At 38.7% G+C, this 105,245-nt stretch overlaps 19 protein-coding genes across 24 annotated transcripts; 11 read left to right on the top strand and 8 right to left on the bottom strand.

Moving 5' to 3' along the window:
• Window positions 1-3,766: 3,766 nt before the first annotated feature.
• Window positions 3,767-5,597, top strand: LOC126798551 (amino acid transporter AVT1I). The gene is made up of 3 exons (XM_050525555.1): window positions 3,767-4,023; window positions 4,348-4,955; window positions 5,047-5,597. Exons 1-3 carry the CDS (start codon window positions 3,834-3,836, stop codon window positions 5,560-5,562), a joined length of 1,314 nt encoding a protein of 437 aa, XP_050381512.1. The 5' UTR covers window positions 3,767-3,833; the 3' UTR covers window positions 5,563-5,597.
• Window positions 5,598-6,024: 427 nt separating this feature from the next.
• LOC126798558 (pentatricopeptide repeat-containing protein At2g36730-like) lies at window positions 6,025-7,141 on the bottom strand. The gene is given in 2 exon segments (XM_050525565.1): window positions 6,025-6,768; window positions 6,770-7,141. Coding segments are annotated over 2 exon segments (1,116 nt in total).
• Window positions 7,142-7,188: 47 nt separating this feature from the next.
• Window positions 7,189-10,041, bottom strand: LOC126798541 (ATP-dependent zinc metalloprotease FTSH 6, chloroplastic). The gene is made up of 5 exons (XM_050525545.1): window positions 9,374-10,041; window positions 8,652-9,192; window positions 8,250-8,563; window positions 7,903-8,143; window positions 7,189-7,817 (listed from the first exon to the last, which is right to left on the bottom strand). Exons 1-5 carry the CDS (start codon window positions 9,967-9,969, stop codon window positions 7,476-7,478), a joined length of 2,034 nt encoding a protein of 677 aa, XP_050381502.1. The 5' UTR covers window positions 9,970-10,041; the 3' UTR covers window positions 7,189-7,475.
• Window positions 10,042-11,831: 1,790 nt separating this feature from the next.
• Window positions 11,832-12,557, top strand: LOC126798571 (protein DMP8-like). Its single transcript, XM_050525580.1, has one exon. The coding sequence runs from the start codon at window positions 11,832-11,834 to the stop codon at window positions 12,555-12,557; it is 726 nt and encodes a 241-aa protein (XP_050381537.1).
• Window positions 12,558-13,633: 1,076 nt separating this feature from the next.
• LOC126798553 (cyclin-T1-3-like) lies at window positions 13,634-16,934 on the top strand. Of its 4 annotated transcripts, XM_050525557.1 has the most exons (7): window positions 13,634-13,790; window positions 14,175-14,351; window positions 15,231-15,312; window positions 15,411-15,545; window positions 15,625-15,788; window positions 15,894-16,045; window positions 16,230-16,934. In XM_050525557.1, exons 2-7 carry the CDS (start codon window positions 14,176-14,178, stop codon window positions 16,793-16,795), a joined length of 1,275 nt encoding a protein of 424 aa, XP_050381514.1. In that variant the 5' UTR covers window positions 13,634-13,790; window position 14,175; the 3' UTR covers window positions 16,796-16,934. The 4 variants fall into 4 exon arrangements, with proteins under 4 accessions (XP_050381514.1, XP_050381513.1, XP_050381515.1 ...); XM_050525556.1 differs by having other exon boundaries at window positions 13,634-14,351; XM_050525558.1 differs by lacking the exon at window positions 13,634-13,790 and having other exon boundaries at window positions 14,209-14,388.
• Window positions 16,935-25,179: 8,245 nt separating this feature from the next.
• On the top strand, window positions 25,180-31,537 carry LOC126798539 (granule-bound starch synthase 2, chloroplastic/amyloplastic). The gene is made up of 8 exons (XM_050525543.1): window positions 25,180-25,664; window positions 25,936-26,476; window positions 28,559-28,623; window positions 28,880-28,957; window positions 29,056-29,166; window positions 29,280-29,324; window positions 29,822-29,995; window positions 30,363-31,537. The coding sequence occupies exons 1-8, from the start codon at window positions 25,305-25,307 to the stop codon at window positions 31,317-31,319; spliced, it is 2,331 nt and encodes a 776-aa protein (XP_050381500.1). The 5' UTR covers window positions 25,180-25,304; the 3' UTR covers window positions 31,320-31,537.
• A 4,633-nt stretch (window positions 31,538-36,170) lies between these two features.
• LOC126798566 (defective in cullin neddylation protein AAR3) lies at window positions 36,171-39,760 on the bottom strand. The gene is made up of 9 exons (XM_050525573.1): window positions 39,580-39,760; window positions 38,899-39,022; window positions 38,635-38,686; window positions 38,348-38,423; window positions 38,141-38,223; window positions 37,635-37,731; window positions 37,090-37,135; window positions 36,783-36,868; window positions 36,171-36,662 (listed from the first exon to the last, which is right to left on the bottom strand). The coding sequence occupies exons 1-9, from the start codon at window positions 39,635-39,637 to the stop codon at window positions 36,328-36,330; spliced, it is 957 nt and encodes a 318-aa protein (XP_050381530.1). The 5' UTR covers window positions 39,638-39,760; the 3' UTR covers window positions 36,171-36,327.
• Window positions 39,761-40,674: 914 nt separating this feature from the next.
• LOC126797400 (E3 ubiquitin-protein ligase MPSR1-like) lies at window positions 40,675-41,253 on the top strand. Its single transcript, XM_050524035.1, has one exon. It carries the CDS (start codon window positions 40,675-40,677, stop codon window positions 41,251-41,253), a length of 579 nt encoding a protein of 192 aa, XP_050379992.1.
• A 357-nt stretch (window positions 41,254-41,610) lies between these two features.
• Window positions 41,611-52,378, top strand: LOC126797399 (F-box/FBD/LRR-repeat protein At5g44980-like). The gene is given in 8 exon segments (XM_050524034.1): window positions 41,611-42,153; window positions 45,977-46,299; window positions 51,113-51,423; window positions 51,514-51,609; window positions 51,701-51,780; window positions 51,783-51,830; window positions 51,971-52,202; window positions 52,272-52,378. Coding segments are annotated over 8 exon segments (1,740 nt in total).
• Window positions 52,379-53,353: 975 nt separating this feature from the next.
• On the bottom strand, window positions 53,354-55,833 carry LOC126798535 (pentatricopeptide repeat-containing protein At5g50390, chloroplastic). The gene has a single exon (XM_050525537.1). It carries the CDS (start codon window positions 55,580-55,582, stop codon window positions 53,459-53,461), a length of 2,124 nt encoding a protein of 707 aa, XP_050381494.1. The 5' UTR covers window positions 55,583-55,833; the 3' UTR covers window positions 53,354-53,458.
• A 9,156-nt stretch (window positions 55,834-64,989) lies between these two features.
• On the bottom strand, window positions 64,990-66,332 carry LOC126799014 (uncharacterized protein At5g19025). Its single transcript, XM_050526123.1, has one exon. It carries the CDS (start codon window positions 65,947-65,949, stop codon window positions 65,236-65,238), a length of 714 nt encoding a protein of 237 aa, XP_050382080.1. The 5' UTR covers window positions 65,950-66,332; the 3' UTR covers window positions 64,990-65,235.
• Window positions 66,333-68,209: 1,877 nt separating this feature from the next.
• On the top strand, window positions 68,210-68,956 carry LOC126797398 (uncharacterized). Its single transcript, XM_050524033.1, has one exon. The coding sequence runs from the start codon at window positions 68,210-68,212 to the stop codon at window positions 68,954-68,956; it is 747 nt and encodes a 248-aa protein (XP_050379990.1).
• Window positions 68,957-71,820: 2,864 nt separating this feature from the next.
• Window positions 71,821-74,746, top strand: LOC126797948 (cyclic dof factor 2). The gene is made up of 2 exons (XM_050524724.1): window positions 71,821-72,133; window positions 73,049-74,746. The coding sequence occupies exons 1-2, from the start codon at window positions 71,921-71,923 to the stop codon at window positions 74,351-74,353; spliced, it is 1,518 nt and encodes a 505-aa protein (XP_050380681.1). The 5' UTR covers window positions 71,821-71,920; the 3' UTR covers window positions 74,354-74,746.
• Window positions 74,747-80,954: 6,208 nt separating this feature from the next.
• On the top strand, window positions 80,955-81,836 carry LOC126798782 (probable calcium-binding protein CML46). The gene has a single exon (XM_050525838.1). It carries the CDS (start codon window positions 81,061-81,063, stop codon window positions 81,685-81,687), a length of 627 nt encoding a protein of 208 aa, XP_050381795.1. The 5' UTR covers window positions 80,955-81,060; the 3' UTR covers window positions 81,688-81,836.
• A 197-nt stretch (window positions 81,837-82,033) lies between these two features.
• On the bottom strand, window positions 82,034-84,406 carry LOC126797396 (pentatricopeptide repeat-containing protein At5g39680). The gene has a single exon (XM_050524032.1). The coding sequence runs from the start codon at window positions 84,404-84,406 to the stop codon at window positions 82,313-82,315; it is 2,094 nt and encodes a 697-aa protein (XP_050379989.1). The 3' UTR covers window positions 82,034-82,312.
• Window positions 84,407-85,931: 1,525 nt separating this feature from the next.
• On the top strand, window positions 85,932-87,117 carry LOC126799862 (UPF0426 protein At1g28150, chloroplastic). Its single transcript, XM_050527125.1, has 3 exons — window positions 85,932-86,017; window positions 86,094-86,240; window positions 86,697-87,117. Exons 1-3 carry the CDS (start codon window positions 85,973-85,975, stop codon window positions 86,874-86,876), a joined length of 372 nt encoding a protein of 123 aa, XP_050383082.1. The 5' UTR covers window positions 85,932-85,972; the 3' UTR covers window positions 86,877-87,117.
• Window positions 87,118-88,639: 1,522 nt separating this feature from the next.
• On the bottom strand, window positions 88,640-90,124 carry LOC126801228 (expansin-A15-like). Of its 2 annotated transcripts, XM_050528712.1 has the most exons (4): window positions 90,046-90,124; window positions 89,797-89,932; window positions 89,431-89,719; window positions 88,640-89,334 (listed from the first exon to the last, which is right to left on the bottom strand). In XM_050528712.1, the coding sequence occupies exons 2-4, from the start codon at window positions 89,924-89,926 to the stop codon at window positions 89,028-89,030; spliced, it is 726 nt and encodes a 241-aa protein (XP_050384669.1). In that variant the 5' UTR covers window positions 89,927-89,932; window positions 90,046-90,124; the 3' UTR covers window positions 88,640-89,027. The 2 variants fall into 2 exon arrangements, with proteins under 2 accessions (XP_050384669.1, XP_050384668.1); XM_050528711.1 differs by lacking the exon at window positions 90,046-90,124 and having other exon boundaries at window positions 89,797-90,039.
• Window positions 90,125-94,005: 3,881 nt separating this feature from the next.
• LOC126801236 (polypyrimidine tract-binding protein homolog 1) lies at window positions 94,006-98,134 on the bottom strand. 2 transcript variants are annotated; one of them, XM_050528724.1, is made up of 10 exons: window positions 97,874-98,134; window positions 97,308-97,517; window positions 96,850-96,912; window positions 96,694-96,767; window positions 96,490-96,585; window positions 95,447-95,504; window positions 95,249-95,353; window positions 95,079-95,160; window positions 94,854-94,966; window positions 94,006-94,659 (listed from the first exon to the last, which is right to left on the bottom strand). In XM_050528724.1, exons 1-10 carry the CDS (start codon window positions 98,054-98,056, stop codon window positions 94,237-94,239), a joined length of 1,407 nt encoding a protein of 468 aa, XP_050384681.1. In that variant the 5' UTR covers window positions 98,057-98,134; the 3' UTR covers window positions 94,006-94,236. The 2 variants fall into 2 exon arrangements, with proteins under 2 accessions (XP_050384681.1, XP_050384682.1); XM_050528725.1 differs by having other exon boundaries at window positions 94,517-94,659; window positions 94,901-94,966.
• A 1,569-nt stretch (window positions 98,135-99,703) lies between these two features.
• LOC126796677 (KH domain-containing protein HEN4) lies at window positions 99,704-102,869 on the top strand. The gene is made up of 8 exons (XM_050523415.1): window positions 99,704-99,825; window positions 99,916-100,501; window positions 100,756-101,184; window positions 101,272-101,529; window positions 101,629-101,886; window positions 102,070-102,137; window positions 102,352-102,418; window positions 102,576-102,869. Exons 2-7 carry the CDS (start codon window positions 99,923-99,925, stop codon window positions 102,398-102,400), a joined length of 1,641 nt encoding a protein of 546 aa, XP_050379372.1. The 5' UTR covers window positions 99,704-99,825; window positions 99,916-99,922; the 3' UTR covers window positions 102,401-102,418; window positions 102,576-102,869.
• The last annotated feature ends 2,376 nt before the right edge of the window (window positions 102,870-105,245 follow it).

Here is a 105,245-nt window from a genome sequence, read left to right as displayed (position 1 = left end):
ATCTCCCCAACCATTCCAACATATTCAGTTTTTGTTATATTTATGCACACTTTAATATATATAAGGAGAGAAACTCATGATAAAAATAAGAATGCTTGTGGTGGGATTCGAACCTTGGTCATCCAGAGGATTTAACAAATCCTCAACCATTCCAACAGATTCAATTTTTGTTATATTTATGCACACTTTAATATATATACATCTAAATACTTTTAAATTTTTAAATTAATTTTTTAATAAAATATATATATATTAAAATAATTTTAATTGACGTGTCCACCACGTGTCCGTATCCAAAAATTTTCTCTATGCCGTGTCTACGTATCGAATCGTGTCCAATATGAACACTCGTATCCGTGTCCGTGCTACATAGCTTAAGACTCAAAAAAAAAACGCTAGGGACCATATCTTGCTGGCTCTCCCCTAAAGCCTAGGCCCAAATCATCCTTCCACAAAGCAAATCAGCGCTACCGGCACCGACGTCACTAATGTTACATCTGACGGACGACCACCGAGATCAAGCTTGTCGATCAAAGTGGATTGTTGGACCGCAAAAACAAGATCACTCTATAAGTCTCTAACACAAGTGATTTCTTAGCTATTTTGAAACTTTGTTTTGAGTTCAAAACCTAAGACCTAGGGTTAAGCTCCATCCTCATAATCTTCCATTAGTAACTTCTTCTTTTTATGAGGCACACATTGAATTTCTTTTTTCTTTCCAAGAGCTGGTGGAAGAATTATTGCTGAAGTGCACAAAATCATAACCTGTGCATTTTGTGCCGGTAAGAAACATAAAGACTTGCAACAATATGCATGCTCTCTTTACACCATAATTACATAATTGCAACCTTGTCCATGCTCTCTTTGTGTACTGATTATCTCCAAACACCAAACTTGCAACAATATGCATGCTCTCTTTATACTAATCAACAGCATGCATATTGTTGCAAGTCTTGAGTTATGAGCTGCACGTTGAGCTACTATAACAGCCAGTGTAGAATTACAGAGTTCCATGACATGTAACCAACTAAACACCTAGTTTCAAGATGAAACATTTGCACTATAATCCAAGCTATAACTGAGTAACTGACGTACTAGCTTAATTATTATCGATCCGTTCAGCCAAGTGATCAACGTGTTATATAGCTCCGCTCACTCACTCACTCACTCATCCTGAGTCCCGAATTTCTTTCGGTAAATGATTGAATTTTCCTTCTGACCCAGACTTTATCCCCCAAAGAATACTAGGTTCAGCAACCTATCTAGAGAATGATACTTAATTTACCAGTTTTCTATTTTCTCAATTATCCTATTCCCTAGAGCTCGATCAGATAAGAAGTTGTTAATTAGGACATAGCAGATCGATCAATCACTGAGCAGTGACCAATAGCCAGAAGCCACGAAATCATACTGTCATTACTGTGTAAGTTGTCTGTGGAACTGCCGTACACGTCGCTCGTAATCTTCCACCGCTATAGATAGAAATCAATTATCTATCCCGTCACTAGTGAAGTGATTGATACATCTTGATACATATGATGAATCACGTTAAACTTTAGTTTCACCAATTCAATTAATCATTGACATCAAGAAGTAGATAGAGGCCGAAACTCTCGTATACTGTTTTGCCAAGTATCCTTATCATGTTATACTAAATTGACTTTCATATTAGGTTATTACACATCACTTTCGATCTACGTACTCAATTGACTCATTCTCAGAGCACGGACTTTTGTGTCTTTCATTTTTCACTTCTGGATCGAGCCCATGCATTCTCCCTGCAGATGACAGGGCATGATTCAAGGTTTCGAGCTAGCTAGCCTGATGGATTATACTTGGCCAACAAGCTATGGTTAGCTCCAAGGCTATAACTATAGTCAATAACAGGAGACCCTGATTAAACATCACCTTCTTCAAATTGATCTTCATCTCCTATTGTAAAATTATAACGAAGGATATGTAATATTGTAAAACGGAATGTATTCTTATTGTTAGTTACTTAGTTATGATTAACCAAGTTTACACATACGCCTTGTAATTAGCCAAGTATTATCCAATTCCATAGAAGAAGAAGAAAAAAAAGAATAACCAACGGGCTACATTACAATTCTTTTTTTACGAGCGTGTTTTGCTCATTAAGATTTGCTCCTGCTACATTACAATTCCTTCGACTTTGGATATACTTCACTAGTAGTCTAACTATTTTTTTTGGTCTGACTAGTAGTCGAACTTCAAACCACGCAAAACATGATATACATGAGAGAATTCTTTGTTTTTCTCATGCCTTTTTTCTCAGTTGAGCCCATTCCCGGCCAACATTGGGTACTCTCCTGTTCGATCTTTTCTCGAGCTAGCGTCTCTGTCAATATGTCATTTACATGTGGATCATTGAATTGTCTGCGTCTGCAGAACCATATATGGAGGCTGAGAATCGTGATGGGTTATCCTCTCTCGACATCCCTATCATGCAAAAGAATTCCTATTCGAATTCGAAATATGACGGCGACAAGTTAGATGATGTAGAAGAGGCTAATGCAAACTGTGACCGCCGCAGCAGCGGTTGCGAAAGCACCACCTCCCCTCCTACGTGCATGACATGCATGCATGTTTCTGCGGGACTCTATGCCTGATCGATCAGAGACTCAAATCATTAATTCACTCTATGATTAATCATTACATCATTGTATATAATCGACCACGCTTTCCTTGTTTGGCTTATAAAATTGGGGTCTTTTTAGTTCCGAGCGCATATAACTGTTCCGTTGGTGGATGACTAACCCTAATCTTAACTTATGCTGATCAATGGCTTTGTGTTATCTAGTCACCCTTTTGACTAGATATTGCCGACGCACCTCAATTGAGACTTCCGTGGCAAAGTTTTACATGGGGAAAAAAAATGATATGATGCTCAGCACTTAGACTTTCAGATGGAGGCTTAACTAAGGGTTTTGCTCATTAAGATTTGTACGAGCGTGTTTGAAAGTACTCCTATGTGGAAGTCTTATCTTGAAATATCCTACCAACTTTTTCCTCAAGCCTATGATTATTGATCGGTTTCAAAGTTAAAAAACACTATACGTTTACTCTATTTTCCTCGAAGTTAGTCTAAATATATATAATTATTGATCGGTTCAGTGATCGATGTTTTTCATTTACATTGTAAGGCATATCCCATCCCCAAATTAAGCCGATATAACTGCATATTGAAGAATATCCACACTAATAATGACAAGTTTGCAATTGCAGGATAACTTAGCTTATTTGCAGCATATTCTCTCTCTCTCTCTCTCTCTCTCTCTCTCTCTCTCTCTCTCTCTCTCTCTCTCTCTCTCTCAGGTCTGAATGTCTGATGACTCTGATCGAATCCACTTCTCACAAATTTGCGTCACATTATTTATGTACAATAATGCAAGGGGCCAAACATGTAAAATATCATTAATACGTAGCACATGTGCTTCGATAGTCTGTTTTGTTCTTTTGGTAAATCACTTATATCATTCTGGCCCATCATTCTGGATCGAAGTAACGTAGTGTTCTGTCCCTATTACAGCCTTACATGGCAAATGGGCAATTTGTTTTTCCTTTTTTCTTTTTGGTCTGTCTATTGTCGTGAACATGAGAAATTGGTTTCCAGCTACTCGTTCTTTCAAACTAGAGATCTCCATGTGTTAATTTAAAATTAAGACAGTACGTATTAATTTGACCCTTGACACGTTTCTTTGGCCGTCAAGGCTAGCCATATATAGGACTATAGGAGCCTCCACGCATATCAATCATAAGCCCTACGAAAGATCGTATCTGCCTCAAGTGCTCTCTGTCTCGATCTCTCAGCAATGGAAGCTGAACCCCTCGATAAATCTTCACTGACCATTCCTCTTATCATTGATGCGCAGCAATACGATGAGCCCGGAAGCAATATTAAGGTAGTTGAAGAAGAATTAGAGTCCAACAACTCTCATCCTTACAGTAAAGCCACAACATCTACCCTCAAGACCTGTTTCAATGGACTCAATGCTCTCTCAGGTTATCTACTGTTCTTACATATCTCCAGTTTCTTGTCATTTACTTCATTTTTTTACACTTTATGCAACAGATTAAGTGAGAAACTCCAAGACTTCACTTGTTAGTGATTTACCAAGTTTTATAGGAGCATTTTATGTCTTGGTATTCTGATATCGAGTGATTGAATGAGTTTCGGGGCATTTATGTGAATCATTTCTGATCTCTAAGTATTAAGTAGCTAATGTTGCATTTTTGTATGTGATTGTTCATGAGTACCAGCTTGCTCAAGCAATGAAGCGATAGTATCAATTTTAATGCCAGAATTGTTCTCTTCTTGGTTTTCAGGAGTTGGGATATTATCAGTTCCTTATGCACTGGCAACTGGGGGTTGGTCAAGTTTAGCACTTCTGTTTTTGATTGCTGGTTCAGCCTTTTACACAGGCTTGTTAATAAAGAGATGTATGGATATGGATTCTAGCATAAGAACTTATCCTGATATAGGCGACCGCGCATTTGGGAAAAAGGGAAAACTGTTGATGTCAGTTTTCATGAACTTAGAACTTTACTTAGTTGCAACAGGTTTCCTGATTTTGGAAGGAGATAACTTACACAACATGTTTCCAGACATGGGATTTGAAGTGGATGGTTTTAAAATTGGTGGGAAAGAATGCTTCATAGTGATTGTCGCCCTCATTGTCCTGCCAACTGTTTGGTTAGACAACTTGAGCCTTCTTTCTTATGTATCTGCTAGTGGGGTTTTGGCTTCTGCTATCATTCTGGGATCAATTTTGTGGACCGGTGCTTTTGATGGAGTTGGATTTCATGAGAAGGGGTCACCAGTTAAGTGGAGAGGGATCCCTACTGCAATCAGCTTATACGCCTTTTGTTACTGTGCTCATCCTGTGTTTCCTACCCTGTACACTTCTATGAGAAACAAAAAACAGTTCTCCAATGTAAGTAATGCTCAAACTTTGCTGATACTGTATTGCATACTCGAAATGCTTGGGTTCTAACCGAATTTCAATCTGCTGTTCTTACTTGCAGGTTCTCCTCATCTGCTTTATATTATGCACCATCTGTTATGCATCAATGGCAGTTTTTGGGTACTTAATGTTCGGGTCAGGGGTTCAGTCACAGATAACTCTAAACCTCCCAACTAACAAGATAAGCTCACAGGTCGCAATATACACCACCCTGGTCAATCCGATATCCAAATTTGCTTTGATGGTTACACCCATAATGGCTGCTGCAAAAAGATGGTTTCCTCGTTACCAGAATAAAAGATTCTTTAACATATTCCTGAGTACAACCCTGGTAATCAGCTGTGTCATTGTAGCTTTGGCTGTACCTTTTTTCGCATATCTCATGGCACTTGTTGGAGCATTTTTGAGCGTCACAGCTTCAATTATAATGCCGTGCTCTTGCTACCTAAAGATTTCTGGCAGTTACCGAAAAATCGGATGTGAGATGTTGATCATATGGGGTATAATACTACTAGGTGTGGGAGTCGTCATATTTGGTACTTACACATCTCTGGTAGATATAATAGGGCATCTGTAGGATGCTCCCCTTGTCTTTGTAACTATAGTAATTTTGTCGCTCTTAGGCTATTGTAACTCACTAGCTGTCTACATTGATCTGGATGATATTAAATTTTAGGACTTGAAATCTTTCTTCAACTTGTGCACATAAGAATTTTTTAAGTTATTATTGCTTCTTATGGAGCAAAGGTATTTCATAGTGAAACAAACATATGAGATTGAATAAAAAACTGACAGAAAAATTCTCCGTGTACATTTGTATATAAAAAAAATCAAGGAATTATAGGCTTGATACCAAACTTTCTGGAGAAAATCAGTAACATATGCACTGGTGTATGGGATGTTAATGAATAAGATGTTTGTATTAGTATATAGCATATACCAAAATTTTGACAATGAAAGGAAAGAAATATCAAAATCTGGCAATCTGCTATCTTATCATCAGATTATGAATTGAAGGATACCCACAAGGGATTTTGGACTACATGTCATCCAACTTCATGTGCGAGCTCAATACATCTAGTATCCCAAAGATATCCTCATAGTCAGATCGAGAATCATAGCCAGAAAAGAACTTATGGATGGATCCACCCAACTCAACGCTACTCTCTCCCGCCCGCTTCTTCATCCTTTTTTCTTTCATAACCTTCCTCAAACTGGCAGCTTTGTCCCACATCCCAGTTTCAACTAAAAAATTTGCCACCATCACTAAATTCCCACTCCTACTGGGCTCCAATTCAAGCAAATTTTCTATAACTTTATTCGCGATCCCTAGTTCATCATTGACATCATGAGTACTGCATGCACTGAGCAATGTTCTGCATATGATAGGACAAAGTTCACAGGGCATGCTCTTCATGAAGCTATAAGCCACCTCCATGGCACCATAATGTATCATCATGGGTGTAATTCCATAAACATGTTCCCTATCATAAAAGTATCGGTACTCATCATCCACCAGTCCAGCGTGGCTACAAGAACAGAGGACCCCTAGAAAGGTGACATAATTCGGGCATACCGAAGAGTTCAACATCTTTTGAAAAAGCTCAAGGGCTTCCTCGACAAACCCATGCTGAGCTAGGCCTAGAGTCATCGCACTCCAAGTCCAGACATTCCGCCCCTCCATTCTATCAAAAACCAATCTGGCACAATCCAAATCCCCGGACTTCGCATACATGTCCACAAGCGCAGTACCCAGCTGACAATTCAAAACGAAGCGTCTTAGACATTACATACGAGTGAACCCCTCTTCCTAAGCTCAATCTCCCAAGCTCGGAGCACGCATTCAACACCACCACCACCGTAGTCTCATCCGGCTCAAAACCACACTCCCCCATCCTCACAAAATACCCAATCCCATCATTCACCGGCAAATTATCAACGCAGGCGGTCACAACCACATTCCACGAAACAACGCTTCTCTCAGGCATTCCATCAAACACCTTCACTGCATCCTTAATTTTCTTGCAAACCCCATAGAAATGAACCAAATTGTTCTGAACATACAGGTCAAACTCCAAACCAAGCTTCACAACACATCCATGCGCCTGCCTCCCTTCCCTGGCTATAGAATAATAGTGATGAAGATACATTTGCATATCCTTTTCTCAGCTAATTATCGTTTTTTTTTATGAATAAATATAGAGATATATAGGAGTCTGGACTGTAAATTGCTTTACTTGAGCAGTGATGGCGTTTGTGGGGGTGAGAATAAGCATATAGGTAGTGTATGTGTAATGTATTGATAGTTTATATGTGTACGTGTTGGTAAAAAATTAATAAGTATAGAGATGAGTTTGTTCTTGTAATTTGTAGGACATCATTAAATGAACATATCCACTTATGATTTATATACATTACAATGTAGCTAGTCACCACACACCAGTAGCAGGCATACCATCTTTAGATCTATTGTCCTAAACCTTATACCAACTAGGCTTCAATCATCTCCCTGATGGAGCTCTTACTTAACTCTACCATGGAAATATCAGTAAATTCAGACAGAATTGCTCTGAATTCATCTCCAGTGAGTGTCTCCCTTTCTAATAGTACATCTACTAATTGATCAATGGCTGCTCGGTTATTCCTTACATGATTCTTTGCAACCTCATATGCACTTTCGATTATGCGTCTCACTGACAAGTCAATATCCTCTGCAAGCTTTTCAGACATAGTGTTTCTTGCTAGCATCCTCAACACTACATCACTGCTTTGGGTTGCTGGGTCTGTCAATGCCCATGGTCCGATCTCGGACATACCAAACATTGTTACCATCTGAAAAAAGATAGACAGAGAAACTGTTAGCCTGGTTCTTAAGGAGTTAGTGCTAGGCCTTAGATCTTACTAATGTTGCATGTACCTGTTTTGCTATTTGTGTGATCTGTTGCAAGTCTCCTGCCGCACCAGTTGTTATTTCTGGCTCCCCAAATATTATTTCTTCTGCTGCTCTACCTCCTAGACCTCCAACTATTCTAGCAAACAGTTGTTTCTTAGAAATGAGAGCACGATCTTCCCCCGGTAAGAACCATGTAAGACCTCGAGCTTGGCCTCGGGGAATAAGAGAGACCTTCTGCACTGGATCATGGCCTGGAGTCAATGTTCTGGAATTGATCACAAAAACAAGACAATACACATACATGAGTTTACTACACAATATTGAGAGCATTATGCAACATAAATGAGGAATGAATCGAATGCTCTACTTACGCACAAATGGCGTGGCCTACTTCATGGTAAGCTACTAGAGTCTTGCTCTTTCCATCAGTCATTTTTGTGCCTTCCATCCCTGCAATAATTCGATCAATCGAGTCATCTATTTCTTTCATTGTTATCTTATCTTTGCCTCTCCTACCAGCAAGAATCGCGGCTTCATTCATGAGGTTTGCAAGATCTGCACCACTGAATCCAGGAGTTCTCATAGCAATTATATCAATAGAAACGCTCTTATCAAGCTTCTTGTTGTTGCTATGCACCTTTAATATCTCTCTTCTTCCCTTAATATCTGGCAATCCAACCGTGACCTGCCCAAAACAAAAACGTCACACATGAATTTCATATATCAAACTCTTCAAGAGGACTTTGCTATTTTACATTGATTAGAGAGATTACTTGTCTGTCAAACCTTCCAGGCCTGAGCAAAGCAGAATCAAGAATTTCGGGGCGGTTAGTAGCAGCAATTACAATTACTCCACTATTCCCACTAAATCCATCCATTTCAGTAAGCAGCTGATTCAATGTCTGCTCCCTCTCATCATTTCCTCCTCCAATTCCTGTCCCTCTTTGCCTCCCAACAGCATCAATCTCATCAATGAAAACCAAGCATGGTGAATTCTCTTTCGCCTTGTTGAACAAGTCTCTTACTCTAGAAGCTCCTACTCCTACAAACATCTCAATGAACTCTGACCCTGACAGAGAAAAGAAAGGCACCCCTGCCTCCCCTGCAATGGCCTTAGCCAACAATGTCTTTCCAGTCCCCGGTGGCCCTACTAAAAGAACCCCTTTAGGAATTCTTGCACCTACTGCAGCAAACTTCTCTGGAGTTTTGAGAAATTCAACAATCTCCTCAAAATCTTGCTTTGCTTCATCAACCCCAGCTACATCATCAAATGTAACCCCTGTATTGGGTTCCATTTGGAATTTGGCTTTGCTCCTGTAATTCATCGTACAACAAGTCATGTCAAGTTTTTATTTGGATTCTATCACAAAGTTGCCTAGACAAGAAAAACAACAAGAAACAAAACAGGTAGATATAACAATTTCATAGCATCACTCATCGTTTTTAAGTGAGCATATATTTAGGTGAGAAATTTGGTGATGGAATAGTACTTTACCTTCCAAGTCCAAAAGGCAAGTTGGGGCCTCCTGGCATGTTTGTTGGTGAACTCCTCAATAGCAATGATCCAAGAAGTATCAGTGGAAAAGCAAAGTTTCCCAATAAGTCAAGTACTGCAGGCCACCAGTCCACTTCCTTTGGATGAGCTGCAAAGTCTATGTTCTTCTCTTTTAGTTTCCTCAGCAACTCTTGTGGCAATCCAGGTAGCTGAACTCTGACTCTCTGGAGCTTCTCTAATGTGGGATTGAAGATCTCCGCGATCGCAACAGTTCCATTCTCAAAAAGGTCTACCTTCCTCACAGCACCTTCATCCAAGTACTGCAAGAATCTTGAGTATGACATTCTGCTTGAAGTTGATGCTACTGGGCTCTCTGGCACAGGCTCAGCTCTTGCAGAGTGAGACATGAGTGTTCCAGGCACTATAACGCCAAAAGAGGCAGCATTTAACAGAGACCGCCTAGTGGATTTCAAGTTTGAAGGAGATTTGTGGCATGTGGTTTCTCTGCTAGTGCTTTTGAGCTGGATGTCCTTAGAAACTTCTTGGGTTTTGCAGACCGGAGAGAGGGAGAGAGATAGGGAGAGTGCAGGTGTCATTCTTGTGTGAAAGAGTTGAAGGTGTAGTACGTGTGAGTAACTGAAGATTGAGCTCTGATCGAGCAGTTGGTTTGGTATGTTACTGAAAATCGTAAACTGTTCAGTTGGAGGGAGCCAGTGTCAAAGAAGTGCTATATATGGGAAATATTGGATGTTTCCAGCAACTTCAAATTTGCTTTGTCTGGTCTTACTTTCCATATGACACGGGAACGGTCTAGAACTATGTTGCATAGGTGATGGAACTTCTTCGAAGTCTATCCTCTTCTCTGTGCCACACACTTGGAAAAATTGAAGTGGCTCATTAGATTATCAATTATGCATTTATGCATAATCACAAGTCAAAACTTCTTTATTTGATGTGAATGTAGCCTACATTAGTTTCAATATTTTGTAAGAAGTTGAACAAGGAACTGATAAAATCATTAGAACCAATCACTTCTTTTTCCACATATTTAACTGTTATGACTAGGTTATGCTTCTTCGTTCATATCACTACTTATTTTGATGGATGTCGCCTAATTTTAATCGGTCATATCATTAGTAATTTCACACATAACTCGATTGATTGACATGTAGTGCGTCATAAATGCAAAATTGCATCCTGTCATCTCTATAATTTTGCTAGGTTTTCCTCTAAATATCTTGTGTTATCTAATTACATTCTGGTAATTTACAATTTTGAAGTCATTTGCACATCTTTCTATTGTAATCTTTTTTAATACAAATAAAACTTGACACACCCGCCATGGTTAACTAGAATTGACCACGCCCAACAATTTAAAAACACGTGTCTTTTTTTCACCTTAAAAGAAAATTTCTACTTTTCCCGGCAATCAAATCAGATTTCTTCTCTTCCTCCATGGAAGAAGATCCTCCTCTTCCTCATCCTCTTCTTCCTCTCTCTCTCTTCTTACTTCTCAAATCTCAACGCCTAAGGAAAGTCCCTAATTGTTGTCGAACTAAGAAGCAACAGATGAAGCCATGAGCCATGGATTCTAAAAGCTAGCTTCAATTGCGGGAGTAAGAGGAGAGATATTTGGGCGAGTATGATTATTGCCCAATGATTCATCTCTTTTGATTACTGTTATCTTACCCATAAACCCTTGTTGTGATCAGAAACATCACTATCACCGTTATCTTATTCAGTCATTGGTCTTTGATTCATATCTTACGGGGGTTTGAAGAGAATGAAAGAAATTATTATATATATCCGTCACATATTTTACATGGCGGTGTGTTATCTTAACGTTATTAGTCTATTTTTTACTGTGAATATTTTTGATTTGTTATTATATGTAAATAAATTTTTTCCATTTTTACCGCGTGCATGTTACTTATACCATGACGTAATATAATTGACTGGGTACATCACATGTCACTGTCATGGAATCTGGTGGGCGGGTATACAAAATAATTACTCGAGAAATGAGAAGAAAAAATTTAAGTGTAAATAATTGGTCGTGGTTAGCTCTGTCCGACCAAAGCTGTTCTGGCAAGTTTTTTCCTTGCAATACATGTGAGTTCTGAGTTTTTATCAACCAAACCTTAAAATGTATGAAGTAAAGAAAGGCCTGTGTAAATCCTGTAATGGGCCCAATTTCTGTTCTAAAATGGCATCAGAGATGAGGAGGATGTGGGTGTGGTCTGGATATTTCATCAGTTAACAAGTGACAAGTAATAACCGCCATAACCACCTCAGTTTATGAATTCAAACCTGCAAACCGTTTATACATACATTCTACAGATCCTCAAAAACGGTTCCGGAATCTCTATCTTCTTCACACAGTCTTGTGATCCCTCTCTCGTTAACGCATTCTTCACAGTCACAGTTCCATCATTTTCATCATCAATAACCTTCGAACATGGATCAACCTCAAGACTCTGGCATCAAAATCTACAACAACGCCGTGTACGGCGACCCACCTGACCCCGAGGACCATCCTAAGCCGAACTCCGCCGCTTCCTCCTCCTGCATGGGCTCCAACCCTAAACCACCTTCTTCATCCCTCCCTCTCGTCCGTCTCAACCACGACCAACTCCACGGTCGCAAACGACGCGCCGTCGCAAAGGGAGTCCAGAAAACCATCTCCAAAACCTCAATGCTTGTCAACTTCCTCCCCACCGGAACCCTCCTCACTTTCGAGATGATCCTCCCTGCCATCTACCGCAACGGAGAGTGCACCACCGTCACTACCATGATGACTCACGTCCTCCTTGGAATCTGTGCCCTCTCCTGCTTCTTCTTCCACTTCACCGACAGTTTCAAAGGCCCTGATGGGAAGGTGTACTACGGCTTCGTGACGCCGAGGGGGTTGGCGGTTTTCAAGCCGGGGCTGAAGGTGGACACGCCCAAGGATGAGAGGTATAGGGTGGGGTTGACAGACTTCGTTCATGCCATAATGTCAGTGATGGTGTTCATGGCGATTGCGTTCTCAGACCGGCGCGTGACCGAGTGTATGTTTCCCGGGCACGAGAAGGAGATGGATGAAGTGATGGAGAGTTTCCCGTTGATGGTGGGAATTGTTTGCAGTGGCTTGTTTCTTGTGTTTCCTACTTCTCGCCATGGAATTGGCTGCATGTCTGCATGAACAACTGATTACTGATATGATTTGGGGTTTTTTTTTCCTCGATAACGACTGATAAGATTTGGTTAAGTCTTCGTAGTTGTGCCTGTTTGTGTTGATCTGCAATGATGTTGTATTTGTGGTAGGGTTTGTGTTTGAGAATTGAACACCTTCACGTAGTTTTGTTGTTGTAAGTTTGTTCAGGATGGTTCGTTACTTCATTGTAATAATTGACCTCGGTGATCATGAAGATTGATGATCCTATTAGTAGTTATATGCGTTTGCGTCTTTAATTTCTTTAAGTGATTATCTCGGTCAGTTAATTAATATGTAAGACTGCTCATGTTTGTCTTTTAGATACCAAGTGGATCTTTTTATAGAAACTTATTGCAATTCCCCTCGAGGTTGATTGTGACCAAAATGCATCTCCTCACCTAACTAGGGTGAAGCGGATTAGTAAACGGATAATGTCCATAAAATAGCGAATAGATCCATTCACAAATGACTTGCAGGTTAAGCACACCACACTGCGCGCGCATCGGTCGATGCATCGTCTTGAACTCTGCATTGATACAAATCAGACAATAGTGAATCAATCTTTCGAGGTATTAAGCCAAACCCACACACACACACACATATACACTTAATTATAGAGACTCGACTTAAGCATCGGAAAAGCCTTTTGAATGCTTGCGCACACTCAATTTCCCTAATAGCGTGATTCGCCGGTCACTAAACACAATTTCAAATATTTGATCTCGTAATCTTCATTTGCGCCCTTTGCCGATGGAACAAGAACAAGCAGCAATATTTTTTTTTTCTTTTCAAATCGGCATATTTTAATCAAAACTTATACATTTTTACCACTAAAATATCACGCTAGCACATTTTTCTAAACTCACAAAGCTTTTTACAATGATTTAAGTTCCAAAATATATTAGAACTACAAGATAAAACCGATAATAATCAATAGAGAAGGACCCGGAACACGTTCAAGTATCAAATTGGATACTTGGTAATCAAGAAAGCCTAACATGAAATATAAATACTTTTCCCCTTTTCGGTTTAAGCCTACCCAATATTTCCCAAATCTTTTTTCCTTTCTTTTTCCGGTCCCAACCTATTTGCCAAATCCCTAAAAATCTTTCCCCAAATTTCCAACTAGGTCTTTCTCAATTAAACGCACTCCCTCATCTCTCTCGACTTCGCCGGAGCCCAATAATGCGGCAACTGATTTTCTGACGAGTCAAGAAACAGGTACTGCTTCCACTCCATAAACCCATAACGAAATGACCAATAAAGATTGATATTTTCATTGATTCAAATGCGCTCAATTTTAACCTGATTAGATAGATTGCAAGTTTCAATTTTTCTGCTTCTGAAGAATTTATATGAGTACTCTTTGCGATTTTAGATTAATGGGTCTGTAATTGTATCAGCTTTTTTGTTATTTGAAATGGGTTTGGTGAAAGTTGTGAACTTTAACAATGAAATTTTTGGCAATGTAAGTTCTGGGTTTTGGGCATTAGTATAGTATATGTAGTTGGGAGGTTAAGTAATGAATACTGACTCATGTATAGTTCATAATCCCGGGAAATTACTAAGTTGAAGTACAAGTTTACAAAGGGTTGTGTTGTATAGTATGTGCATACCAGAAGAAGAGGAACCACAGTGCTCTATGAGTGGGAGGTATTATACGAAGCAGGAGATAGAGCATCGCTCTCCATCTCGGAGGGATGGCATCAGCAAGAAGAAAGAGGCAGAATTGCGGGAGTCGTACTGCTCGTATCTTAAAGAGCTTGGCATGAGGGTTGAATTGTAAGTTGAGACCATACTTGTATTGGTTGCTTCTGAGGTTAGTTTATGGAAATTCTGTGTTTTCTCTGATGTTATCATCATTTTGGCTGTTCCAACTAGGCAGCATTATCTCTTTATTTTGTGAACGGACAAGAAAGGAACTTTATGTCATTGCTTAAGGCCTTTTCATTATGTATCAGTCAGTCAATTGTGAATAGATTAGGCCTGTTGACATAATACTATGACTGTTGATTGTACTATCTATACAATTATGTGTTTGTTTCTGGGATTAGATGAGATATTTTATGTATCTCCTTTGGAATGATTGAAATTTTCTTGTGTGCCATCAACATTACTGCATTAGCATCACCTTCTTTACTTCTTAACCTCTTGATGTTGTTTAATTCTTCAAATTTCCAGTTGAAGCTTCAATTTTGTCTTCCATGAAGTTTTCACAACACCCTTCAATTGAGTTGCCTGCAAGTGTGAAGTAGATACTCCATATCAATTGTTCGCTTGTGTTACTCTCCTTTTGAGCGTCTTCCATTTCCTCGAACGTATAACATCTATTTTAAATTGCCTTGGGGGAAGTATATCTCATTTATTTTGTTTCCCCTTTCCAATCAGCTATGCAGCTTCTATTTTGTTTAGTTACATACAAATTTTAGGATAAAATAATTCTGGTAACGGTGATGTATATTATATCTTTTATTTCCCTTTTACTTGCTTTAGAGCACTATATCTTATATTGTATTTCATATATACTAATTCTAAGTTGTCGTGGAAAAGTATCTTCTTTCTGTTGTTTCCATTTTCCAATCAAGTCGTGGAATTGAACTTAAAAATTTCAGGGCATTTAATAATCCCTGGTAAAGGTGATTGGTATTATATATCTTTCAGGCCTCAGGTGACAATAGCATGTGCAATGATGTTGTGCCACCAATTTTACATGCGTCAGTCTCACGCTAAGAATGATTGGAAGGTGCAGGTTTTGTGTATGGATTTTCTGGATCTTGCATTTATCTAACTGAAGTAGGTTTTGCCATTTTCATTTAAGAACATTTTGTCAACAATTTGCAGACAATAGCGACTGTCAGTATCTTTCTTGCTTGCAAAATACAAGATACACGGCGCCCTCTGAATGATGTTCTTCGACAGGCATCTGATATCCTCCAGAAATTAGATGCTTCTGTGTTATCATATGTGAGACGGAAAGTAAGCAGACATGCCCATTTCTATAGAGTCTATAGATCCTAGACACCATGGTTGCTTAATTTCTTCCTTCTGCATGTAGGAAGTCTTCAAGGAATTGGTCATAGGTGCCGAGATAATTCTGTTGTCCACAGTCGGTTTTGATTTTGAGATGCAGCTTCCTTACATATCACTTGTTGAAGCTTTAAGGAAATTAAATCTCCTCCCTGTCCTTGCTGAGAGGGCATGGAATTACGTTAATGATTGGTGAGGATTGCATCTTTCGTTCGGAGCTTTCTGTATGCATCTCAGGGAGATTTAAGGATATTATGATTGCCGTTCCCTTGACTGATTGATCTTGTGAATGTCTAGCCTTTGCACATCATTGTGCTTGCAGTACGAGCCCCACTACATTGCAGCTGGTTCATTATTTCTCGCTGCACAAATAGAAAAAGTTGAACTTCCTAAAGAGGAGGGAAAAGTTTGGTGGGCAGAGTTTGATGTTTCCTGTAAACAGTTAGATGGTTGGTAGCAAGTCTTTTCAGTTTCTCATTATTTTCTGTCATGGTTTCTTGTCGTATGCTGTTTAATACTTCTTAAACCAAATGTATCGTATAGCATTGGTCAGAAAGAGTGTCAAATTTGAATAGATTCTTTTTAAAGTCTCCTCGTGTTCTTATGATTTTAACTTCTTTGAACTTCTTTCAGACGTCATTCGGGAGATGGTAAGAAGTTTGCGGAAGGCAAGCAGAAAACAACCTCTTTCACCCAAAAATGGGAAGGAAAATCAGTCTGAAACTTTAATCAGAAGGCCAAGTGATCCTAGTAGCTCTCAGTCATGTGTTTCAAGTGAAGCTGTGATCGATGGTAATTTTAGGCACAGCAGTTTGGCGGAAGAGGACAGAGGACTAGGAGAGTCTACTATTTCTTACAACCAAAATGTAATTGAAGGTGAGAATTGTACCACCACAAAGGAACCTATACCATGTCAGACATGTGATAGGGGTAGTCCAAGTGGTAATGTGAAGGATGGTGGTGCTGAGATCAAACCTGAAAGAGAGGAACCAGATGATCAGAATGATAATGCGATTGACATTGACCGGATCAGAGATAAATTGAAGAGGCGGAGATCCGGCGGTGAAGTTTCAAATAAGAAGATGGTGGATGCTCCAGATGTAGAGATAGATGCTGAAGCCTGGATAGAAAGTGAGCTTGAAGGTGGTATAGTGCTAGAAGTTGCCTCCCCAGAGAAGAAACATAAGGAGGTCTTGTAAGGTTTTGAATTGTTGGAATTGGGCTTATGCCATTACTTGTATCACTTCCTTGTACATCATTTTTTGTTGGGAATGTGATTGTACTGGTAAGTAGCATCTGCTCTTTTATATGCAGGTGCTGCTCGGTAAACTTGCTCAACATTAGTCAATAAAACTTCATTTTATTCTCATCTCATGATCCATATTTTAAAGAAAGCCGTCAACTTTTTGCCAGCAAGGTTCTAATTAACTTTGGTGGTTTTCTCTGTTTTTCATTGTAACAGATTGAAATTCATCTAGAAAAAATAGAATTTTATCTAGCAAGGCAGAAAGCTATCTAGCCTTATATACACGCATTATCCTAATTACCCTAATGATCTCGGAAGCAAATTGACAGAGTAAACAACGTTTTCCATTAGCAACAACCTTTTGAAGTCAGTGAAGGGAGATTTTATTTATACATCCTAAAACGGTATTTGAACCTCATCTTCATTTAAAAACAACAAAAATGCTATTGCACCTCTTTAATTTTTCCGAAATGCCCATAGTCCAAATAAATCGATTTTAGAATCTTTTCACACCTTAAAATTCAGCAATTAAAACTCCTTTAATTTTTGAATCTCATGAACATAAAGTTAACTATCGAAATAACTAATATATATATAAATCCATACGTAAAACAACACAAATAAATAAAATTTCTTTGATCAAACATTGAAGATGGTGGTTAGGTTAAGTAAGTATGATTATATGCACTTATTATAAAATTATAAGCGCTTATAGTTTGTTAGGTTCCATATTATGTACGGTAATAGATGATCAGTTCGGTGTAACTGGATTCATCCAAACAAAGTACGTATATGATTATCTTATTCTTCGATTTCATTATCTTGATTTAATATATATATATATATATTGGTTTAAGTGTTTTGGTAAAATTATATGAATATTAATTGTGTTGTCATATTTTAATTAATAAATTGTTTAAGGAGAAACGAAATGAAAATAATAACGACATAATGGAACATAACGTAACCTTTTATTGATTGATAATGGGGCCTATATATAAGCATTACATCACCTGAATCCCGTCGGATTTGTAATCATAATCTATTACAGAGATGTGAATCTATCTCTAACAGAAAACCTAATAAGGCTAAGACACACACAAGGGTATAATAGTAATTCTCCCGGAACACTCCCCTTTGTGTCGCATGCCTAGGTTGCATGGTGCACACATCGTTGCCTCAGTAAAAATAAATTTTTAAGCAAAATAAAAACCTCTTCGGTGAAAAAACAAAAGTTTGATCGAATGGAAAAAGAGCACAACGCACCGTCTACCTTTGATAGCATCATGTGAGATAGACTATCCCTGAAGTCTACGAAACACTCCCCCTGATTAGTGTCATAATCATGGAGTACAAAAAACAACGTATACAACGTTCATTACATGCTTATCAAAACGTAGTCTTGGGCTAATGATTAATCATTAATTTCGCCACACATCCTTAGATCATACATGCTATACATAGCCAAACTTAGATCTTGGGAAACAAGATTGCATAACAACTCAAAACAAGAGTTTGCAATGAAAATCAGATTCTCGGGTAGAATGACATTCACTCACTTAACAGCCATAACTTCTTTGTCACAATAGGTATCAGCGAACCGTAAAATGTTCTGAAAATTAGACACATGTGGCTTTCCAATCACATAAAGTTCACAACCTAATTCGACCGAAGCAGTGTACAGTGCTCTGTTAAAGTTGACTCACTTGCAAATTACCGGGCAGAACTGTCATACTTTGCTAAAACGGTCATAACTCACTCAATATGATAGCTATGAACAAATGGCTAGTATCCATGAAAAGTAGACACATTAATCTTTCCAACGGTACCTATTTCACCATATTTCATTAAGCGAGTTGTTTTATAGGTCTCGTTGAAGTTGACCTACGAAACTGGACAGATTCTAATTTGTCACATTCAATGTGTCTTTCACAAAGGAATGGGGGAATGGACCAATGAAGGATTAATTTTGGTCCGATACGGAATCATACATATCCTCTATGCTACCAGTGTCAACATCAAAACTAACGTGTGTGTTACTATGTATGAGTTGCTGACGGCGTTAGTGTGAGAGGAATGTATTGATTCGCTAAATGTAAAACTAGACCCATGGTCTGGAGGTATTTAAAGTCCCTCATGCACTCTCATATATGCGTCAAGATCTCTTTATAGATATATTATGACTACTATCATATGCTGCAAATCAGTTTTCATGGACACTACTACTGATCAAGTAGCGGAAAGCAATTATGTCCATAACGAGAGAATATGACTCATCGTAGTCAATACTAGGATAATGAGACAATCTTTGCGCCATAAGTCCTGGAAATATCGCATGACTTCATCTTTATCATTACACTTACAACAATGACTAACATAACAAGTCTAGTTCAGCCTATATTGATTCTTTCCACTTTGGTCAAGTTGCTCATCGTTGATACTTTACAACAAAATAAGAGCATAAGCGAATACATCATCAATCATGAGAGATCAATCCATTAACATACACACGTGCTTATATGATCAATTTCAAAGATCTCTATGCTACTCTAACATCAACAAAAAGAGTCTGTGGTGTCCCACAGAAACTTAGTTGATATACATGTTTAGAGAATATCTATTGATGATGGGCGAAATACTTGTGCCTACGCACCTCACTTCTTTCTGGTTTTTGATTCCAAAGAATAATGGTATCCCCCTCATCTAGGTAGGAGCCAAGACCGAAGCTATGACCCTTACTAGTCTATCTTTGCGTTTGCCGCCCTTGATTTGTGGTGCAATACCACGGGTGCCGACAACATCACAACGTACGATGATGTCATCGCCGGCTTCCTTTCCACTGTCAGGGATGGTGCTAACGGTGCTAGGACCAGGTCATTTGAAATTCTCCCATATACTTAGAGTTCCAACCTTACCGGCACAACACAGCATTTATGTGCGATCTCGTCACTTTCGCAATATCGGTAAAGTCATTGAGCATCGAATCTTTGACTTTCTGGAGGTCGATAATGCGTTGCACTTATTGCTTACTCAGAGTAGTGCAGGATCTTAATGAGACATAGTACCACACCACGTCAATTCCTGGCGTTAAAACCGGAATGTGAGCATTCCATATCTCCCCCTAACGATGGGAAGTATGTCTCATCAAAGTGACGTATGCTAATATTGCAGGATAGAGATCGACAGTTGTAGATTGGAAATAGCGGACAAGTGTTGGTGATTCATAAATCATAACCAACCAAAATACTTAATTGTTTCATGTAGACCCATGGAGATTACTACAAGAGAGGCACATTAACAACTTAACCAAATAGGCGTTAGTGAAAAGAATGTTGGGATCGTATCCAGGAACCATCTAGTACGCACTAAATGCTTGGCAAGTTGTGGGTCTGAAACAAATAAGTGTCGCTGCATGCAACATCATTATATATCCCCATGCAAAAATTGGCAGGTTAGTACCCATAACCAAATCCAAGCTCTGCTAGATCGTGCAGTGAATGAACATAAGGAATAATATGTTCAACGATGATCCGAGTAGATATACAAAACGAAATCATCAAAGTCATGGTGGTGAACTCTCCAACGGTATCCAATCAAATAGATTTGAGAGGATTGGAAAGGTGGTGAGCCCTTAGTATGATGATCATAGCTAAAAACTTTAGCAAATGCAACGTTCAATGTGGAAAGCAAAGCGACGTGTGACCAACGTGTTAATACTCTTAACCTATACCATAAAAATACCGAAAAAATGTCCACATTCGGTTGGATATGGTCCACTAATGTCACATTAAATACTTTGTAAGAATGAAATATGTTCAACGGAAACCTTCATATGAGAGGGTTGACAATAAGAGTCATCAATTAAGCATGTTTTGTCAGGAGGGCATGCGGTGCAGCTGCAGGGCAGTGCAGGGGCAGCAGGAGGTGCAGGGCTGTGAGACAGTTGCGGGGTTGCGTACAACCAATTTGTAGAATTTCTAACAAAAATATTCCTCTCCATTCTCAACATAAGTATCAAGATGAAAATGTATCATTGGCATATATGGCCTTTTAAAACTTAGCGAGGCGCAAATATATAAAACACAATCTCCTCACGAGATCCGTAAAACAACTACTTGCGCCGTATGACAGTGTAGGTGGTTACGCAATTAGCAAGACACTCGATTTTACTACGGGACATGCTCAAAATAAAATTAAGAGAGTCAACGACGCGGTGAACGTCTCTAGACTATACGTCGTAGGATATTGTAAGAGGAGGGATTGAAACAAATGACAATCTCATCGAATGTATCACATGACAATAAAACTACATGGCAAGGAGGCCGGAGCTGCATGTCCAATAAGGGACGCTGGCAGGAACTAGATGGTGGCGCCGAAAACGCTGGAAAGTGGCCGGAAGACGGCCAAAACGCTGGAACAGTAACCGGGAAAAACGACATCAATTTGGACGTTCCGAGGTCCGTTTTCCAAATTTTAAGGTCTAAATTCACAATGTAGTACTATTGGGGTCTCATGTACCCAAAAACGACCAATTTAAAAACAACGTGAGTTTCAAACCTTGACCATTCATGCTAAATCAAGGCAAATAAAATTCTCACTAGATCATCTTGTAAACGAGGAATACGAGAATTTTTATTGAATATGCCAATATTTAATACAACACAAACAAACTTTCAATTCCAATGGACGACTTAAGCTAAAGTCGAGCAAGAAACATGACAATGTCAACGTCATACTTGAAAAATAGTAAGCAGAAAACATAGTCAAAAGAGATTGACTAATCAAAAATCTGTAGCAACAAAAATCTTGCATATCGGATCGGGCAGAGCCTTAGCCTGAGGCTAAAAACATTTGCTTACTTGAGAATGAAATAATGTATCGTTTCCATCTCTAAAGTTCCCTCAATAAATAGATACAGGTGCAAAAAAAAAACGGCATGTGTTTCTTGGATGTGGAGCATGCATCAAGGTCAACTTTGGTAATACAACATCATAGACGTTTATTGAATCACTTTAACTGTGTCCCATAGAATTTTCTATTTTTGGGATCTTTTGTCAACAAATAGTGCTGCTTCAGAGTAATTGATTTCAACTCAAATAAATGAGTACGTATACCTTGAGATTAGCGTTTATAGACATGAGTTTAAGAAAACTCAAACATTCAAATAACAGTCGCGATGACGACGCATCCATAAGAAATGGGGGGTTGTATAGGTTTCGAATAATTGAAACTATTCAAATATGTAACCGGAATTAGAAGGGTTGTGATGTATATGGTCACAAAATAATCGATACATATCGACGATTCTCATGATCGCACCCAAAACAGCGGTGCACTCAGGCGACCACACGAAATCAATTTCTTCCCTTTAAATAATAACGTGACTCTCCCAGAACCGTCACACGAAAAACGTCGACTAAGAGGGGAATCATATCCCTCTTTAGTCTCATCGGCGTTATAAGAAAGGCCAGAAAATATACATGAAGAAGGCTAATAGTGTCCGATAATTTATATATATATATATATATATATATATATATATATGTTCAAAAGCAGCAACTTTAAAAAAAACATACTTGTTGATTTGTCAAATAGACCGCATATAATTAAATTACTCTACAAATCGATCTTCATGCAGAAAAGTTGCTTGATGAATTCTTTTTCCTTGTCGATCTTCGTACTGATGGCATAAAAATCGCTTGAGTAACGTCCATCTCTGGCATGTATGTCATCACAATGGTACGACGATTGATCACTTTTCATATACGAGCACGTGAAATATAGTTAGAAACTAAAACGTGCAAAGGAACATAAATAAATTAATAGGAAAAGGAAAAGGAAAAATAGAGTTTAAAGCCCAATGGACTATTGGGCTCGGAGAGCTTGAGGCCCAGAAGGAGGGGGCTGCTGGTTGGGTCGGGTCAGGGGACTACCGACACGGGTCAGATCGTGCAAATCCGGGTCGAGCAGATTTTGCGTCACGTCGAGGCTGTGAGGAGGAGGGCAACCGAGGAAGACCGTTGCTGTTTTGGACTGATGAGACTCGCTAGCAGGGTCGTCAGAGCGTCGTGGAAGCTCGACGACGACGACTTCATGGCGGCGAGACAAATCCATGCCGCCGGAGGAGCAGAGGTCAACGACCATTGGGATTTTGGTCATCAAAACGGAGTTGGGTCGACGTCGAATGAAAGAGGGAAGACGTCGGGGCTGGAGCTGCATGTGTCGCCGGCACAGAGTCGACTGACGCAGGCCAAGGAAGAAGATGGGTGCCCATAGCAGATTCGTCCTTTTTTATGCTTTTTACGACAACAAATTGTCGTAAAATTCAGGCTATGCCAAAAAGAAAAGGCTGCCAGAGATTGAGATTTTAGGGCTAGGGTTCTAAATTTCTGGTGGTGGTCTCGTCGCTCAGACACTTTAGAACAAAGTGCATGATAACGTGTTTAAGGAGGAACGAAACGAGAATAATAACGACGTAATGGAACAAAACGTAACTTTTTATTGATTGATAATGGGGCTTATATATAGACATTACATCACCTGAATCCCGTCAGAGTCCTAATCTATTACAAAGATGCGAGTCTATCTCTAACAAGAAATATAATAAGGCTGAGACACATAAAATGATATAATAGTAATTATCTCTGAACATAAATATATTTATTGCTATATTTCAATTAATACCATGTGTCTTTATCGGTAATTTTATGTTTGTTGTTTTGTTAACAACAATTTGGAAAAAGAGAGGTAAATATCCTTTTTAGAGAAACTCTCTTTGGTGAAAGGATCAGCAGATCGAGGATAAGAAAGAAAACGGCAAACGAGTAGCCTTCAAGGACCTTTGAAACCCATAAAGCTCTAACACAAAAACAAACGAATACCACCAAATTTACATCACATCAAATCCAATCACTACTACACACTGAGCTGGTAGTGACTCATTCCAACCACCACGTTTTAAATCCGTGGAAAATTTTAACCTATAGTTTCCATATTTCAGAGAGAAAATCATTGATTGATTATAAGGTTGCTAAAGAGAGATTAGTGGCAGGCCTTGCAAAAAAGCCCAGGCCCCCACACCCCAAAATCTCCGACACTTGAAAAGAGTGGGGCGCAGTTTGTGGTCAGCTGACAGTAGCATCCAAAAACCCCCATCAATTCAACTTGTTTCTCATTTTTGGGTGTATTTTCAGGTTCTCACAAATTTCAGCCGCATAAAAACAGGACTGGGATCTTCTGCTAATGAGAGATTGCCTAATACGAAGATTTGGGCCATCCAATCTTAATGAACGGCCAACATGACTCCTACATTGTCTCATAAGCTATTTTATCCATCTACCTTGCCAAATTCTCATCTCATACTCAAAAAAAAGTTATGATTTATGATTAATCGCCAAATTGGAAAGCAAGGATCTGGATTTTTTGGGGTTGATTAAAGAGCTTGGTAAGATTACTGGGCAGGTTGACATTCTTGGTTATATGTTGAATCTTCTAGGTTGAAGTTGTTGTTCGCTCTCTAAATGGGTTCCACAGTTGGTGAACGTTTTCTATTTAGAATGGTACGTAGGCGTGCCAAGTACTTACGTACGAGAAAAGATGAGTTGATTGGGATTTGCGTCGTCTTAACTTCTTATGCCGATGAATGTGACGAAAGTTGAGAACTTTCCTTCGATTGGACCGACATGGAGATCTCCTGGTATGTCCAAGCATTCTTTTACGTCTCACTATGAGTGACTATCTATACTCAATCGCTGAGATGCGAGTAAGCAGAGCTTTAATAAGTAAATCGGGGTGATCTTGCTAAGGATGTGGGGTTTTTAGTGGTATTGGCGGCTATTGCTAAAGACGTAAGGTCTTTAGCAGTTTGGTAGTTGTTCGCAAGCTGTCTCGAAGAGGCCTTGAGAGTAGGGTTTGCCCAAGGGGTTTTGTATAGCACAAGTTTTTAGCTCATTTTAAGAATGGGGTGGCTGCTCAGTTTAAAGATGATGGCAGGTTTGGATAAGAAGGTACTGTGAATGTAATTTTGTGAACTGTATTGTCAGTCTAGAGTGGAGAGAGAGAGAGAAAGAGAAAGGGAAAAAGAAAGAGAATGACGATAAATTGATAAAAGAATGAGATGGACCAAAATATCGCCTAAACTAATGTAAGAGAGACATGGCCATCCATAAATATTAGATGGTCCAGATCTTCTTATTAGGCAATATCAGGCAACCTCTCGTTAGGAGAGGATCCCGGTCCATAAAGACACCTCCATGATTAACACTCCTTCATTCTCTATGGGACCCATCTCAGCAAACAGAGACTCTGCTTCTTCTTCTTCCTTCTTCTTCTTCTTCTTCTTCTTCCTTCAAGTCCGTCGTTTCAGCTCAGACGTTGTTCAACTGCTGTCATTCCCTGATTTGGGTCTGCTTCCTTTTCCAATTTCCTCAACTGGGTCTGCTTCATTACCCACCCAAATCATCATGGCTTCCATAAAGTCTCTACCTTTTATGATAGAGATCAAGGCTGAGAGCTCTGTGCTGCTCCACAGCGAGAACAGTCGCCGGCTCCGGTTCCCTTTCTTCACTCACCGGCGGAGAAGGGCCGGTGAGGTGAGTCTGATCAGTGGCTCAGCAAGTGGGTATTCACAGGCTGTGGGGCAGTGTAGTGGGAATATTAGTTCTTGCACAAAAGGACAGCTTTGGAGAGTAAAGCCTGTTAGAGCAATTGGAAGGGTCTCTATGGACAATGAGGAGGACAATGGTGATTCAGAAAATGCGCTTCAGGCCACCATTGAGAAGAGCAAGAAGGTTCTTGCTATGCAAAGAGACCTACTTCAACAGGTAACTTCTGCCTTTGATCTTTTCACACACTGTAATAGAAATGATTCAATGTAGAATGTTAGTTTCCCTTTTAGTAGTTTTATCAGTAAAATGTCTGTGTAGTGGTTAAGGAGAGTTAAAGGAGGCAACTTTGTGTTAAAAGAAGAAGCTTTCTGTATTGTTGAAGAGAGTGAATGTATGCTTTGTATATAGTTTTTATTTTATTAGTGGAGGTATTTTAAGTGGCTAAGAAGAGTTAAAGGAAGAAACTTTGTGTTTTGTGCTTTTGTAGATTGCTGAAAGAAGGAAATTGGTATCTTCTATAACAAGTGTAGATGATGAAGAAGATCGTTCATTTGAACAAGAAGACTCTTTTGCGGTTGTAGAAAGTTCTTCAAGTGATGATAATGACAGTATTGAAGAACAAAATTCCAGCTTTTCTTCAAGCAGCCATGTTCATTCAAATGCAGAAGAGGAAGTAGAAACGGTGTCTTCTGCTGTTAGTAGAGGCTTTAGTGATATCGAGAAGGAGCTTCACGAAACAGTGCCTCTTAATAAGGCTTCCTATGAGGTAGAGTCCGAAAAGCATGTAAATAATACCAGTGCCAAGTCAGAGTGGTCCGATTCTCTACCATCTTTTATTTCAACCGTTGCGACGTCGTCTCTGCAAGATGTAGAAGAGCATCTAGATCCAAAAGAACCAAATTTACAGGAGGTCAACGCTGGGGCAGCTGATCCTGCAATTGAAGATGTAAAGCCCCCTCCTTTGGCTGGGCCTAATGTCATGAATATCATATTGGTGGCAGCAGAATGTGCTCCATGGTCAAAAACAGGTAAACTTGAGTAAGCACATGATCTGAAGTTTTTTAGCAGTTAAAGGGCGATAGATATTGCATGTAGCAGACTTTTTGGTGACAAAATAAAATCTCTATCTAACATGTACATGTACAAAGAGGCTCAAAGAAGATTGTAATATAGATGCATTTATTTGTTTACACTCATACAATTAAATACGATACTATGATAGTCAGAGAGAGATGCTAGGTGGGATGAATGCATCAACAATGTCAATCTGTACCATTTTGGTCCATTTGGTTAGTTATGAACTGTTCTTGGGCTAATGATCCTCAAGTGATGCTCACAACCAGTATGTTAATGCTTAATTCCTTCAGTCACTAGTCATGAATACTTCATTGTCAAGTTAACTGGTCAAATTTCAGGCTACTCACTGAGCCACCAGCATTGCTATTTATTTAATCGAAACATGAGAAGTTTGAGGAGTTTAAACCACAGACAAGTGTTGATAGAAAATTGAATTGCTTATACATGCATATATTCGTTTTCTGTATATCATTTTCCCAATATAAAAACTGGTTGCACATGTAATATGGCTTCTTAACGTCTCTAGTCTCTTGTTAAATTTATTCCATATACTTAAATCATAAGAAAAAAAAATGATTAAATACTTGTGACACCCTATACTTTAGGTGTAAAAACAGTTTTATTCTTCTATTTTCAAATTTAATCTGTACATCCTTTAACTCCTATTTTTAACAGTTTTTTCCATTTCGTTAGTTGACCGTTAAAAAATTCTGTTAAGCCGTTAAAATGTCTAGAATACCCCCAATTCAGATTTTTTTCTTTCTCTTATTCCTTTTTTATTTTCTCTTTTGGTTTTTCTTTTTGTTTTACTTGTTTTTAAATTTAATTCATCATATGTGCTATCAAATATATATTATTGTAATCAATACAAATTATCAAATTAATTGTAAACAAGAGAATGACGATCTTGCTCTCTATCAAGTTATCTGTAATTTTGTTGAACGCTTGCGAGAACTTGGAGCAGATGTAAAACAAGTAAAATTGAATGGCTTTTCTCACGTAGGTGTGCCTCAAAACTCAAACTTAGAGTGAATGATAGTGAATGCATTGCTTAAAAACTTTATTACTAGTAATTGCACTCTGTTTTCAATTATAATATAATATTTGTCATACAACAAGAGATTTAGTTCCAAGCATTACTTTTTAACATTTTTTTTCCTTTGGTTAGAGCACCCAAGCCTATTGTTGGAAATATTGTTAATTTGCTTGTGCAATAAGAGGAGAATTAATGACAATTGCTTAACATCAAGTTGGAAATAAATAATTTGAAACTATTTTTACATCTAAGTATGGTTATAATAGTATAAGTCTTTCTTGTCTTAGCATTGTAGAAAATAATCAAAATATGTTTGTAGAGCATCATAATATAAAGAAAGTTTATAACTGGATTTGAGTATTGGCACTCAAATGTCATTTTAGGCATTATCCAATTGATTATAAGATGTTTACAATTAATTTGATAATTTGTGTTGATTACAATTATATATATTTGATAGCACATATGATGAATTAAATTTAAAAATAAAAAGAAAAATCAAAAGAGAAAATAAAAAATGCATAAGAAAAGAAAGAAAGAAAATCTGAATTGGAGGTATTCTAGACATTTTAAAGGCTTAACGAAATTTTTTGACGGTCAACTAACAGAATGGACAAAACTCTTAAAAATAAGAGTTAAAGGATATACAGATTAAATTTGAAAGTAGAAAGACAAAACTGTTTTTTCACCTAAAATATAGGATGTCACAAGTATTTAATCTAAAAAAGAAATTGAGGTAAATTGTTATCACCCATCACTCTAGAAGGTTCGTTTTTAAAGTTGATCACATAGACCATCATAAGAATGCCAGAAAGGTTTTCTTTTTTCTTTTCTAAAGACGAGCAAAGAAGACGAATGTACCGATTAGAATAGTCTGGTTGAGTTGTTGAACTTCTTTAATTACAAATTACCACTGTGACCTGATTCTTCCGTGAGCTTGTGTGTTTTTGTACTTGCGTGTTGATAATTGAGAGATTAATATTGAAGAGCTTTGTAGGTGGGCTTGGAGATGTTGCTGGAGCTTTACCAAAGGCTTTGGCTCGGCGTGGCCACAGGGTTATGGTATTGTTTTTTCTTAAATACTGTTTCAAGTAGTGTTACTACGGAATAACATGAAACAAATTTACATAATTTCCTTGGTGAGCACTTTCAAGCTCCATTTTTTTCCTATTCTACGCCCTGGGAAACCTACATTTAGAACATCTAGCACTTGAGTTTAATATTATACCCTAGATGATTTACAGTTCTGTGGCTGTTCAGTATGTATCCTAATTACTTTTATTTTCTAATTTTGTTAGATATTCTCATCCTCCTACAGGTTGTGACACCTCGGTATGGAATTTATGCTGAACCTCAAGATTTAGGAGTCCGAAAAGGATATAAAGTAGATGGCCAGGTATGCAGCATATACAGTACTATTTTGTTATTAACTATTCTGTCAAGTTATGAATACATAGCGTGTAACTGCTCATTTTGTAACAAATGTCTTTGCAGCACATGGAAGTAGCATTTTTTCACTCCTATATTGATGGTGTAGATTTTGTTTTCATTGACTCTCCTATGTTCCGCCACATGGAGAATAATATATACGGAGGAAAGCGTGAGGTAAGATACATGTTGTCATTTAGCTTCAAATTGTTCTGAGGAAAAATAAACAATAATATGTGGACCATTGGACCTGATCAATATTCATTTGATAATGTTGGATTATGGTGCAGGATATCTTGAAGCGGATGGTGTTATTTTGCAAGGCTGCTGTTGAGGTACATTGCTTAAATGCTTATTTGTATATAGTCAAATAAGGAAATGCTGTTTTACATTTCTAAATAATTTAATTTCTGTGCTGGGTGTAAGTATTTTATCAGTGTATAGACACAGATACAGACGTCAGGATCCAGATATGTACACAAAAGAAAAACTCCATGTGCATAGAGCAATAAACCTTATGCTAGTGATGACCTGTTTCATGTCAGAAGCTAGAGTAAATAAATGAATGCATAAAATGATGACAAGTTAATGGTGCAATCAGTTTGATAAGTTGCATGCAGGTGCGCGTCATTTTTACATTCTCGTGTAATTTTAAGAAGTACAAAATCCAGCACCCACCAGGAAACTTTGTTATTGTTGGTCTTGTGCCGATGTCAAAGATGAATTAACAACAGTATTTGGTCATTTCTCTTTAATGTTATACTTGAGTAAACAAAGTAATTGTTGTGCTTTTTAACTGCTTATATTCAAAGAGTGAATATATCTGTTGCAGGCCCCTTGGAATGTTCCCTGTGGTGGTGTTTGCTATGGTGATGGAAACTTGGCTTTCATTGCAAATGACTGGCATACTGCACTGTTGCCAGTGTATCTGAAGGCATATTATCGAGACAATGGCTTGATGATGTATACAAGGTCCATCCTTGTAATCCATAACATAGCTCACCAGGTTTGGTCCTCGCATAAAAATTCGTCAGACTGAATAGTTCTCAGCATGAATGTGTGAAAATGTGCTCATTAGATTGGACTTAATGTAGACCACTTGTCTATACTTAGTGGCCATTTTAAGTTTAGGAACTTACGTTTTCATCTAGATTGCATGTAAAGTTGTAAACATGGCTAAATGGACAACTTGCAAAAATGAGCCAAAACCAAAAATGAGTAGTTGGTATAATTATTCAAATTTTGTAGTTTTTGGTTTCCAAGTCCAGAACACCATAAGCTGTTTAGAAATTTTGAATTTTATCCTGGTAAAAGTAATTTTGGCATATTCATAAATATGATATATATGAACTGCATTATTGTATTTCACCCAGGGTCGTGCACCAGTAAGTGATTTCTCCTTCGTTGATCTTCCGCAACACTACTTGGACCTTTTCAGAATGTATGATCCTATTGGAGGGGAGCATTTCAATATCTTTGCAGCTGGTTTGAAGACAGCCGACCGTGTGGTTACTGTAAGTCATGGATATGCCTGGGAAGTTAAAACAGTTGAAGGTGGTTGGGGATTGCATGGAATCATAAATGAAAATGACTGGAAACTCCGGGGCATCGTTAACGGAATTGATAGTAAAGATTGGAATCCACAGTATGATGTTTTCTTGAGATCAGATGGTTATACAAACTACTCCCTTGAGATGCTTCAGACTGGTAAACCTCAGTGTAAGGCAGCCTTGCAGAAGGAGCTGGGTTTGCCGATCCGTGAAGATGTCCCTTTAATTGGTTTCATTGGAAGATTAGATCACCAGAAAGGTGTCGATCTCATAGCAGAGGCGATTCCATGGATGATTGAGCAAGATGTGCAACTAGTCATGTTAGGCACTGGAAGGCCTGACCTGGAACAGATGCTGCAAGAATTTGAACATCAACACCGAGACAAGGTCAGGGGAAGGGTTGGTTTTTCTGTACAAACAGCTCATAGGATTACGGCTGGTGCAGACATTTTACTTATGCCATCAAGATTTGAGCCTTGTGGACTAAACCAACTATATGCGATGAACTATGGGACAGTCCCAGTCGTTCATGCTGTTGGTGGACTGAGAGATACAGTACATCCTTTCAATCCGTATGAGGAGTCAGGACTAGGGTGGACATTTGACAGTGCTGATACAAGTAAGCTCATCCATGCATTAGGAAATTGCCTATATACTTATCGGGACTACAAGCAGAGTTGGGAAGGAATCCAGAGACGAGGAATGATGCAAGACCTAAGTTGGGACAATGCTGCTCAGAATTATGAGGAAGTTCTGGTGGCTGCAAAGTACCAATGGTGAGAGCTGTAACTGCTTCATGGCTACAATGAGTCTTTGCGAGCCTCATCAAGGTTTATTACATATGTCAAGTTTTGTTAAGAAAGTCACTACGGTAGTATTTAATTACTATGCAAATATTGTTAGCAGATTCTTTTTCTTTCCTTTGTTTTATATATGATTCAAAATGTCACATTTTATAATGTGAGTGGAGAATGCAGTACTCTTTATTTTCATGGGAATTCTGTTTTCAGTAATATAAAATTTTAAGAATTGAAAATTCTTTTGTTTGGATACTATTTCCTAGCATTTAAAAAACGGTTAGAATTGCATGAAAATAATTGGGAATTTTTTTTGTTTAGTAGAAGAGTCAATCCATTTTATAGCTCAGTAAAGAGTACATATGAGAAGAAACACACTCATTAAGACTGATAAAAATAGTCCCTCCCCCGAATACTCAGAATTCAGCTGCTCATAGATTCCAAATAAACATACATTCACATTCTAAAGATCGTTTAAAACACCTTTATTTCAGTAGTCTTAACATACTTAGAAGAAAGGCTACCCTAAATAAACTATGAGCCATAAAGACTCAGTCCAGCCAAATGAGCAACCCAACCAAAGTCACCAGACCAACCCAAAAGGAGTAAGCTCACGGGGACCAAAAGAGAAAAGCATCCGCACATGGGGCCTAGATCCAAGCAAGCCCAAGACTCGAAAACGCCACCATCATCTCAGCAATATGACCGGCATCAGGCAAGCTGCCAACAACGGCCACCAGAACCAGAAGAACCGAATTCCACCAAGAATTTGCAAAGTCAAACCAATCAGAATTTGGGAATCCAAACCACCACCACCCAGCCAGCAAAGGTAAGAACCCGAATAGAGGAGACCACCATAGCATCCGACAATGCCAGAGTCACCAAGATTGCCACCACCGCCACGACAAATAGAAGGCAGGAGCCATAGCCTCCACCAAACAACAAACGAGCCAGTCATGGACCAATACGGCCAAGATCCGAACAAATATGAGAACCACCAAGCCCTAAACCAAATCGGATCAAGGAGAGAACCACTGTCAAGGCAAGCACCCAACCACACTAGATTGGAATGAACAACCATAGGACTCGGTGCTAACATACCAAGACAAGAAAGAAGCCCGCATAGATTTAAGAGATTTGGACAAACTCTCAACCCCTAGCGGCGGAAGGAAGAGAGAGAGAGAGAGAGAGAGAGAGAGAGAGAGAGAGAGAGAGAGAGAGAGAGAGAGAGAGAGAGAGAGAGAGGTTTTTTGATTATGTGATATTATGAAATAATTGGGAATTGAAAAATGACATCTATTTTTGTATTTTTCTTATAACTTCAAACCTAAATAGAATAAGAAATATCAAATTTCTAGAATCTAATTAAATTCCTCTTGTTTTCCTTATATCCAAACACATCAGTAGTATGTTATCCCTTATGTTAGTAGAGGAAGGTGTCACTATGTTACTCCATTTCTATCCGTAAGCTCCTAAATTTTTCCTGGAGCAGTTATTTGGTTTTATTTGCTGTTCTCTCCGTAATGATATTGGTCGGCAATAATGTTGAATGAGGTCCATGGAAATCTGTTAATTACATCAATTTTACAACTACAAAACTTTATATAGCAAATCCCCCATCTCACAGGTATTTAAACAAGTCCAGTTAACATATAAGTTAGTGATTACTAACAGTCTAACACTAATAGGTAGCCATCTTCCGGAATCAACTATTTTCAGAAATGTATTTAAGATATTGTCAGCATCAAAATAGCAACTAGAATGTTTTTTACGTGATGATGAATACGTCTGTACATCCGCAAACAAATACATGTAACTTCACGATAGCATATGATTTTGTCGTGTTACATGTACAGTGTTACCCGGTAATAACTCTTTTTTTTTCTTTTCTTTTTTTTAACAATGAAGGATCTGATCTTAGTACGTAGCATAAGACGTTCCTGACAACAAGTATACTATGTCACAATTACATCGATCAACCATAAATCCAACCTTGGAATGAATTCTAACAAATGACTGCCTAATCTATTGATACGGGGTAAGCTAATTTGGGTAAAATTATTCTTTCTCGCATTTCTCTATTGACTTGGAAAGTTATACGGGGACGGGTTCTATCAAAAGATTGTTTACAGAGAAGAGGCATATTTCTAGCTTCAATGTGTGTGCTTTATCGTTGCCATGGAGAATTATTAGATTATATTTTTCTTCATTGTTTTTTCTCAGTAGCTATTTGGTCCATTATGCTAGGGAAGTTTGAGCTTCATGGTGTCCCGAGCTCTATTGTTGATCTTTTGAATATGGGATTCTCGGTTGGTCGGAGTTCTCAATTATATGATTTTTTGGCTGCATGTTTTGCCTCAACTCTTTGAGTCATTTGGCATTGTAGAAATCGAGCCCGGTATGATGGTATTGAAGTTACTGTTTCTCAAGCTTGCCGTTTAATTACAGGTAATGTTGCAGCCTCTAGTAAGTTGTCTTCCGGTTCCATGTTTAATAATGTTCAAGAGCTTTGTGTAATTAAAAGTATGGGTGCTAGTTGCAAGCCTCGCCGGACACCTCAAGTGATTGAGGTGAACTGGTTAACCCCTCCTTTTGGTTTGATCAAAGTTAATACAGATGGAACATGGAAAATTAGTTCTAATAAGGCAGGCTATGATGGTGTTTATAGATACTACAGAGGTACGGTTTTAGGTGCTTTCTCTTATACTTTTTATATCCCTAGCTCAGTTATGCAGAAGTCATGGCGGTCATTAAGGCTATTGAACTAGTTTGAGTTAGAGATTGAAAGTTTATATGGTTAGAGGTGGACTCTTCTCTTATTCTTCTTTATCTACAATTTCCTCATCTAGTTCCTTGGAGTCTTCGTGTGGAGTGGTCCAATTGCTTGTATCAAATCTCCCAAATGCATTTTAGATCGAGCTATATTTTTCGTGAGGGCAATCAAATTACTGATGTTCTTGCTAATTTCGGTGCTTCTTCAGATAGTTTTACTTGGTGAGATTTAGTTCCGGATTTTCTGATAAGTCATTGTAATAGAAATCGATTAGGATTTCCTAATTTTCGTTTTTGTTAACTGTTTCTTAGTTGGTTGAGGGATAATTGTGTAGTTATTCTTTATTTATTTTTATATCTTTTTTCGTTTCAATAAATTTTCGTAGGAGGATGTTGTTCCTCTCTACGCTTATCCAAAAAAAAAAATCCAGCCTATCTGTACTTCCTTAGTCAGAGGCATCATCCAATCCACATACAGACCTGCAATTAGATTTGGTTTTATCTTATAGACGGGAGCAGCAGCATCTTCGTCGGTTGATCTTGACCTCCTGGCCAAGGAATTTCACTCTCATCAATCTTTTCCCTGAATATCGGTTAAAATACGAGGGAGAAGACGAAGCTTGCTGCAGGATGCAAAGCTATGGCCGGAGGTTGCAAAAATGGTCTTGGAGACCAAAGACGAAATGGGTATACCTTTCGTTGTTCCATAACTTCCATTTGGTCAATGAAGTCCTCAACTTGGCTTGAGGGGAAGGATGATCGATCATAGATACAGGAGCAGATTCTGCATGAAACCGTAACAACCTGAAACATGATGAACAGATATTTGTAAATGAAGGCCGAGCTGAATAAGATCAAACATATCATGCTCAATGATTATAAATGATATGAATGCGAAAGCTAGAGAATGAAAAACACACCGAGATTGAAATTAATTCTTTCATATATCTAAGCTTCTCAGGCTCTCTCGAACTCACACCCATAGCTAAGTATTCTGAAAGCTTGTGTTTTGCACGGAAGGGTTTCTGAGGAGCTGCTATTTATAGCACAATGAGAGCTGGAGGTGGGTTAGGTTTGGAAACCCCGAAGCTAGGTCGAACCTGTGTCTGCCATAGAACTTGTAGCGGATGCTCAAGTTGGCTGTTTTTTTCTGGTGCAGTTACAACCAGGGCATGAAAATTATTTGAATTTCTGAACTTCGGGTGTTGAAACAAAAGAAAAGGCGTGCTAGACGAAGAAGAAAGCTAGACTGCTGAAAAATTATGCGTTACAAATTTACAATGAAATCATGCGTATTCTCTATCTACAAATAATTTTGTTATTACTTAGTAATAGCACGTGAAAAGTTTGTAGTGTATGATTGTATGATGATATGACCTCGTTACTTGCATATTTGAAAAGATAGAAATGTTATTTTTTAGACTTTAAAAAAATTTATTCTTGTCGTACTCAACATGAAAGATACAAATAGAATGTTTGACGTAGAATTATACGTTATGATGGTTAATGCATATTTCAGGAACCAAGTACGTAAAAAGTCACTATAACATATAATTTTATTGTCAGTTAGTAACACGTGAAATTTTGATGTCATTTAGTAATACAACAAAGTGCATTTCAATGATGTGCGCATCGATGTCTAGATCATTGTAACATACTATAATTAAGCATAACTAAAATTCTGATCATTGTAAATGTAATATATGATGAAATAGATGAACTATATACATTTGATTTCTTTTTATTATAAATGAAAAGAAAAACAAGAAACTAGATAGATTTGGTCCCCTTCTTACATACGGTAATCTCTTCTGTTCTTTTTAGTATACTGCAGACATTGATCTTCTCTTTTTCTGGTAGAACGAGGAGCATCATTCCAGAAAATCATGTAGCATCCCGACAAACGAAAAGAGAGTATATATGGTAGCAGTTATCTGGCGGATAAGTTTTCGAAATATCATATACAGGTCTCACCTTCTTGTATTATTAAAGGTTATGAACACGGCAATCTAAATAAACCACTGCAAGGTTATGAAAAAATAACACCATATACATCAGTATATCACTAATTCACAATACTATTCTAAGGTATCAAGAAAAACAAATTATTTTATTCATTTATCATCAATTGTAGAACAAGGACTATAAACACTCAGCCAACAAAGTTAGTGAAAGACATTACCAATACAGCTATCCTAATTGGTCTCCAAAGCATAGAACTACATTAACTGAAAGAATATTGGTGACTTCTGTGTAACTGAAACTCCCCTGTCCCGTAAGAGCTCCGCAAAGCCCTTTGACAAGGAACCTTCAACAGAACAGGGAGATTTTGAAGAATTTAATGGACTGCTATGTCTGATAACTTCCATGCATTCATCTACATGATTCACTGGTATATCATTTGCTGGCCCGCAAGACATAACCCGAGTCCTCTTGAAGCTTAATGTAGGATTCAAGTTTGTATACTGTACGAAAGAGGTTGATGATGACTCCATATCATCCATATCAACATCCCCCGCAATTTTCCTCTTCAAACCAGGACAACTTTTCAAGCCTGCCAAAGAAAAACACCACAACAGTACAATGATGGGTTATATGTTCCATCACATATATGTCTGGCAGCTGCCAATGTAGAGGACAGTGGAGCTGGTTAAAGAATAATGATTTTACATACCAGGTAGAGGTTCATCATTTATGCATGACCAGGGTTCTGAGTCGCCACAATTACATGAGTTAGAATTAACATTAGATCCTGAAAACCTGCAAGATAGAGGACATAAATGATTTAGACGAGAATGCAAATAACATATATAAGGTTAGATTGGTTTATTTCTTAACTGCAACTTTAGCAATTATTTATTTAAGTCTTACCAAGTTAAAATGTTAAGTCACCCTCCACCCCCAAACGTGTTGGAAGAGAAGATGTCATTTGACCCCAAATAAGGTAAAGGAGAAAAGGAACGGGAATCTAGTAATCGAACCTGTACATATGCTCAACGAAGTCATCTACTAAGACAGGCCAAGCTCCTGTGGAACCACAAAAGGTAAAAAGTTATAGTTTTTCTCATAAGAGATCACATAAAACTCCAGGGAAGTCATCTCACAGGTGTCAAATACCAAAAGATACAAAAGAAGTCTCATCAAGTATGTATAATTTCAGTTGCAACCAATGAGTAGATCCCAACTAATAATCCACAAAGACAATCTAGAAAGGAGGCAGGTCGAAGACAAATTTGGAGATACTTGTAACTCTTTAGAAAAATCAAAATTGAAATGATGTTCACAAGTTTTGATCTAACATATAGATCAAAACTACACATCTAATTAAGAACCAAAAACCAGCTCCAATGATTTATGTAGCAAAAAATCATAAACAAGGATCCGTGCTCGAAACCACCCAACAATATAACAAAACGTTTAACCAGATGGAGAGGGATTAAGTTATTAGGAACAAAAAAAAAAATTTTGGCGATACACACTTCAAAATATGTCATCTCAATCATCACAGAATATAGATGATAGATACCTTCAGGATCATACCCTTCCAAATTTTCATGCACGCACCGGCTAAAAGCTAACACTTGCCGCCAAGTATCTTCTGAGATGTTATGCCGCTGGTTTTTCTGTAAAGGGGGTAACAAAATTACCTTACTTGAAGCAAGCAAAGGAATCAAAAAGTATAAATATACTACCTGTTCCTCTATACCAAATACAACTAAACCTCATGGAATTGGTGGTTAGGGAAGAGAAGTATGTGGCATCAGATAAACAAAAGGTAGAAAAATTCCCCCAAAACAGTACATGCAACAGTCATCATACACCACATTAAGACTTCGAATCTTTCGTAATTGGTTTATTATGGTGGTGTCAACACAACTTTTATCTTTATTACAAAGCTACTTTAGTAATGAAACTAAGAACAAGTGTCATATTTCCAAACTACATGGCATCAGACTGGTAATCCTTGATATAGCTAATTTCTTCATTCCACACATAACAACGTATGTCACAGCAATCTTAGCTTATTTATACCTCAACAAATTCACACCATTGATTCAACAAGCGAAACCTCCCAGCTAAGACTATTCTCCATGCAGAAATCGCCTTAGGTACGGCTGCAAATAATTCAAGAAACAAAGGAAAACGATTTCATATGGCTATTGTTGAATAACAAAAGGGATTGAGAATTACAATACTGCCTAGAGAAAAAAGATAAAAATAATAGAAAAAATAACTTACTGATACTCTTCTGACCACTTTCGCGGCATAAGAAAAAAACAAACTCATAGAAGCACGAAAATTCCGAAAAGTCTACCTGCAGAGAGAAAAGAATAAAGTTTCTTCTGTAATTATATCTTAAAGTATAAAATACATACTATTCCTATAACATACTCTTATAAGTTATAACAATATCAGATAAAGCACTAGTTTAGTCATAAGATTGGACAGAATTCATATTGGCGAATTCTTTATCTTTATCAATGGACTGGAATCTGCTTCAAAAACTTGTGCCACAGAAATCTCACCACCAAGTCAAGCTGTGACATAAGCTTCCCAATTTCATCAAAGATTGATACCCTGTCAAAGTAAAAACTTAAAGTTATTTATAAATCCAACAACCAGGACAAAACAATAATGCATCATATGCCAAAAGCCAAACCAGTGTCAGAAAGTCAAAATGTTAAGTGAACACGACATTCTATAAAGAATGATGCAGAATACGAATTCGAAAGGGAACTCCAAGTTATAGATAGTAGCATAACTCTGGTTTGAATATAGAAATTCCATACCTGGCACGCAGTTTTGAGTCCACCAAGTTTAAGAGCTGACTTAATGCCTCCTTTGAGTGTTTGACGACCTGCATTTCATCACTTTGTATGTGACCTTCCCCATACCCATTTTCTCTTTTGATATCTGCAATAAAACAGTCGGATAGAATTGTTAAAATTCAAAACTGAAAAGCTCAAAAATGACTGGTGAATTAAATAACTCGGAAGTGGAATTTCAGAACAAGAATGGTACTTGTCGAGATAGTGTTCCATTTTCCCAAGATAGTCGAAATCTATCCAGAACTAATTCAGCAACTCAGTGACAAATGTAATTAGCTAGAACGAAAAGACAAAAAAATATGCACTGTACAAATGCAATGAGCTCAAAACAGGTAATCACTTGTCCCAAAACACTTAAACCCCAAAAAAAAATCTATCTTCTACCCTATCTATTCACCAATCAAACCAAAAAAAACCCAACTTCAAAAATGAACAGAGCACCCCTTCTACCGTTTCTGGGTAATCAAACATAAAGTCATAAGAAACCCACCAACAAATTCTGTTCAATTATAACCAAAACCAATCAAAGATTTAAAATTCACAAAGAACATAAAACCAAACATCGAAACTGAAACTTAGAAAAGACAATCAACACCAATAAGAGCATAAGCTAGAATCAAAGAACAAAGAAAGACAAGTTACCACAATAACGGCAATAAATCTCGTATATGTCGAAAGAAGCGGAACCCGACGGATCCATAAAAGGTCCGGCGGGGTTGGGTTTTTCCGGGGGCGGAGAAGATGGGTGGTCTGTACAGTACCACCAAGTTTCTCAGGTACCGACGCTTTTCTATCTCCCTGCTCTCCTCTGTTTCTCTTCTTGTTTTCTGATGTTGTGTTAAAAAATTAAAACGTGTTTGTTTCAGAGTAGGAGAGAGAGAGAGAGAAGTGCCCAAGATGAAAACAAGAAGAGCTTTTGGTGAACCGGACCCGGGATCGGGTACGGGGGCTTAGCTGTGAGCCCAGTTAGATTTGGATTGAGGCTTGAGAAAGCTAAGAGAAAATCTTATAGAACATTCGATTTTAGTCGTCGATCTAAGTTTTGTCAGGAAATAATGGGTTTCAAAATAGGTATGACGTTTAGTTTAAACACTAGTGAGAAGATCCATATCAGTTTAGGCTGCGCCGGAGTCCGAATAAATACGAGCGTTCTAAGAAAATACACATACATTTATTTGAGAATAACGGAAATAGCACATAATGTATGTGTCTCATTCATTTGAAATTAAAATCCTTTTCTTATCATATTATTTAGAAAATTCTAGTATACATCAATATATGTTATCCATCTCACATCTAACGGTCGATATTGTTTTATGAGTGGGGTTAGAAAAATAATATTTGTTGTCAACCATTTGGCGTGAGATATATAACATATATTGATATATAGTAAATTAACTCATATTATTTTATTTTGTATGTTTTGACAATGGTCCGCTCTAATTCAAACTTTTTAGTTCATTATATGTTAAAATGTCAAGTCACATATTGACTCAGGCTCTTTTGTAAGATTGATTGATCAGCTTAGATTTAATATATTAAAAATTAAATTTCAGCCGCTAGAGTCCACATCCATTCCTAGACGGAGATGGATTGCCTTCTCCTTCACGAGGTAGGATATAGCGCTCCACTATATATATCTGGATACAGTTTATGTGAAGTATATATATATATATCATTATTAGGTAACCCACTCCGAAGACGGTAAATTAAGAAGCAAGAAGCAAAGGTTTGGATATGTCTAGTTCCGGACCAAACTACTCTTTCTCCGACCAAGGCTGGAGGCCGTTCACTGTATTACATTCCTCTACTGTCACTCCTTTTAATGGAGGGCTACCTGGCGTCATCAATCAGAGACTTGAATCGCGGCCAAGGGCATCCAAGGCGTCCATAGAGGCTATGCCGCAGGTGAAAGTGGCATACGAGGAAGGAGATGAATGCAGTATCTGCTTGGTTGGCTTGAAGGTCGGCGACGAACTCAAGGAATTGCCTTGCAAGCATAGGTTCCACGGGGACTGTATCGAAAAGTGGATGGGAATGAGCACTCTCTGCCCGCTTTGTAGGTTCTCTTTGCCTGCAGAGTCAGAAGAGGAAGTAAACAGTGATAATATTAGAAATTACATTAACCTCACTATGTCTTTTATTGATGCTGCGCTTGCTAGTGATATTCAATCTGAAACTCATGAAGAAGAAAATACCGGAGGTGAATGGGATTGGGATACAAGCACAGTCGATGAAGCTGATGATCACACAAGTTTCAGATTACGTTTTAATATAGACGCTGTAAATGAATTATCAGACGATGATGGTTATTAATTATTTACTGATCGCTGGATTGAACATGCAGTACTAGTACATGCATATTATACTGTATGAAACATGCATGCATTTTTTAATTCTCGACCTGTTAATTTAACTCTTAATATATTTGCTTAGATTTGATCCAGAAAGGAAAAACGAATATTTGGTTTGGAGATCTCACCATCAATAATTTACTGAAATTAAGAACAAACATCATAAAAGCTATTGATTGGTAAATGATCTTATTGGTTAAGAAAATTCAGCTTACGGAAGCTAGAGACCTTATTAGGAAGATATCGTGTTTTAATGACCAATATAAATTATAAGATCTAGGTAATTTAGGGTTTACCATTCTATAGATATGGCTATAAAATGGCCTTTCTAGGTCGCACCGTACCATCCCCTTTAATTTTGGGTGGCAGGAAGCTAGCAAACAAGACCATGTCTAGTTGCCAAGCTTATGATGATCAAATGTCCTCATCTGGCTATTTCTTGGATCAACCGCGGACAGAAAACGATCAAATACTAGATTTTCTAAGCGCAGTAGCCAACCTTGAATTTGGAGCAGCATCCCTAGCCTACGACGAGCTCATGTCTACCCAGTCAGAGATCTCAGGCTCCTCCTCCTCCTCCTCCTACTCCAAAAAATCCAGTTTCCTTGACTATCAAGCAACACCCCAAGCCTACAGTACACGCATACCCCAATCAGAATCTGTCGACCAGCTTTATTTTAGTCCCGGCAAGCTATCCGGTGTCCCTCCGGCAGGGGCGGAGCGTGGTAACTGCTTGAAGGTCGATGAGGAAGCCAGGAAGATGCCATGTGAGCGTTGGTTTCAGTTGCCCCGCAGTATCGGAAAGTGGCTGCTGGACAAGAGCACTTACTTCCTGCCATTGAACCTCACTGTGCCTGCAGTGGTATTGGTGATGTCGTTGTTCTTTTTCTGGTGATGTCGTTGTTGATCATGAAGACTTGCTTAAAGACCTAGAAGATTAGACAAAATATTATTTGCGGTGTCCCGGCAACTTCGGGTTTGAAATTCAGTTTGGTTCTTCAAATTTCGACGGGGTTTAACCTTCTTCTTTTTTTCTTTTTGAATGAGGAGTATTGGTCTTTAAAGAAAAGAAATCCTAGACATATTTTTCCTATTCGGCTGATCGATTTATTTATAGGACGAAGTTGTACGTGTTGGGTAGCAAATACTCTGCTACCTTCACCCACAAACATATAGGATTATAGGGAAATTCACGTACATATGCATATCACTTTTCTAACATAATATAAGTCGATCAGGAAACCATTCCTAATCCAGCGTACCTTATATATAGAGTCTAGGTCATCCATTTCCCAAATTTGGTCTAGCTGTCACACCATGATTTTTAGAGTTTGGGTCAAAAACCTCAATTTGAGGCCACAAGTTTGTTATGTCTAAGTTTGGCGTTGAACTCAAGTCACATGCATGATACGTTCGTACATAGTGTATATTATTGTTTCCACCCTTAATAACTTACTTGGATCGATGTGAGTTTGAATAATTTATCGATGGTGTAAAACTGTATATTTTAGTTATTATATATGTTGTGAATTACACTTTCAAGTGACGGGCATTTGAGTTGAATTATAAGTTTAGATGGTCATGAAAAAAAAAATCACTTTGGAAGGGATAGATTGTCATATATGAGAAAGTCAAGGGTAATATAACTTTTTTTAAAGATAATAATTAATAAGAGAAAACCGAATAATACAACCACCTACAGTTTCATTATGACAGAAAACACTCTAGTTTGATCCAAGTTACATTTCTAATCTAGCAGGCCAATCTGCAAAAGTTTTAACCATGTATGACTTCCATGTATCGTCTAAAAGGCCGGTCGAATAAACCAAGTACTCATCTCATCACATGTAGAGGCGGAGGTCGCAGCGCCAGAAGGTGCATATGCGGCTTTTCAAGAACTTATTGCCTGCTTGACAGTGCCATCGGCTATCCTCCTTACAGCTTCGGGGTTACCTAAAATACAAGAAGGCTTGAGAAGAGCTCTTGCCTTCCAGTCGACACCCGGCTCACCAGGGTGCGGGCTAACCTCACCACAGCACATACAAACAATTTCAGCATGAGGTCCAACTTTTGCACCCCTCGGCAAATCAATTTGATACTTTCATGCTGAAGACCAGTGGTCTTTCGATGAACAGATATAACAATATCGGTCATCAGGGTGGAAAGCCGTAAATGTTCCGCCCTTAAGTCTTGATTCTTTTAGCATTTCCTTCAGCTCAGGAGTCAGGTTGGGGCACTGAAAAGTTGGGTGCCAATCTGGATTAGGGCACATCCTGCAAGCCAGAGCAAACTCGCCAATTTTGATGTAATTAGCCAACGGTGGTCCTTCTGCCTTTTTACCTTTCCCTTTCTTTGGTTTCTCATTCTCTTTCTCAGCCATTTTCCCTTTCCCTTTTTCTGGCCCTTGTCGGATGATCTCCCCATCTCATTTCAGCCTTTTCTGATGCGACATCTTTTAGGATTTGCCTTGGCTCCTGCGTTCGTCGTTAGACTCGCTCAGGCTCTCTCAAATTGTTTAGAATACCTACAAGGGTAATATAACTTTGAGATATATTCTTTATTATGTAAAATATCAATTTAGAACCACGATTGTTTGGAATCCTTAGTGATATAGGAGAGCGATAAATCCTTTTCCTTCACGAATTAGGACTTGCAAGGATTCAAGTTACTACATATATTGTTCTCAACCTCCAAGAAGATAAATAGGCAAATATGTCCCAGTACGACTTTCCCAATTACACACTCCTCAAATCGTAGCGGAAACTCCCGTGGTGGCCTTACTGGCAACAGTTACCGACAGACGTGCATACTCAAGGCAACAACTACTTGCTTTCAGGGATCTTGTAGCCTTTGATAAGCCAGCCGTGGTGGTGGGAGCATCAAGGGCATCCATAGAAGCCCTGCCGAGGGTGGTAGTCACTGACGAAGGAACAGAGTGCAGTATATGCTTGGAAAGCTTCGAAGTTTGTGGCGAAGCCAAGGAGATGCCTTGTGAGCACAAATTTCACTCCCACTGTGTTGAGAACTGGCTGCAGATGCGTGCTTCCTGCCCACTTCGCAAGTTCACCATGCCGTTGATGTGAAGAAGAGACGCATGCATAGCAAGAGTGCACATACGTCATCGGATTGGGTCACATTATTAGATATGGATTGAACATTATGTTTTATGAAAAGGGTGTACATTCTTGCGTTATGTATCTTGTTCTTCTACTTCACAAAGTTAATACATCCATTTTATTACATGAATAATAGTATATTCAAGTTCCTCTTATAATCATATACAAACCAACGTCCATTTGGTACAAATCCCTTTTAGTTTCCCTTTTTATTTGAAACTAAGAATTTAAGGACGTAGCCATGACTAAATATGGATGTTGCTAAATGTACCCGGTAAAAATCTTACTACACCCAGTCCTAGAATATTTAGTAAAATTTTTCAAATTTACCCTTTTAAACACACTTAGCAAATCTTTCAGAAAAAAACACAACGTACCCAACAGCTTTGAACTTTTGAGGATGTAAAGCAACTATAATTCAATTATTTGAACAACAAAATCAACATAGGATGAGTTTCTTATATAGAGGAATAAGAGGATGGGTGATCTCACCCTACCCTCCAGATGACCAGATGGGCTCGGTTCCTTCAAAGCACAGTAAGACTTGAAGGCATCAATATGAGATAGACATGTAGTCTTCCTTGATCTCCACCAAATATTAAGCCTCAACATTGCACCCAAACACTATCTTCTTCCTCTCGCTCTTTTTCATTTATGACACCTTGTGTTCCGTAGTTCCATTGTTTTCAATCGATTCAAGGTCTTTAAACTACTTTTATTATGACGGATATTGAGAGCCGGTCTGGATTTTTTATGTTCCTAACTAGTGGATGCGGGTGAATGAACTTGAAAATTTGTTTCTTGTAATCGAATGACTAATGTCAGTTTTGTTGGGTGCGTGACTTCATTTACAGTAGTTACTGGGTGTAATAAAACAAGGGTATATAATTGGAAAACAAAGGAAAAATTTTGTGTTGCTGGGTGTAGTATGATATTTGCCAGATACATTTAGAAGCACCCAAAAAATAGGCTAGGCTAAATTTTCATTTGATAGATGTATAACACATTAACGACTAGCCGAGGAGTTCGAGTGGTATGGCAAAGCAAGGTCGTAAACAAACATAATTAAGTTTCCAGCCTATAATGCCTAGGTTTACTTTTCCTTATAATAGGTTGTTTTTGGATATGTTCTTCAATTCGTGTTCATTGCAATTTGGTATACGAATTCGCCAACTTTGCCCGTCAGTGCTAGGGAAGTCAATATTCTAGATACTCAGTTGGACGAAACTAGAATAACACATTCACTCCTAAACCTATTGTACCTATAGGTTATTTTCTCTCTCTTTTTTGGTCGGTTTTTGTTTTTTGTCTGAAAAAGTCCTATATCTGTTTGGATTAGGAAAGCGAGGGCCTTGTTCTAAAAGTTTTGGGAATCCTCAAGACTTGCAGTACAGGTGGCATCCTCCATAAAAAAGTTTGCTGGGATTTCAAGAATCAGATAAATAGAGAAATACGTACACAAGGGAAGGAGAGAGGTGCAGAATTTAGTTTCGTAACTTCCAGCTCACATGGACCACAGTGACATAGCTTCTGTTGATTGCCGAAGTAAGGATTTGATCAATATATGAGCTGCCGGATTGCATTTTGTCAGACATAATTTCTCAGTTAAGAATAAAACATGCTGTTGAAACAAGCGTGGTGTCGCGTCAGTGGAGGCACCTCTGGAAGACAATTTCAAGGCCAAATCTTGAGTTCGACATTCCAAACATTTTTGGAGACAAGTATACTAGGCTGATTGACAAGTATGAAAAGAAGAAGTCACTCCCTTGTTTGGCTGATATATTCGTCAGACAATGCTTTGTAAGTCGTGTAAATAGTCTTTTGGAGCTCTTCTCTGGTAAAAAGGTAGACTCTCTCATAGTGGTTTTTTACTTTGATGTTGAAGAGGAAAAGTGTTTTACGCAACTTGAATTACACTACTACATAAATTGATATATACATGATATTCTATATATAATCAAAAAAGCAACTAAAATCCTTCACTATCTTCTCTAAATTCCTCCACTATTTTCCCTAAATTCCTTCGTGATTCACGCCAACACTCCCCCTTAAATTGGTGCATACATATCAACCATGCTCAACTTGTTAAGTGAATCATAAAAGGCCTTTTTAGACACTCTTTTTGTGAGCATATCTGCAAGTTGCTCTTCTGTAGGAACAAAAGGAAAACTGATGATTTTTGCGTCTAGTTTCTCTTTTATAAAGTGACGATCAACTTCCACGTGTTTTGTACGATCATGTTGCACAGGATTCTGGGAAATATCAATAGATGCCTTGTTGTCACAGTACAGCTGCATAGTACTCTTAGGCTTAATACCCAAATCTTGTAGCAAATTTCTAAGCCATAATAATTCACACACTCCCTGAGCCATATCTCTGTATTCTGCTTCAGCACTAGATCGAGCTACCACTTTTTGTTTCTTACTCTTCCATGTAACAAGATTACCCCCAACAAATGTAAAGTATCCTGATGTGGACCTTCGATCTGTAATATTTTCAGTCCAGTCTGCATCTGTGAAGCCACACACCTCAAGAATATCGTTGTGATTTGAAAACATTACTCCTCTCCTTGGAGCTGACTTCAAGTATCTCAAAATCCTCACAACAACATCCATGTGATCCATACTTGGATTATGCATGAACTGACTTACTACACTTACTGCATATGCAACATCTGGTCTGGTATGTGACAAATAAATCAAGCGTCCAACTAGTCTCTGATAACGAGTTTTGTCGGTGAGCACTTGATCTGGGTACTCTGCTAACCGATGGTTCTGCTCGATAGGAGTATCAATGGGAGTGCAATCCAGCATACCGGTCTCTGTTAGTAGGTCAAGGATGTACTTCCTCTGACACAGATAAATACCATCACTTCCCCGGGCTACCTCAATACCCAAGAAGTACTTGAGTGTACCTAGGTCTTTCATCTCAAACTCTGTGGCTAGCTGTTTTTGTAATATATCCACCTCAACAGTATCGTTCCCAGTAACTACCATATCATCAACATATATAATTAAAGCTGTTACTTTTCCTTGTTGATGTCTGAGAAATAATGTGTGGTCTAAATTACTCTGTTTGTAGCCAATTCTCCTCATGAATTGTGAGAATCTTCCAAACCAAGCACGAGGTGACTGTTTAAGACCATACAAAGATTTTCTCAATCTGCACACAAAGTTACTTGGAGAAGCGGTCGCATACCCCGGCGGAAGATCCATGTACACTTCTTCTACAAGATCTCCATGAAGGAATGCATTTTTAACATCAAACTGTCTAAGTGGCCAGTTTAAGTTAGCAGCAAGAGAGAGTAATACCCGAATAGTGTTTATTTTTGCAACAGGCGCAAATGTCTCATCATAGTCTATGTCATATGTCTGGGTGAACCCTTTTGCTACTAGGCGTGCTTTATACCGGCTCATATTTATACCGGCTCACTGACCCATCTGGATTATGCTTCACTGTGAACACCCAACGACATCCCACAGTCTTCTTGCCATGTGGTGGAGATACAAGCTCCCAAGTATTGTTCTTCTGTAATGCTTTCATCTTTTCTTCCATTGCTTTCATCCATTTTGGGTCTCTCAATGCATCCTGCATTTTGTTAGGTACTGATACAGTAGATATTTGATTCACAAATGATTCATGACTTAGACAATCTTTTGGTAGACATAAAATTTGCCACAGGGTACTTAGTTTTAGCCTGAAGGGTAGGTTCATATTTCTTTATTGGCTGACCCCGAGTAGACCTATCTGGCAGGACATATTGTCTCATATTAGCCTCACTAGTATTAGTCCCAATAGAATGACTAACCTCAGAGGAGTTATCTTCTGTACCAGGAGTTAATTGGTCAAGTGTAGAAACAGTAGTACGAGAGACATGAGGGGCAGTTGTGTGGTCATCTTCTGGCACTTGAATCTCTAGAGTGACTATACCGGAATCACCCGGTGGTGCTTGTATAGTGGACACATTGGTGATCTCAATTGATCCTGTCACCATATCTTCTGGCGTTCTTGTCTCCCCCTCTCCAAGATACATCTCTTCAAAATATGAATTCTCCCCCTGAAGAGTAGTATCGGAAGAGGGAAAATAACTCATGTCTTCAAAGAAAGTAACATCCATAGTGACATAGTACTTTCCGGTAGGCGGATGATAGTACCGATATCCTTTCTGATGTCTAACATACCCAACAAACACACATTTAACGGCCCGGGCATCCAACTTAGATCTCTGGTGTTTTGGAAGATGGACAAACGCAACACAACCGAAAACACAGGCAGGAAGATTATGAAAAGAGGGTAAGGAGACATGAGAAGCAAGCACCTCATATGGAACTTTTCCCTGAAGAACACGAGAGGGAAGACGATTAATGAGGTGGGCGGAAGTGATGACAGCATCACCCCAAAGGTATTTAGGCATATGGGCACTAAAAAGAATACACCGAGCCATTTCAAGTAAGTGACGATTTTTCCTTTCAGAAACGCCATTCTGCTCGGGTGTATAAGGACACGTTGTTTGATGAACAATGTCGTGCCTATTAAGAAACTCCAGAAAGACATGATTCACATATTCCCCCCCCCCCATTATCAGAACGAAGAATTCTAATGGTGGCATTATATTGGGTTTGGACAGTGGTATAGAAGGCTTGAAAAGCGGGAAAAACCTCATCTTTAGTTTTGAGGAGAACAATCCATGAAAGACAGGTGCAATCATCAATAAATGACACATAATACCGCATCCCTGACACAGTAGTCTTTTTAGAAGGTCCCCAAACATCAGAATGAATTAATTCGAAAGGAAGAGTATGTTTATTAGAAGTACTATGGGAATAAGTAGATCGATGACTCTTGTCCAAAACACATGTTTCACAATGTAAAAGTGACTCATCCACACTAATGAATAAAGATGGCATCGATTTTTTCATAACAGTAAAAGATGGATGCCCTAAGCGACGATGCTATAACCAAATTTCACTTAACTTGTCAGAAGTGGAGACTAAAGCGGTCCGAGACTGTGCTCCTGGTTTCTCCCCCGCATATGTCTGATCCAGATGAAACAACCGACCCCTCAAATACCCCCGACCAATTAACTCTCCGGTGAGAAGATCCTGAAATATCACATACATAGGAAAAAATGTCACAGAACACTTAGCGTCAGCATTCAATTGGGGAACATATATCAAATGATGAGATAAAGCAGGTACATAGAGCACATTGTGAAGCTCTATTGTGGGAGTAATACGAACGGACCCTTGTCTTAATACGGGGAATGCCTCACCATTAGCATTAGTAACATAAGATACTGGTAGAGGAGACAATATGGTAAAATAAGATTTGTCGTAAGTCATATGATCATACGCACCCGAATCAATAATCCATGTATCAAAACCAACAAAGTTAGAGATATTTAAAGCCATACCAATTTTGACAGATACTTCCAATTTCGAAACTTTAGTTGCGTCTTCAGAACCCATCGAAAATGAATTTGAAAGGATCAGGAATTAGACAGCGGAATTACCAAAAAAACTGATAAAAACCAGCCTTGGGTGCATGGACACCGTCGGTGAACGTACACCGACAATCAAGAATACCAATCAGATCCGGGTCGGGTTGGATCCGATCAGATCCGGGTCGGGTTGGATCCGGGTCGGGTCCGGGTCGGGTCGAATCGGTATGGGCCAGGCAGATGTGGGCCGGGCAGATATGGGCCTGGCAGAGATAGTGAGCCGGGTCAGGCGGGTCGATTCTGGGCTGGATCGTTTGTGTCGGATCCGAATTCGGAAAAACGGCAGTGCGGATTAGCGGCTTGATGCGGCGGTGCTGGTAGGAGTAGGGCTCGACGCGGCGGCTCTGGTGCTCGGTGGAGAAGCGGCGGTGGAACGTTGGTAGCGAAGGATGGAGATAGTGCCGGTGGAACGTTGGCAGCGGCGGAAACGAGAGGCGAGCTCGGGTGGAGCGAAATGTTACCGGTGCGAGGAGCTTGAGGCGGCGATATAATCGGAGCAGTCGATCTGGATCGAGTTCTGCTTGAGCCCGACAAGGTTGCGGCCGGACTTGTCACCTACGCCGGTACAAGTGGTCGGCGCCGAGGGTGTTGTTACGGATGATGGTGCGGATGAGACCCGCGAAGAGGAGCACGGCGGGGAAGAGGAAAACCCGCGAGGAGAAACCGCGACCTTCGGTTTTAGTTCCAAGGAAAGAAACCGACTTGCTGACGTCGCCGAACTGAGCTCCAAGGAGGGTGACTGCAAGCTTAGTTTCCTCTAGTTCACCCACCGGAAAACAAACTGCAACAACAAAAAAAGAACCCAGGAAATAACAGAGCAGTGCTCTGATACCAAGAGGAAAAGTGTTTTACACAACTTGAATTATACTACTACATAAATCGATCTATACATGATATCTTGTATATAATCAAAAAAGCAACTAAATTCCTCCACTATCTCTCCTAAATTCCTCCACTATCTTCTCTAAATTCCTCCGTGATTCACGCCAACAGTTGAATCTACATAAATCCTTGATAAGTGGATTCGTCTTGCAATTGCAAATGGAGCTCAAGTTCTTGACCTTCAATTATTTGCAAGCTCGTATATTATCTATGAAGAATTTTTTGTGTTTCCCCACTGGATCCTTTCAGAGTTGGATAATGCATCAGCCTTAGCATTTGTCGTTGTACAGATGTGTTTTAAAACCGCCTACTGATTTCAACAGATTGGCTCACTTAAAAACTCTTCGGCTGAACAATGTTGTGGTCGATCCAGCGTTTCTGGAACATTTGTTCTTGATTCGTATGCTCCTTGAAGGCTTGACGTTGATGAGATGCGAAGTGCACTCAAAGCTGATTATATTAGATCCATCACTCCACCTCAAGGATCTGAAAGTGCTTCATTGCAAACAATTAGACAGAATAGAGATTGATGCAGTAAATCTTTCCTCCTTAGAATATGATGGAAAGATTATGAACATATCTCGCGCGCGTGAGAACTCCATTGTTTATCACACATAGGAGGTCAGGTTCTTTTGTCTCTCTTCTTTGTTAGTTTGATTTCAATAAATTATGGGCAGTTTGTCCTAAAAAAACAAAAAACAAAAAAAAATCCTTTTTACACAAGGTGGTTATGTGTATGATCTACCGTATGCATCCGTCCTACTCGCATTGTGTCCTGGCCTCGAGACTCTTCATCTGATATTGTTTGATCATATGGTGAGTGATGCTTTATTTCAATCACAATACAATTGATTTTATATGAAATATTACTGTTTAAATCAATTTTTTGTGTGCAGCGAAATATTCCCTAGACGTTCCGACATTTGGCAACCTCAAGCACTTGAATTTGACTCTCGAAACATACAACTTTGACCTATGGAGTATTGGAGTGTTCTAAGTATTCTGAAGGCTGCACCAAACTTGGAGGAATTTGTAATTATGGTTTGTTAATATTCGATTCCTAAGAGATTGATTTGTGAATCTATGTGCATATTTCTTTTTCAGTCCTGGATCCGCTAATTTATTTTGTATGCAAAGTGTGTGCGGAAAATTTCAATTTTGAAAGTTTTTTGATTTTGTAGGTACAATCAGATGACTTTGTTGAAGAGAAGAATGATTTTTTTTTTTTGAGAAATGAAGGATTTTTCGCCATTTCCATTCTTAAAATTGCAACCAAGCTTGAGGAAATGGTGATCAATTCAGTTGGAAATTACTACATTGGCGGTGGAAGGTGGATACATCAGGATAGTTGTTATTATGAGAAGGGAAACGAGGACAAGGATCAAGATGAAGATGCAGACTATGAGGATGGGAGCATTGATAACAACTTCAAGAATGAGAATGCGGATATGGAACCACCTGCAGAAAGATGCAACAACACAGATGATGAGAAAATTTATGGACTTTCCTATTGGCAAAGAAGAGGGAGGGCTGTTGTCCCAAAAAGGCTGAAAGAAATAAAGACCCCTGCTCAAGTCATTGTACTATAATGGTTGTGATTTTTAGCTTGTGTATTTATATAAAACACACTAGCTTCTCTGAATGAGGTTCTGGAGACATTTCTTTTCTTTAATTCTGGATGTCATCCTTTTGTGAATCAATCTCATCTTCCTATTCTAGTTTCTGGAGTATTTTTCATCAAACCAGGGGTGCATTTTTTTTATTATTAATTTCAGTTTACTACCTTGAACTTTAGGTTTTTTTTATCATGTGTCACTTTTTTTTTTCAATCATGTGTGCCCTTGTACTTTTGAAATTCAATCAGACTTGAACAAATTTTAAAATTTCCTTCAAACTTATCAAAAAAAATGTTATCAGAATGATGAGATAGATTTTTATAAGATATTTTTGCGCTCCATAAATGGTCATAAATTGAACGATGGGTTACCATTCTCATCCATATTTAGATCTTAACGTTTTCGCAGGCTCGAATTTAAAATTTATCCAGTTGTGAAGGCTTTTTAAAACTATAGGGACACACGTGACTGAAATATTAAAAAAGATGGCATATTTGATATAAAAAAAAACCTAAAATTCAGAATAGTAAACTGAAATTAATCATTTTTTTTAAATGATCTAGGGGTACCTGATCTGTCGCTGGTTTTTCAGTTAGTGTTTTCAACTGCTGGGCAAGTCTCATTCCTTGAGGGATAGGGCGACCTTAATTCCCCCTCCTCCCTTGAAGATTAGTACTATTCAAACTTGAGCCTCAAGTGCTGGGTAACTTCAAGCATACGGTAGCTTCAATTCCTACAGTACTTATCCAATAACACAGTCGACTCTAACTTCACTATCATGGCGCCATCCAACCCTGTCCACAAACTCCCCAAGGGTGGAGCCGTGTATCTACACTAGTCTAGCAGTGCTTTGTTGTTCAAGGAAATCACAGCATTAGCGGAAAAGAGGGGAAAATTTTGTTAGGAAGAACAAGAGGTATCCTTGAACTAGATCTAACGGTAAACAGATTGCTGAGCATATTCTTTCCAGTAAAATGACTTGTTATTAATTTACCTTATTGGTATGTTTACAATAAATAGTATAACCCTACAAGCCTACAAGTAACTAAGCCATCACCAGTAATTCCCACAAGAGCAACTCCCATTCTTGAAGTGGTGGAATCTGCTGGCGTCCCTCAGGACAATTTCCCGTTCAGTCACCTTAGCTATTAACTTAATTGCAGAATGGCAATCTCCGCATATGCGATGGCCTTGAACAATTTGCAGTGGCGTCCCATCCGACGTACTGATCAATCCATAAGCTATAGCAAGTTTCTCACTGTGGTAAGCTGAGATGCGCTCATGTTCATCCACATCAGGAAGGAGATGCTTCTCGTCAGGGATGTAACCGTGTATCCTAATCTTGACCATCAAGTCATCCACTTTCTCGTAAATCTCTCTTGTTTGGGAATGCCTTTCATCTCCGGCGTGAAAAATATGGACTTGCTTCTTAATTTCAATCCAACTGCATGCTGGAAGCATTCTCAAGCCCTTTCTTCTAAGAGTCTGAACAACAGCAGCAGCTTCCTTCGACTTTCCACAATTGTTGTATATATTTAGGAGTACAACATAATTACTTAGCTTCTCAGGCCCCATTCCATAGAGTTCTTCTGCTGCAATTTTGCCAAGCTCTAAATTTTCATTGATTCGACAAGCTGTTAGCAGCGCAGCCCACATGTTTGCTGTAGGCTTAAAGGGAGCAGCTCTTATTAGGGCAAAGGCTTCATCTAGATTCCCCTCTTGTCCAAGCAGTTCAATCATACAGGCATAATGCATAGCACGGGGTTTAATCTTGTAGTCCCTGCTCATTGATTCAAAAAATTCCCATCCACGTTCTGATAAACCTGAACGGCTGCAAGCAGACAATACAGCAAGAAATGTAACGTGGTTGGGTACCATTCTTTCCTCAAGCATCTTCTCAAACATCTCAACAGCCTCATCACCCCGACCATGATTACCATATCCAGCAATCAAGGCATTCCAAGAAATGACATTCTTGTTAGGCATCTGGTCAAAAACATGACGGGCGTCTTCTATCCTTCCCCATTTGCTATAAAAGTCCACTAATGACGTGTTTGCCACTATATCCATCCCAAACCCAAGACGAACCAGACCTGCATGAGCTTGCTTAGCATGTTCTAACGAAGCCAACCTTGCACAAATTCTTATAATCATAGAAAACGTAAAATGATCCATTGGCACACCAGAATCACGCATATCATAGTACATACTCAGAGCCTCATCGCTGTAACCATGGAGCGCATACCCTGCTATGATGGTATTCCATCCCACAGTGGTCTTCTTCGGCATTTCATCAAAAACACAGTGAGCATCTTCAATACTCCCACACTTGCTATACATATCAATCAACGCACAAGACACGAAAATATCAGTAGCAACACCCATCTTCACACAACACGAATGCAACTCTCTCCCTGCATTAATGATCCCCAAACCAGCCGCAGCCCTGATCATTGTGGCAAACACCCTCGATTCCCCATCGGAAAACTCCTCCCACATATCCAAAAACGACCCGAAAGCCTCCACAAACTCCCCACAATCCACAAGACCCCCGATTATCGTGTTCCACGACACCGAATTCCTCTCAGGCATTTCCTCAAACAGATGGCGCGCATCAATCATCATCCCACATCTCACATGCATAAGCAAAACCCTGTTCCTCATATACTGATCCAACTCAAACCCATTACTAATCATATACCCAAACACCCTCTTCACTCCTCTAATCGACTTCAAGCTAATACAAGCACTCACCAAAGCATCATAAGTACTACCACCCACTTCATACCCACCTTTAGATTCCAAAAACTCAAACATTTCAAGTGCTTCCCTATATCTCTTATACAAAATCAACTTCTCAATCTGACTACAAATCCCAGAACTGGGTATTGCAATCTGCGCCTCTTCTGGCGCCAAAGGCGCCGCCTTTATCTCCTCAACTTCGATTTTGGGGGGTAAGGGCCTCGGTCTAGGCTTCAGCTGTTGCTCTAAATATGAACAACACCTAATTTTGGAAAACGGGTTCTTCCATTTTGGTCTATTTAGGGAAAAAGAGTACCCAGAAAACAAAGATCTCTGCTTTCGAAAGTCGGAATCTGAGAAAGACAGAGGGAAGCTAATGCTACATCGGATCTGGTCCAAGGCTAAGGTTTGGTACCTTAACAGAGGAATCTCCATGTTTGTCGGATCAAACGATTGAACTGGGGAAAGATGGTACTTTGGTCTGTGTCTGATTCGGAGTTTACGAGGAAGGGGAGAAACGACGTCGTTGAGAATGGAAGGGGAATAATAATGGTCATGGTGTGAAGGGAGGTGTGGGGTTGGAAGAGGTTGTTGGGTAATGGGTGAGAATCAGCATTGGGATTTCCGCCGGAGAAGAAGTCGAGGTTGGTCGTGGGTCAGTTCAAGATTTCAGTTTGGGAACTAGGAAGTTGTTGGTGAAATATATCTGGGTAGGCGCCGGTACCTACTAATTTTGGCAGTTTTGTGTATTAGGTCAGATCGAATCTAAGTATCGAACCAACTGTGTTTTGACTTCTTACCAAAAGAACAAAGATATTATGAGAGTAGCAAAAATTATTATATACACGCCGGGTGATTACACCGAGCAAAATTAATCATTCAAAATATATATTTATTATTTTAAAATGAGTACAAAAAAATCACTTAAAATATGAATTTTATTCCAGGAGAATTACTAATCTACCCTTATGTGTGTCTTAGCTTAATATGTTTTCTGTTAGGAAATGGATTATCATCTTCGTAATAGATTAAGACTCCGAATCATACGGGATTGTGAATTTGTAATGCCTATATATAGGCCCCTATATCATTCAATAATATACAATTATTTCATCTTGCATCACGTTATCACGCACTTTGCTCTAAAACCCTGAACTTTTAGAGCCCTTTTTTCTCTCCTCCACCGCCAGCCGCCGTCGTCTCCGGCCTCCGGTATCTTCCCGTCGGCGTTCCTCGTCAGCACAGCCCCTGCTCGCCGTCGCTGCAACCCTCCCGCTGCTACCCCCGCAGCCCCGCACGCTGCCCCTGCACGCACCCTTGCAGCCCCCGCATCTGCAGCTCCGCACGTAGCCCCTGCGACCCCCCTGCTGCCATGCAGCCTCTGCTCGCAGCCCCTGCATGCACGTACGCAGCCCCGCGCGCCGCCCCTTCAGCTCCCGCACGCAGCCCCTGCGACCCCTCTGCATCCCCTGCATGCAGCACAGCCCCGCAGGGTCTCCTCCACATTCGCTCCGCAAAAACATCTTTTTGCTCCACAAGTCACCGCATCAAAACATTCAAAATTGCTCCTCCCGCATATTCACGCAAGAAACGCGAAATTCACAAGCAAGGACTTCGCTCAAGAGAAGCTACTCCCGTATACTACAAACCTTCAAAGGTAAATTTTTCATAAACATGCCCGCTTTTGAACGTATAGATATATTATATCGGGCGCTATTAGCCTTCTTCTTGTCTTAATTCCGGCCTTTTTTATAACGCCGATGAGATTATAGTGGGATGGGTTTCCCCTCTTGGTCGATGTTTTCTGTGTGACGATCCTGGGGGAGTCACGTTATTAATTAAAGGGAAGAAATCGATTTCGTGTGGTCGCCTGAGTGCACCGCTGTTTTGGGTGCGATCATGAGAATCGCCGATATGCATCGATTATTTTGTGACCATATACATCACAACTCTTTCTAATTTCGGTTACATACTTGAATAGTTTCGATTATTTGAACCTATACATCTCTCGTTTCTTATGGATGCGTCGTCATCACGACTGTTATTTGAATGTTTGAGTTTTCTTAAACTCATGTCTATAAATGATAATCTTAAGGTCTACGTACTCATTTATTTGAGTTGAAATTCATTACTCTGAAGCAGCACTATTTGCTGACAAAAGATCTCAAAAATAACACATTCTATGGGACACACTTAAAGTGATTCAATAAACGTCTATGACGTTGTATTACCAGAGTTGACCTTGAAGCATGCTCCACATCCGAGAAACACATGTAATTTTTGGCACCTGTATCTATTTCTTGAGGGCATTTTGGAGATGGAAACGTAACATTCTTTCATTCTCAAGTAAGCACATTTTTTAGCCTCAGGCTAAGGCTCCGCCCAATCCGATATGCAAGATTTTGTTGCTACGGACTTTTGATTAGTCAATCTATTTTGACTATGTCTTCTGCTTACTATTTTTCAAGTATGACGTTGGCATTGCCATGATTATTGCTCGACTTTAGCTTAAGTCGTCTATTGGAATTGGAAGCGTGTTTGTGTTGTATTAAATATTGGCATATTCAATAAAAATTCTCGTATTTCTTATTTACAAGATGGACTCTTGCGAATTTTATTTGTCTTGGCTTAGCATGCATGGTCAACGTTTGCAACTCACGTGGTTTTTAAATTGGCCGTTTTTGGGTTACATGAGACCCCAATAGCACTACATTGTGATTTTGCACCTTCAAATTTGGAAAACGGACCTCGGAACGCCAAAATTGACGTCGTTTTTCCCGGTTACTGTTCCGGCATATGCGCCGCCTTCCGGCCATATTCCGGTGTTTCCGGCACCGCCACCCGGTTCCTACCGGCGTCCCCTATCGGACCTGACGTTACGGCCTCCATACCGGCCAGTTCCGGCCGCCGGCGGCTGGTTTTCTGGCGAGTTTTTCCAACGATTTTTTCGTCATTTTTCCAGCCTATTTCCAGCAGTTTTTACTGCCACATTTTCCCAGTCCAAATTTCACCCGATTTTGAGTTATTTTGACATGGTTTTCCGGTTAATTTTCCGGTTTTCTCTAAGTCGTTTCATAGCTCAAACGATTTTATTATTATTAGTGACCACCCGCACCAATTGGATGGTCTTTACCACCCAAATTGTTTGGTATTCAACTGCTCCAATACCATGTTTTTCCAACTCTTAAGTTAAAAAATGTAGTATTATTGTCATGTGATACACTCGATGGGATTGCACATTTGTTTCAATCCCCCCTCTTACAATATCCTATGGCGTATTGTCAAGAGAAGTTCATCGCGTTGTTGCCTCTCTTAATTTTATTTTGAGCATGTCCCGGCGTGAAATCGAGTGTCTTGCTAAGTTTTAAAGGCCATACATGCCAATGATGGATTTTCATCTTGATATTTGTGTTAAGAATGGAGAGGAATAAATCTGTCAGATTTTATTGACAGTAGTTTTTTCAAGCTTAGACAGTAGCTTTGTTAGCCTGTGGACATAACTTTGCTTGCATGCAGCAGTAGTTTTATGTAACTCAAGATTCTTTGAATCATGGGTTCAATTTTGTTGTCTCCTCGGTTTTGACATGATCATTTTTTGGTCATTTTGAACAAGATATGATGATTCGAGTTCTTTGAAACTCACATGATCATCTATTTTTCATGTTCACGAAGCGATTGGAGAATCACCTCACCCATGCTCCACACGGTGAGGCCGAGCCTATCCGTGCCATGCACGGTGACGCCGAGCTTGCCTATTTCGGAGGCTCCATGGTATTAAGGTCGTCGGTGGCGGCATCCCTTCCTTCACAGGAGCTTGTGATGCATCCCGTGTTTTCTAATGCCTCCATGGTAATCTCTGATGCCCATCGCTCATTTTGCAAAGCTTGTTCTTTTGCTAGATTTCAAGGAAGTCCTTATTTGCTAAGGCTCCAACCGACAACATTCCATTCTTACGAAGTATTTAAGGTGACATTAGTGGACCCTATCCAACCGAATGCAGACATTTTTTGGTATTTTTATGGTATAGGTTAAGAGCATCGACGCGTTGGTCACACGTCGCTTTGCTTTCCACAAGAAACGCTGCATTCGCTAAAGTTTTTAGCTATGATCATCATCCTAAGGACTCACCACCCTTCCTATCCTTTCAAATCTATTTGATTGGATACCGTTGGAGAGTTCACCTCCACGACTTTGATGATTTCGTTTTGCATGTCTACTGGGATCGTCGTTGAACATATTATTCCTCATGTTCATTCACTGTACGATCCAGCAGAGCTCGGACTTGGTTATGGGTACTAACCTGCCAATTTTTGCATGGAGATATGTAATGATGTTGCATGCAGCGACACTTATTCGTTTTAGACCCACAACTTGCCAAGCGTTTAGTGCGTACCAGATGGTTACTGGATACAATCCCAACGTTCTTTTCATTAAACGCCTATTTGATTAAAGTTGTTTATGTGCCTCTATTGTAGTTATCTCAATGGGTCTCCTTGAAACGATTAAGTATTCTGGTTAGTTATGATTTATGAATCACCAACACTTGTCCGCTATTTCCAATCTATAACCGTTGATCTCTATCCTGCGATATTAGCTGACGGTCACTTTGATGAGACATACTTCCCGTCATTAGGGGGAGATATGGAATGCTCCCATTCCGGTTTTAACGCTAGGAATTGACGTGGTGTGGCACTATGTCTCATTAAGATCCCGCACTACTCAAAGTGAGCAAATGTGCAACGCATTATCTACCTCCAGAAAGTCAAAGATTCGATGCTCAATGACTTTACCGATATTGCGAAAGTGATGAGATCGCACATAAATGCTGTGATGTGCCGGTAAGGTTGGAACTCTCAGAATATGAGAGAATTTCATATGACCTGGTCCTAGCACCGTTGGCACCATCCCTGACAGTGGGAAGGAAGCCGGTGAGGGCACCATAGTACGTTGTGGTGTTGTCGGCGCCCGTGGTATTGCACCACAAAACAAGGGCGGCAAACGAAAAGATGGACTAGTAAGGATTATAGCTTCGGTCTTGGCTCCTGCCTAGATGAGGGGGAGACCATTATTCTCTGGAATCAAAACCAGAAAGAAGCGAGATGCGTAGGCACAAATATTTCGCCCATCATCAAGAGATATTCTCTAAACATGTGTATCAACTAAGTTTCTGTGGGACGCTACAAACTCCTTTTGTTGATGTTAGAGAAGAATAGAATTCTCACAAATTGATCGTATACAACGCGCGCATGTGTTTAATGGATTGATCTCCCATGATTGATGATGTATTCGCTTATGCTCTTATTCCGTTGTAAAGTATCAACGATGAGCAACTTGACCGAAGTGGAAAGAATCAATACAGTCTGAACTAGACTTATTATGTTGGTCGTTGTTCATAAGTGTAATGAGAAAGATGAAGTCATGCGATATATGCAGGACTTATGGCGCAAAGATTGTCTCATTATCCTAGTATTGACTACGATGAGTTATATTCTCTCGTTATGGACATAATTGTTTTCCGCTACTTGATCAGTAGTAGTGTACATGAAAACTGATTTGCAGCATATGATAGTGGTCATAGAATATCTGTAAAGGGATCTTGACGCAGATATGAGAGTTCCCAAGGGACTTTAAATGCCTCCAGACCACGGAGAGCTTATGTAATCAGATTACGATGTTCGAGAGAACGTAATACAATCGGTTGCAAGAACTCATACCCATATGTGTTCATATGAAAGCTAATTCTTGATTCTCTATTCTGTCTAAGTATAGATGATGAAGAGATTCAATGAGCTATAGATTCATATATGTAAGTGTTGTTGGGACACTATTGCTTTCATTATTATGTGATTAACTATGCGCCTATGCATCGTCATTGGACTTGCATTGCTCCATTGACATGGGTTTAGTTATACACTTAGTGAACCAACACAAATCCTATCCACACCAACGCCGCCAGCAACTCCAGCAACATCAACATACGCCTTGGTGTAGTAGTCGATACTGGTAGCGTAGAGGATGCATACGGTTCCGTCTCGGACCAAAATCAGTCATTCATTGGTCCATTCCCCCATTCTTTTGTGAAAGACATATTGAATGTGACAAATCAGAATCTGTCCAGTTTCCTAGCTCAACTTCAACGAGACCTACAAGATAGCTTGCTCGATGAAATATGGTGAAATTAGTACCGTTGGAAAGACCTATGTGTCTACTTTCCGGGGACACCAACCATTTGTTCATAGCTATCATATTGAGTGAGTTATGGCCGTTTTAGCAAAGTATGACAGTTCTGTCCGGAAATTTGCAAGTCAGTCAACTTCGACAGAGCATTGTGAACTGCTCCGATCGCATTAGGTTGTGAACCTTATGTCACTGGAAAGCCACGGGTGTCTACTTTCCATAACATTTTATGGTTCGCTGATACCTATTTTGAGGAAGAAGTTATAGCCGTTTAAGTGAGTGAAGCTCATTCTACTCGAAATCTGATTTTCATTGCAAACTCTTGTTTTGAGTTGTTATGCAATCTTGTTTCCTAAGATCTAAGTTTGGATAAGTATAACATGAATGATCTAAGGATGTGCGGCTAGATTAATGATTAATCATTAGCTCAAGACTACGTTTGAGAAGCATGTAATGAACGTTGTATGCGTTGTTCTTTGTACTCCATGATTATGACACTAATGAGGGGGAGTTGTTTCGTAGACTTCAACGAGAGTCTATCTCACATGATGCTATCAAATGTAGACGGTGCATTGTGCTCTTTTTCCCTTCGATCAAGCTTTTGTTTTACCCAAGAGGTTTTTATTTTGCTTGACAAGGTTTTTACCGAGGCAACGATGTGTGCACCATGCAACCTAATCATGCGACACAAGGGGGAGTGTTCCAGGAGAATTACTATTCTACCCTTGTGTGTGTCTTAGCCTAATTGGTTTCCTGTTAGGAGATAGATTAGCATATCCGTAATAGATTAGGACTCCGAATCCTACGGGATTGTGGTTTTGTATTGCCTATATATAGACCCCCATATCATTCAATAATATACAATTATTTTATCCTACATCAAATTTTTGAATATACCTCTTTGTAGTTTTACACTCACACACAAGGCAGCAAGATAATTACGTAAAATCACAAATGTTTAACCAATGTATTTTGTCAAAAATATCCCTCGAGGTAAATAGAATTACGTAAACACTTCAATAAAATTATACAAACTCATGCGATGAAAAATATGCATCGTTATACGAGACTAGTATGTATTATGTCATTTATTCTTAGTCATTCACATATGTATAGTTTTATGCACGTCATGTACTGAAAATTATCTATGAGAGCATAAGATCCAATCAATATAATGAGATCTTTCGATGTGAAGAATACACTCAACTAACAAAATTTAATGTTATGCATTTTCGTTGATCAAGGACAGGGTGTCTGAATATGTAAAAATTAGCGAAAAGAAACCAAATTATCAAGTTAAAAATGACGCATAATTTAATATCGATCTAAATCAGGTATTAAAGCACAAAGCTCATTAAAAGACTTTGACTTGAATGTTTACGAAACTGTAAAGCTTTAAGCTTGACAACTAACATGCCATCGTCTCTTTAGTCCAAAGACAATCTCTCAACTCCTTCATACTCCCATTAAAAATTGAGATATGAAGTCAAATTGTTGAAAACAACTTCAAATTGTTGAATCTAGACAATCTCTCAACTCCTTTATGTATGATTATTGAAAACAACTTCAAATTGTTGAATTTGTTTCCAAGATTTTCTTGTCCATATTAATAGTAGATATCCCTCTTGAAAGGACTAATTCTAGTCATTATGGTGAATTTCATCTCAAATCTTAAGGCATGAATTTGGATTGAGTTGGACTTCAAGGTTTCTTGCCCCCTACCCTACAATACACTTTCTAGTTTCTACTAATGATGTTATTGTCATTTCTTGGATCAAATGCCACCCATGCACCTCTTTCATTCCTTTAAAGCTTTGACCCCATTATACTAAATGAAAACTAAGCAACATTCATGATTCATGTACTTCAATATTTCTTTGCTAGTGCGAAAAGAGATTCTTTTTGCAATTTCCAGCCATCATGCCATGAATCTAAACTGAATGATCAGGACTCCGACACTTTTGTCATTATCCTTTATCTCAAACAAACTGAAGCAGAAATAGAAGAAGAATGATGGCCTCAACCTTCACTGATTAGATGAGTTCCAGATATATTGTACAGCTACAATTAACAGCGCAGGTTATCATAGCACCTACAGTACCTTTGTCAACATGAACCTTCCAGTTCTACTATATAAAGGGCCACAAGTAATACAATATCACAAAGCAAATTCAGATGCTGGACAATTATCCCCAAAGATGAATCATACCAAAAATATTCTCAGCTTGTGAGCAGCACAGAGGCTCTGTATCGGCATATCCTAATCATAGCGTCCATGCCATCCATAAGTCAGCCTCAACGGAAAGCAAGGTTTAAGAGTATTCTTCAAGCGTTCTCATTTTCAAACTTATTGGGAAGAATGAGTACATCACTGTACATGTATAATCAAGAACAGATATTGTCAACCTTTACATTCCAAACGTGTAGTCATCCAAATGCATACATACAGTTCATACTTATAGTTGGTTGGTCGACCTGTTTATGGGATATATGCATGAAGTAAACCAGAAGACGAACAAAACTTACTATCCTATATGATAACCAAATAATCACACAGGAAGGTTTCAAAGATGAAATCCTTGTAGTGATAAGGAGATGAATAATGCCAAGAGTGGAAATGAAAAGGCTCAATCTTGCCAATATGTCTGGAAGGCTTAAAAGATGATAACCAAATGATCACACAGGAAGGCTTAAAAGATGAAATCCTTGTAGTGACCAGGAGACGAATAATGCAGAGTGTGGAAATGAAAAGAGGGAGATAAAAAAGAATCTAGTGTTTTACAACATAATGAATATTAGTCTAATAGTCAAGCAAAAAGCTCTGAATGTGATAATAATGTCGACCATAGGAATTCTCATCTGCATCTAATGACTGCCTGGAAATTTTTAAAGGATAGAAACTTAGTGTACTACTCGGAGACATCAACACTCTTCACAGCGCCATTTAAAACTCTTCCAGGGGATCAGTCTAAATGGGAATCACTCACTGAATTTGTCTACTTACCATTTAGTTTGCAACTTGAGTTCATTATTCAATCATAAATTCCTAATACTACCTATAAGATTGGTTACTTTATATACAGTTACATTGCTACCTTCCAGTGTAACCTAGGTAATTTGTATTATCATATCAGTTGGCTAATCTGAAGCAAAAAAAAAAAATATAAAGCAAGATGAGTAAAACAACGCAGTGTGGTGCAAATATGAGTAGACAAAACACATCATACCATCCAGATCCCATGTTTGTTCCTTTTGGATCAAATTTGAGATGCCTCATCAGTTCCCACTTATCAAACTGGGAAAGCTTCTTTATGTCAAAGCCAGGTGCCCAGAATTCTGTCATCAGAAAGAACGAAAAAGTTTCCTGCTTTTATAAGTTTACATAGGGAAGCAATTGCTGTAAGCTTCAAGAATAACAATATGAAGAATAAATGGCATTTAATCACACTATCCCAGATCCCTGAGTCCACAACTCAAACTAAAAGAAATGCTAAACATATATTCAAGTATCAATCTTTCCCTTTCAATGTCAGGACAGAACAACTAGCTTCCCGTGGACATATTATGGAGAAATCATTGAGGATATACTCACCTCATAGAGAATCATGACCTATAAAATAGAAAACGAGACGAATAACAGCAGCAGTGGAGAACCAAATGAACAATCCAGATTCAACAAAAGAAAAAACTTGTATAATCATAAAGGAAGAGGAAATCAAATAAGGGATAGTCTTATATTCCCCACTATAAACCAAGGGTATAAATCCTTACAACTTATTCCATGAGCTAGCTTATTTAAAGACAACATTGCGCAGGATAGATTGTCAACAGCCAGACACCCTTCTCTGCAATTATGGCTACTCCTGTGTTCATAACTTAGCTCCCTATGGCTCGTATCCACCATTATACTCCTACTTCTTGATCTTTTTGATCTTCCTAGGCCCCGGAACTTCCAATCTCCCAACAGAACACCCACACCTAGCTCGAAACACCAGCACTGCTCTCCCATTCAGGGGCGCCATCTTCTTAAGCTCAGCCTCCAACTCCCTGTGATGATCCCTCGGCAACTCAAACAGCCCCTTCTTCACTCCATCCTTACCAACCGAAGCCGAATTCTTCACACACTCCTCTGTTTCCAGCTGAATGTCAAACTCCGCGCCTTTCCTCAGCCCTTTGCAGTTGGGATTCCCACATTTCCTACTGGTGCAGGCCAACAGAGCCCAAGCAGCCAATGCTGCACACAAAATGCTGAGCCCCATCGAGCCGTAAACCAGAGGAGCATGAGACACCTCCTCTCCCAGCACATACATCACGATCCTCGCGATTTCAAAAGTCTTGACAGTGATGAGTTTCGCGTACGGGAACAACAAGAACCCGGACGCGCCGATCACGGCAATGAAGAGCACTACATCGATCACCGCCGATCGGGATCGATCGCAGACCGGAAAATTGGAGCAATTGGGAGAAGAGGAAGAAGAATTGGGCATCTTTCTGTTCCTCTGTACATGAGTGGTCTGTTTAGATTTAACACCCGAGTTGTCGATTAAGGTCATGGAATCGGACATCATCGGAGCGTTCTGATCAACGGAGTTGCAGACCGAGATTGAGCTATGCAAATATACCATTTCAGATTGAACCCCCCAGATAAGAAAGTCTCTGTTCCACCGAATACAATCGACAACCTTAAAAAGAAAAATGTCAGATCAAACCCACCAAGAATTCAGATCAACCAAACTCACCGAAACTCAAAAAGACAAGAACTTTCAACCCGAACTAAGGATTGAAATTCTGTCGGTGCCGTAACGAATCCAAAAAAACAAAAAACAAAAACAAAAACAATACCAATGACCAAAACAAGCTCAATCAAATTGGCAACTTGGGGGGATGTTGATGCAATTGGATTATGAAGAACAAATAAAAGCAGAGGGGGAAGAGAAGAAGATGAAGAAGCAGAGAAGACAAGGATGAAGATTTGTTGCCATGAACTAAATAACACTTGAAAAATGATGAGGAGATGATAGAAGAAGAGAGAGTCCTCTTTGGTAAGGTTTGTTTATACACGCCATGAGGAACTCCAAGCGACACGTTAGAGTGTGATGGATTACGTGGGCTATTGGGCCTTTTTCTCAATGATGTGTGCATGATTTTGTGGGCGTATACTTTTATGGGCTTGGCCCACTTTCTTGAAATGGAAAATGATTCTGCGTTTTTTTTCCACCAAATATGGTAATTCTTGATTACGACTCCGGTCAAGTTGTGACCTAGGCGTGACATGACAGAAAATCTTTTCATTATGGCATAGAAGGTTATATGAGTTGAAATGTCCTTTTTATAAAATGCATAGATTCATCAATCAATAAATATGAATAATGTACAACAATTCTCATGATAATAATGAATTAATGATAACGTGCAGTAGTATGTACAACATCATATACCATGTCAAAGTGACTACGGACAATAATCCACCGAACCATGTGAATTTGATTTTTGATAAATCATTTGATTGTATCATAAGATGATTATGACATTAGATGCGAGGGAAAAAATAAAACAAAATGTGAATATCTTTGATATATTACTCGTAAACATGCATATACATACTCATGAATATGCGCATCAAATTTCATACCGTAATAAACTACGGAATCACATTTACTTTATTCGATTTGTATTTAAAAATGTCAATTTTTTGTTCCAGTAATTTAGTCATCCAAACATAGTTACATGCTTACGTAATGTGGAATGAACCCTTTAGTGGAGTTTGGTCAATTTGATCAAACAAATCAAGAAGACCAAGCTACTCAAAGGTGCCTTATTTCTATGGAAATTTATCATGTCAAACAAGCAAACAAAAGGAAACTACAATGAGATCATGAATTTTGACTTGATAGAATTTTACGCGTTAGGCAATCCTCATCTTGGTGAAATCGAAACAACCAAATTAATCCATTGGTCGTGTTGCTCTTAACATATGCACTAGTGCTCAAGTCACGGCAAGTCGGCAACAATCAAGTCAAACATAATGGTGCATATTGCATAACGATAGGTGACATTGATAGGCAACAAATGAAAGTGTTTAACAGTTTACCGAGTTTTTCCAATAAGAACCATATTGTTGAAAGCTAGTTGAGGACTAAAGACTTAATTGTTAATTAAATATATTTTTTGATTATATTTTTTCATCTTAACCGTTTAGATTTTAGTAGATTACTTGTACAAATTTTCAGCCAATTTGATAATGGTTAAGATATAAAAGCAGATCAAATTAGTGAACGAACCAAAATTATCAAACATGAACCGTTCAAGTTCATAATGAGTAAATCACATTTATGAATGTCTTAACTGTTGGAACTTAGTGTGGGATAAAATCCCACATTGAAGAAGAGATACTTGCTTGGTTGTTTATAAACAAACACCCATGTGAGCAAGTGAATGAGTGGAATTGCCTAGAGTGGGCTTGATGGGCTTTCTATTGGATTTCTAATAAAAAATGGTATATATTTATATAAAGTCATAGATGGGCCTTGGGGCTCTTTGGGCTCTGGAAATTAAATCTAATTATAATTTTTGAATTAATAATTTTATTAATTTTTATTATTATTTTCGGATAAAACCAAAGGTAATAACTGTTACCAACAGTTACAACATTTTGAACAATTTTACATGTTCGGATTTGTCTTTATATAAAGACAACATTGTGTCGTTGTTTTCCATTAGACGTTCATCTCTTCTTCTTCTTCCCCAAATCGATTTCTCTGAAACACAAAGTAAATTCGCCAGAGACAAGTTTTTGTGCAAGAACTTGTACCAGATAATTGTATCCTCAAGATAGACGTCTGAAACTGCAGCACAAGTGGGGACGAATTCTCTAATCTTGTAGAGATGGATCAATCAATATCATCGATTGGGAAAAATCATGTTGAGAAACCTGAGAAATTCAAGGGTTCTGATTTCAAACGCTGGCAACATAAGATGTTGTTTTATTTGACAACTTTGAATGTGGCAAACGTCCTCACTACTGAGACCCCTACTGTTCTGGTTGGAGAAGGAGATAATGCTCCAACAGCAGCACAACAGGCTGAGAACAAGAAGGCTATAGATTCTTGGGAGACTAATGAGTTTCTGTGCATGAACTATATTCTCAATGCCTTGGACGATTCCTTGTATGATATCTACTCCACATTCAAAACTGCAAGGGAGTTGTGGCAATCATTGGAGAGCAAGTACAAGACTGAGGTTGCTTGTTCAAAGAAGTTTGTCATTGGCAAGTTTCTGAATTTCAAAATGAGTGATGCCAAATCTGTTGTCAAGCAAGTGGAAGAACTTCAAGTCATTGTTCATGAGTTAGATGTGGAAGGTATGGGTCTTAACCCGAATTTCCTTGTTGGTTCTATTATTGAAAAATTACCTCCTACATGGAAAGATTTCAAGATATATCTGAAACATCTAACTGAGGATATGAATTTTGAGCAATTGGATCTTAAACTTCGAGTTGAAGAGGATAACCGGAAAAATGAGAAGGCTGATGCTATTTCCTTGGAGCCAACTGCTAATATGGTTGGAGGGAGTCCATCAAAGGCCAAGTGCTATATATACTTTGTTTGTAATCGTGATTTTGGTTGGTCATAACATTAACGATTTTCAATTTGAAAACAAAAATTATAAGAATGATCTACTCATATATATCTACAAACTAAACGGTTTAGATCTCAATATAAGATTTAAAAGTGGGTGAATCTCTTTATTTCTCAACAATATGATCCTTATTTGAAAAGGTTCCATAACAGTATATGTAGAAGGGACGACTATGTAGTCATAACTAGCTTTGGGTCTAGTATGAAATATCGTGTTCAATAAAAAATTAAGCGGTTGTTAACAAAATGGCCTGAAAACATTGTAATAGTGCAAAGTTGGTACATAGTTTCGTATAAGGTTCAGATACAATAGCACTAAATACTAATGCTGATAGGCACTTGACGATTTGGTGGACATGAGTTGTACCTCAAAATAACTAAAAACACAAGTAACTTCAATCAAGACCATATTACGCTCGTGTTGGTAGATAACGAGAATTTCATGGTTCAACCTCTTGACATCCTTTGTTGGTAAAGAAACTTTAAAAGAGGTGACGTATACGTACGAATGGTACGATCCATACATCTAACCAACTGTCTGCTTATTATTTACTTAATTAGTTTTGTACAAAATACTTAGGGTCCTATATTATATGCTAATTCTAATAAAGCCTCAAATTCTCAAAACTAGCATTTTACCCGTGCATTTGCATGGATTCAACTTCCCACCACCCACTAAAATATAACTAACTCTTTCTTTTTTATCTCTTGTAATTTTTGTTTTTGTTTTTTCCTTTACTATTTTACATTTTTGACCATTATATATGATTATATGTTATTATTTTAACTTATCATTCTCTCTGACATGAGTATTTTGACAAATCCATTTTTTAGTAAATATGTTGACACTAAATGAGAGCTTCTAGTCATAATAGTGGAGATTAGATCCATTAATTGGGTTTCACGAGCTTAGTCTTTATATTATCGGCTACTATGAAGTCTTTTGGGCTTTTGTAAAATAACACTTATTTTAATGAATGAAATGTGGGGTACTCTATCTAAATTCTCTACTAGCGGTATCTAATCGAACGGCTATGGCCGCAAGTGAGAAAATGTTCCTAATATTCGGCACATATGTGTCATCTCTAGAGGGCCGGAAAACAAAAACACGACCAGTGATGAAGATTCGACATCACAACCCTATCACAGTAGGAGTGGTATCCTCTCCTAATGAGATATTGCCTAATATTGCCTAATAAGATGATATGGGTCATCCATTGCTAATCAACAACCAAGATAAGCTCAATTGTTAAAAATGTCTCACCAATTCCCTCTCTATCTCTCTTTCATCCCCAATTGCTAATTAACAACCAAGATGTCAATCTCTCCTCTCAGTAAAAATTGTACTTAGGTTTGTGTTTGAAGTCTTAAAGAACTAACAGAGAATCAATTATTTTGTCATTGCTATAATGCCACATATGGTTTTGAGCACGATTCACAAGTTTGAGGTGGTGAAATTAAAAAGATCAATTTAAAGTCGGATAATTCAAACAAAGATGAATTGAATTCAGGATCGATAATTTTGGGATACTCCTGAAAGAGAGGATTGGGAGAGAGGAAAAAAATTAAGAAAAATGTAGATCAACGGGGAGGAGACCAGAGACAGCGACGGAGACGGAGACGGAGATGGAGATGGCAGTTTATAGTCGGCGGCAAAAATTCCCGTCCCAGAAGAGAAGGGAGAGAATAGTGAGAGAATATTGGTTTTATGTTTGAATTAAAAAGGAAAAAAGATGGGAGAAAAAAATTTATGATCTAGCCGTGGGTTAGTGGACGGCCCATATATTCTTATTAGGTAATCTCTCATTAAGAGAGGATCCCGGTCCAACACGGTATGCTCGACTCCCTATAGTAGCGTAAGGTGACTTTTTCACTCTACTTTTTTAAAGTGCGACCTGTGTGTTTGATGTGGCGCTTTTGATCTACTTTTTCTCATCCTATTTGTGATCGTAGGGGCTTCCCATTTTACTTTTTTTTTTAATGTTACAATTTTACTTTCTCTTTTAGAACGAAAATTATCTTTTTGGGATCAAATTCGTGCTCCACCACCCCATACTTCATTAAGGAATAAGTTGAAAGAAGACATACAATGTAAACAAGATGTAGATCATCTACTTCTAAGTTTTAATTTAATGTGCAAAATTAGACAAAACAATTTAAATATTAAAAATAAATATCAAATATATATTCTTTAAAAACCCATTAAGTTTTTTTTAAAGAAAAAATCAATAAGATTAAATGTAATTAAAAATAAATTACAAGCGTTTCAACCAACATCACGTACTAACTGATGCGCCTCTAAGACTTAATAAAGAGATATATATACACTTTCATATCCAAATGTAGTACCGAACTACCAATAGACAATACATACTAATTATCGTTCGCATTTAAATTTTCAAATTTAGCTTAATTCAACCGTCATTTGTCCTAGAGATGCGATAAAAGCCTATGAAATATTGGAGAAATGAGTTACACGAATTATAACGGAAGAGTGATTATTCTGTGTGCGTAAAACAGTCGACTAGCAGAAAAGTAGCGATAAGTTCGGGGACCTTTGGACGTAAAAGGGTAGCTGATTAGGATTATCGACGACTTTGATGCCAAAATCAGATCCATAAAAACACTTTTTATATGACCGAAATACCCCTCACGTAAAGGCGAGGGGGGCAAAAAGGAAACAGAATCAAAAGATCTTTTCAAGGCCACAAGCCTAACTTGTGGCTCAGAATTCCCCTCCTTAATGACGTGGCACTCCACCCCTTCCTCACCTCCAAAAAAAGAAAAAAGAAAAAGAGAGCAAAAATTTTATTTTCTAAAATTATTTCCAATCAACCAAAAAACACAGAGTGAAAAAAAGAGCAAACGTGTCAGATCTCCCTCACCTTTTTCTTCTCTGTTTTCAGTTTGAGAATTTAAAGAGAGAAAGGAGGAAAAGAGTTCGTAATTATAGGCGAAAATGTCGGAGGCGAGGGACCCGGCGATCAAGCTTTTCGGGAAGACGATTCCGCTGCCGGAGGTTACGCCGTTGCTGGGAGATTCTGCGGCGGCTCCGGATCCGGCGGCTGTGGCTGACCGTGCAGCCTCTTCGTCCAACTCGTCTTCGCCTGGAGGGGAGGAAGTCAATGGTGGTAAAGAGGAGACGGAGGTCAATAACGGCGGCGACGATGAGGTATCAGCTTTTGGCTTTTGATTGATTTTGTGGGATTCATTTGTTTTCTGGATGTGTTTTTTTGGGTCTGAGCATTAAAGTTTTGATTTTTTTTTTGTTTGTGTTGGGAAATTTCAGAGGGTTTATAATATGTTTGATTATTGAAGCAAAGTTGTTATGTTTAGGGTTTAGAATGAGTGGATTGTCGTTAAGATTTTCGTAGTTTGGAGTTTGGGTTCAGGTTGTATATACCATGAAGATTGGCTGTTTAGACAAGTTTACCAGTTTGAAGTGTTGAACTGAATTATCTCTAGGTTGTTTAAATTTTCTCAAGTTTTAGACCTCTACAACTGGAAACTTATGCTGATAATCTGATGAAGATAAAATGTCTGCTGCTATTGCACTATCTGTGTATGCATAGTGACTTCAACCAGCTACGTAGTCTGAGGCATATATGCTTGTTTGAGTCCTCTGTGGGTTTCATTGCATTCTTTTGTGCTGTGTTTGTTTTGTTCCACTCATCAAGAAGACCTGTAATGTATATAGTTGTAGACATGGTTGGTTTACAAAGTATTGGTTTACTAGGATATTGGTTTGTATTTCTCTACATTTTGATAAGTATCGGTAGAACAAGGGATGTCAAATCTTGCCTAAAGATGTCATTTTTTTAGAAATTGACTGAACAGGATTTTCGAAATGAAGAGTGTTGAACTTGCCTAGGGTATCTGTGTGTGTGTGTTTTTTTTGTGAACATTGAAATTTCATGATGAACCTAGACTCTAGCAGATCGTTCAATTTAGTATTGAGAAGCTGACATTTCACTTTCGGACTATTTGTCTGTGTCTTAATGATATGAAAGGGTGAATGGAATTGTAGGAAGTTTATATGTTTGCAACACATATCTGAAACTCATTTTTTGGCTTGATTTCTGATCAGGAAACGTTGGGTGAGAAAGCAATTAAGAACAAAGAGGTAGATGAGGTCCAACCTTTATCTTCTGAAGAGTTAGTTAATCCAGATGAAGCATCAAGAATAGGTGGAAGTCCTAAAGTACCAGTTGACAAGGAGACTACTGCGCTCAAAAATTTTAAGGCCGAAGAAGAACAGAGCGAGACAAGTAATTCACAAGAAAAGACCCTGAAGAAGCCAGACAAAATTATTCCATGCCCCCGCTGTAATAGCATGGACACCAAGTTCTGTTACTACAACAACTACAATGTCAACCAACCTCGACATTTCTGCAAGAACTGCCAAAGATATTGGACAGCTGGTGGGACTATGAGGAATGTTCCTGTAGGTGCTGGTCGTCGAAAGAATAAGAATACCCCTTCTCAGTATCGTCACATAAATGTCTCTGAAGCTCTCCCAAATGCTCGACCTGATGTTCTAAATGGAGTCCACCATCCTTCACTACAATCTAATGGCACGGTTTTAACATTTTGCGCAGACTCACCCCTGTGCGATTCAATGACTTCTGTTCTTCAGCTTGCTGATAAGAATGTACAGAACTGTACTTCAACTGGATTCCAAAAACCTGATGGTTTAATCATTCCAGCTTCTTATGGGGGCAGTGTAAGTGGAGATGATCATTCAAACAGGTCTACAGTTACAGAATCAAATTCAAAGGAAGAGATGTCCAAACCTGGGCCGCAAGAGCCGGTTATGCAGAATTATCCCGGCTTCCCACCTCAAATACCATGCTTTCCTGGTGCTCCCTGGCCTTACCCGTGGAACCCTGCTCAGTGGAGCTCTCCAGTAAGTCCGCCTGCTTTCTGCCCGCCAGGGTATCCTATGCCCTTTTACCCTGCAGCTGCTTATTGGGGTTGTGCTGTACAAGGCACTTGGAACATGCCTTGGGTTCCTCAAACGTCATCTCCAAACCAAACTGCTCCAAGCTCTGGTTCTAACTCTCCAACCTTGGGAAAACATTCGAGGGATGAGAACCCTGTAAAACAAACCAGCTCCGAGGAAGAGGATACACCGAAAGAAAAGAATGCCAAGAGGTGCCTTTGGATCCCAAAAACACTGAGGATTGATGACCCTGGAGAAGCAGCAAAAAGCTCTATATGGGCAACGTTGGGGATTAAGAATGATAAAGTGGATTCGATTAGCAGTGGAGGACTCTTTAAGGCCTTTCAGTCAAAGAGTGATGAAAAGAATCACGTAGCAGAAGCCTCTCCGGTCTTGCAAGCCAATCCAGCAGCCTTATCTAGGTCACTCAAGTTCCAAGAGAGCTCATAATTTGGTAAGTTTAGAATTTAGGAGCTTAAGATTAGCAGTTGTTTTGTTTCAAGTGGTACACACAATTCAGCAATGTTCAATTGCTCCCCACAACACTTCACCGCCTCCTTACGCCTGGGAAATCCATCCAAATGTTGAAGCTGTCAATGGTGGAAGAAGGTAGGATTCCGCAGCCGCTTGTCTCTGGAGCTGTGAGGCATCTTACTATAGCTGAAATAGCCACTGATTTTTCCCCTGCTATAATGAACATTTGCAGTTTTTTTTTTCAGTTGTACATATGTTTACATGTAAAAGTAATAGTGAGCACTAGACCTAGAACAGATCGGGTTTGTGTAGCCTAATCCCAAATGTATTTAAATAATTTGGGGACTTTAAATGAGACTTCTTGTTCAATTATGCTTTCAGTTAGAGCTAAATGACTAAATCCAGTCTGGTAGTGGAAGTTTCAGAAAATTTCAGTGATTTCTGCAGAGATTGGTATGGCATTTTATCTGAACTTCAATCATATGAAGAAAACTAAAAGCTTTATTACATATATCCATTTAGGCTGCTAGAGTGCTAGTGAAGGATCACGTTGTGAGCCAAGTGGTTGGAAAAGATTGCAGGGCCACCAAGTCCCTAGATGGCCATGAATGGGAATCAAGACTAGGCCAAGTACATTTCCCTTTCTCCTTCAGACAGACATTCAGACCATAAAACAAAGCACTCAGAGCTGGAAAGTCGACCGTGAAGTCTCAACTTCTTCTCAGGCCAAGTTGATCAATGCATATAAGATAACTGTATATTTTACATACCAGAATTCATGCATACTGAAAAAGTTGAGAAATAACAGCAAATCATTTTGTTAATGAATTGACATCTATCTACTTTGAGAAAAAGGAATGGACATTTATGGATTTGTCAATATCAAACGAACATGTATGTGACTGTGATTCTGTGAAGAGGTTATAGGCTAAGAATGAAAGATTGAAAGATACCCATAAGAGTAGGACACTTTTTGGTTAGGGTGAAAGGTTGACCACAAGTGTTTCTATGGAGTGGGATGGTTTTGGCTTGGGGTCCCAATTGCATGTGGCTTCTAGTGAACCTCTTTGCTTCCTCTCTCCCTCTTTCCTGTCATTTTACAAATTAGTGATTCAATGCATTAAGGTTTCTAGGTTGAAGTTGAGGGCAAATTTAAGACAATATGATCTGCATAAAGCGGTGGATGAGTTAATTGAAGACATGCATTGTCACATTATGCCCTCTCAATACTGTTAGTGAATGACTGGTCTTTAACCAAACCTTATGAATATGGTTCTCCTTCAATGTTCAACATTATATAAATTGTGGAAGACTGACTAATCTGTAAAACTCTCCCGAAATAGTTTAGACAAAATCTACATGTTTACATTTATTCATAAAAAAAACACATTTAAAAATAATTGCGTCACCGACAAAAGCTTCAATAGAAAGATAAAACATGATCAATTTCCTCTTTTTTTCTACAAAGGGTAAGTGAAATGTATAAAAGCTTCTAATATCTCATTTTATTGGTTCTTAAGAAAGAAATAGGATTATCCTAATACTATTAAGTTATCAAGCATGAGACCTGAAAGGCTCCTGGCCCTCTGTATAATAACTATAACACATTGTTTTGGGACCGAACTTGCAAAGTCAGCTCATGTGGTTCTTTCCAAGTCATTAAGGCAAAAACAGTAAGTGCATCCTCAACTATTACTGTTATGTGATCTCTTACTTTGCTTGTTCCTATAGGCTCCTCCCATAAATATTACAAACTTTATCTCTATAGTAAACCAGAAAAAAATACTGATTAGTAGTTTAAACTAATAATAGGGTCTCAACAGCGATGAGTTTGTAGACAATAAAGGGTTAATTTCAATTCTGCATTTATCTGATGCAGTTCTTTACTAAATGGCCATCAGCTGCATCATATGCGTTGTACAAATGAAACTGATAAAACAAGGCTAATGAACTAGGAATAAACAAATAGCATGAGGCAGGGCCGCAGAGGGGATATGGGAAGCTTCACTTTGCCTGAAAAGCAAGAAACACAGAGCTGGGTGAAACTTTGTATATGGTGTGCACAAAGTTTGATTAGTATAGTTAATTAGCATCGGCATTGTCTAATGGTGAAAGGTTGTATAAACAAAGAGATAGGAGGCATAAAGAACATTAAGGTACTTAAGGGCTTAATTAATCGAACGTGCGTGCACGAACAGAAGAAATTTATGATCTTGATACACATGCAATCACTTTATATAAGTTCAATTAGTGATTATAATTCTCTCTTAAATTCTTGGCTTCTTAGTTGTTTGACATATGAGACTGCATAATTCCCTCTCTGCTTCTCTATTTCTTGATTCCATTTCATCTAACTTGATTGCTATGTTTCCCCCACCGACTTTAAATTAAAGATCTCTAAAAATTAAAGTCAACTTCTATGGAAAAAAGAAGTCAACTCTTATAGTTTATGGGATTCATCAAAGTTCTGTTAGTCTATTGTTTTAAGATATCACCTATCACAAAAATGACAAAATGATGTCTCTTGTCCAAAAAAAGATTGTGATAATAATCCCAAAATATATCTCAGGTGGCCGGGAACGTATCCTTATGTTTCCTATCTCATCGTGCTAATCTATCAAGTTTTGAAAAATTTCTATTGTTAAACTTTAGGGTGGATAACATTTTAATCCGTTCTTTATAGATTAAGAGCGGGATAAAATTTTAAATAATTGCTCGCTTATTTCTTTAGTACTGAATATTGATACCCTACGGAGTTAAATGGCGTCTCTGTTGATTAACTTCTATTTTATTTTGCCGATATCATCATATTTTAGTGTTATTTTCCCGAAAGAAAAGAAAATGTAGGTAGCAAATAGGTGATATTAAATGCTCGAACCATCGAAATTAAGAGTTGCCCTAATATATATCCTTATATAATCTCATCTCTCTTCTTTTAAATATCTGAAAGCTGAAAAGCTTCAGCCTGAAACCCTATAATTGATCTGTACTCTGTTTGTGGGAAAGACAGATTGAATATAAATAGAAGGGATCCTTGAAAAAATCAAACACCTCTACTCTTTTATCTCTTTACAGCATGATTCTGTCACGCTTTTGAAATTCTTGGGAGTCTTTGTCAGATCTCAACATTTTAAGGCGGTTACTTGGAGAGTCAAGAACCTTTTTCCTCTCTACCTCTCAGTTTTTCGAATTCCATCAAAACCCAGAAGATTTTCACAATTCTGAGAGCAACCCATTTCTCAGAACAGTGCCAGAAATCATGGGTCGTCCTTGGTTTCGTAGAATTCTCACGATTTCTTGCTTCCTGGCTCTGTTTTTCTCTCAAGGTAATACTGTACCTATTAGCTATTGCACCAGTTTCATGTTTTTCCAATTCAAAGAACCTATTTTGATTGGTGTTGCTATTTTGTTTAGGTTTTGGCAGAAACTTGATGGAGAGAGGTGATCAGCAGAGGGACTCTTCTTCCCAGATAGAGGTTTGATCATCTTGTTTCCCTATTTTTTCTTTTTGGTAGAAAGTTTGTATTATTACTTTTTGGGCAAATGAATCAGTTATGTGCTTGTTTACCAGGAAATTGATCCAAGTGTGAGGAAAATGTATGAAGTGATGGACTATTCAGATCCAGAGCCAAATGTGAACCCAAGAACAGGGTACATCTTCACCCCTCCTCCTCAGCCTAACTAAGATCATCATGATCAACAATTTGTCGCTAGAAATAAAGTCATGTGACGATCACCATGACCCTTTTTTGTTTCTTTCAGTGTAGTTCATGACACTGAAATTTTATTTAAATTCATAGTTCCCAGTTTGTCAACTGTAATATGTTTGGGTTCCTCAACTATGAATGTTTTATTTTTCTTGTACTTTTTGTTCAACTTGTGATTATGACACTGCTATTTCAGACATTATAGAATGCTTATATGGAATCTATCTGTTTTGGAATATGATTTGACAATACTGATCACCAAATCAACTCGCCGTTATTTTGTTTAGAGTGGCCGCTATGGTTCCATTAATATACCAGCATGAAATTTCGTTGTAATGTCTTGTTGAGTTGTGGTCGGTGATCATTCGATTGAATCATAATCCATGGGTGGTAACTTTTTTTTTCTTTTTAAATAGAATGATCGAGTCTTCAAATATATTAAAATGTTGGAGTTCAACATGAATATAAAACACTTACCTGGTGGACACGAAGTTAGAACCATGTGAAACAACAAAACCTAACGATCTAAACATTAATTGTCTTAATGTCGACAACCATGGTGTGATCCACATAAGTAACTAAGTAACCAAATGCCCTGAATGCAAGCAGAGGGGTATCTCTGGATCAATATTAACTAAAGCCTTTGACTAACAACCAAAGACTACAACACCGAACATGACTCAAAGGAACGTCAAGACCCAATTAATTTGGGCACGCAACTCCGGCACTCAGCCATTAGATCCGCCGGCCATAAAAACATGTCTTCTTCAACTGAATGCCTTCCATAAGAAAGGAGTAATCTACAACCATTAGACATCTTCCCGGCGTGAAATGACATCAAACTCCCACAAAGTTGCCAAACCCAGGCAACTAGATCTTCAACTGCAGCCGCACCACCATCAAGGGCCATGGAGCCATCAACCACCCAATGCTTTTTCAATCGGAATTGAAAGAAATCAATATCTGCCTCAACAACCGCAAGGGGAGAGGGGAGAAAAGAAAGAGGCACTAATCAAGGCCATCCCGGTGCCTGAAGCCAAACATTGTTGTCTTCACCAGATCTAGCGCCATCAACAATCCAATCCCCATAGTCACTTAGCAAAAGAAAAACTAGGGCAAGGAGGAGAGAGAGTGGTGGCCTCATAGGGTTAGGGAAAAAAGAACATCCTTGTTTTTTCATAGGTGGTAACTTACTGCTGATGAAATTCATTTTGATTTAAAAAAAATCTATTCATATATCCTTGATGTACACTAATCTAATCACATATTACATCATCGAAAGAAATAAAAAGAAGAGATAATTTAGAATACCTCGTTTTGGGACTTAAAATCTTGGGAGTTGAATACTCACAAGTCACAACCATACCCGTCGAACGTATGAGTTATGAATTGTTGGTTAGAGACTTAGAGGCACATTGCCACAGCCAACAAACCAAGCGGACGGGCAATAATCCATCGGTAAATCATTATGTAGGTAATGGATCCCACTTGGTTCTTCAATATGTATGCTGTCAACGTCCCTTTCGGAGTGGCTCTAGGGCATGGTTGATTTATAATAAATCATCGAAAAAAAAAATGGTTGATTCATAATGATCCTCTCATGGTTCTCCGATTGTGAAGTATGATGGTGATTTCGACGGCAGTTGAACTATAAAAGTAAATAAAATTTTCATTTCATTTTAAAAAAATTAGATGTACATGTCCAAATATATATATATCTAAATATTGAATCGCTTATAGTGAAAAACTTTGTGGAGATGATCTTGAATAACATACCTAAATATTGAATCGCTTATAGTGAAAAAATTTGACCGAAAAGTGTGCCAAAATTGGAACTTCACTCTGTAATTTCAGAGTGAAGCTTCACTCTGGATAGAGACTGATATATATATATATATATTAAGTAATTGAATGACGCATATGATCAAATTATGGTGATGTCAATTTTTCTACCTATCTTCAATTCTGCGCAAACTTAATTTACAAAATTAAGTTAAGTCCAACAAATTTTCGAACAAGATTGAAAACTATATACTTTCAAAAGAATTATTTGATCACATGAATAACATTGTCAACCATCTTCTAACCATGAAAATTGTTCACATATGAAAATATCACATCATAACGTTATTTACTGAAAGATCTTATTATTGGAAGGCATAACACTGGCTTATGTTAATTAAGGATTAGGACTGTGGTTGTGGCTTGCCACCGATTGTACGCAGGGGACTGCTCAAGACCCCAAGACCATGGGTTCCCTTATCTCACGTCTTAAATCAGTGAATTGTGAGGAAAGTTAACACACGAGGTTCCAGGAGACTCGATCACAATTTCCTTAGCAGCTGTCTATTCTTGACTTTGTTACGTCTACGTTGTGCTTTGTAAACTTTACACACACAAAGACACTAACCCAGAAATAAATCCATATAAATGATATAATAACTAGAAAAATGCATCCAGCCACTAAACAATTTAGCACAATGAGGAAGAAAAGCAGCCCAGGAAAATCAATCTAACTTCCCTGAAACTTTTTACCCAATTTTCCATTCCATCAACTTTGTCAATCAGCTAGAAAATTCCAAACAAATTCCCACATAGGACAAAGGGGTAGTGCCAAATCCAAGCAGGCTAGGCCTGCCTCTATTTCTCTCCCAAACAAAAAACGCTGAAACTTCCTTCAACATTCTCAACACATCTGCCCATTAGTTCTCCGTCTCATACTTTTCCACAAAACATCTGCGATGGCACTCAGAATCTTCCTCCATGTTTTGGGGCTTGACCAGAATGTTCTCTTCAAATGCAAGACTCAACTTTTGTTCAATATATATAAGACACCATGCACCTTGTCTTCTCACAACTCATATTGTTGTTGTAAAACTCAAAGCATTCTCTCATATTTCCTGCTCTCCTTGTTTCCATAGATTCAGGATATCTAACTTTGTTCCTCATCGATAGTATTAGCGCGACATCACGTACATGTTTTTCAGCCTATACTACTCTATAACAATGGAGAAGACATCATCATCGACTACTGAATACTCGTCCGCTTTGCCTTTCCTTGTTCTAATTGATGCAATTATCGCTATATTGGTGCACACAGCAGACTGGTTAGATAGCACCCAGAATTGCTTGTCGAAGTTCCAGTGTTTTGTACAATCCCAACATAAGTGTTGCAACTCAAAGGTTCGGGAGGAGAAGAACTTGGATTCGGAGTTGAGCCAGCTGCCAAAGATATGTGAAAAGAAGGATGATGGTAGCATAAGAAGAGAAGATGTGAAGATGGTGATGGGGAACTTGGGAATTTTTTGCAGTGCAGAAGAGGAGGAACTACCTGAATCGTTCAGTTCCAATGAGCTTTCAGGGCTGTTTGATGAGAATGAGCCGAGTGTGGAGGAAGTGAAACAAGCTTTTGATGTTTTTGATGAGAACAAGGATGGGTTTATCGATGCGAGAGAATTGCAGCGAGTTCTCTGTATTTTAGGCTTGAAGGAAGGATCAAAGCTAGAAGACTGCCAAAAGATGATCCAGACATTTGATGAAAATAGAGATGGAAGGATAGAGTTTTTTGAATTTGTAAAATTCATGGAGACTAACTTTTGCTAAGCTATTTTTTTCCTTCCTTCAGAATCTAATAGCACTGTTACCATTCCCACATTCGTCTGTCTTCTAACATGTATTTTGTATGTTACATAATTCTACTTTTACTAAGCATTATCATAGTTAGTTTGGTAGATGACGAATTCGTGAAAGAGATCAAAACAATATACATATTTCGTCATTGTACCTTCAAACTCCTTTGAGTCTCAGACAATAATCATACATTCTGCATTTTATGCAGAAGTTTGGAGCCAAAATTACATAGGCAACGTATGTGACCGCCAATCATAATTAGTAGTTGGGATAGTGAAATAACTTAGGTCTCCCTCGATATTCTGAAATTCTTTCACTTTGCCTTGGAATAACTTAACCCTGCTTAAAGTCAGTAACCTGAAAAGTAGAAACTCGTTCTATTTTTTGGTATCAATTAAATGGAAATGGGAGTATGAAGCTCAGTCATTACTCTAGAAAGTGGAAACCACTTGAGTTGCATTTTGTGAACTTCTGCATATCAAGCCGTCTGTCTCAGTAGGCTAGGAGCAGCCACACGCCCCACGCTCATAGTGGCTAATATGGAGTAGCCTCGATGATCTATTACGAATAAAGTCCATGTTTAGAGCTCTCATCATCGTCACCAGTAATCTGCGCAAGAGCACCTCCCATCTTGAAAGTGATGGAATCTGTTGGTATCTCTAACAATGATCACCCTGTTTGTGACCTTCGAGATAAGTTTCACAGCAACATGGCAATCGTCACATATTCTAAGGTTCTTAATGACACGAATGGGCGCTTCTGAAGGTGTTTTCATGAGTCCATATGCTACTGCTAGCTTCTCGCTATGATAACAAAGGTAATCTTCCTTCTGCTCATCCTCCACATCATGTAGCACTGCAGCAATGTCTGGCACATATCCTAATGGTTTAATCTTGGCCAACAATTCCCTAACCTTTCCAAGTATCTGACTAGACTCTGGGTGTCTGTTATCATCAGAACAAAATATATGGGTCGAATTTCTTATCTCTATCCAGCTCACTCCAGGCTCTTTCTTGATGTTTCTGTCCCTCATCAATTTTCGGATATTCACCACTCCATCCCACCTTCTGGCCTTGGCATACATATTCGACATTAGTATATATGTTCCCATATCATTAGGATCCATTTGGAGAAGCACCTCCGCTACTCGCTTACCTAAACCGTAACTTTTATGTACATAACAAGCATTAAGCAAGGTTCTCCAGGCAACAATGTCCCACTTGACTGCAGTAGTTCTCATATATCTCTCAGCTTCATCAAGTTGTCCAGATCTGCTAAGGAGCCCCACAACACATGTATGGTGCTCCACTCCAGGTTCAACGCCAAACTGTATCATTAGCCGGTTCAGATAGTAGAACCCTTCCTGCACCAAGCCCATATGCGCACAAGCCGAGAGAACACCAACAAAGGTAACGTGGTCAGGAGATTGTCCTGCTGCCAACATATCATGAAACACGTTTACTGCATCCTTACCAAGCCCATGATGGGAAAACCCAGATATCATTGCATTCCACGTCACTGAATCTCGATAAGTCATATGCAAAAACACCTCATTTGCTGCTTGAATGTTTCCACACTTCGAATACATGTTGATTAAAGCATTCCCAACAATGATATGGTATTTGAAACCTGACTTCTCAACTGTAGCCTGTAATTGATCTCCATGTCTTAGAGCAGACAACCCTGCACATGAGTTAAGCAAGACAGAAAAAGTATATTCATTTGGACGAATATCTTCAACTTCCATCTTTGACAACAGACCTAATGCTTCCTCAAAGCACCCATTTTGGAAATAAGCAGCCATGACTGCAGTCCACGAGAAAATGTTCCGCGTTTGCAAGCCATCGAAAATTTTCACAGCATTCCAAACCTTGCCGCATTTCCCATACATATCAATGACTGCACTACTATTAAACACATCAGACTTCAAACCAGTCACCAACATTCTGCTGTGCAATTGCATTCCCAGTCTCAAATCCTTAAGCTGAGCACAAAGGCCAAAAACAGTGACATAAGTAACACTGTCCCAAGCCATGCACCCACCCACCATCATACCCAAAATCTCCATTGCTTCCCTCACACGGCCATGTCCCAATAAACCATTCAAAACCGAATTACACGAAACAACATCATAACCCGGCACAGTGTTCAAAACCATCATAGCCCCTTCCATCTCTCCACAACTCGAATACATCTGCAAAAGTGCATTCTTAACATACCGATGACAATGCAATCCAGCCTTCAACACATACCCATGACACTGCTTTCCCTCCTCAACTCTCCCACAATCCGAACAACAAGAAAGTACCGTTGCGAAAACATACTCATTCGGGCAAAGATTCTCCACAGAAACCATGGTTTTGAACAAGCCAAGAACCTCAAAGGCACGCCCTTTATGCAAGTACCCAGCCATAAGGGCACTCCAAGAAACCAAATTCCTGTGGGGCATTTGATCGAACAGGTGGTGGGCAGTTGAGATTTGGTCACATTTGGAGTACAAGTTGATGAGGGAGTTGGTGTGGAACATGCTGAGGGGTTCTGAGGTTTGGTTGGAAATGATGAGGTGGGCATGGATTGCTTTGCCAATTGGGATGCTCTTAGTGTCGGCTGCATTTTTCAAGAGCTTGATCGGGTCTTCAAAAATGGTGCGTATTTGCTTTGGTTTGAATAGAGAATACTTTGCAGTGGGCATTGCCTCGTAGGGGAGGTTTGGGTTTTAAACTCCTCGGAGTATTTTGGTCGTATACATAAGGAGTTTACTAGTAGTAATGCGTAATTGAAGTAAAAATCTGATTCGGTGAAAGTGAAAGAATAAAAAATAAAGATTATATGTAACCAAAAAAAATAAAAATAAAGATTATATATTCTAATCTCATCTCTCGATAGTCTTTCAATTAAATGACAATTAAATATTTTTATAAGGCCTACATGTCTAATCTTTTTATTTATTTATGATAAACATACATGTTTTATAAAATTTCTATGTAGCATGAATAACCATTACATATTCCTCTGATGTGACTACGCACAAGACAAGAGGTCATGAGTAAACTCAAAGTTAGCATGCGATATATAACTTTTCTTTAATACTAGGGGACACTCAATTATTCCTAAAATTTGTTAATTCTACCACTTAAACGAGCATGACAATATGCAACAGAACTCTCTAAACTTTCTCTTCACCCTTCACACAAGGGCATGTATCAAGATCTTCAATTTGGAGACTTAGATCATCTCTGATCTCAACTTCCATTGCTTGCGGAATCCCTGCAAACGAACCCAAAAATACAACCATTTATTGGAACAGACATGGGAGATTTCAGACTTCCCCAAAAGACAATGTTTCGATCCTTTGCAAGATCAAAATTGAAGACATAGTGCGACAGGCCTCGGGGCTTAACACTAAAGCTACGACGCGAAGCTTCCAAATCCGACGAAACTTGCCTTGCATTTCCTTGATCATCACCGGCTCAGTGGTGAGGGTTTTGGCCAAGAGGAGGGAATTTATTTGGAGCAGTGGATTATCCAAATGATCCACGAACGATACATCAATGACGTCGCCACTAGCAAGTGCCAAAAATTGAGCAAAACCAATTGTGACCACCTCAAGGCTCGACATGTTGAATAGAGCTAGGGTTTGCAAAACCCTAACATGGGAAGCGGCTACTCCATGTCTAACCTCAATTACACTAAAAGTCAAATATATCCGTAGTTTAATTGATTACACTTCATTAAACCCAATTTAGTTATTTTTGAGACTTTTTAACGACTACATGGTGCTTAAAAAGATTGTGATTGCTATTGCATCATTTGCATGGCGTATTTCCCTAACTGGTCAAAGATATAAAGTGTTTGTCTCAACCCTCTACAGTTCACTTATATTATCTTTGATCGCATTTGGTTTGTGCAACTTTTCTCGTAAGATAGGCAGTTGGTGGTAAAATTTGCCTCGCCGGCTCGCCATGTTGCTTGGAATCTTTCTTTTGATTTAGTTAATGTACGCCGTATTAGAGAGTGTTGTTTTCAATTCTTCTTCAGTCGGAAAAATAATAACAAAAATTCAGGTCACCATTGGGTTGGGCTGGGCTAGAGATCCCTCCACGAAATGAGCTATGGCCCAATAATTTCTTCGAAAAGGTGAGGCCCGAAAAATAGAGAAGGTGGGGGAATAATATATGGTTAATGACACGATGATGGCTCCAAATCTACTCGTCGAAACCGGAACAAGAACCAGAAGCCGAACCAGAGGAAGTTCGATATGTCGGTCTCACTTGTCAATATCTCTTCGTGTCCACAGCAACTGGTAATTCCCCTCTCTCTGAGCTTTTAATTTGATTCTCCATTTTTAATGAAAAACTGAAGTTGGGTCTCATCAACAGTGGAATTCAAAGGCGCTCCCAAAACCCTCGGCATTAACAAAGGAGCTGAACCCCAGCAGCGCAAGGGTGCGTTTGGGAAACAATCATCGGGTTAGAGCCTTTTTTTCCAATCCAATTGAAGAACCCATCGTCAGGAAAGCTCTTCAGGTACCTTGAATTTAATTATACATAAGTCTTCAGCTAGTATCTGTGTTATTTGTATTGCTGAGTTTTCTATTACATTTCTTCTAAGATGTTATGCTATAGCTGCCATTATCTGTAGCAAGTTTTGTTGGAAGGCAACTAATTTGTTATCTGAGCCCAAACTTAACACCTTTATTCTGAAACTGAAAGAGTTGGTCAGATTTGTGATGTTCTTACACAAATGGTCAAGTTTATCTCACAATGCAATGCTACATATATGTTGTGGTTTCTCTTACATAGACTCCCCCGAAATAGTTGTATTTGCAAGTTTCAATCGAAAGCAACTCTCTTGAGTCTTAAACATTTGCTTACTGGCATATGATTTTTTTTATATGAAGTCCATGAGAATAAGGATTGTTGTGTATAAATGATGCAAGCACGATCACGTCCAACATTATCTCTCTGGGTATTGTTCTGTAGGAGCCTGTGGCTTTCATGGGAGGGATGTTTGCTGGCCTTCTACGACTTGATCTGAATGATGATCCACTCAAGGAGTGGGTTTCAAGGACTGTTGAAGCCTCGGGGATTACAGAAGAAGAAGTTGACGCTGACGGTTTAAACCCTGAAGAAGAAACCCCGCAACAGATTGAGATCGAATAGCATCTTATTTCTCTTCATGCACACAATAGCCAGCAACCTTTCCTTGGCTTATCAAGCGTGTAATTATGAGCTGCAGGAGTAAGTTCTGCTGACAACATATGTTGATATGTTATCAACTTATCATGTTTCACTTGTATTTGTAGCTGGCTAGTGCTCTCAACAATTCAAGTTAGCTACTTGCGTTCTGAACTCTATTTTGGAAAATCAAAATGAAGTAAAGAAGATATGGTTTTGAGTACAAGAGCTGAATTGAGTGCTAATAGCAGTGTATCTGTCAGTTAATGTGACAGTAAGCATTAGATTATCTGTAGAATCATACTTGTTCACAAACTAGAAGCCTAATCCCATCTAAGCTCTGGTAAAAAAAGAACTGTAATTTTTTATGAATTATGATCGTTGGGCAATCATAGACTCTTGTGTGAAGAACTGAAGATCATGAACCTATACGAGCTGCAAAAAGGTGAACCCAGATATTGATATTCAGTTATATAGTATTTGCCTGCAATCTGATCTTTAGCATAACAGGGTAGATCCTTCATCCTTGTATATATTTCTAAACCCCTCCTGCAAATGGACAATACATGATATAGCAGATGAATACAACAAGAACATATGGTACCCGAATGTATATTTTTCATTCTCGTGAAGCATTATAAAGTTGACATTTGCATTTCTAACCTGAAAACTACATATCAAAGAAAATAAATGACAAACAACAAAAGGAAGACATGTTTCCTACTTGATAATGAGATATAAGATGGTAGATACACATGCAGCACAAATGCAGTAATTGAACAAAGAACGTGGTTCGACTTGGTAGAAAGTCTCACTCGAGTACTTGACACAAGTCACACAACTATATAATCGTATGTAGACGTTATCGATCCGTCATATCATCTCCATATTGTGTCACAAAATCATAAGTATTAAGGGACAAAACTTAATGAAAACTTCCCCACAATAATCCCATTGCTTCCTACTTTGTAACAAAATATCTTAGGTACTGTCATGAATCGAAGTATAGCGACTAGTTAGAGGTGACTTCATCAAAACAAGGACCGTAAGAAGTTGCATTTTGCTGGCACTCAACAGCACACCCAGCTGGCTCACACCGTTGGGCGTAGTCATGTAGTATTAGGTACCCTTTAGCTCTCACACATTATCAACTAGTCCTAGAGGACCTACACATTATAAATCTTTCGACTGAATCTCCAACACTAAATGTAATGGAGGATTCACAGAGTTTCTTATGTGCAAAATTAAGGACCCTTTATCCAGTTTATCACTATTTCACAGCACACACTCCACCAACGATTCTAGCTATAGTGTCGGTGTCTATGGTTTTCTGCATTTGATGTATACCAATTCCTCATTACTCGCTTGGCATATTCGATCTCCTTTGACATTTTACTTGTTGAACTTTCATGTATGGGAGACACCAAGTTGGTGTCCGATCTGTACTTTGTTGGTTGTTACTAGTTGAATGTAGGGCTACTACTTCATTCTGATAACTACAAGTGCAAACCTAAACAGTAGTACAGTACCCTAAGATTTCACTATCTCCATTAAAATCCACGAGACATGTATATCACTGTCTTTAGGGTTCTTCAATTTGTACTGGTGGGACTCCAGAAGTAGATCAATTAGAAGCATTCATAATAACCAATTATTTATCCATTACCAACTTCATTGAAAACTTAGCTTAACCAACCAAACCAGATAAGATTTGTGGAAAAAGAAAAATACTTTGTATGGCTTTACTCAAAATGACTACTAGACAAAGTAGCTAAAGGCTCCACCTTTTACATTCTCAATGAAAGGTGCATGCAAATTATATAAGCAGCCCGAGTTTATTACAGTACTAAACAACTTCTATTGATAGTGTGATAGTGACTCCATGAATTAGCAGAAGGTATTGAAATCCAAACACCAAACTGCCCTAATAGCCTTGACATAAACTCTTTCTTTCTCTGTCTTCAACAGCCTTGAACTGCAAACACCAGAATCAACTTGGGCCATTTACTTTAAAAACAAGCCCTTCTCATTTTAACCATATAGCTTCAGCATCAGCAAACTTACTCGATATAACTAAACAAACTGGAAAAGCAGCTTCAATAGCACATAACTAGGTAGAGTTTTTTCAAGGACTTATTAACGGTACTGTCTTCCTGTGTATGTCTGACCAAATGACCAGTTAGGAGGGGCAACATTGTAAGAAACCGATTTGCTTCCATCGCTGGTTGTGACAAGAAAAGAGAGGCTTTGTCCATTGAGGTAAGAATTGCTCTGCCAGTTTTGTCCCCAGTTTCTTGACATCAATTGCCACCGGGTTCTTGAACCTTTGATGGCCACAGAGTGGACATCTCCGGCACCACCGACATTCGTCACCAGCACTAGGTTGAAGTACGAGTGTCCATTTATAGTGAATCTTATTCCTCCTGCTCTCCTGCATCTCACCCTGAAAAATATGAACATAAACAATAAGCCTTAAAAATATATGACATTACAACTGAACTATGTGACAGAGAATTGACCGTTAAGAGTAAGTACTCACCTTCTGTATGATACAGGGACAACTCCAGCTCTGTACTGAGCTATCTTAAGGAATACGGGCTGAGAGAGATCAAAGTGCTGCTGCGGAGGGTCGCACCAACCCCCCGGCGGGCAGAAGTTAGTGGCAGTGACAACAATGGTGCCAGGGAGGCACCACTGTGGGTCATTCACGCACCTGAGCTCATAACATGCTCCACAGGTCAAGCCATTGTTGAACAAAGCAGTGCTTAGAGCTGCTGTGTTAGTCCCATATCCTTGGCTGTATAGATTTCCATAGCCACAAGCTCCACCTACAATGTAGATTAAGCTTATGTAACCAAATGAAAGTTCTAAAAGCAAGAGTGTAAGCATTGTTTGAAAGACATACCCATAGTCCCAGAAGCATCACCACCTCCATAGAAAGTTGCATGAGCATTGGACCAACCAGAATAATAATACCCCTGAACAGAAGAGAGCATAGACATGAACCCAATTAGAAGAATCCCCAAAGACGCCATTTTGTCCTGCATGATAAGATTTGTGAAGTCTTTTAGCATCACTAGTACAAATTAAGTAGTACTACATAATCTAGTTTATTCTTCTACAGAACCAAAAGGAGAGAGATAGAACTATTTACAGGGATATGAACTAAGCAGTAGTGAAGAAATGAAGAGGGAGGGTTTGATCAAATTTTTATGAAGAATAAATAGAGGTCGGTCAACATCACACCTGAATTGACAACCTGACAAAGTTTGAGCTGTTGGGACCAAGCAACTCTCTGCTAAGTGGTTTTGGGACTCTCATTTCTCTGTAGAAAAAGGAATCAATGCATGCAGAGTTATAGTTTTGGGACTAATAGCGGTTTTTATGGTTCAAACCGCGTGGTTATCAAGTTTCCATTTAGCAATTAATTTCTATGAACCCCCAAGTGTCTGTGAAGACGGCACAGTAGATTTGGCTCAACCAACTAACTAGAAGGTTTCTACCTCTCAATTTGAATGGAAATTCATAATACATAAGCGAAGAAACAATACATATCATGCTAACACTATCGAGTCTCAGACTAAATATCATGGTGTCTAGGCTTGAACTCAAAACCTCTTGCAAAGAATGCTTGTATTCCAAATTAAAGAATAAGTGTGTTCAAACTTCAAAGGACTTCAGCTGTGATTAAGCTAATACCAATGGTAAGGTTCCCTCTAGAAAACTCTCCTAATATCAATTTGTAACAATATTCCAGGCATGTTGGGGTTTGCTAGCTTGTAGTTCCATTCATGGAAAACAGTTCTTGTAGTTGTAAATCACAGTCTTCCATTTGTACTCCCTGCAAGTATGTCATCAAAGTATTTATCGATTTGGTAATCCAGTATCTACATAACAAGATTTCTTATAATAAATGTCACTCAAGTCCAAACGTTGATGGGATAGGAGCACATGCATAATGTTCCATGGTCTATACATCACTGGTTTGGGGAAAGATACAGTCATTTATGGCATGCCAAACTTAGAGACAGGGGAGTGGGTGCATTTAAATCTACATTTTATCTTGCTGATCATTAACTTGTATTGCCAGCTTTATAATCCAGTACAGAGGAAGGATCGAAGAAGGTATCGTTTTTTTTTTTAATTAAAAGGAAAGTATCGATCAAAATAAGATGTTCCATAAATTATTTCATAGTAACTGTGTTAAGTAAAACTGTACATCAAATGATCAAATACTAGATGGTGTTTAGTGACTTTAATTAGTCTATACCAACTTTTTTTGGTTTTTAACCATATATCTAACTATGGCTTTTGAAAGTGTGAAAATCTTGGGGCTGTAGTATTTTCTGTTTCTGTTATAGAGTAACGTTAGGCTAGCTTGTCGAATACATAAATAATAATAAGGACAACCATTTGCTAAGTAGTCATGTACGTGGTTGTCTTCTACCTTCATGTAAACAGAACTTTAGTCTGCATCTCTGATTCTCTGTTTAGAGTTGAGGCTCCAAAGTTCATAAATAATGGAAAACTACTTGTCCAGTAGTAGCAAGAGAGGTGAAAACAGCGTATCTTTGAACGAAATTTGGTGGGTCTAAATGTGATTCAGTCTTCACCACTCTTTATCTGACCCCCGACCTTATTAGAATCAGATATGATATGGATTTTTGCAAAAGCTAGCAAAACATTTAGGTCAAGAGCTGGAACTCGGAACCTCTCTCTGGAATCTAAAGTAGTAATTTAAAAAAGGCACTTGAATCTGATCAATTATGTCGAAGGAATTTGATAAGAGGTTCTGATCACTTCTAAACAACCTGCAAAATGTATCATTATATTTATCCCTTATCTATGAGAACTTAAAGAGGAACTTAAAAAATCAGACTCAAACTATCGCTATTATATAAAGAAAGAGCAAATGGTGTCGATAACCAAATCACCGAGGAAGATGTGGGATATTATTCCATTAACCGAAAGTTCTGTTGAGAAAACAACTGATAGCACTAGCTCTCAAAGAAAGCTACCATTTGAATCAATTCTTTACCACGGAAAAGACCACCCTACCGGAATCGCTCTCACTCCTAGTTTTCGCACTAGGAGTATTCTCTTTCGGGTAAGTAGACACTGGAATTTTCAGCACTCGCTAAGCATCTTGGCAATTTAAGCAACTAATTGTGACCCTAACTGACACAAACCAAATTTAACACGCGCATCAGAACGAAGTGTGATCATTCGAATACATATGATAGTAGTTTGATGCAGATAGTGCATAGATATATATGTGTGTGATTATATTTATGTGCACACTCCACATGTATCTGCGATTTTGAGAGGGGCAGGTGAATGTGGTACCATTAAACTTGTGCTCCTTTCGAATGTGACGTAAAGCCTAATTCATATCCCATGTGTCGACAGACTGCGACTGTGTGTTATCCAGAAAATCTTGTAAACTAAGAGCTACTAGCTTGTAAGTATTAATTAAAAAACACATGCAACCTTTGCTGCATTATTGCTAAGATTACACGTCTAGCTCCATTAAGAACACACAGCTACCTTGAATTAATATATAGTTTTGAATACATTTAGACTATGCATGTTTTGGCATAGCATTCAGGATCCTGGCATGGATAATGAAATAGATCGATGCACGTACTGCAGCTAAAAGCCTAAAACAGCTGACTATGTCTTTGAAATTCCTTTTGGCAATTAGGGTTGTTCGTCCTGTTAGATATGTGTGCATGTATAAAATTCTACTCCAAATCGGTTTGCTAAATTAATTAACGTTTATAACAGTTTACAGTGTTATATGTTGGATCTCTCAGTCTCTCTCTCACACACTTTCAATATCATTCTTTTTCATAAACAGAAAGAACACAGTATTTTATCTGCATTTTAGTTAATTATTGCATGGAACAGCACGGGTCGATTTGTACTATTGCTGCACAGTAAACTAGCTACCTCGCTAGCTATATTCATATATATTTTCTGAACAATATGCAAGATTAAAGGGTTTTATCAGTCCAATATTAACATTCAATCTCCTAAAGTATGCAATGGAAATTGACGTTAATGGCATATATGATTAATTGTTATTATTACGTCCTTGATGTACAAAGGTGATGAGCGCAGAAGCTTCAACATATCGCAATGACTGACAGAAGATCCATTAACCATTAAACAAATTTTGAAGATAAAACAACAATATTAGACAGGTTAAGCAAACTGTAATGTATGAGGTGAATGATCAGTGAGATCTCTTTCTTTTTTATCTACTGACATTTCTCAGTGACCTTTGCAGAAAACAGATTCATTGAGGCATATACTATAATGCTATTATCAGACCCCAATTAATGCTACCTGGGTTTGATTAATGTTGGCATATCTCGAGGTGTAAACCCTCACATGAGACAAACGCGTATAGGAAATTAGGAATGCTACTCTAGCTAGTGTGCTTCATATTCAAGTTCCTTGCTAGAATCAGATGATATTAGGGTTTAATCTGGGTTAAGATTAAAGTGATTGATTGTGTGACGCCGTGACGGTAAGACGATATTAGTCTCTTTGTTATCGGGTGACAAAATCAAACCAAGCAAGCTGCCTTGGATAATTGCAATAAGCCATAGACGTTCTCTTCATACTTGGTTCACACCTAGAAATTGGTGGAGTCTGAACCTAGTTGCTGACTTGAGACGGATCAACAATGGGATGTCGAAATCTGAGAGCTAACCATCGGAGTTTGGTCAGCTTCGGCTATACAAAGGTACATATGGCGCTATATTTGAGTACCCACAATGACCGTCTCACATGGTAAGGCGCATGCACACAGTAGGAAGTTGAAGGCTGAACCCTGCGAGGCTGCGACAATACAACAATCTTGGTTTTCAATGAAGGACAAGCAAGAATTGACCTCTCATCTCAGGCTTTTGCAGTTGGGGACGCCCCCACAAACTAAATAAGCGATCATCATTTAGGTCCTTCATGGAAGCAAATTGCACAAGTCCCTTCCTTTGGTCATTCACTGCATAAGTACCGGGATACGGAGAAATATAGCTTCGTAGCGCGAAATTGTATTGTGCCCAGGACAATTGGAGATCCGGTATGGTATGGACTAATTGTTAAGATATGAACAAAAGATCTATTCATAAACGGCAATAGGGATTACAGTACTTGGTAAAAAATGAATGTTATAATCAAGAGTTAAATTACAAGTGCTAATCAAAGCAGGGTCCTGCGAATTGAATTTGGACCATAAATTCTTTCCAATTCTCAACGAATTCCCATCACAAACTCAAGAGAGGACCGATTAAAACCGGCATAGGTTCAAAGGGAGATTCAAAATACATCTTGTTATTTAGGGTTGTCCGTAATAAGGTGAAGAACCAGGAGGTCGAACACCTGGGGGTGAAGCACCACCTGGTCGAACAAGCAGAGCACCTGGTTGATGCATAGGTGATGAGCCTGGAGGCATTGGTGCGGAGGAATATACCGGGCCACCTGATGATGTGGGATATGTCTGACCAGGAAAGGTGCTGGGAACAGATACAAAGGAAGCTCGGCCTGCTTGCATGTTTGGATCCCATGACGGCACCTGTCCAGGAGGACCTCCCGGAGGACCTTGAGCCGGTCCTGCTGCTGCAGCACTGTATTCATTTCCATGGTACACAGGAGCAGCCTGAGTATTCTGCCAAGCAGCAGGAGCTGCTGGGTAGCCAGATTGCACCGCCAGCAAACTAGCGTCTGGGATTGTATAATCTCTACTTTTGTCACTGTAGACCTGCAATTAAATATAAAAAACAAAAAGTTAAAAAATCTTACGTAAGACTTCTTAAACATGTTCATATGATAAAATGTAAGTGTCAAGAAGCATACATTTAATGACCAAAGGACCACAGATCCACAGGAAGTCTTTACAATTTCCCCTCAATTTTATTCTCAAGAACCCTTTACTCTAAAGCATATATTTTATACCTTTACATTGAGATCAGTATGACGAGAGTATGATAGATGAAGCTTACAATAGCCACCATCATATATGCAGTGCCCCTCTAGAGCTTCTCTGGCAACAGTTGCGGTAGCAATATCTGCAAATAAGGACTCACGCATGAATGACAACTGAATCCCTCATATTAATGACAAATGGAAAACACTATATGTTACGGCGAAATTAGAAGGTCACATGTCAAAGGAAAATACCAGGGTATTGAACTAATGCTTGTGTTTGACCATTCTTCTCGAATATAGCAATCTTTTGTACAGTGCCAAAGGCAGAAAATACCTATAACATGTAAAGCTATGTGTGATACATATAACATCATTCTTTGTAAATTCAGCACTTGAAATACACCAAAGGAGTAAGCCCTAACCGTGTGAATAACATCCACAGTGACAGCATACTGCATATTTTCAATGGATGCCAGAAGAACGTTACTCTCCATCTCTTTCTTCTTTCCATCAGGACCCACTGTAGGCTGCAGATAACAGCCAATTAGCATTAGTTTCAGCTTAGATGCTAGTGCACACTAATATAAATTACAGAAAATATTCTATGAACTATAACATACCTGAACAACTCCCTCAATTGCAGTAGGGTTTACAGGAAGGTATGGATTTGTGTAATCCCTGAAGTATCAGCACAAAGAAAAGACATACACATTATGCCTGATATATAATCAAATTGCCCCGTAGAGTAGAATAATGAGGTAACGATGGCTTATAGTTTAATTTCGAAGTCAAAAAATTATTCCAGCAAATTTTACAACAAAGCAACATAATTGGATAATTCCTGAAGGAAATTATAGTATGATAAGTTAATTAACTCAAAGGACCAATGACAATAACTTTCTGTCAATATTATAACCTTCAAAAAAAATTTAGGTTTTTATAGGTTAAACTATTTCACCAGTCAAGTCTGAAAACTCAACCCGGCACAAATTAGAACATAAACATGACAAATATTTTTGTCCGCTTTAACTGAGATGACTGGCAGCAGAGATGCATTAAACAACATCTAAGCAACATGTTTAGTTTGAAGCCTCTTAAAGCAAGTAAGAAAAACAGATCAGATACAAATTGACACAGACATAAGTGAAGCAAACAGTTTTTTTTTTTGTCTTTGTTATCCTGAAAGAAGACAACTAATAGGAATTTATGTCCCAGCTGATGCCAAAAAGTATCTTTTGCCAACAATAATATGATACTGACAATAAGACATCTCAAACAAGGAAAAAAACAAATGTGTTGGCAAGGATAACAAAAACATGTACGGTAAGAGAATCTGAAGTATCTAAATGATTGAGTAAAACAATAGCAGAAGCAATTGATATGATCTGCAACAATAACAGACAGGCAACTCTACTTTAAAATAACAAATGCATTAATCTAATGCATAAGATCAAGGATTTACTAAATGTCCATGACAAGACATCTGTGTTCTGGTTACCAGGCGCACTAAACCCTAGATGACAAAAACCAAACACACCAATTAGCAGTTCATATAACATGCAACCAGAGTAGCAAGAGTCGAGAGCTAACCACAACAAAGTACAGAAACACAGACATAAAATTATACCAAAACAGATTATAGATGTCTTTGCTCTTCTATTACCTGCTTCTGTGTGACTGGAACTTGATGTTCAGATCAGTGTGTGCAGAATATGAGATACGCAAGTGGCACGAACTGACATGCTCTGGAAGCAAGTACCTGAAGGTGAATGATCCAATCACAAAGTTAACAACCCTGCAAACTAGTCCAAAGATACGGAAATCCGGGAAAATATGATTGGAATATAAACAAATGGACAGTGCGTACTTGGGTATACTTCTTCCATCCAAGGCATTCCTCGCCGCAGATGCAGTGTCGGCATCACTAAACTGAATCAATGCCTGCACAATCGTTACAAAGATATAAGACAGACAGACCAAGATTGCAAGATATTTGCATAACTAAGAAAGTGCAAGTGTGGACCTGGAAGCCTGCAGCCTTTTCAAAAGTAGCAATCTTGTGCACAAACCCAAAAGCAGAAAACACCTGAAAAAAGTCATGATTCATCAAAGACACATCATATGGACAACCAGAGTGAAATAACACAACATCGAAGAACCCCCAGATGAAATTACCATTGGACAACATAAAAATTCAAACAGACGAGTTATAAGTGCAGAATGAGACCTGTGCATATATGCGTGACCATAGAAAGGAGTATGACGTACAAGATAATAATTCCAAACTGCCTCCAAGAAAAGAATTTTAATAAGAGACATCACCATATTTGATTCAACCAATTCCAATAAAAAAGACATAAGAAGAAAACCCACGATTCACATTCAGCAATTTTAGCTTATCAATACTAGGTTGATACATGATTTATAATATCTTTAAAGACGAATCCACAACATCAAAACACGGGACCAAAACGCACTTACCAAGTGAATGACGTCAATGCTCACATCGCCAGCTTCAACGCCCTCGATGGTTACCAGCAACACATTCCCCGAAACATCTCCAGGGCTTTTATTGTTCACAATCTCGTGTCTGTTGGAATACTGTATGTAAACTGTTTTCCCCCGGACCTGAGCAGGCTCCGACGAAGACGCGTAATACGAAACCATATTTATAGCCTGGTTTAGGTCTGCCTGCAAAAGTAAATCATCCCAACAATGCTTAAAAGAAAACAATGCACATTTTATAAATTACGACAGACTAGCACAGAATTACTTCAGTAAAACTAGGAATCTTAACATTTACATGAACTTTCGATTTCGTAAAACCTAGAGCCATTGAGATCATGCACACACAAAATCAAATTAGCATTCAAAAAGGACAGTAGATCCTTCTGTAGCTCCACGTAAGCTCTCATAGCTATGAAAACAAACACAGATAACCACCAATATCAAAACCCCCAAATCCAACTATTGCAATTGACCTAATAACCCCAAAATGTAGATTAGCCCAGAGAAATTGAGTAGCTGAAATTGGGTGGGGGACATACAAATTCGACGAAGGCCTGGTTACGATTGGCGCCGACGTTGCATTTGGTGTTGACGATCTTACCGAAATGCTTGCAGAGCTCGACGAGCTCCTCCTCGGCGCACTCCCAGGGGAGGTTGCGGAGGTGGAGCACCTTCGATGGCGTCTGCGTGTACCTGAACTGCGGCGTCCCGGAGGTCGACATAGAAGAATGGGGGCAGTGGCCGGAGATTGATTTGGTACTGGAATTGGGGGTTAGGGTTTGGGTGAAAGAGAGGGATTGGGATGGGGTTGTTTTGTTTTCGATTGGATTGGATTGGGTATTGATGTCGGGCTCGTTTATAGGCTCATTATAATAGAAATAACTTTTTTTATTTAAATGATGTAATTTTTGTTTTATTATATAATTGTTTCACTTCAAATTGTGCGGAATCTTACAAAACTATATATACGCCGCTCATTGCTGCGGCTTTGTGTTAATGTTCATGTTAGCATAAGTTGTTGTGCATCGTAATTAGGTCTCTGATCAGAATTATAAAGTAAAATTAAGTTTTGTATATACAGATTTACCATAAAATATGCCTAAAGTGAAGTATGTAATGAATTTTGATATTCAATTTTAATATTAAGAGAGTATTGATATTGTTATATCTTGAGATAATATGAAAATATATTTTTTGCCTTTTGGAGTATCATTACGCAGAGAAGAGACATATTATTATTATTATTATTATATATGTCTGAGAGTTGCCAAAAGTAATTATTCACATGATTGTGCAAAAAGCTTAATTAAAGCTCAAAACAAAAATGTAAGTCAAAGTGCTTCTAATCAATATACATCGAAAACTAATGAATAATCTCAACAATTATATCCATACGTTTTCAATTTGCTCCAAACTTATTTTCTGTAACCTAAAATCAACATGAAAATCAAATCAACTTCAACGCCTTCATTATATACCAATAAAATCAAATGCTTCATAGAGCACTTGAACTAGGACTCAGTCTACTTGAGTTGAGAATTACAAAATAGAAAATGTCACCAGGTATTTCAGCGGTACTAATACCTTCAGTTTGTTTGTGTTTTTTGAGCGTGCTTATCAATAGTGTTGTTTTAAAACAAAATTGTTCATCCGATGGAATTCGACCCAATTTGATCCCGAGGTACGAATGGAAAAATCTGCGTTTGCATATTTAATCGACAGCAGTTTTTAAAAGCTCAATTTTATAGTTTTCATAATTTGTCTAAAAATTACATTGAAATTCGTAAACTTAGGAAACAAGCTGATTCACCAAACACCTTAGTTAGGATTCTTTGATAATTTAAGCCCATAATCTAAATCAAACTCGGAGTCAAACTCAACATTCGTCGCCAGATATATGGATATGCATTCTTCATTGGGCCGTACAAGTCAATGTTAACAACATTACTTAAAATCCATTATGTCACGTCATTTAATATTTTTGGGACCAATGTCATGGATCTGGCCATTCGACTGCCACACTTGGTCCATGCGGCGCTCCATCCCCTTAGAACCAGCCTTATCTAACAGGGGCAATGCACTTGTTTCTCCCTGCCTTGAGCTCATAAGGGGATCGGCTCCAAACCCCGACCAATGTGTAGGGCGACCTACTCCCTTCGTCGACGTTAAGTTCCCGACTAGCGACAAACTCTCCAAACTTAACCGAGTCAGCCTGCTTGAATCTCATGGAAGGGGGCAGCCATACATCTCCCACATTTCTGATCTTGGAGCAATCTTACATATGCATGAAACTCATATAACCAACGACGCTCACGATAAACACTCTCCAAAACGGGACGTGACACTGACCACTCATATGTGATATTGACATAAGAAACTAAAATTTCCAAAATAAATAAAGTGCGGTCAAAACCCTAGAAATCTAAATCTAAATCGGAGATCTACACCTCCATAATCTCCAATCCACAGTCGCAGTCTGAATCTCCAAAAGGTACCATCTCTTTCCACATTTGTCCTCCAAAATTTCCCCCAAATTTCCAAAACTAGGGTTTCCAGATTGACCTCGTCGTCGATTTCACAGATAATCCATGGCTGGCCAGAGGAATAGTTACGGCAAACGTTCCCATTCACAGTCCGATTACTCCGACAACGGCGGAGGAAAGAGAAGACACCCCGGCGAGGAGAGGGAGCAGTTCATCATCGACGCCGAGGACACAGTCTACCGCTACCTCTGCCCGGTGAAGAAAATCGGCAGCATAATCGGGAGAGGCGGCGAGATCGTGAAGCAGCTCAGGGTCGACACCAAGTCCAAGATTCGGATCGGCGAAACGGTTCCCGGCGCCGACGAGAGAGTCGTGACTATCTACAGCGCCAGCGACGAGACCAATGGCTTTGAGGACAGTGGAAACTTCGTGGCGCCGGCGCAGGATGCTCTGTTTCGGGTTCATGATCGGGTTATTGCTGAGGATACTCATGCCGATGAGGAGATGGATGCGACTCATCATGTTACGGCGAGGCTGCTGGTGCCGTCGGATCAGATTGGTTGCATAATTGGGAAAGGAGGGCAGATAGTTCAGACTATTCGGAGCGAAACCGGAGCGCAAATTCGGATACTTAAGGATGATCACTTGCCTGCTTGTGCATTGAACTCCGATGAACTGGTGCAGGTATACTCAGTTTAAACTCAGAGCAAGTTTTTAAGCTGTATATAGTAGAGTTTGCTGAATTCGACTTGTTCGTTGGTTTAAAATACTGCCCTATTTATGTAAATATGCATAATGTGCCTCGATATGAATTTTGTAATCGAAGACATAGGTATATATTGCTGGAAGTTATTCAGTTGTATAGGTTGTTAGGTTGGGTGTTTGGATGCTTCCTTTTTCTCACATTGTTTGTATTTGTTTTTGTTTGTGAGCTGCAGGTATCTGGGGAAGCTCCACTTGTTAAGAAGGCGCTTTTCCAAATTGCATCTCGCCTTCATGATAATCCATCTCGGTCTCAGAATTTGCTTACGTCTTCGGTGCCTATGTACGCTTCTGGTGGTTCTCTCATGGGTCCAAATGGTGGTGGGCCTATAGTTGGGCTAGCGCCGCTGATGGGTCCGTATGGAGGAGGTTATAAAGGTGATGTTGGAGACTGGTCACGCTCCTTGTACTCGGCTCCTAGAGATGAAGGTTCTTCAAAAGAATTCTCTCTTCGCATGATTTGTCCCACTGCCAATATTGGAGGTGTGATTGGGAAGGGTGGTGTCATCATTAATCAAATCAGACAGGAATCTGGGGCTGCTATAAAAGTTGATAGTTCACAATCTGAAGGCGATGATTGCTTAATAACTGTTACTGCAAAAGAGGTGAAATACTATGTCCCTCTGTTTTATGTTTACTAGTGGAGTGATATTGCATAGTTTTTGTGATTGACCTAACACTTGCTATTTCAGTATTTCGAAGATCAATACTCGTCGGTTGTGGAAGCAGCAGTGCGTTTGCAACCCAGGTGCAGTGACAAAGTTGAAAGGGATTCAGGAATCCTCTCATTTACAACTCGCATACTTGTTCCAACCTCAAGAATTGGCTGCCTTATTGGTAAAGGAGGATCTATTGTTACTGAGATGAGGAGACTAACTAAAGCTAATATTCGCATACTTTCCAAAGAAAATCTTCCCAAAATAGCAGCCGAAGATGATGAAATGGTGCAGGTAATATATTTCTCATGATTTTCAGGTGTTTTTTATTTCTATATCGTGTTGTCTAATGTATTTCTTGATTAAGCTGATAAACGCTTCCTCAATTTATAGATTTCTGGAGACCTTGATATTGCTAAGGAAGCTCTTATACATGTTGTGACACGATTGAGGGCAAACCTTTTTGATAGGGAAGGTGCAGTGTCTGCATTCCTTCCAACAGTTCTGCCATATCTTCCTGTGGGAGGAGATGCGGCAGATGGTTCAAATTATGACAGTAGAGATGGAAAAAGACATGGACGTTATGGTGGTTATGGTGGCTCAAGTGATTTTGCAGCTAGTGACAGTTACGGAAGTTATGGTGGTTCGCAGGTAGGCTTATTTTACTTGCTTGAGGTCACCTTCTTTACTTAGATTCATCGTTAGATCAATTGTTTTTTAATCATAAACCATATGTTTCTTTAATAATTTGATAGAAGATTTTTGTGGTATATACTTACTGTGCAACAACCAAGGTCTTCTGTTAATCTCCTTGGTTCATATGATATATCATAGGTTGGCGGCAGTGGCAGCCCATATGGAGCTTATGGAGCTTATTCTTCTGGGCGTACTGGTAGTTCTGGGTAAAACTCCAATAATTTCTCCATCTACTTGGCTTTTTCCTTTCTTAATTGGCTTTGTTGCTCCATGTTAGTTCTATAAATGCGTGTTTGCATAGTTTAGACTTGAATCAGTAGTTGAATATTCATATTCCCGAAAACTTGTAATAACATTCCATGAATTCTTTCACGGTTATCTTCAATTGAATTGATCCTGATTCAAAGCTTATGATATCAGGTTATCTAGCCAGAACCCTGGTTCTCGGCGGAGAAACTATGGTTACTAGAATTGTTGGTACCAGCAGGTAGACATTGGTTGTCTTTTAGATATTCTTGTCCATTATTATAACTGGCAGTCCCCCTTGTCCAGTCATTTGATAACATAACCTATCCAATCTCCCTAATATAAAATTCTGATGCTCTTCTTTTACCTTTTTTGCCTTTCCCATCCCATTAAAACAGCTGAGTTCTATGAAGCCCGAAGCTAGCCTACTGCCTGCCTAAACCGGAAGATGAACCAGCATATGATATAGTCATGGCCCACCTTGACGCTTCTACTTAAAAGGCCAAGAAACCAAATTTACCAAGCTTTAATATCTGTGTTCCCTAGAACCCAGTTAGCCAGCATGCCTATACGGCTGTTTTCCCTGTACACTTCTATGATTATGAAGCATGATACTTCCGACTTCCCCTTGTGCTACTCTTTAATCTTTTGAGCTTTTCAGCTATATTTATTACTTCCGACTTCCGGGTGTTTATTACTATGGTTTTGCTTCCTTTGTTGCTTGTGGAAACTTAACCATTTCCTTTGTGATGTAGCAGATATCTGGTTTCCAGTCATTTATGAATTTATTATAGCAGATTATGGGATCAACTTTAGTGATTTACATATCTTATTGGTAAAGTACATATGCATATGCTTTTAAAGGAAAAGACATATTTGGAATTTCATTTGACAATGGTGAGAAATTCATTTATGCGTTTCCAAAAGTATTGTTGATATTGCCATCCCTTTTACCGGCTTGCAGCCATTTTTAATAATGCCTTGTCGTGCTTATTACTTGTATTCCTGAATGTGTTTTGCCACCTGCATTTTTAAATTAATTATTAAATGAGTTAAAGTTTAGATATTTTGAAATAAGAATCATATTGAAGAATAATGGGTGGTACTGTGCAAAATCGATTTTGGTTTTCATCTTATTTCACTTGCAAAGATGCATGCATTATGCTACTGGATAGACCAGGTGTCTGTTTGAAGCTCAATTCAGTGAATTCACATATGATCTAGATTGTGCATTGTAAGTGGATTTGCCACAACCCTTTTAAACTTTTTTTTAGCTTTGAACAGACGCCTGGCTTATCATGTAATCCAAATATGTTTTAATCAAGTTGCTAGATTTGTCCTTCTGGTTTATCTCAATCTTTAAAGGTTGGTGCACCAGTTAGTTGTTGTTCAGCCGAGTGTCGGAATTGTCCGAATGGATGCATGAAACTTTGATTCCGATCAAGGGGAGATCAATTTGGGAACTTCTGGTGTCTTCGATCCTGCTGGTAGGATGTTTTATATATTGGCAGGTTTTGTGAACGTTGTTGGCCATCTTGTGGACAGTTGAATTGAAGAAAAGTTATCCTCATTTGGCTCAGAGTGCATTTCTAATGGCTCTTGGGTTGTATTTATTGGGTTCTAGCTTTACTAGTCAATGTAGTTTGTGAAAGATGATGGATGAAAACACAGTTTTATAATTTTAATTTTTATTAAACTACTTTAATGTGACACGTTATTGTGGTACATCTGTTTGGTTTCTCTTCTTTGAGCCTAGAGATTAGGCGGATGATTAGTCAGGTTTTTAAAATTTATTTTGAACTGCAGAACAAGTTGATTAACAATGATCATGACAGTGAAAATCGTAAAACGTTGTGGACTTCTGTATTATATCTGCATCTCATTTTAATGGGTTCAGTTAGGTAGATATTATCAAATCGAATCGTAAGACGTTTTGAACTTCTTTATCTTATCTCCATCTTATCTTAAACCCATTAGAGGTTGACAAATTCGAGCGAGTCGTTCACACTCTGAGAAGAGACATTAGTTGGTAGGGAAGCAAAAAGTACGTGCTATCTGATATAAATAAGATGCTCTATTTATTATTTAGTACAAACACCGGCTTCCGCGACCCTGAAGTTTTTGGGTACAAGTGACACCAAATATATTAAATTTACTTACCTAACTCGCGCTGCTACTCGATATAGCAGTACAGGCAAGTTTCAGAGGAGCCATACCGGTGAAGCTAAGCAATCAATTTGAAAGTAATGCCTCTAACTTATGTGGCTGCATTAGAGCATGCTCTTCTGAAATCCTCAGAAAGGGAAATTGATGGCGATGGATCTCTAAGCTTTAGACCGCCTAGTTATATCTCTTGGTCTAAGCACCCATGCATAGTCACATGACTCACATCCACTAATCTATGAACCCTCTGATTTACTCGATTTCTGGTCAAAACTCTATTGGATAATGAGATTCAGAACGGACAGTTCTAGAGCTGCTCTACTGGTACAGGGTTCTGTCATCATTTAATAGTTAATCAATGTTGAAGCAATGAAGCAACTTCTGAGTTTCTTTATAAACAACTCGACTCTTATCAATGGCTGCCTCAACCCTCATTCGTCCAAGCACTGCCATTAAGACTTTGCACCCAATCGGGTTCGGGTTTCTTCTCTTCTTCCCGTTCCTGTGCTTTGTTCTCTTATTGAAATAGGGAGAGGGGGTTGATTCCCTTTTCTTTCTAGAGAATGTTGTCGTTCTCCTTTGGGAAAAATGGCAACTTTTTTGAGTTTTCTGGTAGTTTGGCTCTGCTTCATTGGTGGGTTTGTTACTATATGCATATAAATGTGTCATCTAAAAGTCCTGCATGTGGAAATGAGGTGTGTGTTGCAGCCAAGGATGACTTGCCGGCATGGTTCAGTTAGTTATGCAAACCATCCATGTATATATAAGCTCGTATATTGCTAGAACATAGCATATATGTGTGCTTGGATCATATATGTGTACGCATGTCACTGAGTTTCGATCGGCAAGTCGTCTCTGGCTACATTATTGCCTCCTTTTCTCATGCTAGATTTAAGATGATGAAG

This window comes from Argentina anserina, chromosome 6 (assembly GCF_933775445.1).
Source record: "Argentina anserina chromosome 6, drPotAnse1.1, whole genome shotgun sequence".
In the NCBI taxonomy this organism is placed as follows: domain Eukaryota; kingdom Viridiplantae; phylum Streptophyta; class Magnoliopsida; order Rosales; family Rosaceae; genus Argentina; species Argentina anserina.
Note: the sequence above shows the minus strand (reverse complement) of the source record. Positions and strands in the feature narration are given on the sequence as shown.

Coding starts and splice junctions, on each gene's coding strand:
- LOC126798539 (XM_050525543.1), top strand. CDS start 25,305: ATGGCTTCCATAAAGTCTCTACCTTTTATGATAGAGATCAAGGCTGAG. Junction 25,665..25,935: donor AAAGAGACCTACTTCAACAG/GTAACTTCTGCC, acceptor GTGCTTTTGTAG/ATTGCTGAAAGAAGGAAATT. Junction 29,996..30,362: donor TCCATAACATAGCTCACCAG/GTTTGGTCCTCG, acceptor TATTTCACCCAG/GGTCGTGCACCAGTAAGTGA.
- LOC126798571 (XM_050525580.1), top strand. CDS start 11,832: ATGGATCAACCTCAAGACTCTGGCATCAAAATCTACAACAACGCCGTG.
- LOC126801228 (XM_050528711.1), bottom strand. CDS start 89,965: ATGCTAAAAGACTTCACAAATCTTATCATGCAGGACAAAATGGCGTCT. Junction 89,720..89,796: donor TGATGCTTCTGGGACTATGG/GTATGTCTTTCA, acceptor TCTACATTGTAG/GTGGAGCTTGTGGCTATGGA. Junction 89,335..89,430: donor GTCCCTGTATCATACAGAAG/GTGAGTACTTAC, acceptor CATATTTTTCAG/GGTGAGATGCAGGAGAGCAG.
- LOC126797948 (XM_050524724.1), top strand. CDS start 71,921: ATGTCGGAGGCGAGGGACCCGGCGATCAAGCTTTTCGGGAAGACGATT. Junction 72,134..73,048: donor ATAACGGCGGCGACGATGAG/GTATCAGCTTTT, acceptor ATTTCTGATCAG/GAAACGTTGGGTGAGAAAGC.
- LOC126799014 (XM_050526123.1), bottom strand. CDS start 65,949: ATGGTATATTTGCATAGCTCAATCTCGGTCTGCAACTCCGTTGATCAG.
- LOC126798566 (XM_050525573.1), bottom strand. CDS start 39,637: ATGGATCCGTCGGGTTCCGCTTCTTTCGACATATACGAGATTTATTGC. Junction 37,136..37,634: donor GGAAGGGTATGATCCTGAAG/GTATCTATCATC, acceptor GTGGTTCCACAG/GAGCTTGGCCTGTCTTAGTA. Junction 36,663..36,782: donor AAATGATGAACCTCTACCTG/GTATGTAAAATC, acceptor TTTCTTTGGCAG/GCTTGAAAAGTTGTCCTGGT.
- LOC126801236 (XM_050528724.1), bottom strand. CDS start 98,056: ATGTCGACCTCCGGGACGCCGCAGTTCAGGTACACGCAGACGCCATCG. Junction 97,518..97,873: donor ACCAGGCCTTCGTCGAATTT/GTATGTCCCCCA, acceptor TTACTTTTGCAG/GCAGACCTAAACCAGGCTAT. Junction 96,768..96,849: donor AAAAGGCTGCAGGCTTCCAG/GTCCACACTTGC, acceptor ACGATTGTGCAG/GCATTGATTCAGTTTAGTGA.
- LOC126798782 (XM_050525838.1), top strand. CDS start 81,061: ATGTTTTTCAGCCTATACTACTCTATAACAATGGAGAAGACATCATCA.
- LOC126798541 (XM_050525545.1), bottom strand. CDS start 9,969: ATGACACCTGCACTCTCCCTATCTCTCTCCCTCTCTCCGGTCTGCAAA. Junction 8,564..8,651: donor CTGGAAGGTTTGACAGACAA/GTAATCTCTCTA, acceptor TGTTTTGGGCAG/GTCACGGTTGGATTGCCAGA. Junction 7,818..7,902: donor TCACACAAATAGCAAAACAG/GTACATGCAACA, acceptor ATCTTTTTTCAG/ATGGTAACAATGTTTGGTAT.
- LOC126798551 (XM_050525555.1), top strand. CDS start 3,834: ATGGAAGCTGAACCCCTCGATAAATCTTCACTGACCATTCCTCTTATC. Junction 4,024..4,347: donor TGGACTCAATGCTCTCTCAG/GTTATCTACTGT, acceptor CTTGGTTTTCAG/GAGTTGGGATATTATCAGTT. Junction 4,956..5,046: donor ACAAAAAACAGTTCTCCAAT/GTAAGTAATGCT, acceptor TCTTACTTGCAG/GTTCTCCTCATCTGCTTTAT.
- LOC126796677 (XM_050523415.1), top strand. CDS start 99,923: ATGGCTGGCCAGAGGAATAGTTACGGCAAACGTTCCCATTCACAGTCC. Junction 101,887..102,069: donor GAAGTTATGGTGGTTCGCAG/GTAGGCTTATTT, acceptor GATATATCATAG/GTTGGCGGCAGTGGCAGCCC. Junction 102,138..102,351: donor GGGCGTACTGGTAGTTCTGG/GTAAAACTCCAA, acceptor TTATGATATCAG/GTTATCTAGCCAGAACCCTG.
- LOC126799862 (XM_050527125.1), top strand. CDS start 85,973: ATGTCGGTCTCACTTGTCAATATCTCTTCGTGTCCACAGCAACTG. Junction 86,018..86,093: donor CTTCGTGTCCACAGCAACTG/GTAATTCCCCTC, acceptor TCTCATCAACAG/TGGAATTCAAAGGCGCTCCC. Junction 86,241..86,696: donor TCGTCAGGAAAGCTCTTCAG/GTACCTTGAATT, acceptor ATTGTTCTGTAG/GAGCCTGTGGCTTTCATGGG.
- LOC126797400 (XM_050524035.1), top strand. CDS start 40,675: ATGTCTAGTTCCGGACCAAACTACTCTTTCTCCGACCAAGGCTGGAGG.
- LOC126797398 (XM_050524033.1), top strand. CDS start 68,210: ATGGATCAATCAATATCATCGATTGGGAAAAATCATGTTGAGAAACCT.
- LOC126797396 (XM_050524032.1), bottom strand. CDS start 84,406: ATGCCCACTGCAAAGTATTCTCTATTCAAACCAAAGCAAATACGCACC.
- LOC126798535 (XM_050525537.1), bottom strand. CDS start 55,582: ATGGAGATTCCTCTGTTAAGGTACCAAACCTTAGCCTTGGACCAGATC.
- LOC126798553 (XM_050525557.1), top strand. CDS start 14,176: ATGTGCATACCAGAAGAAGAGGAACCACAGTGCTCTATGAGTGGGAGG. Junction 15,313..15,410: donor ACGCTAAGAATGATTGGAAG/GTGCAGGTTTTG, acceptor AACAATTTGCAG/ACAATAGCGACTGTCAGTAT. Junction 15,789..15,893: donor TGGAATTACGTTAATGATTG/GTGAGGATTGCA, acceptor GTGAATGTCTAG/CCTTTGCACATCATTGTGCT.